This window comes from Thermobia domestica, chromosome 7 (genome assembly GCF_964235325.1).
Source record: "Thermobia domestica chromosome 7, izTheDome1.hap1.1, whole genome shotgun sequence".
In the NCBI taxonomy this organism is placed as follows: Eukaryota; Metazoa; Arthropoda; class Insecta; order Zygentoma; family Lepismatidae; genus Thermobia; species Thermobia domestica.
The window spans coordinates 297,019,176-297,163,354 of record NC_137460.1 but is presented as its reverse complement, the minus strand read 5'-3'; the positions used below and the strand labels follow the sequence as shown (position 1 = coordinate 297,163,354).

At 36.3% G+C, this 144,179-nt stretch overlaps 1 protein-coding gene across 3 annotated transcripts; it reads right to left on the bottom strand.

The window, feature by feature from the left end:
• Positions 1–32,012: 32,012 nt before the first annotated feature.
• On the bottom strand, positions 32,013–122,469 carry LOC145691081 (uncharacterized). 3 transcript variants are annotated; one of them, XM_081766751.1, is made up of 4 exons: positions 122,007–122,465; positions 101,508–101,599; positions 77,943–78,167; positions 32,013–34,851 (listed from the first exon to the last, which is right to left on the bottom strand). In XM_081766751.1, the coding sequence occupies exons 3-4, from the start codon at positions 78,137–78,139 to the stop codon at positions 32,208–32,210; spliced, it is 2,841 nt and encodes a 946-aa protein (XP_081622877.1). In that variant the 5' UTR covers positions 78,140–78,167; positions 101,508–101,599; positions 122,007–122,465; the 3' UTR covers positions 32,013–32,207. The 3 variants fall into 3 exon arrangements, with proteins under 3 accessions (XP_081622877.1, XP_081622874.1, XP_081622876.1); XM_081766748.1 differs by lacking the exon at positions 32,013–34,851 and adding an exon at positions 44,197–47,886 and having other exon boundaries at positions 122,007–122,469; XM_081766750.1 differs by lacking the exons at positions 32,013–34,851; positions 122,007–122,465 and adding exons at positions 44,197–47,886; positions 121,957–121,995.
• Between the last annotated feature and the right edge of the window lie 21,710 nt (positions 122,470–144,179).

Sequence of the window (144,179 nt, the reverse complement as noted above, 5' to 3'; positions counted from 1 at the left end):
TGCGTACATTAATAATGCGCTAAAGTGATATTTTATAATTTTTAATTACGAAAGTGAAGTTAAATCGTTTTCTGGGCCATTCCATCGTCACGGGCAGGACATTTACACTACACTTTTAATGCTTTAAAGTTATATATTTATAAAAGTACAAGGTAAATTCTGCTCATGTATGATATATGAGCAGTAGAGACTTAGGAGAATATGTAGCTGATGTTTTCAGTATTTTTTTCTGTTTAGTGTAGAAAATATTAATTCCTAAGTATCTGTCACGGGCGGGAACAAAAGAGAGAAGTGACTTTCGACACGCCAAGTGAATGTTACAAAACACTGTGAATTCTTAGCCCTAAATGTTTTTATTTAAACAGAAATGTAGAAATTATTAAATTTTGTAACAAACTTCACATAAGAGAAGTTTGGCAAATATTTGAATTCATAAGAAAAAACTAAACTCTACTGTGTCACGGGCAGGACACCATGTGAATCAACACACAAAATCTTAATAAGAATGATATGCAATCGAAAATAAGTCAATTTCTGCTGTTCTGTTCTAGCATTGTACATAAATAATTCTATTTACTTTATTTGAGGCTCGCTTTTATGACGCAAAAATAATAATATGTAGTACACTTATTTCTCACCACCTACTCTTTAGGAAATGTTTCTGCCTGTCTATTTATACCCACCTTGTAGGGAAATTCGTACAAAACACTGTGTCTAACAGTATATAAATTAGCTGCTAGTAAGCAGTACCGTGCCGTGGAAAACCAACGCCTGGAGCGAGAGTATACGACGGCGTCCCCGTAAATATGAGTGAGGTCGACAGACTAGCCACAAAGCACCGCCATGGTCAGTGCGAAGCTTAAGAAAATTTTCAAAAATAAACCCTGCTTTTCCTTGATTTTGAGCACTTTTAATACTTTTTCCCTTCTATTTTATATATATATATCTTTCCTTTTTTCCTCCCGAATTTTGCGCCCCCTTACTTCGACGCCCGGGGCCGTCGCCCCGCTTTCCCCCTCCCCCAGGCAAGGCACTGCTGGTATCACAGAGATTATTTGATCGAAATACACGTACGACACATCTTCAACTGTCCTGAAAATTTTACCGCAATCGCTGACGATATTCATACAAATTACCTTGACTTCGTCCTCTTCAACTGAACTTTGTGCGATAGTTGCATGCCTGTATGTTTTCTTTTTCTGTCCACTAGAGAAAAATTCCACCAACAAAAACGTTCCTTGTGTTGTATCTTTAACAGCTGGCCTAACACAAGCCTTGTTAATCATCCAAACCTAAGTCGTCGCTCAGGATAGCTTCATAGCTTTCGGAATCATCATTTTCACAATCTAAATAAACGTCTGTTAGAAATTTAAAGATTTTACACGGATGAAGCTTTGATTTAAAAGTTTGACAAACGACCAAACTTCACTGTCAAATCGCAGGAAAAAAAAAAAAGTGGTTTGATTGAAGACATTCAATTGGCAGAGCATTTTTCTATCTTTTATTTGAAACGTCTTTGTTTTCTGCAATGTATGCTGATGATGGTAGTAAAACATATATTTTGAAACGAAAAGCTTAAAGCTGCTACGAAATCAGCAACACATTCTACAATTACTTTCTTTTGTTCACAAAGTTCCATACTGGCTTTTTTGTATGTGCTTCAATCCCATCCACTGCCCCCTTGAAACCAACAAAAATGTGACGCTAATGATAATATTTATATGACATTTGTTTTAAGTTAAAACATCATACTGACAGTAATAGATAATCCTCTGTTTAAGTAAGTAATGCTCATGTTTAGAAAACGTTATTTTAGTACACATGGAATCATTTTCTATCATGAATAACCAATGTATACAAACTTTTCTACCAGTGGCATCAGCATTGTCACAGGCAGAATAAGTTTTCAAATTGAAATAAATCGAAATATATTATTAGCATTAGTCGAAAATTTTGTAGACGTGAAATGCACGTGCAAATTGATACCTCTACGAAGTATCAACCACAGTCTCAAATTTAGTAATTCAGTACAATAACTTTTGGTAGTTTTCTGTCACGGGCAGGACATTCAAGTTGACATTTATATTTTTAATGATATTATAAACAATATTTATCCTGTAAACACTTTTTCAACTGCAGCTTGTGGAAAAAAGAAGCATCTTGAGCAACTCGAAGTTACTGCAGCCAAACATGCACAATATAACGTAAAATGTTACCGATAACAAGAATAAAAAATTTCCTCCGAGCTGAAATGTTAAAAATTCACAATTTAAACTTAAAATTTTACCTGAATTCTAAGTATAAATAAGTTTTTCTTTGGGAGAAAGTAAATTTTGTTATATTTACTTCATATATATGTAAAAATTAATTGGTTTTGACAGTTTATATGAAAATTTGGGTTCAGGCTCACTTTCGCGTGGAATGGCCCTTCTATGTTATTCATTAACTACGTAATATGAAGTAAATTCTAAGTTAATCGTCTTATGGCTGTGGTAACCCAACAACACATCGTCAAACTGCTTTTGGAATTTTATTTGGAACTTTCGTGGTGAAAAATGAAATGGATAAAAGTTTTGGATAACCACTATTCATAACTACATCACTGATTTCTCGGATTGTACCTCATCTCCCTTGCACTTGTAAGTTAAGGACAAGCTTTGCCGGTAGATGTCACTACAGTCTTCATATCTCTCTTATGCATTTTTTTTACCTTTCACGAAAATTCACGATTTTTCTTACAAATTTCAACCTGGAGACCAAATTTTTAGAGAAGAAACTCCATAACCTACCGAAGACAACAATCCGTGCCGATTTTTTTATTTAGAATGTTCTACATTGTTGAAACAGTTATATTGTTAAATATTTAGATATCCATTTCAACAATCAAGCCATTTCAACAATGAAGAAAATTCTAAATAAAAAATCGGCCCGGATTGTTGCCTTCGATAGGTTATGAAGTTCCTCCTCTAAAAATTTGAAATCTCCAGGTTGAAATTTGTAAGAAAAATCGTGAATTTTAGTGAAAGGTAAAAAAAAAAAAAAAAAAAAAAAGCTTAAGAGAGATATGAAGACTGTAGTGACATCTATCGTTAATACTTGCCCCTTTAAACCGACCTTAATCATCAGTGATACTAATTGGAAGTTTGAGAATAATGGTGAAACAGCATAATAACAGCAGAAAACTTTCAGTATTTTAATCATTGATACGTCAAAATATCGCGCCTGGAGCGTGCAAGTGTTAATATATATTTTCATATATCGTTTTCTGGAAATATACAACATATAATCAGTATCCATTAAAGTACTCGAATTTTTTTATGTAGTTGTTGACATTTCATAAAGCGACATCGTTGCCTGAATGGAATTTACTAATTCAGAGAGAAAAGAATTTTAGCCTCTCCATATTTAAGATTTACATCTACAGTTTTCATCGAACTTCAAAAGTTCGTTACTGAATCCTCTCTCTCCTACATATAAGGCCAAAAGAAGTAGTCACTGTTTTCTGTCTCTCCTGAAAATTTAATAAAAATGACTTACTCCCCTCTGCCTTTAAGGTCCGGATATATTAACTAACTCTATGGCCTATGGAACCCGGAGGTTCAATGCCGCGTTCACAAAAGCTCTCCACTGACTTCTATCCTTAGCTAACTGCATCCAGTTTCTACTTTGTATTCCAATCTCTGCGAGATCCATCTTAATATTGTCTTCCCATCTGCGCCTAGGTCTTCCTAATGGTCGTTTTCCGATTGGTCTTCCTGTCAAGACTTTGAAAGCGTTTTTACTTTCTTCCATTCTAGCTACATGACCCGCCCACCTAAGCCTCCTAGACTTAACGATCCTAACAATGTTGGGTAAACCATATAAATTATGTAGTTCCTCGTTATGAAGTTTCCGCCATTCCCCATTCCCGTTCCTCTTGGGTCCGAATATTCGTCTCAGGCTCTTGTTCTCAAATACTTTCAGTCTATGTTCTTCCCTCAGAGTAAGTGACCATGTTTCGCAGCCGTACAAAACAACAGGCATGATTACCGTTTTGTATATATATAGAATGTATGTATGTTATTTGGGATTTTTCCAATTTTGAGTCCTCCATTCGATAAAGCATCAAAAACTAACTGAGGAAGTGATGGAATTTTTCGCGTCACTCTTACTGTTCCCAAGATATTGGCCAAAAAATAGCCGATTTCCGGAGAGTTAATGAGCCATATCTCTGAACCCAAAGTCACAGAGAGATGATATTGGTATTAATACCTAAGAGGATGGTGAACATTTTGCTATCAAATAATAACCGGTGGCCACAGGCTAATTTTTGAATATCCAAAAAATTATAACATTTGAATTATGTACGTTTAAAGTAAATATCTTGAAAACTGTTAAAGCAATCAAAACTAAAAGTGCACAATATAATGAGAACAAAATGCCGTATTGAAAACCAGAACTAGTGTTGCCATAGATGAAGTAGTGTTGCTAACTCAGCATAAACGTATTTTGTTTGAAATAGCACCATATACAAATGTGCACAGATTTAAATGCACTATTACCAGTAAACATAATAGTCAAGTGTAGTGGTAGTGTTGCACACCGTTGGAGCTACGTGTACTGAAAATGTACAATAGCGAAGTCTGATATGTGGCAACAGAGGATAGGAGATCATTAGAAAAAAGTGAATGATCTGCATTACACTTCCGTAGCCCCGGGGAATAAGCAGACAACTCGCGAAAATAAAATGTTACACGCGAGGAAAAAAAAAAAAAAAAGTTTTCTAATTCTGTAAACTGCTTTTTCAGAATATCTTACCCAGATTTGGCAGAGTACTTTTTTGGTTTATGTCTTTCGTGTTAAATCACGTAATCTTTTACATCCTCTCCTACACACCATATGATTATGTTACTGTACACTGTAATATTATCATATTCACAGAGGAAATATAATTACTTTATTTCTACCTCATTTCGTTTCTAGTCGGCCTGGATACACGGTGGTCTAAAAGACTAGGCCACCGACTTATTAGGATCACGGGTTCCAATCCAGCCTCGGACATGGAGGTTTTTGTTGTACTTTACACCTTACATTTCATTGTCATCTTTCGTCTTTTATAGTGGTTCAGGTACCACTTTACGCTTCTAGGTCCCGTCCTATATAGATAGCTTCTTTGCTGACACAGGACGTAAAAACGGTATCACTCAATTTCGTTTCTCAAATACATCAATCTTTTGTGACACTGCTGAGCAATGTTGTACTGTCGGTGTTATTCTGGATTTGAATTAAATTCATAATATGAGTTCCAGATTCTTTTATTACGCTGTGTTGCCATATATGAGGCTTCTCCATTCTATATTTCCAACGGTGTGCAACACTGAAGCACTACAGTTCACTGTTATGTTTAGTGATAATAGTGCATTTTAAATCTGTACACATTTGTATAAGGTGCTGTTTCAAACAAAATACTTTTATGCTGAGTTGGCAACACTTCCTCATCTATGGCAACATTATTTGTGGTTTTTGATACGACATTTTCTTTTCATTATATTGCGTAACTTTTGTTTTGATTGCTTCAACGCTTTCCAAAATATTTACTTAAAACGCATATATTTCCATGATATAATTGTTTCGATATTCAAATGTTGAAGTCGTGTAGGTCGTGTTCTTCTAGTCCATAGCACCTTAAATTTTGTAATTTTCATTTTCATTTCTCATGATGCTCTATCACATGTGCTATCTGGCAATCAGATTTGAGCGACAACTTGTGGAACCTTCCCTTGTCAGGAATCGGAAGTCATAGAGATAATATTTTGCGAGAAACAGAAGAAAGTGCGGATAGAGAGATATCATTTTACATGTAAGAACAATCACAGTTATCCATTTCGACTCCATCTCTCCATTCTTTCAAAGTTCGTTCTGGCAATGCTCTTGGAGCATTCTCAACTACTTTCTTATGTATTGAGTACTGAAGATGTCCAATTTAGACCAGTCAAGGTATATTGTATCTTCCTTTTCTTTAACGCGCCAGGTATTTTTTACCTAAGATTGTGCAGTCCGCAGCAAAACACCTGCGACATGAGCATGTAAGTGTATTAGGAAACTACGCCTAACAGCGCAGCGAATCAACATAATATCTAAGTGGCACGAATCACGCCAGCAAAAACCTCAGTGTCCTTCCCTGCACACTTATTTTGGAGCAAAAGACTTCGTCGTTTCACAATAAACTTACCTGCTCGTGTTGCAGGTGTTTTTGCTACGGACTGTACCACATTCAGCGAGTTGAAAACGGGTATTCATTTATGTTTTGGTCGCGCAGGTTTTGTCGTAGAGCCCATTATGTATAGGCGCCTGAGCGTATTTTGAACTTTTCAGAGGATTCCGTTAAACGCTGTTAACACTTTAGGTTTTAAAAATAATAAGTTCAAACCAAAACCATGTGAAAGATAGTGGAATGGACTACACTCTATGTTCAGTGTACATTGAACGTCGAGAAAAATAGTTCCGAACATTGAGGTTAGAAATCTAGAAATCGCAATTTTGGAATGTACATTTTGAAACGAAATAAATGAGACTCACCTTCAATGTTTTGTCTACGTAGAGATTAGATAATAGACAATATTCCAAACAAGTTTCAGATCTGAGAACCATATAATTGATTTTTGTGAAATGATTAAACACTACAAATTTTCGAAAATCGTGCATTTTCACCATCAAATATCTCAGGAGGGATACAAGTGAAATATCTCAAATTTGCACAAAATAGACGATAGTTGCGCAGTATTACGTGGGTAAAATTGCATCACTGAGACTTGAGTAGGTTTTGAGTCATAAGTTTTCCTCCACTTGGACTTAATATCATGAGACGCCATGAGGTATGGATATAAACTTGGTAGCAAAAATCAAAATAACACAACAGTAATGTTAAATAGGTAAAGTGTGCATAATTTATGAATCATATCTTGTACAAAAAAAGACAATCTTGTACGGCGTTTGTTATTTCTTTTCTGCCTATAGTTCTATTGTTAAAACAGCAGTGAGGTAAACAGTTGACTAATTTGTATACAAAGTTTTGCACTGATATTGAGAGTACGACCTATAGAAGTTGTGAACTCTGTGGGTGAGAGTTTCCGCGGAACCTTACTGATTGGCACCCACACTTCGTCATTTGTAGATAGTTTAAAAGAGGTTCTTGGGCCATGGGATTGAAAAAGTGAACAAAAAGGTAGTTATTTTCCTGACTGATGCCTACAATTCTCCCACTCCACTATTTCTTGGTGTATGTACAGACTAGGTATCATTAGGTACAATTGACAACATGCTATGTTCTGGAATTACTAAAGTACTGCAATCAGTAAATTTATCTGATTGTGAGTATTCATAACATCTGTTTTCGTCAGAGCTACAAATATATCATATGATCTGGTATTGATAACTCTTTCACAAGTAGCAAATCTCCAATTTCTTGCTGTTTGACTGCACTTGTGATGAAACATGGATAAATTGAATGCCTGAGATACTATCCGTTCAGTTGTTAAAATCGCGAATTTCACATCATTGTAACAACTTATAACTCAGAAACTGCTCAAGTCTCAGTGATGCAATTTTACAAACTTGTTACTTCATAACCATTATCTATTTTGTGCAAATTTGAGATTTTCCACTTGTGTCCTTTCGAGATATTTGAGTTGAGTTGAGTTTGAGTTTATCGTCCCGTTCAGCGGCGAGGCTATATGGGACGTGGACCTATTGATTAACGTGGAATCCGAACCACCTGAGCTCCCGCCAGGAATTGAACCCGGGTCTCCCACGCCAAAGGCGCGTACGCTAACCCTGATATTTGATGGTGAAAATGCATGATTTTCGAAAATTCGCAGTGTTTAAACATTTCCAAACAATTCAGTACATGGTTCTCAGATCTGAAACTTGCTTGGAACGCTGTTTATATCTAGTCTCTATGTAGAAAAAAAATGAAGGTGGGTTCCATTTATTTCTTTCAAAATGTACATTCCAAAATGATTATTTCTAGGTTTCCAACCTCAATGTTCAGTTTTTTAATTCTTTTCGACGTTCTAAAGTACGTCTCAATGTGCACAAAACACAGAATGTTGTCCATTACATTATCTTTCATATGGTTTTGGTTTGAATTCATTATCTTTAAAACCTAAAAAGATTATAGCATTTAACGGAACCCTCTGAAAAGTGCAAAATATGTGCACGCGCCTATACAAAATGGCCGCTATAAACAAACCTGCACGGCTAAAAAATAAATGAATACCCGTTTTCAACTCCCTGAATGTGGTACAATCTTAGGTAAAAAATTAAAGAATAAATTTTGTCAGCAACCTTCGACTTGGAAATTGCTCGAATTCATTTCGATTGCCCCGTTTTCGAATCCTGCGGTACACACGCAACAATTTCTTATAGAGGGAGTTTAGCTACGGGCATATAATTTGAAGTACTCACCAACTACCTCTATAAAAATAGTTGCGAAAGTACCGTAGGATTCTGAAACATGGATATTTCGATAGGGCACATACGAGTTCCTAACTAAAGTCTTGACCCGACTACGGTAGGTCCCATAATATTGAAGCTATAGACCTTTGAAGTTTTTTTTTTTTTTTTTCTGTTTTCGGCAGCCTGTAACTCCGAAAAGACGGATTTCTACACCACAGTTGGCCTATACTTTTTGTCTTATCTTAGCCATTTTTAAAGTTCTTTCCGCAAGAAACTACTCTGTACGTTTTTATAAATAAGTCGATCCACATCTTAGATTTTCAGATTTGAATAGGCACATTTTTATTTTTCGTGAGCGTATAAATAGATAGGTAAATCGTCAAGGAAACGAAAATATTTCTGTATTTTAGTGTTTTGTATGCTATTTGTTAAAAAAAAAAAAAAAAAAAAGTCTCAAAATGATTCATTACTATGTTGACCAACATGTGAGCTATAGGTAGCTGTCTTCTATTTGTTTCTTAACTCTATCTTCAAATTTCAAATAATTAGTGATAATTAAACAAATTCCCAAAACTTTTGTAATTCATACATTTCCAAATGAGACAGAATCATTTTAGTTGATTCTAACCCAATTTTGAGTGCACATTTAAAGGAATAGAATTGTACATATCAACTACATCTATAGGCTATTTTCAGATTATTTCGATTGATCAAATATAATCCAGACTGTGGTGAGTAACTGATCTATTGCATATTTGAATGTTTTCTGTCTTAATAGTAAAATATGTATTTTGTTAACTATTTTACCAGTAGGTAAAGTGGCTGGCTTTCTCCAAAAAAAAAAAGTCTTAGGTATTTCGCTTCTGCGTACTTCTGGTAAGCTATAAAATATGGAAATTAATAATGTATCTATGTATAGTCTTCCGCCATTTTAAATCCTAATAACGAGACCCTATACCCTTCTTAAATTATATCTGGTAAAAGATTATACTTCAACAATGGTACAGTCCGCAGCAAAAAACCTGCAACATGGGCATGTAAGTTTATTGTGAAACGGCGAAGTCTTTTGCTCCAAGATAAGTGTGCAATGGAGGACGCCGAGGTTTCTTCTGGCATGATTCGTGCTACTTAGACGTTATGTTGAGTCCCTGCGCTGTTAGGCGTAGTTTCATAATAAACTTACATGCTCATGTTGCAGGTTTCTTGCTGCGGATTATACAATGCGCACCTATTGATTTTAATAATTTATTTAGTTGCATTTTATTTATTGATATGAATATTGTGAAAAGATTCCTTTATCTGACCTTACACTCCGACAATCATTTACTTTTATTCAAACTTTAAATAGTAACTTCTTTCGATTAATTATTATTCGCAGGTAAAATATTTTATTGATATTCCTTAATGGCTGTTCTATGCTCGTGTTTGAACCACTGTCCTTCTCTTCACTTATAAGAGAAACAACAATTTTCCTACAGAACAAGTAAATTCTGTTAAGCTAGTCTCTTTGAAGTTACAGTGAACTTGAAATCAGGTTTAAATTATCCTTAATCTTAGTTAATACCAGTTGTTCCTCCCTAGGATTCCCTGCATTTCCACACAGTGCAATTTGACACGGAGCCAATTTTTGAGCAATTTCGCACAGTCCTGTTTGTCAGATTAATCATTCTGCAGGTGTCGTGCCTATTCACACGGTCAACCTGTCAATCACTTGATTCATCAAAACAAACACGTTTTACTTCAGTTTTCGGAAATTGATATTCTAAAGATAGGCTTTCACGGCATTCTATCGCTAAGTTCGTCAAAAGCTATATTTTCGGATATTAATATATGTCAGCAATAAAGTCATTCTCAACAATAAAGAATAAAATAAGCACTTTGTTAATCAAATCGAAGCCTATTGTTTAAAAAATAGGAAGATAAACTTTTAATTTGTGGTTGTTCTTTACCTATTCTTGCTTAGCAACGGTTTTGTGACGGAACGTTTGAGTTGCTGCATGTATTTTTCCCAATTGTATACCATCCATGGAGATATTGGAAGCACACATGTTAAGACCTTGCTTATACCAGTCTTGTATGCATTGCTGCCAGATAAAACAGAGCGAACACACAAGGAATTGTTTACATTTCTTAAAATGTGGTCTGGTCAGAACGAACGTCGAGTGCTGAAAGTCGATTTTGAGGTTCCTGCAATCAATGTATTGTTTGCAGTGTTTCCTAATTCACAGGTTTCCGGCTGCTATTACCATTTTAACCAGAGCATCTGACGGAAGGTTCAGAGTATAGGTCTCGTCGAAGAATACCTCCACAATAAAGATGTACGCCATCAGTTCGTATGTATAGTGCATTAGCATTAATACCATCAAGTAGGATCGACTGAGATTGGCTTATGGTCATGGAGAACTATCCATCTGGCCAGAAAATCGAAGTTAAACGATTATTTCATTGAGCAACAGGTAAACAATCCAAACAGCCCGGTATAAGGTTGGCATAATAAGCATATCTAAGAATACATCACATATCTTGAAGCTTGTGAGCGTACTAAAAGCAAATGTGACGTCTAGTTTTCAGGCTTTCGCGAGACATGGCTTAGATTCCAATCTAGAGAAGATTAGAAAATCAACCTACATTCGTCTTGAAAAATGATTCCAATTAGTTTTAGAGAAGTTGGGAAAACACACATACCTTAAAAAAAATGCTTAAGAAGCCTGAGATATCTCCCAAAGCTCGAATAATGAGCTATGAATTGTACAAAACGGATTGACAACGTACAGAAACATGAAAGTTCCACCTTAACGACGTGCTGTTCGCTCGGAAAATAACAAGATGACAAGGTTCTTCTAAGAACCACCTTGGAGTATGGAGCTAACGTTGTGTGTTTCTCAAATTACAATGTATTTCTGTGCTCTGGAGCAGGTACATTTTTCTTCGATTTTTAAACTTCCTGACTGAATTATCTGATGTGCTGTTTATTATTTTATTTAATTTAATTTGGGATTATTCTATCTTCTGTTCCTAAATACTTTCTTTTTGATTATTCTTTATCTGTTCTTATTGATTTTTCATTTGCTATTCTTTTCGTTTTAATCTATTTCAATTTGCGAAGTTTTTATTGTTATTTTTCTCTTATTTATTTGGATTTCCCATTATTTATGTTATTATATTTCTCTTCTTCTTTACTATAACTTTTGTTTGCTCATTTTTTTTTCTGCCTTGTTCTTATTCATTTTAATTTCCATTATTATTATTTTTGTGAAAGTAAAACCTTTTCTAAGCACGTCTTCTCTGGTATTAATTGCAATTGTTCGCACTTATTTTAACTTGTATTTGCTCTTTTTCTGTTCTTACTTAGCTGACATTTGTTCTGTATCCTCCCTCCCCTTATAGTGAAAGCGGTTTCAGGATAAGTCACGTGATTGACAGGTCGACCTTGTGAAAATGCACCACACCTGCAGAATGATTAATCCGATAAACAGGACCATGCGAAATTCCTTGATCCCAAGCCTTGGGCTCATCTCTGCGCTAGTGGAAACTATTAGGCTGCAGGGGCAGATCCAGAAATTTCTTTCTTAAGGGGTAGCGCAATTCTGGAAAATAGATTTTTCACATAAATATATATTTGCATGTACTAAGGTTAATTTAATTTGAAATATTAACTTTCGAGTTGCGGTATCTCCTAACATTTGACAATTTTATATTATAATAAATCTATTTTTTCTAAATTTATCGTTTATTAACAGATACGCATTTTTTTATACTATGTTGAAAAGAAAAAAATAAGTATTCGGAGTACACTACACATTCTGAAGATTGATTGTAGCTTTTCACAGTCCAAAACTAAAGTTAATAGAGTAAAAATTAGTTGTATTTTTATATGATTTCAAGAATAAAAGGGGGTATTTCCATTTCACATGGAGTTTGTTTCTCGTTTCCTCATAACTTCTGCCCTAAAAGTAAAATTAAAAAAAAAGAAAAAAAAGAAAGAAAAGACAAGCATTAAATTGTTCAGTTGCAGAGTGGAGTTTCCCCGGTTAATCAACTTTTTTGCCGCTAAGGTTAATTAAACTGTGATTATATACCACTCTTGTCCAGGATACGTCTATTAGCAGCAAGTGTCCTAGTGCATCATACAGCTAAAATTTCTGGAAGAAAGTCTGTTCAGCTGCTCTTCGCTCTAATACAAAATGATGGTAGGTTCAAAGGGATGCAAAGTATCATCCCCATAACACAGGGATATTGGCTAGTTTGTACTAACAATATATTGAGAGGATACATCTAATATCTTGGGCAGTGTTCAAAGGGTGTTAAGTCATTTTTAGAAAAATGAATTGAAAGTTTAAGCATAGTGGTGATTTCTTGAGATTACTCAGAATACACTTCTTAACCTCGGCACAAGTTTGAATATAATGAAATCTTATAATACACGTATATAGATTTATTCTCCTCTTTTTAGTGATACTTTTTTTTTTATGTGCTTGAAAATGGAGTTTTGTGATTTAACACTCTTTAGACAAGCACCGAAGATACATTGACATAAAAATACTTTCATCATCTCCTCATGTTGAAATAACACAAGACAGTTACATTTTCTCTTGAGGGAGACGTGTGTCCCTTTCTAGATTTCCCACTGGGCTAAGGAAAATTTGCATTTCTTCAGTCTTCCGCAAAAGGATGGAAGGCCCGGAGGGGGGCGGAAGGGGACAAACTATTACCTGCTGTAACACTTGGGAATATTAGTTAGTTGGATTGAGAGCATATTATTGGTAGAATAGATTAAAATAAAACGTCTGTCGTCTCGTTTAAATAACACGAGTTATATCCTCGCTCCTGCTGCGTCCACTGACAATACTAATCATGTAAGGATTGTCCTCGACACCCGCAATTGCAGACTGTACGGATGCCACTGGTTGCACTGCATGATTCATAAAATTTAGATTTTACGCATTGCTGCCACATTACATAGTACTAGAGGTCGGCCTCTTGATAAACGCTGCAAACAGAGCAGTTGAAATTTCCTCGTTCGGAGCAGTCCTTAGACGTCCACTGCGTGGCCACGTGCAAAACCTCTTTCCTTGAACTCGGTCAGAATCTTTGTTATATGAACGAATGTTCTGAAAGCAGTACATTGAACATGACTGCAATCATTCAAGTACCACGCCCACCATCCATTAACACAAAACAAATGCTATATTCAAGAGAAAGGCATTTTGATTTACCTGGAACCAATAAACGGTGAAGATGTTGATATGATGATCTCCCATAGTGGCATGTCAGTCTTCAATAAATAAAGTTTAGTAGAAATCAATGTTGGATTTGTATTTTTGGTTACTTTATAGGCTGAAACAATATAACATATGAGCTTCTTATTTGAAAAATATCATTTGGGTTCAAGATGGCGCACTGTAATATAGCCGCTATAACAGTCACATGGTATGTTAGATAGAGCCCCATCCATCAATCGAAATAATACAGATTTCATCCTAATCCCTACAATCATTTCCAACTTACACTATACAATACCTGTTAATAATATATTTATATGTATTTCACTTAGCGTCGTCGAATAAGAACGAAGAAAAAGATTAAATATGAATTTAAGAAAAAATAACAAACACTTTCGACAAAGTTGATAGTTTCAAATACCTAGGATCAATATTAACAGATCAAAATCATATCCACTAAGAAATTAAATATCGACTGAAACCAGGGAATTTGTGTTATTATTCAGTTCAAAATCTTTTGTAGTCACAAATTCTGTCGAGGAATTTGAAGCTTAAAATGTATAAAACGATAATACCCTATACCAAACATTGTTAGGGTTTTCAAATCTAGGAGGCTCAGGTGATCAGGCCATGCAGCCAGAATGGAAGAAAGTAGGGACACTTTCAAAGCTTTAATTAGAAATCCAATCGGAAAACTACCATTAGGAAGACCGAGGTGCATATGAGAGGACAATATTAAGATGGATCTTGCAGAAGTAGGAATACAAAGAAGAAACTGGATCTAGTTGTTTAAGGACAGAAGTCAATGGATAACTTTTGTGAACGTGGCATTCAACCTCCGGGCTCCACAGATCATAGAGGGAGTTAGTTAACCATTGTTGCAATATTTCAGATTAGAAAATTTATCGCTTCAATCCGCACTGTCACAATGGTGTGATAAAAGAGTTCATCACCAATCATTTAGAATCATGGAAGTTTCAATATTAAGTTTTGTGGTTGTCATTCTCTTAACGTAAAACAATAAGAATGAAACTATACATTCAGCTGATGGAGGCGGGGGTAAATAAATCATTAGAGCAGAAAAACTATTTCTTATTAAAAAGAATTCTTATTAACGTAAAACAAGTTCTATGAAATATATATTCAACATGTCTACATTCAAATTATAATGTAATCCATCAGGGTGTCTACTGGAATACCAGAAAGTAAATTCATGACTTTTTCATGACTTTTCATGACCTTTTTCTTCAAATTTTCATGACCATGGAGATAAAAATTTACCATTAGTAATAATAAACCAGTACCATCAGTGGTGCATCGGAACTATGCGGGTTGCTAGTCTTAAATATCACTTATTCTGAATCTTAAAGAAAGAATCTAAAATTCTGCCGCCTTGTGCTCGAGCACAGAATAGCACTTACCTAAATACGGGCCTGCTCTTACCAGTGAATCACTCTATACTGTATTTGAAGTTTTAATTCTGAGTTTAATTATCCATGTAGCAGAAATTTGTCTGAAATTAAGCACTCAGAGAACTGTCCAAAGACAGAACAAATTATAAAAGAAATTCGTTTTAAAAACATAGATCATCAAATTTAAAATCTGCAAACTCAAACGAATAATATTATTTGCATAAGTCTAAAGGCCCAAAAATACACAATTTACATTTCTTAGAAGTAAAGAAATAGCAGATCAGAAAGTTGGACAGTAAAAAGTTGTTACTATATTACAGAGACTAGAAGATGAAATGGGGAGCAGCTAGGAAGACAGTAAAGTACTAGTTAGCCAGCACTAACTGGTGGGGGAAATTCTCACAATTACTGACCTGATACAACTGTTTCAGTACATGCAGTATGAGGTATAAAAGTATGAAGTATAACAATATACTCTGAGATTTCAGATTTTCATGACCAGTTGGGTAAATAAAGGACTTTTTCATGGCTTTCATGACCACTAAGCAAAATATATGACTTTTTCATGACTTTCATGACTTTCATGACCAGTAGACACCCTGTCCATGTATATAGCTTACTTCAAACATTTGAAATTTTTACAATAATTTCTTGTGTCCTTAATAAAATATCTTTTAGAATTAAAAAAAAAAAAATAGTGTAAAAGGACGTATTTATTGCGTCATCTGATAGACTATTCGAGCGTAGCAGTACAAAATATTGGTTTATTGCTACAAACAATAAGTTGTTCAACTCTACATTAAAACTTGGTCTTTTCTTTTTCAATTCTCTCCAAATACAACTGGTAGACTGCTAAAACCAACGCAGCCAACCAAATAGAAGATACACAAAAGATTGGAATATTAAACACAAATTAGTATCTATTTCACCTGCATACCCATAAAATCGTCCAGTACATATATAGTAAATTTTATAGGAGATGCTTACTCAAAAGTGCTGTCCAGTTTCCCCTCCAATATCTATTTAAAATAAGTCTTTCTAGAACATAGAGACAATGGAAAGTAGTATGCGCAATACTGCTTAAAAATTTACTTTATCTTTCCACCAACTTCTCTGTATATGCGATAAATGAGCGAATATTCCGATGTAAAAAATATATTTCTTGGATTCAGAATAAACTATTTTAAAAAATCAATAAAAGAAATAAAAATAAACAAGCGGAACATGCTACGAGGGCAATTTGAAAAGAAAAAACGCCGTTTGGTTACCAACGACATACACTCGTAAATACAGAACTTTTATTATACACGTTAGAAAAGTACAACATTACATTACTTTTCAACATACTCACCATTCAAATTGAGACACTTTGTCAGAACGTTTTACAATGTTTGAAATTCCTTCTGCAATAAAATCTCCCGGCTGGAAATGAAGCTACCCGCTAACCGCATTGTGAAGCGCATTGTCATTGTCGAAGTAGAGCAACGCAAGCCACTGTTTCATGTGCCTCAAGAGAACTGACGGACTTCACGGACAGTTTTGTCAATTTCCTGCAACAGTTCATTGCTGACTACAAATAAACGCCCACTTCTTGCCGCATCGTGCACGTTAGTTCGTCCATCTTCAAACATGCGACACGGCACACAGTCCGTAAATACAGTTGCCGAAAGTTTTTTCGCACTCAAAAATCGTATTACAGTACGCACTTCACATTTGGCGGATTTTACTATTGGAGCGTTCATTATTAATTGTTATAGTGGACGAGTGAACTACAACACAACTTTCTCCTTCCACTGTTCACTGTCTACTGAACTACTGCACACAGTGCCACAAGACTGGCGTCGCTCTTCACGGTTATTTCTCGCACATGCGCAAACGGTCTTTTGTTTTTCGCATTGCCCTCGTACTATCGAAGGGCGAACTGTATACTGAATCGCATATCATTTAGAGAATATCTCTCTGTATAATCCTGTCAGGTATCTACCGTTAGATTGCAGCTATAAAACGATGTCGAGTTTATCACTAGAATTGTTCCGATCTTGAAATTGATTCAGAAATTACAGTATGTGCTGTAACTAAATAGCATGTTCTAAATATAGCTGTTCACACACACACACAAAAAAAAAGAAAAAAAATGTAATAAATAAGGAGGAGAATGGGGCCAGACAAGTATAAATTATTATAAGCAGCTTAAAGATTGTATCAAACTAAAAATGATCTGAAAGTAGAACTGTGTAAAAAGTTAAACATTGAAAAAAGTGAGAATTTTAAACTCCCGTATTCATCTGTTCGGCCACCACCTTGATTCTCCCCATTCCAGGGCTGCCAATTTTTCAAACCTGCTCACCCGTATATTCACACCTTGAGTCCTCCAAATTCAATTTCCTTAAATTAGAACCTTATTTCAATTAAACACATCCATGTATTTTTTTTAAAATCTCTGTCAGGTCACGTGAAACTTAATTTTACCATTAGTTTAGATTTCAGTAAATTATCAGACATGCAGTTTCTTGCATTGGTCCAGACATTTCCCATCATACTAAACACTCTTTCACAAAATGCATTGCTTGCAGGTATTGATAATACAAATGCAGTTAAATTAAACAACGTTGTTGAGTCAGATATAGTTTGGAAAACTTTTAACCATTTATCACTAACAGAAGAAGACTGATCAATCTCGCTTTTCACTTTCTTTTTAAAGTAGTGAATTCTCAATCTCGCCTTGCACTTTTTCAAAGTAGTGAATTCTGAATACAGCTTGCCAATGTTTACGTTAACTTTAACATGATTCAAAATATCAGTGCCATGAGACAAATAAAGACGTTTTTCCAAATTCAATGGTTTACAATATTTGAGTACGGAATTTTCGTAATTATTCCATTCCTTTAAGTACGACAATGCCTTAACGAAGAAAGCGTCCACATCGCGCTGAAATGCTTTTACCTCACTCGGAGTTAGATATTCATTCTTCAAAGCCTGAGAGTAGAGAAAACCACAAAACTTGTCATTTTAACGGCTTTCCAGTTCGTCTCTAACACGCACCATAACCAGTGTCAAAATTATTAAGGTCATCCATACATTTTGAACAGCAACCGTGCCCAGTTGGCTGACAGCCGTGCAGAATTTACAGAATCACTGTTAACTAAGTCTCGTTGCCATGGTAACGATAGGAACAATATATTTAAAGCCTACAACAGAGTCAAAGTTAGCAACAATGGAAAGAGGCAGAAATTCCTATGAATAATGATCCACATAATAATACTATACTCAGCGGTGCGTCTACATTCCCGAATTTTGTACAACAAATAGAATAAACAATAAGTGATAAAAGTAGTTAATTGTATTCACTGTTAAAAAAAAAAAAAAAAAAAAAAAAAAAAACTACTTCTTTTATATTTTTATTCGCTATTATTAACACACTGGATAAAACTTACATTTTCATTTTTCTCGTGAAATGCCTCGAAGTTTTTGTTAAATGTTTCAAACACTCGCTAAACTATACATTACAGTTTTGGCTGACACCAGAATACACATTATGTATTGCTTTTTTGAATTACACGCACCTGACAAACATACATAAATGATGTCTGTTTTGTATGTTCTTATAAGTTCTTCAAATTAAATGGTACGTAGCTCTTAAAAGTTCATTAGCACATAAAAAAATTACAATATACAAAACAATTCACAACAGTGTGTAGTTTTATCACATTATCTCTTGTAAAATTGTAAATTTCAATCCCCACACTGTATTCACTGAATTCACAAGCTATTACCCTGGTAATTAACAAAGTTTAATATAAGATCATGTTACTTCTAACAAATAAAAGTCAATTATAAACAATCCGTCCACTGATTGCAAAAATATGTTTCTTCCTGATTTTTGAGGAACGAGTAGGAAAATCAATCATATGATTCACAGAGCTACGAAATAAGTCTTTAACATTAACTAAACTTCTCTTACGAAGTGATTCAACAACATTGGAACACCTCGCGGCTGCTACTCGCTTTCGTGATTCACGGTGATTACGTTCTGTTCTATCATGGGTCAGTAAATGCTTATCTAATTCTTCCTTTTTCGAAAACTTCGACTTGCATCTATCACATGAAAAAGCTTTCATTGTAGATTCTCTAACATTAGTTATTCCAGAATGTCTAATAACATCACAGTTCCCGTTAGTCACATTTTCAGAAATATCTTCGCTGCTGAAATCTATGAAATCACCGCTAGCAGCTGACTTTGAATAATTCTTTGGATTCCTGTCTGAAATTCCAGAATGTCTAACATCACAGTTCCCGTTAGTCACATTTTCAGAAATATCTTCGCTGCTGAGATCTACGAAATCACCGTTAGCAGCTGACTTTGAATAATTCTTTGGATTCCTGTCTGAAATTCCAGAATGTCTAACATCACAGTTCCCGTTAGTTACATTTTCAGAAATATCTTCGCTGCTGAGATCTACGAAATCACCGTTAGCAGCTGACTTTGAATAATTCTTTGGATTCCTGTCTGAAAGAATGTTCCTTCCAGTTGCTGATATGCTAAGACATTTGTTATCTGATGTACCTCTAATTTCAGTTTCTTCTGTTGCTTTATTTGGGAAAATATCGTTTTGAATAGCACACTGTGTTGACAAATGATCATCTAAACTGTTTTTAAAACAAAAGTGCATTGTACATTTACTACACGCATATAATTTAGTAAATAAGCCTATTTTCGATAACGCAGCGCCGCAGAACATATCTACTGTCTCACGATCTTTATTCATCACACGCACATACATTCCTTCTATCAAGCTTTTTCCAGACGACTCGGATTCACCATGGTCGTTTTCGATACCTGTAAGTCCAGACTGATTCGTGCTACAAACACCGACACTTATCTCTCCATTCTCGACATCTGTTTCTAATAAAGCAGCTCTCTTGGCAACATCAGAAGATAGGGTGCAATCATTCAACACATGAGAATGCAAATCGTCTTCAAGGGGATAGTTTTGTGAGCACTTGTTACAGGAAAAATCCAATCTGGCTTCATTGTTAGTAAGATCTGGTTCCGATGGTATTCCCTGATTGTCGCTTCCCTTATTGTCATAACTTACGCATTGCACATGGTAGTCTACACTTTCTGAACACACAGAACTCGAGTGTTCTAAACAGTGTTTTCTCAAATCGGTTTTAAGGACAAATTTTTTAGGACATTTATCACAAGCGTAATATTGTCTTCTGTTACGTTTTTTGTTTCGAGTGTTCTGACGATCTCTTTTTGGAAGAACTGATAATCCGATCTTTTTGGTAAGTAGCGACATGTCGTGTATCTGAACCATTACTCGATTTAATCGATTTTGTTTAACACTTCTATTATTAGTAATCAAAGATGTCTTACAGTGATTCAACACATGTGTATTCAAATCAATCTTGCGTGTAAACTTCATACTGCATTTCTTACATTGATAGTCTTGCATACCATTATTTTTATTACAAGGATTTAGACGTACACCTTTTTGACTCGAGTGCTCCTTATCCTTATTTCCCTCATTCCTGGAAACTGATTCTCTTTCTTCAACGACCTTTTGTGTTTCGTGCACTCGCATATGATTTGAGTGATAAAGAGTACTGGAAAATCTTTTCTTGCAGTGACAACATTCAAATGGTTTGGTGTGCATGGCAATGTGAGTAATCAAATATTGCTTTGTCAAAAATCGTTTCTTACATTCACAACACTCAAAATTCTTTTGCCCTAGATGCTTAAGTCGGTGCTTTGCTAATCCACTACTAGAGCGAAAGGACTCATCGCATTTACCACAACGGAGTGGTTTATCCGAACTGTGTCCCTTCACATGCCGATATAACGCTGCCGAGTCTGCAAACGCTGCTGGACATTGGCTACACGTAAATGGTTTCATTCCTGTGTGAATAATTTTATGTCGATTGAAAGCGCTTGGATCCGAGAATCTTCGTTTGCAAACGTTACATTCATAAGGTTTAACTCCAGAATGAATACGTAAATGGATTATTAGGTTCCTTTTATCGTGAAATCTTTTTTCACAGTGACTACAAGCATAAGATTTTTCAATTTTATGAGTAAGTTTGTGCGCTTTTAACTGACCTAATTGAGCAAACTCTTTCCCACAATGTTTGCATTTGTATGGCTTGTAACCTGTATGAATGCGCAGATGCAATTCTAAATCACTTTTCCTATTAGAAATCTTACCACAATATGAACAGATAAGCTTATTTGACTTTTCGTGAGTTTGAATATGATTTGTGTATTCTTCGATACTAGAATAGCATTCCCCACATCCGCTACAAACATTCATTCCGTGATTTCTTAAATGTTTGTATAGATATGTATCCTTCATGAATGATTTTCCACATACGAAACATAGTTTGTTGCTGGAAATGGTTTCCAGTGGTAATGTCCCAACCTGACTTACTTCTCTTGCGTCCATCGCTTCCGTGTAAACTTCTTTTTCTTTGGTCGCAATCTTCTTCCTGAAACTAACTTCCAAGGATTGTTTCCAAAGTTACAATCAACAATAAAGTCCGAGCCCTGAGCCACACCACTAATCACAGAACTTAGCAGATCGGGAATGTCTTCTGGCTGATCACAGATTAACTTATTTAACGTCTGCGTCCTGGCGAAAATGAAAAAGAACCAAGAAAATGTGTAAAATATTTGTCTATCTCAAACACAGGAAGAAGTTACATCTGCATCCCCACATACAAGTAAATTTAATATATATACTGTTTGTCCACTACACTTTGCTTATCTTTATGTCATTTGAACCTGGAATATTTACACTGTGCAAAAGCAATATGCTTCATATAATTGGTTGCTATGAACGAATGTTGCCTTACTGTTCTGAAGAAAGAAAAAAAGAAAAAGAAACATATGTCACAACTATTAACATTAAATTGTCTACAATTTATTCTGGTAACAATTTTCAATAAACAGAGGCTCTTTTGTCATTATACAGAGGTTGGTTCATTTATATTGAGCCGTATTTAAATGTGCCTCTTATCTAATAAATGCCGTGTTTCCACCATCGGTTGCGTTCGATCTCCAGGCCATATCTAGTGACTATTGCCCGTCATCGGAGTTTCCATTGTAGGAGAATGCGTTGCAGCTGCACCATCAGTATTGCATCCCACTCCCCTTTCCATGATTTCCACAGACTGGAGATGGTGGGAACTCGACGATGGTACAGGCACCGCTTAAGGAATCCGAAAGCACAATAGACAATTGAGCTGGCATCTGGACTCTTGACAGGGATGTCAAAGAAGGGAATTGCAGAAATTACAGTTTCCTATTCCATGCGGCGGGGGATTTAGATTTCTGGGTTTTCGGCATCTAAGGCCATTTAGCCCTTCACGTTTTGAGTGATGACGTCCCTCTGCGAGCACACAATCCGGGAAAAGGGAAGGAAGAAAGGATGAGGGAAGGAAGGAAGCGACCTGGGATCTAGAAGTTAGGTATCACCCCGGCATTTGGTTGGTGTGAATGAGGAAAACCCAGGAAAACCTCATTCAGGGTGGCTGGCCTGAAAAAACGTTTTTACACTTTTTCGACCGAGTGCCCTCACCGGGAATCGAACCCGGGACCGCTCGCACCGAAGGCGAAAGCTTCCATGTGGCGATAGAATTCCAGTTATGTTTTCGCCGTGTAGCTGAATGCCGCGTTTTGGTGCAGTTCAACCTGGTTCACGTCTCGTCCGTACAATGCTGGGATTTCACGCTGGTAAATTTACGTCAGGACATGAATCTGGTAGTGCGCTGTATTGATTTTAACGTTTCGCACCACCTTTTAGAGACGCAGTACCCTATATGAGAAATCATAATCATGAATCATTTTAGGAAAATTATGTGCGTATTGGCGGAAGAACATGCTTCAGCCCTTGGCGTCAACAGCTTCATATGTAATGGTACGAACTTCACCAAGTCTGTGAGGTAAAACCACCTCATCAACTGTAACAACAAACTTCCACCGATCACACACTGAATGATGTTCATCGTCTCCTGCAGTTCCTTTTTCGCTCAGCCACATGACACAGTTTCAGGGCGTGCAGACTGCTTTTGCGAACGACCATGAAGCGTAAATCCTTGTGAATGCGCGGTTGATCATTGTCTACGATGTGTGGCATTCGCTGGCCACAATACGCTGTGCGGGAATTTTCGGAAGTCGACAATCGCCGAACCGTACGAAACAGCCACCGGAGGCGGGATTCTAGATGCTCGCGTCAGTGTGGTGGACCCAGACTCTATGCTGCATTTTCCACACAATACGGTTCACAGTGGCACGACCTACACGAAAATTACGCACTTTACACATTTCTACAATGCGCGAGGCCATGAACTTAGCGTTGGAAAAGGCTACAATGAACTCTAACCAGAATCTGTTTAGTTTCGGCTCAGACTACGCTCGACCCGACTACTCTACTGCGTAACTAACGAGATCCTGGTAATCTCACAGCGTAGCAGCAGTTGCACATTGACTTCGGCTCAATGTAAGCTACACGCTATAATGTATTGCTCAATGTAAGCTATCATTCCCACATATAATTCCAAGTCTAATTATGTTGCAATGTTATTTAAGCCAGTAACATATCGATGTACTGCAACTACTGGGATATTACACATTATAGTAGAACATGGATTCTATAGTAATACTATACTTCGAATATTACGATATATATCTGAGAACGATATGAAATGAGAAAGTTCTACCAAGTCTAATGAAATACCCAAATATTCTGTAAAGTGAATATACGAGAGTTATTTTTTAAGTACGGTCCGTTTTGCAACAACAAAAGGGGAGAATAAGCTTTGTTAAACAGTTTTAATCTGAATTTACGTACAATTCTCTACTTTTCTATGTAATTTCCTCGCCAGTTTAAACATTGAAAGTAACGTGCACCAAATGTTTGAGTAATATCTTCATAAAACTCTGCCAGCTGTGATGATTGTCACTTTTTCATGGTCTTTTCACTTCTTGATCGATGTCTAAACTCTTGTCGACCGGGAAGTCTTCAGTTGGTGGAACAGGTGTAAGTTGCTAGATGAAAGGTCTGGTCTGTATGGCGGACGGTTGAATTTTCTGCAGCCTAGAAAAGAGCGTGATTCGTCACGAACGTTTTCTTCACTTCCCTTCAACAATCTGTCTCGTTTTCGCACTTTACTATCATTACATTGTCAGCATACACCTCATATATCTAGCGATGAATATTCGCAACTGCTCTGTTTCTTACTGTTAGAGACCTGATGAGTGACAGTATTTCAGTGTTCGCGGACTACTCAACTTTCTGAAACATTTAAACCTACAGACTGAAATATATAAACTGACGCCGTGAATGCAAATGGCGTTCGATTCTAAGTAAGGAACTCCGGGAGCCTGTATCTGCACTCATTATAAAAGGTGCGTAAAATTCCAAATGGCATTTACAAACGAATCTTACTTAAAACATAATTCTGGTATTTCGAACTACTATTTCTCTCGCCTTTGTTAAACCTGTATTTTAAATTTTCGTGAAAAACACAGAAATAATATTCTGATAAGAACAATTTAAATGTATGTTTAATACGTCTTTTCTATTAATTGTGCCACGAAACTTCAGAACTTCTTTACACAAGGTGCTGTTTAATTGTACACTGCTCTTTGTAAAAAATATCATACCAAGAAAGACATTTTTTAAGTAGAATGAAACTTGTAATACAAATTTCTACATAAATACCTTCAGAATTTTTTTTAAAAAAGAAAAAAAACTATATTTTCAATAAGTAGAAGCTTTCCTTTGTATATACTTAAATACACACTAGTTATTTGCTGAGCAAAACTGTATATTTTTATTAAAAATTTTAAATATGTGTTACAATTTCACCAACTAACTCTTTGGCTTCATCAGACACACACACACACATATAATATATATACATATATATATAAGATTGTACATTTATCCTGTATCTCAGTGTCTGATGAAGCCAAAGAGTTGGTTGGTGAAACTGTAACACATATTTAAAATTTTTAATAAAATACTTAGTTTTGCTCAGCAAATAACTAGTGTGTATTTTTTTAAAAAACTGTAAACTTGATAAATGAAGTATGGCGCAAAGACTAAGCCTTGATTCAAACTAAAGTCGGGATATTCAATCAAACAGGCGTTGGATGTGGGATGTGTTCCTGTAGATTGACTACCATGTTGTTTTTTTATGCGATGCTACAAATCATCAACATGGTTTGCTGGAAGGCCGTAGCAAATAAAGTGCAAACAAATTGTATGCGATACATTTTCAATGAATGAAATACCAGACGACTGTGCAGGACAGAAGAACAGTTGTAACCGACACATATCCTTGAAGTTTGTACATTCCTGGATATGTAGACACGCACTATCCTGTTGAAATATCTATTTAGTTCCCTGTAGTCGGGTACTGCTGAAGTTGCCTCTATTCGTAGAAGCTAAGATCACGTGTTGTACCTAATGGCTCACCACACCATCTCATCTCTCAATCGGCTGGTACGACGTTCGACAATGCATGCCCAATCTAAGGATGCTCCAGTTGGAGGTGTGAAATTCGGCACATAAACTTTATTAAAAAGTAAGGAAATACATGTTAAATGTTTAAATTTCTATTTCTTTATTCAGGAAGTCCCCAATATTGAATATGCTTAAGTCGCAGCTGTGTTCTTCGGTACAAAATCTGTTCATTAAAAATATGTGATTCGGCATTTTTAAATTTCTTTCGTTATTTAGGAAATACCCAATATTGGATAAAGATTACCATATTTACCGCTCACGGACCGGAACTGGGTTATGTGTCATCTAAACAGTAGCAACTCAACCGTTATGCGCCATACACGGTGACAAGCGTCTTTCAGGCATCTATTAAGACAGCACTACACCGAATGCTTTTAACTTCAATAACCAGCTACCACCCGATGGAAACAGCGTCACCGAACACTGAACATGACAACTGAAGTTCTTGAGCGGAAGTTAAAATGAAATTTCGTGTGTACGACGTCGTAGACGGAAAAGTGAAACAAAATATTGAAGTTGTCTATTGTATTGGCTGTTGCGTTAGACTGGATATTTCTGTGTTGTTACCTACTTGTGCAATGACAATGATAACGTTCATATATCGTTTGTGTATATCAAGCTTCAGGGCAAAAAGTGCTTTTAAATATTGCACTAGTTAGAAGACAAAGTTAGTTAAAACTGTACTGATTAATATCAATTTGTTGGTCGATTATTCCAAGCTTGTATGTTGACTTTTGTAATTTACTTGTTGTTATGACGACGATTCGAAATTGTTTGTGGTTGCTTAAAAAAATGTTCATTTTAATATAATGAATATATAACAAATTAGAACGCCATGACACAAGGACGTATGTGTTCGACATTGTATCTAAGCCAAATAGTCATAATACATTAAATACAAAAGCTGATCCAGTTAATGTGTAAAATAATTTAGGCAGTGACTAGTGTGAATCTTGATTATTACAAAACAGAAATTAACGAACTGTGGCTTCATATCATTTTCTGTTTTGAAATCAATACGTATTAATTCTTTTTTCGTTATATAATTCCTCTTTCTTGTCCGAGTTCGTAGTAAATAAAAGGACGTATCAGCATAATTGCATCTATAAATTGTCAGGTCAACTAAAATAGTTTGCATTACATTCTAAATATAGAAATACTTGCACAACGCGATTACGCTAATTTCAGGTCGTCTTCGGGTTCGGTACTTGCATTACTGTATTCATATACTCTTACGTACGATTCTAGTAACTGCCAATAGCCTCTACAGCCTTACGTATATTTCACTTGCAAACAGTGAATTTTTATTCCACTGACCTTAAATTACACAGGAATCAATATCCTTATGTAACATCAACTCATTTCTTCTGTTTTTACTTACCTTTGGTCCCACACAACTAAACATAACCCTAACTTTATTTTAATAAACTAAATAATAGTCTATACTAATAAATAATACAACATATAAGTTTTTCATTGTACGTATTTGTACAAAAATGAAATCTTTAAGTATTACGTCCCATGGTTATGCCAGTTAGGCTAAAGGAGACGGTGATGAAAAATGAAGGAAATGGTGGGATGAAGAAAGTGGGAGGAAACAGGAGAACCCCGAGAAAACCTACGAGCACGGTGTTTGTCCATCACACGGCGCTACGTATTTGTACAGTCAGAAGCAATATTAAGAAAGAAATGATATCTCCAACTTACACTTAATACTGTTTTTGACTGTACAATTTTAAATTTAAGTATTTTATTTTACGTGTGACAGTTATCCTCTGTAATCCAAAGAAGACGGATGAGTAATGAAAGAGGATGATGACGAAAGGAATTGGTAAGGCAACGACAAAACCTATAAATATGATGCTGTCCACTACAAAGTACCAAACCAGGAATCCCTACCTCGCACCACTGGACGCTCTACCACTAAGCTTCCATTTTTCAATTCTAGTTAATATCGTCATATCACAAACCAATACTTGACTTGCCTTACACAGTATTTCCATCTATACATTAGGAGACCCGTGTTCGATTTCCGAAAGGAGCTCATATAGTTCGGATTCCACGTTAAGCTGTAGGTCTATGTCTCGCATAGCCTCACTCCTAAAAAAAAAATCCATCTATACATGTACACGTGCTATTTATTGCTTGTATTCCATTTTATTTATCTATTTGGGCGAGTTTCCTTTCACAGTGTGAGACTACAGTAGACTACCAAACTATGCGAATTCAGTACTCAAACTTTAATAATGGTTGTAATAGAGAAATAACATAAAAAACGAGTGAATTTAGGAGCCTATGGCATGAATTTTACAACAGCATCACCGAATATCACGCGAATAATAAAGTTAAATCCTCTAAAATGAACGGGAAACCTAACACTGGTGACCTCTGGAAAGAACAAAATCAAGATGGGACGGTAGCAAAATTCGAGTGTTGGATCATATCAATTAAGAGTTAATTTGCTCCCCCACAATACAATCTAGTAGAGATGTCTCGTTCTGCTGCTTATCAACCATCGGGCTCCATAAATTTACAGTTTGTGGTTCTTTACGAAACATCGAGTATCTGCTACGATATATAGAAAGCTAACTCATGACGTAATATTTTTATTATCCAGCCTTACTTTCTAAACTTCATTATACACGAATCTAGAACATAAGTACATAAATAAAGCGAAATGTCACTGATCTTATACAATGGTCCTTTCTTCTTCCACAATGAAATCCCCAATACTAATAAAAGAACATACGAGGGAGGACCGAAAAGAAACCAGACTTTTGTTCTAAAAAAAAAAAAAAATAAGATTTTTACAAAATACTTTCACCCTCCTTCAAAGCAATCTTCATTAGATGCGATGCAATTCTTCAGTCTTCTTTATATCACTGTTCGAAGCATCTCTGGAACCCCAACTCTGATATCGTCCAGTGCCCTCTGCTAAGCTCTTTTTACACGCTCCACATCGTCAAAACGCCTCCCTTTTAGATGTTTTCATTCTTGGGAATAGAAAAAAAGTCTCACGGGGTTAGGCCTGTCAAATACGGAGGGTAGGGAACGATAGCCTACTCGTGAGAGCCCAAATATCTAGATCCTGTGTAAGGAACAAACTTAGCGGCAATGTATCTCTTTTGCAAATCCTCATTGAAAATCCGCTGGCACGAGCTCCAACTCACTCCTGTCTGTTCTGAAATTTCGTCGATCGTGAAAAACGATCCTTGTTGATTTTTTTCAATGTTTTCGTTGTTTTGAGATGATGAAGAGCGCCCAGAACGGGCATGATCTTCAACATAGATTTTATCATGTTTAAATCACTCGAAAACTTGTATGCGCTCATAACATCCTTCCTGAAAGCCTGTTAAAGCATTTTGTAAGCTTCCGTTGCAGGCAAGAAGCAAATTTTTTAACATAGATTTTGTTCCTTTACATCTCTCATAACGATTTCCCACACGGTAAACGAGAGCAGTTGAGAAAAACAACACTACAATCAAACATCAACCTCCAACGCAGACGCCACTTAGGCAACTGATTTGAGGTTTCTACTAGTGGTGGGCACAAAAACCGGTTTTCCAGTTTTTAGAAAAACCGAAACCGATTTTTGAACATTTTCAAGAAACCAGTTTCGGTTTTCTTAAAAGCCGGTTCGATTTTTACCGAAACCGGTTATCGGTTTTCTTCAAAACCGGTTCTATTTTTCACCTGATCCGGTTTCGGTTTTCTTCAAAACCGATTCCGTTTTTTTTTTAAATCTGTTCTATTTCTGACCAAAATGGTGTTTTGTTCTCCGGAAACCGAATCCATTTCCACAGAAATAGTTTTGTTTTTTTCGAAAAGTTTTCACCGAAACCAGTTTCGATGAAAACCGAACCGGTTTTGGAGAAAACCGAAATGTCGGTTTTTCGCGTTTCGGTTTTTATAAAAACCGGTTATGCCTATCCCTAGTTTCTACTAGACTTACCTAGCGGAAGAACTCTCTACTATCCCTAGGAACGGCCGCGCGATTTCAGTGCGATTTTTTGGGTCTCCCCCCTCGTATTCCTTTGTGCATAATTATTAAAATCAGCTTCAAATTGAAACTAGCTAGATAATCTTAAACGTTTATTTTCTTCCACATTTTCTGCAACTTATTATCGAAAACATATATTCTTCTATTTATAATTATTACAATACTTGGTATGTCATTTGGCGTAATCAACAACAATTTACTCAAGGTTTAACCATATACAAAGACCCTGAAAACATGATAAATTCGAGAATATGCAGAAGAAAAAATGAATTACTAAGGTACACAACAGACCTTTTAGAATCCACAAAACTCAACATACTTAGCAATCAATATTTCTATTTAAATTGTTGTTGCAACAGTAACTATACTTAATACATTTCCATTTTTCTGGTTAAGATGTTATTACATTAAATGTTTCAGATTTCTTCGTTAAAGAGCCTGACATACTACAAATAATATAAAATTTACCATTTTTCTTTTGCTTGTTTATTCAAAGTGAAAGGAGATAATGAAATGAAACTTACCACAATCATAGATAATGTTATTCTACAACAGAAAAAATGAATTTGAAGAATTTTCAGTATTGCCTTGCATAGAAATTATAGTGTTGCCAGAATAGCAATTCCCTCAAAATCTAAGTTGAAACAGCGAACTCAACTGCATTTGATTACATATTATAGTATTGGAATCCTATAAAATACTTTTTAAATAACAGTTGTATTTAGTTTGTAATAAATACAATAGTTTTAACATACAGCTCATAAAATTATATAATATTATTTAAAAAGTAGTTCACAGGATACCAAAACAACATGATACGTAATCAAATCCAGTTGAGTTCGTTCCTCTACTCACTGCCTTAACTTACATTTTGGGGGAAACGTTATTCTGGCAACACTGTAGTTTCTATGCATGGAAACACTGAAAATTCTTCAGAATCATATTTTATATTGTAGAATAACATTATAGTAAGACTATTCATGGCTTTGGATTAATTGTTTTAACAAAAGAGACACTGACCAAAGCTTAAAACTTTATTTTAAATTATAATTTGTAACTGTTTCGGATATCTAGCATTGCCGTAGATATATAGCAGTAACAAGAAAACTCTGTTATAACAACATTTATATATATGTCTGTATTTTCATTAATTTCGATCGTGTCTGAAGAAGGATATGCTAGATATCCGAAACAGTTACAAATTATAATTTAAAATAAAGTTTTAAGCTTTGGTCAGTGTCTCTTTTGTTAAAATAACATTATCTATGATTGTGTTAAGTTGCATTTCATTATCTCCTTTCATTTATGAATAAACAAGCAAAAGAAAAATGGCTAATTCTGTATTATTTTTAGTATCTCAGGCTCTTATATTTCAGAACGAGACAAACATAAAATGTTTTAACTTCATAACTTTGACAGTAAATACATAATTTTCTTCAGTTCTATGTATCTAATAAAAGACATAAAAGGCTTCTGTTCTATATATTTATATAAAACTTCAACTTAAAAATTGAGTCATTGTATAAAAGTTCCTTAGCACAAAGGATCATAAAGATTCACAAAATAAGTGGGAGTGTAATTTTATATTATCTCCTACAGAGCCAGTCAGGTTCAATTCACATGTAAAATTCCAAACTAATAACATAAGCTTAATACAAAATTGAGTTGTTCTGGCACAAAAACAAGCAAGCACACACAAAATTTAATAACACTATCCACGGTTTTGGATTGGATATTGTAACAACGAAGTATCAACACACACTGTATTTTAAAGTATAATGTGTTACAGTTTCGGATATCTTACCATATCTGTCATCAGACTTATTGAGATCAATAAAGAAGAAGAATAGAAAAGACACCAAAAACATTAATGAAGAAGAAGAAGGAGTCATCTACAGGGACTGCGATATGTCATATGTTGGAGAGACGGGGAAGAGAATGAAAGAAAGAGTAAAACAACATAAAGAGACGCTAATGTGATATACAGACATGTTAAGGAAACTAATCACAAAGTTAAATAGGATAAGACGGAAGTATTGGAGATAGAGAAGAGAAAAAGAAGGTAGGAAGAGATAAGCTGATGAACTGAACAGGAGGGCTTACCTATTAATGAATCATGTCAGAGAATTTCGGATAGCATAGACAGGAAGATGAAATTGAAGAAAATCCTTACAAGGTCAAAAATGGCGGCACGTGATTAGTTGGAAAATGGACACGGGGACCTACGGGATTGGCTGAAGGCTTCAACCAATAGAGTTGAGTTGATTTTGAGTTTAACGTCCCGTTCAGCAGCGAGGCTATATGAGACGTGGACCTACTGATTAACGTGGAATCCGAACCACATGAGCTCCCGCCGGGAATCGAACCCGGGTCCCCCACGCAAAAAGCGCGTACGCTAACCGCTTAGCCACGAAGGAGCTCCTTCAACCAATAGAATTTACACTTGTTGATAAGGATGACTATCTATATGTCTGTATCTTCATTCATGTTCTATAGTGCCTGATGAAGGATATGGCAGATACCCGAAACTGTAACACATTATAATTTAAAATACAGTGTGTTTTGATACTTCGCTCACAAGTCAGTATTTCTTTTGTTATAAAATTTAACTATAAACAATTTTTCCACTGATCGCAAAAATATGCTTCTTTCTGACTTTTGAAGAACGAGTAGGAAAATCGATCATATGATTTACAGAGCTACGAAATAAGTCTTTAACGTTAACTAAACTTCTCTTACGAAGTGATTCAACAACATTGGAACACCTCACGGCTGCTACTCGCTTTCGTGATTCACGATGACTACGTTCTATTCCATCATGACTCAATAAATGCTTATCTAAGTTTTCTTTCTCCGAAAGTTGCGATTTACATTTAATACATGAAAGAGTATTCACTAAAGATTCGTTTCCAACCACTGTTCCACAATCTGTAATATCACAGTTCTTCTCACATAAGTTATCGCAAAGGTTCTTGCTGTTTCCTTCTACGAAATCACTGCTAGTGACTGACTTTGAGTCGTTCTCTGAATTGCTCCCTGAAGGAATATTTCTTAAAATTCTAAGACTTTTATTACTTGATGTTTCCTTACTTTCAATTTCCTCTGTTGCATTTGAAACAGGATCACTGTTTACAATGGTGCAATCCATTGACGAATGTTCAACTAAACTGGTTTTAAAACGAAAGTACATTGTGCATGTATCACAGGAATATAACTTACTTAATAAACCTATTCTTGACACCCCAGCACCACAGAACATATCTACTTTCTCGTTAACTTGATTCATCACGTTTAAACACGTTCCTTTTATCACAATGTTATCAGACGATTCAGTTTTTACGTGGTTCTTCATCTCAACTTCAAATCCAGACAGATTCAAGCCAGAAACATTAACACTTATTTCTACATTGTCAACATTTGGTTGTAGTACATCTATATTCTCGTCGACTTCAGAAAGTAAGGCATGATGATTTAATTGATGAGAATGCAAATAGTCTTTAACGGAAAATCTTTGGGGGCACTTGTTACAAGAGAATTCCAATCTCCCTTCGTTATTTGTAAGAACTGGTCGAGGTGGCATTTCTTGATCACCACTTTCCTTGTTCTGATTATCTATGCTTTGGATTTGGGATTCGACTTTTTCTGAAGAAGTATATGATTTTATTTCACGCGCATGTTCCAAACAGTGTCTCTCCAGATCGGATTCAATGGAAAAAAATTCTCCACATTTCTGACATGCGTAATGTTCTTTCATTTGATATTTCTTGTTTTGAACGTTCTCACGATCCTTTTCTGGAAGATATGATAAACTTAAGTTTTTGGTACGTGGCGACATTTGTATCTGAATCATTTCTTGCTCTGGTGGGTCACCTTTATATTCTCTACTATCATCCACCAGATGCATTTTGGAATGATCTAACAAATGTTCATCGAAATCAGTCTTGTCCCCAAATTCGACATTACATCTCTCACATCGATAATCTTGAACATATATGCTACTACTTACCTCGCAAACATTTGGAGATGCATTATGTTCATTCGACTCTTCGTTCTCTGTATTTCCTTTGAGTTCCAAATGATTAACCAGAATATTTCTGCCTCCACTACTAATTCTTTCTGCCTCTCTCCAAGAAATTGAACCTCCTCCTTCAATTCCATTCATTCCTTCGTGAATTCGCATATGCTTCTTGTAAGAAACAACACTAGAAAATCTTTTCTTGCAATAACCACACTCAAATGGTTTGCTATGCATGGCAAGGTGAGAAATCAAATACTGCCTTGTAAAAAATCGTTTCTTACATTCATCACACTCAAAATTCTTTTGTCCAAAGTGTTTAAGTTGATGCTTTGTTAAACCATTTTTAGAACGATAAGACTTACCACACTTATCACAGCAATATAATTCATCCGTGATGTGCATTTCTGCATGCTCATTTAACTCTTTTGAGTCTGCAAACGCTGCAGGACATTGGCAACACTTGAACGGTTTCGTACGCATGTGTATCATTTTATGTCGGTTGAAAGAGCTTGGGTCCGAAAATCTACGTTTACACACGTTACATTCGAAAGGTTTAAATCCGGAATGAGTTCGTTCATGAACAACCAGAACTGCTTTGCTGCGAAATGATTTTTCACATTGATTACAAACATGAGGTCTTTCGTTGTTATGAATAAGATTATGTGCTTGCAACTGACTTACTTGAGTAAATTGTTTCCCGCATTCTTTACATTCGAATGGCTTATATCCTGTGTGAGTTCGTACATGCATAATTAGTTCCAATTTCCTTTTAAATAACTTACCACAATAAGAACAAACGAATTTATTTGCATTTTCGTGTGTTCGAGTATGAAACGTGAAATCTTTCATTCTAGCGTAGCATTTGCCGCATTTGTCGCAAACATTCATCCCGTGATTTCTTAGGTGTTCATATAGGTACACGTCATCCACGAAGGATTTCCCACATATGAAACATTTTTTGTTGCTGTTCAACAGATCCATAGTAGCTGTTGGTAGCTCACTAATTCCTGTTGTATCTGGCACCTTCTGTTTCTCTTCCATGTATTCCACGCCTTTCTCACTGATCACAATCTTCTTCTCGATACTATCTTCCGACGGGCTTCTGTCGACGTCACTATCAACATTCAAATCTGCAGCTTCTGAGCTCTGAGCCATGTCATTAATCACATAAGTTAGCAGATCAGGAACGTCTTCTGCCTCACCACAGATTAAGTTATGTAACGCCTCCGTCCTGACGAAAATAAAATAGAACGAAGAAAACTGAAAAACTGTCTTATCTTCAAAAGATAGAAAGAATTTAAAACTGAACTTTCACACAAATGAAGAATTTGAATACTACTCGGTTTCATCTACAATCTTTTCCCTTTGATTTACTTAATTTTTTTAACACTTACTTTCTACAAATTTGATGTACAGGGTTAGATTAAATGATTCTTTCGTTTTGAAAAGCCTATATTTTCAAAAGTATTACACGTACACACAGTGGCGGCAGTTGGACGTTAAAATTGGGGGTCCACGACATGATCTGAATATTTGTTTATAACTGTTAGTTTTCCTGGCTGTTTCTAACACCTTGACGAAAGGTTGTATAACTAATAGGATACTATCTTTTTCAGTTAAAATATCGTACACCGAATTTCATAATTTATTTAGTAAACAGACAAGCGCAACACAAGTAGGTACTAGCCCTTTGTACTCTTAAACAATGAAAGTGTAAGAAGAGATTTGATTTCTTCCCCATGAACACCTTAAAATTATGTCTGGAAAATTGTGTGATCAGATTATTTAATAACAAATTTGCAAAACAAATAAATAGAAAGGATAATATTAATCATAGTAATGAATAATGAGGCTTGTTTTGTAGAAGTTATATTGAAACTGGGGATTAATAAACAACTTATATTTTTAATTCCAGACATGCTATTAAATGTATGTTATTACTCTTAGCAAATGAAAGACAGTAAATACTACAACCATATGCTACGACATTTAAAGAAATATTTGCTTTTGTAACGTCTCGAAACATGTTCGTTGCCATTAGGACCAAAACACAAAAATAGGTGCACTTCACACTCCAGTTATACAAAATAATCCTAAAATTTAGAATTATGTTGAATTCACTAAATTTAATTGTATATACACTCGTACATCCCTAAACACACCACTTCACTCGTATATTACACTACAAAACAATGGAAAAGGTAGAAGTTGTTTCTTATTAGGCTCTTTTTAATCAATATTCCTTACTTTAGAAAGAAGAAAAGACATTTTAGGAACTAAATTTTTGTGGAATTAAAGAATAACTTGTGATTTTATTTTTTTTTTTCGAAATGTTCTCTCAATTTGTTTCAAACGCCTAACATATCGAGCCCTTGTAAGAAGTGAAAGTATGTTCGATTTGTTGTGCCTCAATAGGTTGATTTTTGGATTATTTTCTGTGGCAATTAAAATGCAATTCCTGTAGTTTCCTTTACTTCACGGGAAGACAACCAATACGTACTCACGCAACGACAAATATTACGCCTATATGGCACCATTTTTTCTATGAATCAGTAATACATACAAAAACTTTACATTTCCAAATGAAACTATATACATTAATGGGTTACTTCAAAAAAGTGCGGGGGCAACTGCCCTCCTAAGCGCCGCCCATGCGTACACACATGAAAGACATATGAAAAGAGTCACAAACTCACCAAGTTTGTACTGTGTGACAGCACGAGTCCATTATCTTTTCTATCGGGTTAGTACCTGTCGAAAATGGAGGGAAAGCATAAAAAAAGTTTTGTGTGCTTGAATGTGCCAGATGTTCGTCTGCTATAGCTGTGTGACGCGCTTTCAGAAGAGAGTATGGAAAAGAGCAGCCATATAAACAAAGCATTTTGCAGTGTTACCGGCAATTGAAGGACACTGGTTGCTTGTGTGAAGGAAAAAGCAGCTGGCCTCCCGGATCTAATGATTTAACGTCCTGCGACTTCTTCCTGTTGCGGTACGTTAAGGATCTTGTTTACGTACGACAATTGACAGAACTATGATACAAAATGTATGGAATGAGTTCGAGTATCGTCTGGATGTGTGTCGTGTCACCAAAGGGACACATGTCGAACATATGTAGAGGGTGTATACATTTGGTGATTGTATGCTTCTTTTCATATACGAGGTATCACGTATCTCGTATCTTTGACGTGTGTACGTGTAATGCTTTTGAAAATAAAGTCTTTTCAAAATGAATGAATAATTTATGCTAGCCCTGTATTTCATATTTTTGGTTACTATTATGCAATGTTTGTGTTACTGTTTGATAGGAAAAGTCTAAGAACAACTTTCAGCCATTAAGACCCTTCCAGTGTAATAAAATATCTTACATTAGCTCTGACAATAGTTTTAACAGAACAAATGGCTTCTTTCCACTGTTAAATGCTGCAGGATATATCAATCAAATACTGGACATGCAACAGTGTAACTACGTGTTTTTTAATGTTCCGCAATATTTGAATGCATCAAGGAATGCAGAGTCGTATGTACATGAAGTTACATGTGAAGTAGACGTCAAACTTAAAGCCTTAGAATTGCCAACACTATCTCGACGTCTCATGAATGAGTCAGCTAATTAGATGACACTGGTTCAGCAGAAACCAAAATGTCGTCTGTAGTTTGTTGGATTCCAATCGCGTGTTGCGGCCCTTGAAGTGTTTCAAAAACTATACAGATAGTACGCTCCAAATGACACAAAAGTATTGTAAAAGGTGGTTTAAAAACTTCAAATCATTTTCTTGCTCATTTATTAGGCACCAACTGACGTTCAGCCAATTAGTGGTTAGACTGAGGGTGTCTGTCACCGAATATGAGTACTTGTAAATACATTTAATTCCAGAACTGACTAGGTTTACTTTTAACAAGATGGGAACTGCTCCCACTTGTCCTTCACGCTAGACTTGGTGATCGAGGACTGATCTTAAGAGGCCCGCAACCTCTTCAAATTTGGTACTTTACTCTTTTTCTGCTGTAGTGGTAAGTTAAAAGAAAACTGAATGCGAAAAAAAAAAGAAAAAAAAAACTTTAAAGGTGCATAACCTAAATCAAGATATTGTAAATGAAGATACCTAACATGCAATACTGTGGTTCCATGAACGGTTAAACGAATGTTTAGTCGTCAATGGAACAGGGTTGAAGATTTGTATGTCGTCGTAAAAATATGAAGTTTAACCATTTGGCATACTATTTTTACAACATACACATTACCTCATGCCATACGTATAACATATCACCCAGAAGATCGTTTGTTTAACTTTCAAAAGTATAAAGGAAGTAATTTCATGCTAGAGAGACCAAACGCTAGAACTTAAAGAGAAAGACATCGACGCGTTGTCTTCCAGCCAGCTGTGACCGTTTCCCAACTGCTTGTGTATTAATCGACCTAATGATCCCAGCAGTTGTATATGTCAAGGCATTAAGAAATGCTAATGTGACTCGTCATTTGGAACCCCGATGCTTACAAATCCAACGGTACTTCAAAAACACTCGGTACAATTACAACAAAATGTTTTACAGTAGCTTGTCAATAGCACCAGAAGTATTGCATTGTTGCCATAACAAATAAGATATAACATTCTGGATTGTGGGAAACAGAAATTATATTCGTGCATAGCTGTGATAACAACGTAAAACCTATTAACTTGGCTGCCTGCTTAACTTGGACTCACCCTACCACGAGTCTCGTTTAGGCTTACAACAGATATTACTTATTACTTTGTAAACTGGCCACTTGTCTGACTAGGAATTTGGCCGCAGTGAAGCAATGCATTTCTTACAAACATAGTTTTTGGAATGGTGAGCAACCGTGCTGTAGAATTTTCAACGATGTCTTCTCTTGACTCAAATCGGGTCCCTTTTAGAGGCATTTTCAGCTTGGGAAATAACCAGAAGTCACACGGAGTCATGTAGAGTGAGGAGGGAGCCTGACAACACACAGGAGAATTGTGTTATGTTTGGCGATGAAAGTCTGAATCAAGTTTCCCGGACACTCTCCTCACGCCCAAATTTTCGTCCAAAGTTGAATGAACCGATCCGATTGAAAATTTTCGGCTTGGACATCGCCAAGTTTTTAGCAAAATTTGATGCAATATCGCTGTTTTAAGTTTTTCTGTCTAAAAAAAAAAAAAAAAAAAAAAAAAAAAAAAAAAAAAAAAAAAAAAAAAACTGAAATCGGGGGACGACCGCCCACTGCAAGCGACTGACACTTTCTCTACATCTACACTGCTACACTGAAGGAAGCCTCCCATGCTTCATTGGTTTACGCAAGAAAAAGTAAGCGTTCGATACTTTTTGAACATATCTGATGTTATATATATATATTCTTTAAAAGATGTAAACTAACACGCAAGTAGTATGTAGTTATTGCATTGGGAACGCGTATATTACACTACTTGTTTTCTGAACTTAAGACACTTTACAATGGAACCGATTGTCAGCAACATAGATACGTTTAATGTTATACTACATACATATTATTTTGCTGCAGCTGGGAAGTCCAAGCGATTCAAATGAAATGTTCTGCAACACAACTGTATTTTGTAGCTCAGTTCTTGCTTTGCGGAACCTACTATTAACGTGGGCTCTGGGCCTTGGATCTTGTGCAGCAGCCCCAGACAATCATGCAAGATCAATCCGCAAAAAATAGGCCGTTTCTCACAATATCACGCCTTAAAGAGAGCTTCAGTACAGGTTCACGTACTCTTTCCTGTGTTCACATCTTTTCTTTAATCCTTTTGAGTAACGCTGAGCAATATTATTTCACTAATGCCTATTTAGAAACACATTACTCGCACTTTTGTACTTTCATGTGTACACTCAGCGACAAAAGTTCTTGGTTTCATAAAATTTATTTTGGGAATAACAGTGGTATGGCTGGAACGTACAGGCAGTTAAATTCTTTTCAATTTACTGAAGACTGTACTCAAATTGTCCTTCCAATAACTTTTGTCGCTGACTGTACATGTTACTGGAATTTACGCATAATGTTATTTAAATGCTTAAATGTGTACTGCGAACTGCAGTTAATAAAAATAGTATTTTCCAGAGTAAAACTGGATAAACACTTCAATACGAATCATATTCTCAGCGCATGTATAGTACACTCACAGTCATGAAAGAAAGGCAATATAAAGCATTTCAAATAAGATATGCTTCATGAATCGCAATCCCAAATAATAGAATTACTTCTGCATGTTAAAGGAAGGCACATACCATATTTCATTAAATTCACTTAAGTTTTACAAGAGTTATCGTGGAACACACAGATGGAGAGACACAGACATACCAATCGAGTGGAATGGTAGAAGCTCTGCAAATGCTAGCTTCTACTATCTGTAAGTTACTTCAAAATGTTTTCTAGTACTGATTATCCATATTGTAAAGAAACGGAGGGACTTTTAGAAGAACGTATGCATGGTCAAATGGGAGCACGGGTGCTTCGCATTAACCTGATGTAGAAGAATGCTTAAATATAAAAATCTTTTGCAAGTGTATGATGGCGTGTACAAGAAGCTGATCGTACTCTAACAGTAGTGCCACAATTAGTCTCTTTGGTCAAGTCCGCTTCTGAGATATACTTCAAGAAATAAACAAACCTTCTGGATTGTAAGAAGTGTTTGAGTTTGTTCGCCTTAGAAAGGGTTGTCTTATTACAATTTGGTCTTGTCCATTGGTGACTGTGTCCGTACTTCATACTTGGCAAAAAAGAGCAACAGTACATGTTCACCAATCAATTCATGATTTGTAGACTAGACGACTCAATAAGATCAGAACCTCGAACACATATTTGACGACTCGCTCTTGCAATGGATGTAGCTCACCTGCTTTGCAATAAAGAAATATTCTGTAGCTCTCATAAAATAATATAACAGAACTATCCGATTTGCCAATAAGAACAAGACTGTGTCACGTGATCAGGTCAAAAGTCACGTTGCACGCTAAATCGAGTCTGGAGATTCCGAAACCAGATGTGAGCTATTTCAAGCACGTAACCTCCGTGAAGGGGCGCCCTGGGTAATTCGAAGAAAATGCATATACTTTATCCTTATTATTGATTTTACTCAAACAACTTGACTTTTGACAATGTTCTATCCATATTTGTCTTACGTGCTACGCATCGTTTTTAAGTTCTTCATTACATCTTTGCAATAAGCTTTTAATTAGTCATCTCCTTATTATAGTTTTTCAGATATGTGGACGACTTCATTTTTTTCACTTATTTTTTATTGATTTTACTGTTCATGTTTCGTGATTTTTTACTATGTTCCATTCATTTTAGGGCAATTTGCTTTTGGAATATAGAATATACATTTAGCTGAAATTCAGCCATCTCCCTCTTTTGGTTTTTGAGATGACATCTTCCCACTGAGATTCAAATCTGGGACCTCGTGCACCAAAGGCAAGCGCGAGAACATGTCTAGTCATAATCATGAAAAGGACTAAAACGATTTCGAGTGAAAAATATTTAATATATATATATATATATATATATATATATATATATATATATATATATATATATATATATATATAATAAAAAATTAAATTAAATTAAAAAATTCAATTCTTTCGTTGCACAGTGGGGCGAAAACGCAAAAAGCTGGCCAAAATATGATAACTATATTCAGATTGAATGAAATTTACTATTAAGGGGTTATTGAGGTTGCTGATTACGATTCTGCAACTAACGATGAAAAAAACAAAATGGCGGAATAAAATTTGCAAAAGTCGAAAAAGTCGTAGAAATGTCCTCAAAAGTGGCGATTAAGGGGTTATTGAGGTTGCTGATTACGATTCTGCAACTAAAGTTGAAAAAAACAAAATGGCGGAATAACAAGAATGTCAACATACTTCGTAATTTACACAATGTATCTTTAACAACATTCACTTTTTTCACATATTTTGATGAACAATCACTCGTTACTTACGTTCTTATTTATTAGAAATGTATTATTACTTAAATGACACAAATTATTGGTATTTGATTCGGTTATGATAACTGCAACTGCTTGTCACTGTAACATTAATGAGCAATAATTAACATCAACACGCTTCGTAATTGGCACGTTTTGGCAGCTACGTTTTTGTCGACAGCATTAATTAATTTTCAGACTACCATTCTACAAAATATGAACGTGGTGCACGAGGGTGCACATAATGTTTTCAACGCTTTAAGTTAATAAAATATATAAACAATGTGGAAATTTTGCCTGACTTGCGATTCAAATTATAAATTATTACATCATTATTATTAATTTTTTACTTCATACACTTATTCTACTTACCAGTACGATATAGGAAAACTTTACAGATTTAAAAACTATGAACGCGTTCGAAAGTTACAACCGTTTAAACGGACGCATCACAATTCTTCTATTGTTCTCTACGCATTTGATCTGCTGAAGGGTCTACTTAAGAGTGGCTCAAGTAGTCGGAATAAAGTAAAAACCCTATTCTATTTATGGATTTGGGCCCTTCTAACATCACTCTAGCCAACTACATAAAAAAATTCCTATATTACTAACTTTCGTTTCTTTTACTTTTGGCCAGCTTTTTGCGTTTTCGCCCCACTGTGCGTTGGTGAGTGACAACCAATATAATTATATCACGTCAATATACATTAGGGAAAGTTGAAGTGGAACAGCACGATGGTCACAGCTGCATGTGGAAACGTTTTCAAGAACATGGAGAGCAGAAGGAAATAATCGCTTTTATGTTTCTTCCAGTTGAATATAGCTAAATAGATATTTATAGAAATACAACATTCAAGAGGTTTGTTGCAGAAAAATGAAGGATAAGGAAGAAGGGAATAATTGGATAAAGAAGGTGGCTGTTAATTAAATGGACTCTGTTGAAAACAAAACTATTTGTCAAAATAGAGTAAAACATGAAACAAAACAATTTACCATCTTATTTCTTACAATTTTATATATATATATATATATATATATATATATATATATATATATATATATATATATATATATATATATTTTAATTCTTTCTCTTTCTTCTTACAAAGTATATTTTCTGTCATACTATGAATACTATTGCATTCTTTCCATCTTCCACTAAACTTTAACAGCTAATCGTTACAGATATCACATTACTGTGTACCGCGATAGGAATATGAAAATACCTAGCGGAACAACCTGCGTGCAATTTGGATTAAAAGTCATCAGGTTCTGAGTAAGTTATCTTTTCAATAATAATAAAAAAAAAAATCAACAACATTTTGTACTTTACTGACTACTCTACAATAAATTATTATCAAAACATTTGATCTTGTTAGATTGCTAATAAATTCCAACTGACCAAAGCAGTATGTATATATATATATATATATATATATATATATCTATGTTGCAGTTTCGGCTATGTAACATAGCCTTCCTCAGACACATTATGAGAGAAATGTCTAATTCTGACAGCTTATATACAATCTGAATGTAACACATGCTTACTTTCTCTTTACAAAACGTAAACTTATAATTGGTTCTAGAAAGTTAATTTTTAATTAGATGTTAATTTTAAAAAAGAAAAAAAAAAAAGTGTGATAAGAAAGTGGAAAGGAGCCCAGTGGATTAAGAAATATGGAAAGGAGAAGTTGTTGAACTGGTCTAGCAGACTTGTGATACATGAATTATGGGAAAAGATTATAGAAAAGATAGAAAGAAAGAATTAGAAGAATTAGGACAGGTGTAGAATGAAGAACAGCAGGTGGACAATAGTGAACACAAAGTGTAAGCGACGAACACCTAATTAAGAGTTTAGTTCTTAAAAGTTTCATAACAGATGAAAAAAAAAAAAAAAAATGAACGTGACAACATCTAATTAAAAATTTACTTTTTAGAATCAATTAAAAGTTTGCGTTTTGTATAGAGAAAGTGTGCGTGTCTTCCATTTAGATTGTATATAAGCTGTCAAAAGTGGATATTTTTCTCATAATGTGTCTGAGGAAGGCTATGTTACGTAGCCGAAACTGTAACACAGATATATACTCTTAAAATACATGTACTGCTTTGGTCAGTTCGAGTCTTATTAGCAATCTTGATTTTTCAAAGCTACAATGAGTAATTTACAAGTTGATCTTGTTAAATTTCTGGTTTAATATGTTCTGTCATAATAATCTGGTAAATGAATTCCCAATCAGTCAGCAGTTACTTACAATCACAGAAGTATCAATATCATTGTTTCTCTAGCAGTCGTCGTTCTTTTAGCGTCAATTAAAAAGTAAAAACATACAAATAAGCATTTATAAAGAGTGCTTCTGAATAACGGATACAAACTTCAGGAGATAATTCATTATATCGAAACTATATAAAAAGTTCTAAAGGTGACTTAGGAAATGTATTCTTTTAGTGTTGTAAGCTCGTGGAAACGTAGGTAAATAAATCTTCAAAGTCAAAAATTCACCGTGTCCATAAATGTTTACCCGGATATCAGTATTATATAACAATTATATTTATGATTCCAATCCTTAAAAAAAAAAAAAAAAAAAAAAAAAAAAAAAAAAAAAAAAAAAAAAAAAAATCTACTTGCTAATAAGGAAGTTTCTATACAGTTGTGTCTGTCTCATTCAACATTTTCTCTACAAGGAGCGCTGTGTGGGTTATATCGTAAAAATATCTTTCCCTCAGGAGAAAGCTCAATGTGTTGTGTGGTTTGCAGAAACCAAATAACCGATTACCGTACAGCGAAAGTTTAGGTCTTATTAAGAAAAGAGGGCAGCTGATGTCAAGTTAATCAGAATATGGATGGAAACTTTTATAACAACAGAGTAAGTTCAGATACCTGCAAGCAGTGGTAGACCATCTGTTTAAGAGGAGACTGTGCAGGCAGTTCAAATCGCATTCACGAGGTCGCCACAGAAGTCGATTACACATAACTTCAGCTTAGATCTTTCTTTGGGGGTATGTGAAAAATATTGTGTACAAAACAGTGTTTCTGATATTGTGACCTTGCAACAATTCATCAGAAATGCCACTGACACAATCACACCAGACACGTTACAGAATGTGTGGCAAGAGATTCAATACAGGCTTGATATTTTGCGTGTTACCAGGGGTGCACATGTTGAAGTGTATTAACTGTATTAAATGTTTATGTATAGTTCAAAACTTAATGAGTAGAAGTATTTGTGGTATGACGCATGTTCCATTTACTGTATCCAACTAAGAGTTACATTGTTTTGTTATCAGGGTAAATATTTATGAACACCCGGCACGTTGCAGAGAAAAGAATTGTGTTATAAAACGATCTATCCAGACGAACTAATAACAAACAATATTTCATAATAATCAGTTATAGTTGTTACTAACATTAAACTGAACAGCATTTCCTTAAAAATATTACAACAGGAACATGCCTAATTCACGTAGTAACATAATCCACAGACAAACATTCGTCACTTTAAATTTTAAAAGTGTTAACTCGACTAATCTAAAACAAATACATCATCATGTATTTTCTAAGAAATAAAATTCAAATGTAAACAATCCGTCCACTGATCGCAAAAATATGTTTCTTCCTGATCTTTGACGAACGAGTAGGAAAATCAATCATATGATTCACAGAGCTACGAAATAAGTCTTTAACATTAACTAAACTTCTCTTACGAAGTGATTCAATAACATTGGAACACCTCACGGCTGGTGCTCGCTTTCGTGATTTACGGTGATTACGTTCTGTTCCATCATGGGTCAGTAAATGCTTATCTAATTCTTCCTTTTTCGAAAACTTTGACTTGCTTCTATCACATGAAAAAACTTTCGCTGTAGACTTCCTAGCATTAGTTATTCCAGAATATCTAACATCACAATTTCCGTCAGTCACATTTTCAGAAATATCTTTGCTGCTGAGATCTACGAAATCACCGTTAGCAGCTGACTTTGAATAATTCTTTGGATTCCTGTCTGAAAGAATGTTCCTTCCAGCTGCTGATATACTAAGACATTTATTATCTGATGTACCTCTAATTTCAGTTTCTTCTGTTGCTTTATTTGGGAAAGTATTGTTTTCAATAGCGCACTGTGTTGACAAATGTTCATCTAAACTGGCTTTAAAACAAAAGTGCATTGTGCATTTATTACACGCATATAATTTAGTACACAACCCCATTTTCGAAACCGCAGCGCTGCAGAACATCTTCACCGTCTCATCAACTTTCATCATTTCCATACATGCTCCTTCTGTCAAACTATTAGCAGACGACTCGGTTCCTATCTGATGTCTTATCTTAAATGAAATTCCAAACTGATACGAATTAGGAAGACTAATACTTGTTTCCCCATTCTCAACATTTGCTTCTATTAAATTAATACTCTCGTCGACTTCATAAGATAAGGCATGTAGATCCTCTTCAACAGAAAAGTTTTGTGGCCATTTGCTACACGAAAATTCCGATTTTGCTCCTGTATTTCGAAGCTCTTGTCGAGATTGCATCTTTTGATCACCATTTTCCTTGTTCTCATTGTCTATGCATTGCATCAGGATGTCGGCATTTTCTGAGGAGACAGATGACTTCATTTCACGCAAATGTTCCCAACAATGATTTCTCAGATCGGATTTCAGGACAAATTTCTCTCGACACTCGTGGCAAGAGTATTGTCTTCTTTCACGTCTCTTGTTTCGACTGCTCTGACAATCACTTTTTGCAAGAACTGATAATCTTATCTTCTTGATATGCGACATGTCGTGTATCTGAACGAGCTTTGATGGGATTTGTTTCATTTCTCTATCATCATCCATCAGAGATATTTTGAAATGACTCAATAAATGTTTGTTCAAATCAGTCTTGCGCGCAAACTCAATATTACACTTTTCACATCGATAATCTTGCATAAGTGAGCCATTGTTTTCCTTATCAACGTTTGAAGGTACATGATTTCGACTCGATTTCCCACCTTCCACAATCTTATCGATTTCCAAACGATTCACTAAAGTATTTGTGTAATTATTAACACTTGTTTCCGTCTGCTCGTAGGAAATTGCCTCCTTGGGAAATGATTCTTCTTTTACACTGCCGATGTCTGCCTCATGCATCTCCATTTCCATATGTCTCAGAAGATAACAAGTCCTAGCAAATTTTCTCTTACATTGCCTACACTCAAAAGGTTTAATGTGTGACGAAATGTGATCTTTCAATAACGGTTTTGTCCGAAACTGCTTCCCGCACTCATCACATGTAAAATTCTTTTGTCCTAGATGGATAAGCATGTGAGCATCTAAATTCCCCTTTTGACTGAAATCCTTGGAACATATTATACATGAAAATTTACACTCACTTCTATGCGCATTATAATGGGATGCTATATGCCTAGTTAAAAAACTTTTAATTGCATAAGATTTACCACACTCATCACAGCAATATAGTTCATCTGTACTGTGTGTTTTCACATGCCGGTATAACGCTGTCGGGTCTGCATAGGCTGCCGAACACTGGTTACAGGTAAACGGTTTCAAACCTGTGTGTATAACTGTATGTCGGTTGAAAGCGCTTGGGTCTGAGAATCTTCGTTTGCAAACGTTACATTCATAAGGTTTAACTCCAGAATGAATACGTGAATGACGAACCAAATTCCTTTTATCGCGAAACGATTTATTACACTGATTACAAACATGAACTTTTCCATTTTTATGCTTAAGATGGTGTGTTTTCAACTGAATTGACTGAGAAAATTGTTCCCCACACTCCTTGCATTCGTATGGCTTGTAACCTGTGTGCGTGCGCAGATGTACCTCTAAATCACTTTTTCTATTAGAGATCTTACCACAATACGAACAAATAAACTTATTTGGTTTCCGGTGAGTTTGAATATGATCTGCGTATTCTTTGATACTAGAACAGCATTCTCCACATTCGCCACAAACATTCATTCCGTGATTTCTTAAATGTTTATAAAGATTCATGTTTGTCAAGAAGTATTTTCCACATATGGAACACAGTTTGTCGGGAAGTAGATCCATAGTTGTTGGTGGTGGTAGTACTCCAACCTGACTAACTTCTCTTGTGTACGGCTTTTCGTCTTTATCGTCGATGTATTCCACGAAAATCTGTTTTTCTTTGACCAAAATCTTCTCCAAACTCTCTTCAAATGGACTGTCTTCGCGGTCACAATCAGCATCAAAGTCTGCAGCTATCGAGCTCTGAGTCACGTCAGTAATTACACAACTCAATAAACCAGGAGTGTCTTCTGGTTGATCACAGATTAACTTATACAAGGCCTGCGTCCTGATGAGAATGAAAAAAGAACCAAGAACATGTGTAAAATATATTTACTTGTAAAACATAGGAAGAAGTTACAACTGTATCATCACACATAGGTAGAGTTAACAGGTATTCTGCATATTTCCACTACACATTATAATACACGTGAGATCTCCCTTGATGATCTTTGAATCTTGAACATCTAAATTCCACAAGATTAATATATAACACGGATATTAGTTTACTAGTGTAGAAGAGACAATTAAGCATCACTGAACTAACTGTACACAATTTATTCTACTAACATTTCTAAACGGGCAAATGGCTTTCTTACCATTCTACGTTACATCATGTACCACAGTCCAAGTAGAATCACGACATCGTATTACCACTGTACTGGGTGTATTGCAAGGTAGTCACAACCAACAGTATTATATTATCTTGTCAATTACCAAAAATGGACTCAATAATGATATAGTTGTTACAGCAATAGTGTACGATAAACATTCTGATATTATATACGAGGCGCATCCAGCGGAACTTCCATAGTTCTCTCAGTAGCGTCGTGGTAGTGGTTCAAGATGGACATTCCTATTCCAACGCCCCCCGAAGTGCGAGCAGTGATACAGTTTTTGAATGCACAGCGCCAATTGAAATCCATCGTCGTTCCAAAAATGTCAATGCTAATCCCATGTGCCTTTGCTTTGTGTTCTGGAGTCAGTTGCTTCGGCACTCTCCTGGCACACAACTTCTTGAACAACAGGCGCTCCGTGACAATAGTGTGCAATAAAGAGCGGGAAATCTGCGGAAACTGACCGCTGAGTTCCGTTATTGTGCTGAGTTCCGTCACGATTCTACATGATGCGTTCCCAAACAAGGTGCAGAAGGTCATCTGTGATGACGGTTAGCCTCCCACTGCGCTCTTCACTATGCATATTTTGGCATCCTGATACAAATTGTCTACACCAGCAACGCACCATCTGCTTGTTCATGACGTTAGGCCCATAGACCTGGCACAGCTGACGATGGATTTCAATCGGCGCTATGCCCTGTGCATTCAAAAACTTTATCACTGCTCACACTTCACACCTGCGGGAGCTGGAATAGGAACGTCCATCTTCAACCACTCCCACGACGCTGCTGAAAGCACTAGGTAAGTTCCGCTGGTGCATGCGCCATGTTAGGACATTACTCTCTCACGTGCACGCAGTTGCTTGTGCAACATACGGTTTCCTAGCTATGGGACGCGTGGGAAAGTTACTTTCTGGATGCGCTTCGTAGTTATGAATAGTGTCCTAATGAGATAGTACCACCAAACCAGGTATAATACTGAAATATTCTGTAAGCTATTTTTTTTTTTTGTCTTGTTCTTTTCCAATCATTTTTATTTATTTATTTATTTATTATTTTTTTTTTTTAGTTGCAATAACTTTGGTTGAAGTCTTAAATGTAAGTTTAAACGAGTACAAAATATTGAAATGAAATGAAATGAGATGAAATCGCTTTCCAACGTCCCTAGTGTACCTGTTATACTAAAGGGGACAGTAATGAAATAATTAGTGGGATGAGAAAGGGGTGGGAACGGGAAGACTCAGAGAAAAAAACATGGGCACAATGTTGTCCACTACAAACACATCTGGCGCGGGACACTGGGGTTCGATTCTCGGTGGAAGCACAAGTGGTTTGAATCCCACGTTAAGCTGTAGATCCCCGTCTCATATAGCCTTACAGTTGAAAGGGACTCTGAACTGAAAATCAAATCATATTGCAGAAAATCGAACCAGGTACTCTTACAAATCGAGATGAGCACTCGACCACAGAGCCACCGCGCTCCTCTTCGCCTCATAAAGTATTGCAAAGCAAGATGGGTGACAATGAATACTAGGGAGGACCAAATCCGGAATTTTTACTTTCTGGATTCCGAAAAGTAAAAATCGGAAAATTTCAGATTTAGGAAAATATCCAGAATTCGGAAAAAATAAAACGGCATTTTGAAATTTTTCAGAACTCCGAAAAGTCCGAAATTTTGAAATATTTCGAAATAAAAAATCCGAAATTGGGGAAAATTCCAAAACTTAAAAGAATTCGGATCAAATATGAAAATTACAAAAATTTTGAGATTTGGAATCATTCGAGTATTTAGGAAGATTCCGGGATTCGGAAAAACGGAATAATTCCGAAAGAAGTTTACAAGAATTCTGAATTACGGTTTAAAACAACGATCAAATAATAGTAGTAAACGATGAGCTTTAAGGGTTGAGATATTCGTAAGAAAGAAAAAAAAAAAAACAGTACCTAATAATACAGAAATCATACCAAGATAAATTTTATGAAATAGATCTATTTTTCTGTCAGTGAAGGAAAGAGTTTCTTCAGGAATTCATAATGTAAAGTAGTTTAACCCTAAGTATTTTTTATAACGCGGACTACCACGAGAGAGAGTCATTTTGTACCTACCTGTTAAGATTAAATATATCTCACAAAAAAAAAAAGAAATTAGAAACTATCACAAAAATCTACAGAGACTCAAGTGAACAGTACACGGGATAGGACTAACAGCTATTTATTATGCTTCCATCTAGGAATGATACTCCTAAATGTCAGTCACATCTACTACCAACGGAGGAGGAGGTTACTTTGTAATCCATCTGTTAAGATTAAATATATATCTCGCAAAAGAAAGAAATTAGAAACTCTCACAAAAATCTACAGTGACTCAAATGAACAGTACACGGGATAGGACTCACAGCTATTTATTATGCTTCCATCTAGGAATGATACTCCTAAATGTCAGTCACATCTACTACCAACGGAGGAGGAGGTTACTTTGTAATCCATCTGTTAAGATTAAATATATATCTCGCAAAAGAAAGAAATTAGAAACTCTCACAAAAATCTACAGTGACTCAAATGAACAGTACACGGGATAGGACTCACAGCTATTTACTATGCTTCCATCTAGGAATGATACTCCTAAATGTCAGTCACATCTACTACCAACGGAGGAGGAGGTTACTTTGTAATCCATCTGTTAAGATTAAATATATATCTCGCAAAAGAAAGAAATTAGAAACTCTCACAAAAATCTACAGTGACTCAAATGAACAGTACACGGGATAGGACTCACAGCTATTTACTATGCTTCCATCTAGGAATGATACTCCTAAATGTCAGTCACATCTACTACCAACGGAGGAGGAGGTTACTTTGTAATCCATCTGTTAAGATTAAATATATATCTCGCAAAAGAAAGAAATTAGAAACTCTCACAAAAATCTACAGTGACTCAAATGAACAGTACACGGGATAGGACTCACAGCTATTTACTATGCTTCCATCTAGGAATGATACTCCTAAATGTCAGTCACATCTACTACCAACGGAGGAGGAGGTTACTTTGTAATCCATCTGTTAAGATTAAATATATATCTCGCAAAAGAAAGAAATTAGAAACTCTCACAAAAATCTACAGTGACTCAAATGAACAGTACACGGGATAGGACTCACAGCTATTTACTATGCTTCCATCTAGGAATGATACTCCTAAATGTCAGTCACATCTACTACCAACGGAGGAGGAGGTTACTTTGTAATCCATCTGTTAAGATTAAATATATATCTCGCAAAAGAAAGAAATTAGAAACTCTCACAAAAATCTACAGTGACTCAAATGAACAGTACACGGGATAGGACTCACAGCTATTTATTATGCTTCCATCTACGAATGATACTCCTAAATGTCAGTCACATCTACTACCAACGGAGGAGGAGGTTACTTTGTAATCCATCTGTTAAGATTAAATATATATCTCGCAAAAGAAAGAAATTAGAAACTCTCACAAAAATCTACAGTGACTCAAATGAACAGTACACGGGATAGGACTCACAGCTATTTATTATGCTTCCATCTAGGAATGATACTCCTAAATGTCAGTCACATCTACTACCAACGGAGGAGGAGGTTACTTTGTAATCCATCTGTTAAGATTAAATATATATCTCGCAAAAGAAAGAAATTAGAAACTCTCACAAAAATCTACAGTGACTCAAATGAACAGTACACGGGATAGGACTCACAGCTATTTATTATGCTTCCATCTAGGAATGATACTCCTAAATGTCAGTCACATCTACTACCAACGGAGGAGGAGGTTACTTTGTAATCCATCTGTTAAGATTAAATATATATCTCGCAAAAGAAAGAAATTAGAAACTCTCACAAAAATCTACAGTGACTCAAATGAACAGTACACGGGATAGGACTCACAGCTATTTATTATGCTTCCATCTACGAATGATACTCCTAAATGTCAGTCACATCTACTACCAACGGAGGAGGAGGTTACTTTGTAATCCATCTGTTAAGATTAAATATATATCTCGCAAAAGAAAGAAATTAGAAACTCTCACAAAAATCTACAGTGACTCAAATGAACAGTACACGGGATAGGACTCACAGCTATTTATTATGCTTCCATCTAGGAATGATACTCCTAAATGTCAGTCACATCTACTACCAACGGAGGAGGAGGTTACTTTGTAATCCATCTGTTAAGATTAAATATATATCTCGCAAAAGAAAGAAATTAGAAACTCTCACAAAAATCTACAGTGACTCAAATGAACAGTACACGGGATAGGACTCACAGCTATTTATTATGCTTCCATCTAGGAATGATACTCCTAAATGTCAGTCACATCTACTACCAACGGAGGAGGAGGTTACTTTGTAATCCATCTGTTAAGATTAAATATATATCTCGCAAAAGAAAGAAATTAGAAACTCTCACAAAAATCTACAGTGACTCAAATGAACAGTACACGGGATAGGACTCACAGCTATTTATTATGCTTCCATCTAGGAATGATACTCCTAAATGTCAGTCACATCTACTACCAACGGAGGAGGAGGTTACTTTGTAATCCATCTGTTAAGATTAAATATATATCTCGCAAAAGAAAGAAATTAGAAACTCTCACAAAAATCTACAGTGACTCAAATGAACAGTACACGGGATAGGACTAACAGCTATTTATTATGCTTCCATCTAGGAATGATACTCCTAAATGTCAGTCACATCTACTACCAACGGAGGAGGAGGTTACTTTGTAATCCATCTGTTAAGATTAAATATATATCTCGCAAAAGAAAGAAATTAGAAACTCTCACAAAAATCTACAGTGACTCAAATGAACAGTACACGGGATAGGACTCACAGCTATTTATTATGCTTCCATCTACGAATGATACTCCTAAATGTCAGTCACATCTACTACCAACGGAGGAGGAGGTTACTTTGTAATCCATCTGTTAAGATTAAATATATATCTCGCAAAAGAAAGAAATTAGAAACTCTCACAAAAATCTACAGTGACTCAAATGAACAGTACACGGGATAGGACTCACAGCTATTTATTATGCTTCCATCTACGAATGATACTCCTAAATGTCAGTCACATCTACTACCAACGGAGGAGGAGGTTACTTTGTAATCCATCTGTTAAGATTAAATATATATCTCGCAAAAGAAAGAAATTAGAAACTCTCACAAAAATCTACAGTGACTCAAATGAACAGTACACGGGATAGGACTCACAGCTATTTATTATGCTTCCATCTACGAATGATACTCCTAAATGTCAGTCACATCTACTACCAACGGAGGAGGAGGTTACTTTGTAATCCATCTGTTAAGATTAAATATATATCTCGCAAAAGAAAGAAATTAGAAACTCTCACAAAAATCTACAGTGACTCAAATGAACAGTACACGGGATAGGACTAACAGCTATTTATTATGCTGCCATCTAGGGATGATGCTCCTAAATGTCAGTCACGTCTATTACCAACGGAGGAGGGGGTTACTTTGTGCGCACCAACTTAAATTAGTAAAATTTATGACACACACTAATGTTCAATTGGCACCACCCTAAGATATACCCTTTAGCTAACATGTTGAACAATAACATAAAATTTTATTTACAATTTTAAAGAAACTGTTAAAACAGTAATTACAAAAAAAAAAAAAAAAAAAAAAAAAAACATACCGTGGTGGTCACAAAGTACCTCCATCCCCCGTTGGCAGTGCGAGGGTTGAAACTAGTGAAGCTATGCATTGTTGAAGTGCGCGATTCTTCTTTTCACCAATTTCAAAACCAAAGTAAAGGAGTACAATCTTTAATCTTCGAAAAAACATACACAATGTTCTATACAAATCTGAGTGTTTTAAATAAATATTTAGGATATAATGTTACTGTATAAAATTGAAGAGAACAAGATCCTTCATTATTGGCCCACTTCAACTGCAAGCAATTGACACAATTCGAAATACTTAGAAAAAAATAAACGATATTCGAATAAAATTTTATCTTCAATGAAAGTTGTCATATAATGTTTATATAGATCTTGGCGGGGGGGATATTAAGTGAGTCTTCACATTTGATGAACTTTAACGGCAAGAATGGGAGTTATGTATAAAAAAAAAAAAAAAATCTCAATGAGCACACACATCATCTTACGTTAAAATTAAATAATATTTACGAAAGTTTCATAGAACATTTATTTTTTAACCTGGTGGCGGGAGAGGTTCATTCCTCGTTCTCAAATGATTTTAAGTCCAGTTGAAGTTAATCAGTATTTTTACGAAAGATATTTTTGGCCATATTTCTTTAACGGGAAGGGGAGATAATCCATATTAGACGGCCGTTCGGAAAGTAACATCCGATTAGTTCAAATGAAACACCAAAGTAAATAAGAATAATTTATTATCTACATCTGAAAACTACTTCTTTGCTCTATTTTTCAACATAATTTCCATAAACATTCAAGCACTTATAGTATTTCTGCATTAGCTTAGAAATTCCATCAGAAGGGGGAAGAAATATGGAATATTCCATTACTTTATTTCTTGGTGATTTACGCTCCGTTCGGAAGCCTTAGAGAAAATGTACATTACACTAAAATTGAACAGTTGTAACGGAAATAAATTATCGTGGAATATATTTTCTTAATTAGGGTGGGGGTAATCTCACATAAGAGGGCTAAATTCACAGCTTATTCTTGGCTGACTTTAATCCAGGCACTGGAGATTGTGGAGAAAAAAAAAAAAAAAGTGTATATTACATTGTACCAAAACTGAATAAATTTATATATATTAATGAAAGGCACAAGCAACCTATTTTTTATTTTATTTTAAACAGCAAATTCTCTATAGGTGCGAATTCTAACGTAAAGAGTGAAAAAGTGACTGAACCGAGACTCGAACCCGGGACCTCCGGCATTCTGTTCCGATGCGGTAACCACTATGTCACCCAGTCTGCTTCTTAGAACAGTCAGAAAATGAAGAAGAAAGATTGTTTCCTCTTTTCATTAGTGTATATGAAATCACAACCGTCAAAAAGTGATCAGTATAAGGACAGAAGATCGTTCAATCCCAGCAGATGTCTGTGCTACAACCCACGTGGTCCAAGATGAGAGAGTGAGAGAATGAATGGCTGTTCTGGAAAGTGGACTGGGTAGTGTAGTGATTAACGCATCGGCACGGTATGCCAGGGGTCATGGGTTCCAGTCCCTGTCCAGTCAGTCACGTTTTCACACTCTGTTTTTGAATTAATTTAGAAAATTCATCATGCAACTCAAACAAATCGAAGGGGAAACATAGAAGTTCAAACCAACTACTTTATTCTTTATTGATTTGAACTCAATGCAGAAGGGATGATTGGGCAAACTCAAAGGAAATATAATAACTGAACATTCTTTAACTAAAATGACCGTAATACATATTAAATTAAGGGGAGTATTAATTCACCCTCTCATTCTCGGTAGGTTTTACCCCAAGCTGTGGTGATATTTACAATACCATACAGAAATATATGCTATAGTTTGTCATAATCGAATAATTTTTTACGCAGTTTATATTGGCAGCAAATTCTTAATATGGAATGGATTTTACCTCACTTTATCCCCATATACTTGATCGATTGCAACCCAAAATAATAGGGTTACTTCTGAATGTTGAAGGAAGGTATATATCAAGTTTCATTAAAACTACGTACGTTTTACAAGAGTTATCGTGGCACAAACAGACACACGAAAGCCAATCGAGTCAAACAGTAGAAGCTTCACTAACCCCACTTCAATTAGCATTCCGAATAATTAGTTTAACTTTTTTTTTTTTCTAAATAAAGCTAGAAACATGTGGATATGTTATATGAATACATCAGAACAGTTTTTCATTGCCCTTTTTCACACGTCTGTGGGGAAAAAACGATCTTCATCGGGTACAGTAACTGGATGCGATCTCAAAATTTTAATTATTGTGAAGAAAATAATAAACAAATACAGGGTGTCCATAAAATCCCTTGCCACCCTGTGTATCTTTGAAATGACTGCGAATATGACAAAACGCAAAAAAAAAAAAAAAAAAAAAGTCTGGTTTATTGTGATGTGCTTGAATTTTGAGGTATAAAACATCCATCCCAGGTATCTCCATATAGGGGTACATGAGTTGAACTTGAAAATTTCAAATGGCAAAGCGTGTCGAGTAAGTTATCGTTGGGGAGGTATTGTCAAGAGAAATATTTTGCCGAAAGTTTTAAGTCGTAATGTTGACCCCATCCAAAATGGGGGTTCACATTTCGTGTACATAAAGTCTGTTGGCATCCTATGTATATGCGAAACGACTGAATATAAGAAAACGCAAAAACACGTCCGTCATTATTTTACGGGGTTGCAATTAAGTGCTATACAAGTCCCAGCTCAGACCCCGAAATAGGCGTACGGGTGTAAACTTCTCTACACTCCGATAGTACTTGTCCCTTTTTCTGATATTTTCGCAACTCTTTATTCCCACTTTGACATAACCATTTCGTAAAACCTTGCTCTCATGGCAATACAATATAACAGCAAAATGGGCCTCCGTTTCGCAAACTAGGGGCAACATGCACAAAAAAAAAAAAAAAAAAAAAAAAAAAGAAATGAAATCTTTGAGTTGTACGTCCCACTCTTATGCCGGTTAGGCTAAAGGAGACGGGCACAGAAACAAAGTCTCCACACAGTAATTCACCATTTTCTCGTTTTACAAACGTATTTTTAACACTTACACCCTGCCTACAAATCACAGAAACGTAGAAGGACCACATTCACAAGCCATAAATATCTAAAAGTCATCACAGGCCTTCACTCCAAAATTTGATTTCACTGCCAATTTAGATGTCGGTAACTAGCAAATTAAGGACTTACAGCAAAAGGTCTCTCGTCGAGCCTGTTCAAATTACTCGACCCCTTTGCCATTTGAAATGTTCAAGTTTAGCCCCATACACCTATTTGAGGGAGGGGTCTGGGGTGGATCATTCGACAACACACAATTAGAACTCTTTAAAATAGCGACGGCTTGTTTTTACGTTTTCTCATGTTCCCAGTCGTTTCACAGACACGTGGTGGCAACGGGCTTTATGGACACAAAATGTGAACTCCCCGCTATTTTGGATGGGTCAACACAGCTACTTGAAACTTTCGGCACAATATTTCTCTTCTCAAGATCTTTCCAACAATATATTACTCGAACCCCTTTGCCATTTAAAATTTTCAACTTCACCCTTCGTACCCCTATATGGTAGTGTCTGGGATGGATCTTTTATAGCTCAAAATTCAAGCCCCTCACAATAATGCAGGACGTGTTTTTGCGCTTGGTCATATTTACAGTCGTTTCGAAGATACACAGGGTGGCCACGGACTTTATGGACATCCTGTGTATATATCATGGTGCGGATTAGTATTTGGCATGTTGTTGAAGCACACACGCATATATAACACAAATTTAAGAATTATATTGAAGTATCATGCGAATCGCTTTCACTGATACTAATAGAAACAAAGCAAAACCACGCTCAGGGATTCTAACTATCCTTCTGCTTACAGGGTTCTGTAATTCCTGAATCTTTACATTTCCAAGTTTGCGACTCTCCCCTGGTCTTGGTCACGGAGGTTAAAATCTGGAAGTAAAAGAACAGAAGTATCAAAGAATAAAAAGGAATGGACTTACCAAGGTGAAGAGCTATGTGGAAAACACTTTGTCAAGTACGGCAGCGACCTGCAGATGTTCTTAAAGCAAATTAAAATATGGCGGAGTCAGTTTGTGCGCCTTTTATGTTTCTGTTGAAAGGTTGCCAACTCATGTTATTTTTATTATTATGCCAATGCTGTGAAACTTTTGTGATAACAACCTCCTATTCGTCACTTAGCCATCCTTTATCTAGGTGTAGTGGTGGTAGCGATGTGGTCTGAGTAGAGAGCACCGACTGCAGGAGTGAGAAAGTGTTTGGCTGTTCTGGGAAGCAGACTGGGTGGCGTAGTGGTTAACGCATCGGCACGGTATGACGGATCCCGGATTCGAGTCCCGGTCCAGTCAAGCCACTTTTTCACTCTTTGTAAATTATCCTTTATCTAGGTTTATTTTTTATTTATTTATTTTTAATGAATAAATACATTTTCAAAAACCAGTCTCTCTACTACATTTCTAACTCCAAATAAAATGTTCGAATCTTCTACCCTGTGTTGAGTTTCTTTTAAATGTTTCGGTAAACCTGACATCGGATTTTCCGCTTTCGAATCTCTAATGTGTTCCTTTACTCGGACTTTTAAATTTCTTTTCGTTTTGCCTATATAACTCTCCTGTCAATTCCATTTTATTTCATAAATACCAGATTTTTCATTGAAATCCGTGTAATAACTTAAATTGGGCGATGTTCTTTTCTAAAGTTTTAGGTCGTTTTAAAGCTGTACGTAAACCGTATTGTGTGTAAATTCTACTTAATGAAGTTGTCAATCTAGGAAAAATAGGCAGTCCTATTCGTCTTTTATTCTTCATGTCGGTTTCAGGCTTATCGGAACTTAAATTCGTTGTAACCCGATTATACCAATTACTCAATAATGAGGATGAGTACCCATTTAAGTTACCCAGCTTCATCAGGTATTCAATCTTTGTCGGTAAATCTGTTTTTAAGAAAGTAAGACTTTCTTATATTTGCTTGGTACCTGCTGAATGTGCAGATTTATAATGAATGTTCTTTGTACCTGCTGTTGGCTTGTGGTGGACACTGGTAATGAATTTGTTCTTATACTTTCTAATATTAAGGGCTAGGTACGTAAGATTGCCGTCCTTTTCTTTCTAAACCGTGAATTTCAAATTTTTATGAATGTTATTTAATTCTTTTAATAAGTAATGCGTTGTGAAACGTTCTTGTACAAGAAAAGTACGTTGTCAACATATCTATAATATCGTACCGAACCAAGTTTCCGTTCTTTCAAAATTCTGCTTTCAACCATACGAAGTACTAGATTAGCTAACAATGGTGATAATGAATTTCCCATAGTCAGACCTTCGACTTGGTGATATATATTGCCTTCTAGTGAGAAAATACTGTATTTTAGGCAACATTCAAGAAGGTTAAGAGTTTCATTCACTTCTGGAGTGCTAAGATTTTTACTGTACGGGATGTGAGTAACCGATTCATAAACTAATTGGAAAAAGGAATAGACGCATACATGTAAACCACATCAATTGATGCCATTTTTTATGTCATTTGCGTTAACTAAATTACAAATTTGTTGTTTAAACGCAATAAGTGAGGGGAATATTCACTAGCCATTTAGCTAATTTACACGTGGGATGGCGTTGACCTGATATAATAGACCTGACAGGAACCTTAAATATTTTTGGCAGGCAATATATAATAGGTAATCCGGGATCAGATAATTAAATAACACTCATAAAAATTTGAAATTCACGGTTTAGAAAGAAAAGGACGGCAATCTTACGTACCTAGCCCTTAATATTAGAAAGTATAAGAACAAATTCATTACCAGTGTCCACCACAAGCCAACAGCAGGTACAAAGAACATTCATTATAAATCTGCACATTCAGCAGGTACCAAGCAAATATAAGAAAGTCTTACTTTCTTAAAAACAGATTTACCGACAAAGATTGAATACCTGATGAAGCTGGGTAACTTAAATGGGTACTCATCCTCATTATTGAGTAATTGGTATAATCGGGTTACAACGAATTTAAGTTCCGATAAGCCTGAAACCGACATGAAGAATAAAAGACGAATAGGACTGCCTATTTTTCCTAGATTGACAACTTCATTAAGTAGAATTTACACACAATACGGTTTACGTACAGCTTTAAAACGACCTAAAACTTTAGAAAAGAACATCGCCCAATTTAAGTTATTACACGGATTTCAATGAAAAATCTGGTATTTATGAAATAAAATGGCATTGACAGGAGAGTTATATAGGCAAAACGAAAAGAAATTTAAAAGTCCGAGTAAAGGAACACATTAGAGATTCGAAAGCGGAAAATCCGATGTCAGGTTTACCGAAACATTTAAAAGAAACTCAACACAGGGTAGAAGATTCAAAAATTTTTATTTGGAGCTAGAAATGAAGTAGAGAGACTGGTATTTGAAAGTGTATTTATTCATTAAAAAAAATAAACCTATATAAAGGACGGCTAAGTGACGAATGGGAGGCGATTATCACAAAATTTTTAGAGCATTGGCATGATAATAAAAAATAACATGAGTTGGCAACCTTCCAACAGAAACATACAAAGCGCACGAACTGACTCCGCCATACTTTAGTTTGCTTCAAGAACACCTGCAGATCGCTGACGTACTTGACAAAGTATTTCCCACATCTCTTCCCCTTGGTAAGTTCATTCCTTTTTATTCCTTGATGTTTCTATTCTTTTTCTTCCTGTTTTTAACTTCCGTGACCAAGACTCTAGGGGAGAGTCGCAAGCTTCGAAATGTAAAGATTCAGGAATTATTAAATAAAATAAAAGAAACAAGTTATATTCGTGTAGCGTAAGAGACGTGAAAGTTGTTTAGAAATCAATTACTGTTCCAAAAATGCACAGATTTTACAACAATCTACATTTACGGTAAATGAGATTTTTAAAAAAGGAAAGGAAAAGAAAGGAAAGAAAGGAAAGGAAAAGAAAGCAAAGGAAAATAAAGAAAGGAAAAGAAAAAAGAAAGGAAAAGAAAATGAAAAGAAAGAAAAGGAAAACGAAAGGAAAAGGAAAATAACCCAAAAGTCCAAGTAAAGAAAATTGCAAAGGCAAGTTGCGTGTTTCAGCAATTCTTTTATTATGATATCGAGCTCCATAACAAAAGGTCTCTTTAGCATCAATCGTAAGTGTGTTTCTAGTGCAGTCTAGCCGAAATTTCTGAATACTATGCTGGCAGTTAGTAATCAAACGCTTAGCAATCAAAGCACTGATTTAATTTGTTCACCAATTACGCAAAAGAAATCATTTTATTTTACACAATGTAAACTATGCATCTAGTTCCTAATTAGCAGAAATCAATAGGTTTCAAAACGTTCTAATACGGGATAATGTGATGAAATTAAGAATCACTGTTGGTTAACTTGAAAACAGATGGTTGTATAGAAATATTGGAGAAACCTTCATCCAGCAGTGTATCAACAACGGTTGATACTTAATAATAATAATAATAATAATAATAATAATAATAATAATAATAATAATAATAATAATAATAATAATAATAATAATAATAATAATAATAATCTTATTAGATACAGGCCGTGAAAATAACAAATAGGCCTACTAAAAATTTATTAAATTACTAGTAATTATAAAGACAATTTATTGTGTGTACAGTCATGTTCAAATAAGCGGAGAACCACTGAATGTTGCATTGACGGCAATCAAAGCCCAGTCTCCTGTATGTTGGATAGTTGCTTTACCACTAAGCAAAACTCGGTTATCAATTCTTGCTTTTCGTATGTGCGTTATTCGTTTCCATATCTCGACGAAGGCCGGCAACACTGTAGTCTTCAATAACGCACCATTTGTGACTCTTCGTGTTCCTCTAGTAGGTGACTAAATCTTTGTATACAAAATACACCAAGTACACATGTTTTTATATATATAGTCAATTTTTAAGTGCATACGCATTTTCCTGTCTTTCAAGTTGAAAACGTGTTGTTGCTTAAGCTCCACGTAGGGAAGTTGTAGACGTATCTATTTTATTTGAAACTACGTTTACGCATTATTTTCCAGGTTAATTGACATCTAGAATCCCAAAGCCCGTTTTTAGTGTTTCAGGATGATATCCCACGAGCATAGGGAATATGATAGGGATCCAGTTGTGCTGGGCAACATCTTCAGAAAAGTACATGCGCAACTTACCATCTTCGAGTGAGGGTTAGATTGAAAGTATACTTTCTCGAAGACACCTGTAAGACTGAATTATTTCTGCTATACAACAGAAAGAGACAGAGAAAATGAGAATGAGAACTAATATCTTAAACAACAATAATTTTCCTGGTTGTATTTGTGTGAACCCATCATGGCAGTTCTTGCACTGTTCACATGAAGGAACGAACGCTATCCATGGTGAGGTCATTGCGCTACGTGAAGACACGAACTGTTGTTTAATGTAATGTGATGCGGCATTTTAAATGAAATTTGAGAAATCATTACGATGCCCACTGTGGGCCATGACACTTCTGGGAGCCCCGACGCAGATTATTCTGCAGCATTAAGCAGCAGAGAGGAACGACTAGTGACTGGTGATGAAACAACACTGAATCTGTTCATCCAATTAAGGAAGCAGGCATTCATGAAACAGAAGAAGAAATCTCAAAGTGGATGCTTCGTCCAGGAAAGTTTTGTGTGCTGTATTAGATGTGCTACTGATCGGTTATTTGGAACAGGGAGAAGCTATGAATGGTGAAAGGTGTTACAGGACACTTCTGAAGTCGCGGGATGCCATCAGATGAAAACGTCCTGGTTTCCTCCGCCGTGCTGATTCTTCCGGATGATAATGTAAGAACCCCATTCAGCACAAAAAGTTGTTTCAGTGTATTCAGTGTTTAAGCTGAGAATGACTAGAGGAGTATTCCTCCCCCCCCCCCCTCCATACACACACAGCAATGACGAGACCTCACTGGCTTTCACCTTTTCTCTGTTCTAAAACAGAAATGGCTGGCCACTATTACCTGATATCTGGTGATTTCAAAAATGCTGCCTCACGGTGGTTCCTAGAACTTGTTGCGGATTTCTGTGCATGAAAACTCTCATCTACCATTGTGACATGTGCTTCAACATAAAAGGTGATTACATCGGGAACTAGTGTTGAATGCCCTCTATTATCAGGTTTGTTCATCTTCCAGATGTCTCCATAAATCATATTAGGCTTTGTAACCTTTTTTCCTATCATCCGTCGTATATATATAATTCGTTATTCTGTTTACGTTTGCAACTGTGATACCAATACTACTGAATCATAATTTTCCAGAACTATTTAAATTTAATACCTGACAATAAACAAGATGGTTACACTTTAATATTGAATGTGTTTACTTAAAAAATACAATTATCCCTTTCAGTGAAACGGTTGGAATGCGAAACATAACATATTACAATTGTTGCTTTATATTGGGCTCTTTAGCCCGTGTTATTTAACTAAAAAAACATGGCGATTACTATGGCAAGGAGAAGGTGTGACTTCACACTATTGCAGTATATTTCCCAAGCTTCCGCAAATGTACTCTTATGTTATACATGTAACTTGAAGCACCAGAAATTCCGAATTTCTACTGTTTCTTCGATATACTATTTGAAGCCCTATAATGAACAGATAGACATTCGTCAGTTTTGTAAGCTTTCTAAAACTGATTAATCACTATTTGTATAGAGACGGCGAAATCTGCACAAGCGGTTACATGTATCAAAAATAGGGGACGACTCTTTTTGCAATTCTGAAAGTGCACGAATGCTCAAATATATAAGAATTTTCGACGAACCATGTTGTGTACAAGAATCCATTCGTACTTCAGTAATCAAGCATTTTTTTTTTGGGGGGGGGGGACAGTTCTCTACTTCCTTCTCAGATTAAAAAAACAAAATTTCCAGACGCGTTCCAGTTTTGCGTTTTTCCTTCAACTGATGTGAGCAGATGAAAAGTTCTTAAAGTCCATCTTAATATAAGCAGACGCTCTTTGTAAATTTGTGATATAGAAGGTACCACCTTTAAGTGCTCGTAGGTCGCATAACTGCTGCTAGAGTGAGTATGCAAGAACAGCATATGTTCATCCGTTTTCTCCACCTGTGTGACGTGTTACCTTTCGCTATTTATCGACAATTCAGTGAGACATGTGTTCAAGGTGTAGTCAATGTGAAAAAGTGCGTTCGTAGTTGCGGAACGTTGAATATCGTGTGATAATGAACCAAGCATCCTCGACCACGAACAAGCGGCACCGACGAAATGATTACGCGAGTGGAAGAAGTTCTTATGGAGGGTCGCTGATTAGATGTGGATTATTATCGCCTACAGAGTTATCATTTCCAAAGGAAGACCTGGAAAGGTCTTGTTTCTTCAAGGTGGGCTCCCCAAATACTGATTGTTGGTTACAACACTGAGTGGGTATCAATGTTATCAATGTTAACATGTGATATTGCTATGCTACTAACGAAATTTCGAATTACGACCTGAAAGAAAGTTATAATTACCACTTTTTGGGGCAGCGAAAGATGATAGCTCACTCACTGTGTTCCAGAGAGCACTACAGTAACGGCTGCGTCTTACGGAACATGTTTTGAAAACAAAGCTGATTCCAGTATTGCAACCAGAACAACCAACGTGCATTTCTTTCAACATAATGCTCTTGTTCATCAGACACTACTAACTCAGGGTTTTCTTCATAACAAACAGGAGATTCTCATCAGACCTCTCTCCTAGCCATTTTTGAGTGTTTCCAAAAATGAAAGATATTCCCCGTGGATGTTCATTTTCCAGATGGATTACTCTGGCATCGTGATTTTACAGTGTTCTTGGCGACCACGGAATCTGATATCGACTTTGCAAAAGATATGTACGTCTAAAGGGATATTACGTTGAAAAGTGGTTCAAGTTTCAACTTCCTGCAATAACTACTTTATGAAATAAAAACAGATTTTAGAACTTGAATCCAACTTTTAAAGTAAAACTTTCATGTTGAAACTTGGATCACTCCGAGTGATTGTTGTTTGTTTTCGAATTCATATACCAACGGACTGAACCAAGAAACTTTTTAACAAGTTCAAATATTTAAATATTAATGAATTTAAAGTATTTTGTGAAAGCTACAAACTGCTGCTTCTCTGCTGCAAAAGAGGTGCCCCCCCCCTTCCCAAATCTTATGTCTACAAACATTTTAGTCTTAGTGCTACATATGCCATGCCACTGCCTCGGTACGCAATAATATGACATCTATGACTGTTAATTAATTCCTAGCAGAAGATGTGGTGTTTTATGACATATGAGTCAGTACCAAAGGTGGCCATTTTCCACTGGGCTCGCTCGGGCTCGCGCTCACCTGTCTCAGCTGGGCACGCGCTCACTTCTCTCAACTGAGCTCGTACTCACTCGGGCTCGCGCTCATCTCTCTGGACTGGGCTCGCACTCACTCGCGCTCGCGCTCACCTGTCTCAGCTGGGCTCGCACTCACTCGGGCTCGCGCTCATCTCTCTGGACTGGGCTCGCGCTCACTCGCCCTCGCGCTCACCTGTCTCAGCTGGGCTCGCACTCACTCGGGCTCGCGCTCATCTCTCTGGACTGGGCTCGCGCTCGCGCTCACCAGTCTCAACTGGACTCGCGATCACTAGCGCTCGCAATCACTTCTCCCAACTGGGTTCGCGCTCACTCGCGCTCGCACTCACTAATCTTATCTGGGCTCGCACTCACTCGGGCTCGCGCTCATCTCTCTCGACTGAGCTCGCACTCACTCGGGCTCGCGCTCATGTCTCTCGACTGGGCTCGCACTCACTCGCGCTCGCGATCACTTCTCCCAACTGGGCTCGCACTCACTCGCGCTCGCGCTCACTTCTCCCAACTGGGCTCGCACTCACTCGGGCTCGCGCTCACTTCTCCCAACTGGGCTCGCACTCACTCGCGCTCGCGCTCACTTCTCCCAACTAGGCTTGCGCTCACCCGGGCTCGCGCTCACTTGCCTCAATTGGGCTCGCGGGTATATGATGGGTATAAAGAGGTATTAAAATCTAGACTTTGACTAGCAGTAGGCCTAATTCAGTAGAAAATAAAGCTATTAATGCTATATATCAGTTGTCAGATATAAAAATAAAATAATAAAGATGTTGTAGGGTTTAATGTATTAAACGTGGGCGGACCTTGAGGAACTTGAAATAAAATGCTCCAGATATTTAAATCTGGACTTTGACTACTAGTAGGCCTAGTTCCTCAATAGAAAATAGGCTATATGACTAACGTCATATAGGAGTTATCAGACATCAGAATAAAATATTAAGAGTGTTGCAGACTTCAAGTCTTAAGGTTGTCATCACACTTGCAGACCAATACTCATTAAATGAATCTCTTTCTTATTTACTAAGATCAAAACAACTTATGAACAAACAAAAAAAAAAAAAAAAAAAAAAAAGCTTAGTGTTAGTAAATACGAAAGAAACTTGTTTGAGTGTTTATCTGCAAGCACGACGGCAGCATTAAGAAGCAAAGCCTATCTGAGTATGATGATTTCGTAAAATTAAAAAAAAAATCACCAGTCCTGTTACCAAGAAAATTCTATTATGTAAGTACTCATGCCTTATCATGAAATTATTTTAATGCAGTTGATGAATTGTCAGGCTTATAAGAAAAATTTGGTTCGAAAATTTCCAGGGCCAAAACTAGGCTTACTGTCGCCCATGCTTCACACATTAAACTTGCAACATCCCTATTTTATTCTGATATCTGATAACTGCTATACGACATTAGTAGCTCTACTTTGTACCGAGTTATTTGGCCTATTTGTAATTGTAGTCAAAAGCTAGATTTTAATATCCAGGGCATTTTATTACAAGTTCCAGGGCACGTTTAATACAACGCAACTCCGCAACGTCCTTATTATTATTATTATTATTATTTTATATCTGATAGATAAGTCATATAATATAGTAGCTCCATTTTCTGCTTAGGAAGTAACTAACACCTGAATTTCAATATTCGGTTAATTTTATTACAAGTCCTTCAAGGAAGCTTATGTTTGCTATCGGTGAGCTTTTGTCCATCACTGTAATATGAGACTGTCGGTGAGCTTTTTGCCGGTGAGCTTATGTCCAACACCCACATTACGCATAGATATCTCTTGTTTTTAACTAACACAAAGATTCTTAGGTTTTAATTTTTTATTTATTTATATTTTTGTGAGAAGACAGCTTTAGAAGTAAAATTAGAAGTAGAAATTTAGGGAGACATTACAGCTATTCAACGTTCGTGAAATTACAGAACTTATAATAACAAGAGCTAAACGTTTCCCGAAAATCTGCTAAACGTTTGGTAAAGGAAGTAACAGGATCTGATATCAGTGACTCTAAGTGTTTGTTAAAACCATTTTATAATAAAACAGCTACCTCTGCGGAAGCTAAAAGCAAACCAAAAGGTAAAAGGGAACTTTATCTGATCCCTTTATATCGGTTTGAATGTAACACAACGAAATGATAGTACTTCAGAGGGTATTGAAATGTCAATGGTCTCATAGGCTCCCGTAATACTAGCAGAAGTTCCGGCCTATCCTACAGGGATGTGCTAATCAAAGCACTAAAAATTAGAGATTATTGAGAAATGTTGGTAGTGTATACCTCCAGAGCAATAACTTTTATATATAGAGAAAAGGAAAAGTAGAAAAATATTTTCTAAATTTTTTAAAATGTACTTTTAATCGGAGGGGGCTTGTAAGAGAAGTAACACCGATAAAAATTAAAAGACTTTTTGTTGCTTCAAACTAAAAGAAGAAAACTTCATTAATTGTTGTATACAACAATCAGGGCCGGACTTCAGCGGATTGGACCGATTGTTCCCAGTTGGGTCCCGCGCTAGAGTGTAATCTACTATTCAGTGCCGTCTTAGCAGCATAATGTTCCCCTGTGGAAACCAGTGTGGCTCCTATGACTAAATTCTGCAAGTAATACATGCAATTAATACATTCTGCTCGCGGGTCCCTCTGCCAAGTGATCATCAGACTGTTAGATGGCTCTGTTACTCTTGGCTTGTGAAATACAATAACATATTGTAATACATGTACATCCATGAACATAAACAAGGGAGCGTATAGCCTGTTGGCCTCTATCTAGAATTTCAGGGAGTGAATAGTTTGTATTAACAAACAAGCAATATTTTCTAAAGTTAATTCTGGAGTAGTTTCTTTATTTCTTTACGTTTCCAACTTCCGATGAAAAAATAGGCCCATTAAGAGATATGACACCTCAATGAATACCAGGATGATATAGTCTTAATTAGATTTCTTTACTTGTTTTTCTGGAACCGTGAGTCCCACAATAATGTTCCCATTCGGGCCTGCATCTTCTAAGTCCATTAGATTACTTTTTCCCCTTACCTTGAAGCAAGAAAACTTTAATTTTTTAACTTTGTGAATTCCCTCAGGAGCAACCACTACTTTTAATTATGTATTTGAAAGGATATTGTCCTGCTAAAATACATTAAATATGAATATTTCTTAATTTAGGCCAAGTTTAAGAGTATTAAAACTGAAAATTTGAAAGTATGCGTTGATTATAGCCTGTATTTTGTTAAAACAACACCAAAGAAAATTAGAAGTAAATGAAAGCTCAATAAAGATGTTTATGAATGAAATTTACGTCATAACATCAGTTTGAGTCCAGCAAGCAGGGTGCGAATTACCGGGAAGGGGGGGATGAGGGGGATTTTCCCCCTCAATCACATTTTGTTCCCCCCCAAAGAAGTCAGCTGAAGTATCCCCACCGGGGATTCTCGCTTTCCCCCTCAAACTATGCTTAGTATAACTCCAAATTTCACTGATTTTTGTTATTTCTTGTAAATTTAATCTTCTAGCTGTATTTCGAAATGATCGATGTAAACTGTTCAGTTTTGGTCATTTCTACTTACCACCTAATTCCCCACTATTTTCAACGTTGTTTAGTAGAACTATTTTATTATGACTACGGTTGTTACTTGCAACTGCACCTTCGTACCCTTCAGTTCGTCATCGTTTGTGAATTTGAATGTACTAATTGCGTATAACAAAGCCACATATAGATTTATAAATGTTCTTAGCGGTTGGCCAAGAAGAAGTAAACAAATAGCTTCTTCTACCATACTTGGCGAAGTTCGGATATGTCATATTCATCCTCTATATTTGTATCGATTTCATCTTATTTTAATTTTTGTTATAACATGTTATTTCATTTTCCAGTGTACTCTTTGTTAGCACATGGTCTTCATTCCCTAGTAGGTTGTGTGTATGCAACTCAAAAGTTGCATTTAATTTGTGATAATTAGCATAATAATCACTGCTTTTACAGTTTACGGAAATGAACTTTTGAAACTGTACTCAAAATCTGAGATATAGGTATTCTCTCGTGAGTATATGTTAACGTACACGCTGGGGATACGCTCGTAGTGAGCAGACATGTTAATGAAGGTGATTTTTAGGTGAATAAGCGAATAATTCAAGATTTGTTTCAGCATTTGTTAATACGACTGGTTCTCCGTGTCATTGTCCGTGTCTGTATAAGCATTTCAACTGGAGCGGGTTTTTTTTTTAAGTTAATCCTTCATTTTTCCATCTTTTCGCTGTACAGTTTGCTGTCCACGCAATTAATGTTGTCTGAAAAAACTTCAGTGTAATGTTTTACTTTATTTGAATAACGTAGCCCATAGTGAATCAACTCATCTTCAACCTAACAGTAAAGTAAGTTTTAAGTGTTGACTTTCCGTGCCCATCACGGAATCAATATTTGGAGAAAAAAAAGTCGTGATGAGCACAGCTTTAGCGGGAAGTAGAAGCACAAGCTCGAAATTTGAATTGAGACATTTTAAATATTTGGCCTTCGATTTGACCTTGATGTGAGAAATCGGGACCAGCAACAATCCATTTCTTATTTGATAGGCTAATATCTAGATTTTCTTTTTTTTTTAAATGTCCGGTTTAACTGATAATTTTAGTGGTTTTCACAAGACTGAAGTAGGTTTCTTTTCGCAACCTGTATGTATTAATGCAAAGTGGAAGCTTTCAATATGAGTGGAAAAATTAACATATGCTTGTGATCATGGCTATCGCTCGAGCCGAATTATTAACTAAATAAACCTTAGAGAGCTACGGGGACAAGAGTGAGTACAACATTAAAACACGTTCAGAAAGGTTTAGTGGGGTTTATGTGCATAGTTATTGTCGGTAGATTTATTAAATTAATAAATATCTTATTTATTACATATGCCACACATATATACACATACACACACACACACATATATATATATATATATGGGGGTAAGGCATTTATTGTCTCATTTTGAAATTTGAACCTTCAGACTATGTCCTTTGGCTTAATTTTATCCCCCCCCAATATAGGTTATCTAATTCGCACACTGCCAGCAAGGGTACCTTTTTTGCGTTGGCCTTTTCATGGGAATGCACTTCTCAAATATGTCATAAATTACTTTATAGAATTCTTCTACTGCTTTATTTGGATCCGTATATTCGTTTAGATATTGCCAATCTATTCTCGCTAACTCATTATAGAGATTATCATAATTTCCTTTCTTAAAATTGAAACCAAATATGTTTCTTTTGTTTTTTATTCTAGATGATTTAACATGCGGAAAGCTTATACAAATAGATGGGTGGTAATTATCTTCTTTAATTAATGGGTGTGGTTCTCTTATTACTGTTACATTGGAAAGATTACTTATTACTAAATCTAATGTTCTCCCTAAGCTATTTGTAACATTATTGAGTGATTCCATGTCATGATATAACATAAAATGATAGAGACTTTGGGATTTACTCGTTGACTGCAGAAAATCAAAGTTTGTTCCAGTTATTTCAGGCAAATTCATATCACCTACAAGGAGAATAGTGCTACCTATCGTACAATTGCTTTCGATAAAATGAAAAAAATATTGATAGATGAGAGTTTGGTTCAAAATACACAACACAGATATAAAGCGGTTTGTAATTAACCATAGTTTTCACTAGAATGCCTTCTGGGTTCTGGTCAGTAACAGTCACTTGACTCACTTCCAGGTTCTGTACTACCATCAACACCCCACCCCCCTTGCTTTACCACTTGTATTATAGTCCCTATCTTTACGATACACTAGGTATCTGTTATCGAAATACACTGAATCAAAATAATCACAAGACAGCCAGTTCTCTGTTATTGCTACGATATCATAATTGTTCAATGAAATGTTGCTGGAAAACTCACATGCTTTGTTCCTAAATGATCTCGCATTCATATAATACATTAGAAAATTATCATTTTTTGCGTTATCTACAACACACTTGCTGTCATTATTACACAACACATCACTGCACTCACTTTGAGAAGTCTTACCTTGTTGAAGGTCATTCTCCCTTGTTTGTCAAGGGATGCTTCTTCCTCCAGGGCGTGGTTGACCTCTGCCCCTTCGAGCTGCATTCATTGTTTGTCTCAAAGCTGGAAACTCTTCATCACTCACCCCCACAGGCTCTGCAGGTGATCACACACTACAAGAAGCACCTGCAACTGCTGAATTTTTTGAAGCGTCTCCATTGTTCACACTCACTGAACACACACCAACTGTATCACTTAGATTTTTGTCATCTGTGTTTCGTAGGTCCTCGATAGTATAAGATTTCCCATCAATATACAACTTATCGAATTGCATTCGCACCCTTTGTCCCCGTGCCTTGGCTTGAACCCGGTATTCATTGAGCTCTCTTCTAATGGCTCTAATACTATAGGAAAAATCCTGACTTATACGCACAGGTGTCCCCTTGGCACGATATGCATTTTTCAGTATGGCCTCTTTCCTTTTGTAGTATGCAAATTTAACAATGATCGATCTATTTTTGCCCTTACCCATTCTGTGAGCTCGGTCTATATCAAGCGGGTTCAGTTCAATTTGGAGTCTGTTTTTAATAAAAGTCAAACAACATCAAAATCGAGTTGTAACCAGGGGTAAAAATTGATCTGAAAAGGTTGAGGAACGCATGACGTCATGTCATCCCTTGTGCCTATCTTTGTCCACTATTTTTTTTAGGAAGTGGAAGGACGCCATAGATATTTTTGGAAGTAGGAGATGACGTCCCCCGTGTTTTCCTTCACTTTTAACTCTGGTTGTAACAAACGACACGCCATCGTTTCAGGGTACGGTAGCTTTCGAAAAAAGACTTTAATGAAAGGAGGTGTGTGTGTGTGTGTGTGTTATTTTAATTCTTTTTTTGGGATGTTGAATTGTTATCTTTCTTTTTTTAATAGCCCATTGACTTATATAAGGAAGTATTTTTCTTTTAAATAGACGAGATTTTACTCATTCAATTTTAATAATTTCTTCTTCTGGCCTATTTAAGGGTTCCTTGCTTTAAAAATATTCAATGTTATATTGTTTTAGTTTTTATTTTTATATATTAAAATTACATAATACAGTGGTTAAATTTCGCATAGAATACATTTAAAGATCTCAAGAAGAAGTCGTCAGTAAAATTAACTGGCTTAAATTCTTTGTTTCCTCATATAAATTAATGGGCTGAATAACCATTATGATGCAAGTTATCAACATTCTTAAGAGCTACTCTTGTTCATTGGGATTTAAAGAAGCTATAATTAAATAATACATAATTATTTCGCTCGACTTTTCTATTAACGCACAGCTTCATTAGTTGTTAGTAAATAAATTTCCTACTTCGCAAGGTCAAGTAGTTTCCTTATTCTATGATCTCGCACACACACAAAAAGCTTGGGTCATGTAAGTTGTTACTAAAACAACAAAAACAGAATAGAATAGAATAGAATACTTTATTAGTCATTAGACAACATAGTAACAAATACCTGCCTCAAATACCATCCTCTCATAATAGCCATGAAAAAGTCGGTTCTCTATCGAAACGTGTTTGAAGTTCTCTGGACAATAAAATGACAGCTCAGACCTCAAGAATGTGATTTTTCATTTTGTAAAGTTGTTTAATTCTTCCTTTACAATTCTGCACATGGAATGAATTTCCTATTTTTTGACTCTAAAGCAAATGAGTCCACGTGAGTGTGAAGTGAGCGCGGGCTCGCACTCACTCGGGCTCGCGCTCACTCGCGCTCGCGATCACTTCTCGCAACTGGGCTCGCGCTCATCTCTCGACTGAGCTCGCACTCACTCGCGCTCGCGATCACTTCTCCCAACTGGGCTCGCACTCACTCGCGCTCGCGATCACTTCTCCCAACTGGGCTCACGCTCATCTCTCTCGACTGACCTCGCACTCACTCGGGCTCGCAATCACTTCTCCCAACTGGGCTCGCACTCACTCGCGCTCGCGATCACTTCTCCCAACTGGGCTCGCACTCACTCGGGCTCGCACTCACTCGCGCTCGCGATCACTTCTCCCAACTGGGCTCGCACTCACTCGGGCTCGCGATCACTTCTCTGAACTGGGCTCGCGCTCATTCGCACTCGCGCTCATTTCTCTTAACTGGGCTCGCGATCACTTCAGTTAACTGAGCTCGCGCTCACTCGGGCTCGCACTCACTTCTCTCGATTGGGTTCGCGCTCACTGGGGCTCGCGCTCACTAATCTCAAGTGGGCTCGGGCTCACTCGGGCTCGCGCTCACTTATTTCATTGGGGCTCGGGCTCACTCGCGCTCGCGCTCAATTATTGAGCCCGAGCCCGGTTGAGCGTGAGTGCCGAGCTCACGAGCGTCGGGCTCGCGAGTTGGGACACCTATGGTCAGTACCACATAATAGTAAAAAAAAAAGAGAAGTAAAGAGTAACACAGGTTTGCAAAAAAATGTTTTGATTATAATAGGTTATTTGAATGTATTCCTTTAGCACTGATTTCAAAATTAAATTCGTTTTTCTTCATCAGGTAAGGTTCTCCCACAAAATTTGGTACTACCTTAGGAATAATTAGCAAAAAAAAAACCCTATTTCTAACAAATTTTGTTTATGTTACACTGGATAAATATATTAAGTAACACAACTTCACTGCATTAGAACATTTTAAAAATTAACAGACATTCAACATAGTTTATCATGATTTTAAACCCTTATGGAAACGTTTACGCTTTCCAACAAAACTTCTTTTAGAGCTTTTTCTGTTGTGAGCTCACTGTGAAGCGTCCCTCTTCAAACATCTAACAGTAATCGGCAATCATGTTTGTGTTCCATCTTCCTTGATATCTTTTTACAATTTCTTTAATATCTTGATGAATAGATGTTAAAGAACACAGTAAGTATCTGCTGAAAGCAGTACACAGTCAAGGTACTGTGTTCGAGACTCTCCCAAATTACAACATAACTGGCATGCTCTGTTTTAGTTTCCCCTTTATAGTTTACTACAAACAGTGACGACACCAGCTTTAATTTCCTGGGAGGGGGAAACGGAGGGAGCAAAGAAAATATTTGGGGAGCAGCTATTCTTTTGCATACTGGAAAGGATAGTTTTATATTATTTGACCTACATTAATGCTAATACATGTATAAGGTGAGAGAGAGAAACGGGAGTGTGTCCGCCCCCTTCTGCTTTAAAATGACACGTTAATTAACATTCTAGTTCCTTCAATTCAAATACAAATGTCAATCAAACAAATATCACTTACGCAAATTTTCTAAATTCTTAGAATTTTGGGGGCCTGTAAGTTGGAAACTGTTTCATAAATAAACTTTAGTTTTCCACTTGCTCCATACACTTGTGATAGCAGTCAGAATATAAAATGGCACCGCAATCTGTAGCGATGGATCTGAAATCTTGTGCTGATTTAACATGGAATGCCCTGCAATAAATTTTCGGTAGGGTATCTCTCTCAAATAATGCAGGTGTGCATCTACGTTGGTCTATATTTTTTGTTGTATTTTCATGTAACGAAGTTTGTCGGAGTTGTTTCAAAACATCCTGTATACAGACATTATACACAGTTAGAGCAAGATAATCCTAAAGTAGAAATGGAATTACCAGAAAATAATGAAAAAAATAATCAAAACATTTTTTTAAGATGTGCATTATGATCTATAATAAAGCAAAATATTCACCTTCGGTAGAAAATATTCTACTTGGTCTTTTTACAAGGCGCATCCAGAAGTCCAAAAGTGCTCCAAAATGGTTCGACTGGTCAGAGTGGAATGTACTTCCGCTGGAGTGGAGGAAGGAAACGAATCCATAATCTGGTGAGAGTGCAATTGTGTAGTGTCAGAAGTAAGAACTGCGGCATGGTAAACATGGCTGCGGGATATAGTCTCACGCCGAGTAAGAGATACGCGGTAATCACATTTTTCTACACTAAGAAGTTATCGGCGTCAGAGATCCACCGGCAGTTGTGTTATGAATGAAGATATGGTCAGATGATGGTGCAGACAATTCATAGCAGGACGCCCCAATGTGTACCATGAACACCATAGTGGCCCATGGTGGAAAGTGTGCAGCAAGCAACTCTTCAGAACAAAGTAGGAATTCTCATGTCAGTTTCTCAGATCTCCCGTTTGCTGCTGCATGAGACCGTAATTCAGCGACTGTCCTTCCGCAAATTGTGTGTATGATGGGTTCTGTAGCAACCCACGGCGAAGCACAAGTAGAAGCGCCTAGCGTCTAGTTTAATTTTTCTACTGCGTTACCACCACGAAGGTGACTGACTAGTCTTTCTATTTCAAGAGTGGCCCTGCTGGCACTATTGCTGATACATGTTTTCCCGCACCTCCCTTGAAAGAGGAGAACCAAGTTGATGCGGCCATCCCGCAATAATTGGATGAGGACAGGGTTGCCACAATGAATTGTTTCACAGACTTCGCTGTGCGCTGTCTTGTAAGCTTTTCTAAGTAGCCTTGCGATGTTCACTCGCCAAGAACAAACGGCTGAATGACAAACTGGCAACAGAGCCGACGTCATACACTTCTTTCCCCAAAGCAAAGGGAAGGTTACCTCCGTAAGAGGGCGGCGGCAGGGAGGGGGTCGAAGTATATTTCACATATTTACCGAGGGCACGCTTAAAATAGAAAGGCTTTGGTATCTCCATTGCATCATCACTAGAAACAAAACATGAGTGTCCTACATGACCTCACGTTACAGAACTCAACCTCGAACCCAGTGGCTTTGGCCTGTGCCTCCACCTGAAGCGATTTTTGGCCAAACAACGTTTGAACAGCGCAGTGTTGTTACATCCTGGATCTAGTTCTTGCAGACAGAATTCTCTGACACAGGTATAATAGCTGATGCCACGTTATAACAAATGCCTCAACAAGGATACTGCATATGTCGAAAAAGGATGTTATGTATCATTAACTCCACAATAATAAAACCGTCTTCTTCTAATGTTCGTCCTTTCATTTTACCGTTCATTGGAAGTTAGTCTGTGGATGCACCTTGTATACATTAATACGCAGATGGATTGGAAAATTCGTGGCCTGACTAGTTAGAAAGCAATTATTTTATGTTTGTATCATTAGCTGCTTAGCTATATCCGTTGGTAGTCACAGTGTAAAATTTCATTTCTCTATTGTTTCAGGTGAAGAGTTTATTAGGCGCTAAGTCGGCGGAAGTGATGGGAAAAAAATCAAGCATCCAGCTGTGAATAACTACCTCATAAAAAGGGCTTAATATCACAGGAAATTCATATGGAGATGGTGGAGACTCTACGAGACTCCGCGCCATCGTATTCCATGGTGAACGAGTTGGTAGTTGAATTTCAGCTTGGCAGAAACAGCATTGAAGATGACCCCCACGGTGGAAGGCCTTCAACGTTGACCACTACAGAAAATGTCAATAAAATTGGTGACCTGGTTGTGAATGACCGCACAATCAAAATCAGAGACAGCTGAGACTGTGGATAATTCCTATGAGCGAGTACAAAATATTATTGTAAACGAATTAGGGTTTTCTAAGGTACCCGCGAGATGGGTACCCAAGTTCCTTTCAAGGGGCCGCGGTGGTTCAGTGGTAGAGCGTTCACCTCTGGTGCTTGGGGTCTCGGATTCAAATCCTGCTCCCGCCAACTGAACTTTGTGGTGGGCAAACACCGTGCTCGTGGGTTTCCTCGGGGTTCTCCCGTTTCCTCCCACTTTCTTTATTCCACCATTTTATTCATTTCTCATCATCACCGTCTCCTTTAGCCTAGTCGGCATAACCGTGCGACGTAAAACTCAAAATTTTCATTTTAATTTCCAAGTTCCTCTCAGTTGAACAGAAACGCAATCGACTCACCCCTTTCCGTGATTCTTTGAAACTGTAAGTGATCCGGAGGAGTTTGTCAGCAGATCTGTGACTATGGACGAGACATGAGTACACCATTACATACCGGAATCAAAACAACAATCGTAGCAGTGGAAAGGACCTGAATCTCCTGTCCCAAAGAAAGCCAAAGAAGTTTCGTTGGCAAACAAGGTTATGCATCAATTGTTTGGGATGCTAGGGGTATTATCCTCACTGATTTCTTGGAAAAGATAAAGACTCTAAATTCTGAATACTGCTGCACCCTTCTGCGAGACTGCATCAGGAAATCCGAATTAGAAGGCCAGGAACTGCGAAGAAATGTGTTGCTTCACCAGGACAATGCGCGCATTCACACGCCCCTTGCAGCCATGACAGAAATTTATTGCTGTGGGTTCGAACTGTTGATGCATCCGCCCTATTCGCCTGACCTGGGCCTCCTCGGACTTTCACTTGTTTAGAAACCTGGAAAAGTTTTTTGGGGGTCAGCGATTTTCTTCGGATGGAGAGGTGAAAAGTGCTGTACTGGGATAGTATTTTACAGGGCTCGAGGAATCATTTTATAAAAGCGGTACAGAAGCGTTACCGCAGAGGTGGTGTAAATTTATTTCGCTCGAAGGGTTACGTGGAAAAAATAATACGTAACTTATCCAATTATTTTCTAATGTTGTAGGTCAGACCACGAATTTTCCAATCCACACTCGTATAGAAGTGCGAAAAAAATTATTATTTTAATTTTTCATATATTATGAGATATTACGAGGGAATCTAATGAAGTATTGTGACTATGTTTTCAACATTTTCTGGTAATTCATTACAAATTGTGTTTGACGTACCTGTCTTCTGAAGTATCGTACTCAGCCTCAGAATCAGGTTTGCCACCAATTATCTGTTGCAGTACAAGATCTGGCTTGACGCTTATTTCCTCCGCTTTCTGTTTAACAGTTGTCAACCTCTCGAGTAGTACATACGGATGGCTTTGTAGTTTTATGTCCATTGGCTTCTCTAGGAGGCTGCTCTCCTCACACACCATTCTCTTTCAACGCAATAATACTCTTCATCTGAAAGCAAAATTCGGTAATAATAAATTTCATTCAATATACATGAACTCATTCTCAAACAATTGTTTAAAATAGCGGAAAAATAAATCCAATTATAGTTTATCCCTCCTGTAAATGTACAGAAATACGGTATAACTTAATTGCGTGTTTTCTATGAAAACTATGGAGAAAGTACAAAATAAAATCTATATAAATGTTTCTATATAGACTGACTATGTGACTTCATATCTCTTGAGCCATCCGACCGATCTCGATCGAATTTTAAACATAGATGAGGTTCGTGACTCGGGTGGCTTTTATCATTTCACTTTGACGGTACAACGTAGGGAAGGGGTGGGAAGATATGTACATATAAAAATAAATAGAAGTTAATACCTCTTGAACCACGAGACCAATTTCAATCAAATTTTTAACATAGATGACTTTCGGGTCTGAGGTCTTTTTATGATTTCACTTTGACGGCGCAACTTAAGGGACGGAGAAGTGAGAGATAATTAAGAATGATCGAAAATTACCGATATTAGTGTCGGATCCATAGTTTTCGGGATCACTAAGATAAACAGTTACACTTCCGATGCCGTTTAAATTCAAATTCAGCCCCGCAACTTGGGAGAGGGGAAGATAAATACAGATGATCGGAAATGACCAATAGAAGAGAGTACTTCAGTAATAGTAAAAAGTGACTGACTAATGGAACGTATTAGTATTTTTTCTTATTTTAAACCAGCGAAGCGAGTAATTGACGCTAGTACTGCGTAAGATTCAACCTAGATGGTTGTTATCGTCAACCATGTCACTGATATACTTACATTGTTGAGACTGATCTGCAAATGGAACGCCGAAGATGGATCTTCCAACATGTAGTGAACAAAATGAAACGAAATCTTTGAGTTTTACGTCCCACGATTATGCCGGCTAGGCTAAAGGAGACGGTGATGATGAGTAATGGATAAAATGGTGGAATGAAGAAAGTGAGAGAACCCCGAGAAACCCACGCACACGGTGTTTGTCCACCACAAAGTTCACTTGGCGGGGCTGGGATCAAAGCCGGGACCCCAAGCACCAGAGGTGAACGCTCTACCACTGAGCCACCGCGGCCCCGATGTAGTGAGCAATTTCTCAGTTTTATTTCTAGCGCTGTTTTATGTGTAGTATCCTCTCGTCAATGTTTTATAGTTCATATTCGCATCTCCCAGGGACGTGGTTGCTCAACAGTACAGGGCTTTCCTCTAATGTTAACACTACTTGGTTCGATCCCCGATAACGCGACTTTTCGGTAAAGAAACACTGTGTCTGTGGGTTTTCTCGAGGTTTTATCGCCTTCTCCCATCTTTTCATTCCACCAATTCTTCCACAATCATTCACTTTCATTAATTATCCATAATAACCGTACGACATACAAGTCGAAACTTAATTTCCTTTCTATAGTTTCCATTGGCGGGTCTCTAGTAACATTTTCCCTTGCAAATGCTACCTCGACTCTGTTTCAATCAAAAGAACAGCTATCAGTGACACTTGGCTGTTTTAACACGATCTTTCGAAGAATCTAGAATAATTTAGAAGAGCATCTTTTCAGGTTATTCATTCAACATCTATTTCTCGCAGAACATCAGCCAAAATAATTTAAATCGCGAAACCCAGAATAAGAAACCTGCAATAAATTTCCGTCACAGCAAAACTAGTTTGCTTTCATGCAAGACTGAATGATAGATTCCTCGGCCATCCATTGGCAGCTTTTGTAGTGAACAAATTGTGTCTGCGAATTTCTTGGCACTTTGTCAGAGCATCAATTATCTCCCACGGCATGTGGCTTGCAGTCAAACTAAATACTTCCACTTTATTTCTTGGGTGAACTATCTACTCCTTTGAGTTTGGGTTGACTCAAATATTTTCGTATACACAAAATACGTCGCTGATATCTTCTGTGCTGAAATTCATCTTTATGAGAAACAGCACCAGTATCTGCCATCGAGGAGGCATATCATATTACAGTGAGTTGTGCAATTCTCACTACGGTTGTTTTTATTATTATAATTATTTTTTCTGCCATTTCTCTCGTCAATTGCTTGATTCTCTTTCACTCTATTATAACTCGTTCTCGCCTAAGAGCACAGTCATGTGACAAACTTACGATTCCATAGCATTCTCTACGACAGCTACGGAAGTTGATTTCCAGCCTCTAACACGCACCTCATACGAGGAGATATCGACACCAAGAAAGAATAATTAACAAAATACAGAATTCAATAATGCGGTTTCTACTCAGAATGAACGCACAACACAAGCAATAATTCAAGAAATGTAACGGAACAGTCGATTCCAATGTTTGAGTTAGAAGCTTTCACTGTGTAAAAGAAACCGAAAACCAATTTCAAATCCGAATTTTCGAATTATTTCGAATTATGAATGAAATTCTTAATAAACTGTAATACAATTTTTCTGTTTAGAAAATTAGTTTAATGTATGTATCAGAAGTTTCTAATCACGGTCAGATTCAACAAATAATAATTGAGGTCGTGTAAATGTACAATTATCAATGACTGACGGAAAATAAGCAATCGTATTTGTCGAATAGTTGTATTTATGCAGAGATGGATGAATATAGCTAAACTGATGGTTGTATGTTGCTATTCCTTAGCCCGCCCTCTCTCTTCCTTCCTATCAATCCGCCACCTTATATCCACAGAAGTAACAAGGAAGGTTGGAAGAGAGTATTAAGCGGGAATCTTGCTTCTTTAGCTCTCTAGGGGTATGTCAAAGTAATAAACAAGTAAAAAAAAAAAGAAAAAAAAAAGAAGCCAAGATTCATAGATTATGGGAGGAATGCCTCCCCCTTCGTCGCTTCTCCAGCCTATCAAGGAAAAAATTTATAAACATAAACTAAGGTCGACAAAAGAGTATCAGCTTAAATAAAAACCTGAAATTGCCCTGGAATAACTCTTTATTGACTAGTTAAAATATCTGTACCATGAGGTTACTCGCTCTGTAACCGCAAGCTCTCCTAAAGGCAGAGACCTCCACTATTAGGCCTGCTGTCTCCTAACAAGTTCCTCTAATTTCTCTAAAGAACCTTAAATTATTATTATGGACTCGAACAGGAACTCAAGCCTCGCTCCAGCCTTCGTGAATTCCCGAGCCCTTAAAATCATCCGAGAACCTCATTAAAATTCTCATCCCGGCAAGCACCGAAAAGGTAACTGCCCAAGTCGTTCTCTCAGACAGAACCAGTGCCAGCATTAAAATCTAAAGAGAAACCCTCATTTTGGGCTACTCTGGCCTATGTCCCTAAAAAAAATAATGATCTAGCTATTGTTTACGAAGTCGCAGGCTTCATCACTTAGAAACCTGCTCAAAACTATCAGGAGCAGCTCATTCCGCCCGCTCCGTCCAAAAATTCTTAAAGTAAAAAAAAAAAGAGAACTTTATTCACCTATGTCTGGACATAGAGACAACCCTCTTACCGGAACAAGAGAGTCCCCGAAGAAAATCTTATAAGAAGTGAATCCTGGAAGAAGGGGTGGGTTGACTTATATAGTCTCAAGCCTCTCGCCAAGTGGTCAGCCTTCCACACAATTTCCCCCTTCTTCCCTGTAAAAAAAAACGAAAAATAGAAAGTGAAGCTTCCCACGGCGTATAGGGGAGTCAAGTCCAGAGCTCATTTTGTAACTTTCTAAAACTGCTAAAATAAAAAAAATGTTAGAGGCATAACAAGAATTCATTTACACAAGATTCTTAACATTTTAAAATATATAAAAACAAAGCAAGAAATTAGCACTATATAATAAGTACCTTGGCCAAGGATTTTTCATACCACTAAAACAATACTAAAATTATATTAAATACTAATTTAATTACAAAAATATTTACAAATGAAACAGCTATGCACCAAAGGTGCTATAGCATAGCCTACCTCCTTAAAAAAAAAGGAAAAAAAAAGAAAATTCTCTGTATTATAGTCCAAAGTCTTTGAATTCATTCTCAATTGTTCATTATTTTAAATAATTTCCTTTTCACTGTCTTATTAACAGAAAAAAATGTATATCAAAATAATAAAACACACGAACTAATTCACTCATAAACTCAATAATTGTTCAAAGTCTGGTTCAGTTCTATATTTCACAAAAAATTCATATCTTAATTTCAATACACACTTACACTTAGATAATTGTTCCTACTGAACACAGTCACTAACACCACTGTAGAGTCCTCGTAGTAGAGATTTTCCCGGAGTCAAAATTTCAGTTTCCTTCTAGCCGGAGAATCAGTTATAGGGACATCTTCAACGTCAATGTCACGTCCTGGAGTTAGTGGAAGAAAATCTTCGTCGAAACAGAGGCAAAGAACATCGTCGTTCCCTGCTTCGTGGTCGTGTGAGGGAACTCGACCGGGGGTCGAGCCAGTTCCCTCAGGTTCCGGAGTCGGAGCCGTATCTTTTACAGTTTGCAGCAATTTAATCTCCTGCAGCGAACATGTCGACGGGTCTATTTTTTGGATCTTATGGTCGGGGTTATTTTCATCTGATCGTTTTAATCTTCGCTTATTGTTCTTGTTAGAGTCCACATTGAACAGGAGTATAAGTTCTATAGGATTAGCAGGATCCGGTCTGGCTGCGCAAAATACATGTCTAACAGACTTTTTCGGTTTCTTAAAATAATTCTTCTTCTCCATATTTAGACTGAACTCGGAGAAGAATCCTCAGGGTTTATCTCGGTCAGGCGTAAAAGCAAATATGTCCAGTTTTCTAAGTTCACAATTCTTATATCACTTTTTTTTTTTTTGAGAAAAAAAATGTGGAAAAGGGGGGAACAACAACAAAATCAAAGAAGGCACTGTACAACGAATGACCACCCAACATTAGAAAGTTTTTTCTTTTTTTTAAAAAAAAAAGAAACTATTTCCCACTCTTTCCTATTCAAGCTTAGTTACTAATGACAATTGACGGCAAAGTAAAGTAGTGAACAAAGAAAGAAGTATTTTGACGCCAATAACGAATTTAAGATGTGGAAAGTTTGTTTTCTCAATCCCTTTATATACTTTTGTTCCGGGACTTTCAAGCGCGTGTGTCCCTCACAACTATTGTTAACCTTTTTCCTCGGCACATGGTAGTCTTCTTTCTGTTCAGGAAGATGTCTTGCAAAGGCCGGGGGCTCATAAAACTTCTTAAAGAAGTCACAATTGACCCTTATTTCCTTGTTGTCAAAGACATTCCTGACTAAATAAGTGTTTTCTGCAAGCTTCGACTTTATTACGTACGGACCATCGTATTTGGGTAAGAACGACTTCGTAACAGATTTCGCTAGGCAAGAAAGCCTGACTGATTTCACCCACACCTTTTGTCCGATTCTGAAGGGGTTAGGCAAGCGCGACCTGTCATAAAACCTTTTCTGAGTGGCGTGTCTCTTCCTTTGAATTTCATTTGCACGCTCAAAAGCCCGTTTAACCCTAGACTTAATTTCCCACGCATAGCGGGGGTACGAATCCTCGCTCTGTTCTTCACTTTCAACTGGAGACAAAAGTGGGTCCAAGGGAGAAGATACACTGCGACCATAATGCAATTCAAAAGGAGTATATTGAGTGGCCGCACATGTTCTCGAGTTTAGGGCAAACTCAATAAATCTCAAATCTTTCGCCCATTGGTCATGCTCTTCATTATACATGGCCAACATCATCTTGCAATCCTTAACAACTTTTTCAGATTTATTCCCCTTTGGCCTGTATAGAGAAATCTTAATGCTCTTCGACCCTAATATGCGTAAAGTTTCCGTCCACAATTTCCCAGAAAAGCTCTGATGGTTGTCACTGATGATCTTTCGGTACACACCGTGTCTGCAAAAAAATTCCACCAAGCACGACGAAACCGCTTTTGCTGTAATCTTTCTTAATGGAAATAAATTCACATATCGGGTGAAGCTGTCAATAACAATAAGGCAATATGAGAAACCTCCGTTCTTAGAGCGAGTCACGGGTCCAAATGTATCTACATAGGCTGTACGGCCGGCCACACACTCCAGTGTACTGTACATTAAACCAAATTTTCGTTTGCCATAGTCCTTGTACTTAGCGCATACCACGCAACTTTTACAAAACTGCATAATATCCCTATGCATTCCCAGCCAAAAATATCGTTTTCTAATTCGAGAAAACGTCTCCCTGGGATGAGGGTGTCCGGAAAATTCAGCGTTGTGGGCTCTATCACAAACTATGGCTCGCAGTGAAGCGGGGACCCACACACACTGAAACTCAATTTCATCAAAAAGCATCTTCCTAATTAAAATTCCCTCGTCCGATATAAAAGTTCCCTTAGACCAGTTTTTAAATTTCTTCATCTGCTTCTTGGGAATAGCATTTCTTTCACCTCTAATAAAAGCCAGCAATCTTTTTAGAAAAACATCCTTTTCCTGATGCTCGACTAATCTCGCAGGAACAATAATGTCCTCGTAATTGAGAGAATCGTTTCTTTCTTCGTCGTCCCCTTCTACCTCCACTATAAGACAGAAAGGTAAGACAGAAAGCATTTCTCTCTTCTCCTTGGGACTAACTTCTATGTGCCTAGGAAGCGTCCTCATACTATCCCTCTTTCTTCCTCTGAGTTTCCTCTTAACCTCCTTAATATCTTTACTAACTTGCTTGTCGATGATAAAAATCTCCTCACTCTGGAGATCTTCTGCATCAACAAGCCGTCCATCTTCGCCTAACACTTTTAAGAAACCAGCGTCGGTCTCACTTTGAAGTGGCAAGAGCTCATTAGAAATTTCTGAACCTTCAAAATCTTCTGGTTCGGTAAAACCGTCTTCGATGCGGCTTAAATAGTCGACATAGTGTTTGGCGCCTTTTACAAATTTGAGCACCACCGGAAATCTAGAAATTCGAGTAACCCACCTAGTAATCATAGGAGGGGCCTTCGTCGTTTTTAGAAGCGAAAGAAGCGATCGATGATCTGTATGGACAACTACCATCGGACTGTGCATAATATAAAGTTCGTGACGCTCTAAACCAAGAAGTATTCCAAGTAGTTCACGATGAGACGTGCTGTACTTCATTTGTACTTCATTGAATTTGCGTGACCCAAATGATACAACACAAAGTTTTCCATTTTCATCCTTCTGTGCCAAAACATAACCGGCGGCAGTCCCGCTCGAATCGACGAACAGATGAAAAACTTCATTAATTCGGGGCAATAAAAGCTTCCTATTTTGCGCAATCTCCCTTTTTAATGCATTTAGTGCGTCTTCATGCTTAGCTTCCCATTTGAATACACTGTTTCGCTTTAAAAGATCGGTCAACGGGCTTACTATTTTTGCCATGTTCGGTATCTGAAATCTAAGATACTGGCAAAACCCAAGAATTGACTGCAGTTTCTTAACATTCTTAGGTCTCTGTAGCTGTTCGGCCATTTTAATTTTCTCATCAGTACATGATATTCTTCCGTGACAAACACGGTAGCCAAGAAACTGAATTTCTTCCGTAAACAGTTTCGTCTTAGATGGACTGAACGTTAAGTTTGCCCTCTTAAATCTTTTTAAAACCTCCGAGAAGAGTTCTAATAACTCCTCCTTATCATTCGAACCCAGGATTACGTCATCATAATATGTTACGACCTTCGTATAATACAGTTCCTTAAGAACATCTTGCATCAATCGGTTCAAACTAAACGGGAGGGAGCTTAACCCGTAAAATCCTCGAAGAAAGTGGTAAGTCCCGAAATGAGTCAAAAAGGTTGTGTATTTTTGACTGTTTTGTGCTATAGGAAGCTGAGCGAATGCATAGCTGAGATCCGTAGATATCCAGTACTTTTTATCACCTAAATAAGAAAGAGCCTCCATCATCCCCGGAATTCCCATCGTAACCCTTTCCGTTGCTCTGTTCAAGGATCTGGAGTCCATTATTAATTTAAAAGTTCCATTTTTCTTCTTGTGAAGAATGGGATTGCTAACCCATCGAGAGTTATTACATTTCTTAATGATTCCCTTTGCCTCCATGTCATCAAGTAGTTCCTTCATAATCTTCTTCTTCTCCTCCGAAAGAGGGCGTAACCTCGCACTAAAGGGGCGGGTATCCTTCAACACAATTTCGTGTTCCAACAAATCAGTTAGACCGGGGTCCTCTGAAAAAACTTCTTTGTTATCATAAAGAACTTCCTTCAAACGCTCAAAAAGATCTGGCTCCAAATCTACGCTCTTAAGCATTTCAGCTATTTGATCAATCTCCGGTTCTAAGGCAGCGACTTCCGAGCATTTTTGAACGTTCTCAGCCTTAGGAATGTCAAATAAACAAATAGAATCCTCACCGCTACTGATTGACCATCCGGATTCCGAAATATGAAGAGCTATTTTTGCATTAGACAAAAAATCTCGGCCAGTTATGAGGGGTCTTGTACACGAGGCGAGGACGTGAAACTTTTGTCTCACCCTGTACTTGCAGAAATTAACATATACAATAACGTAGCCTTCTGTTTCCGTCGTTCCAGAGGCAAGAGCTATCTTTAAAGGTTTTCTCTTTAATTTAACGCCTTTATTTATCCATTTATTTGCTATCTCCCGTGATACTACACAGATAGAGCTTCCTGAATCCAAAAACGTTAGATATTCATCCCCTAGGATCTTACATCTTAAAAGAGGCTCTCTTAATTGTGCTTCCCCCCCTCTACAGGCGAGGAGAGAGTCTGTCCGTTTTTTTGCATTTTCTTGAAAAATTGTCTTTTTCCATTTCCTGGTCTGGGGCGACCTGTTTGTTTGTTTCTTTCTCCTTCCCCCTCTTTTCCCTGTGAGGACCTAAAATGAGCTGTCTGGGTAGCTTCCCTCCCCCTGCTTTTTATGACTTTCTTCTTGGCCGAGGGACTCGACCCAGTAACTATGTTTTGACTATGGTTAGTATTTACAAGGCTTTTCTTGCTTGCTTGTATCAAGCCTACTGAAACTGGAGGCAACCAGTTTTTCTTTTCCTCTTCTCTGGGAAACACAAAGGGTGTTAGGAAATTTTCGTCTTCAAATTTCCATGCACGTTCCCTCAGAAAAAGCGAAATACCTGCTTTTGATAGTAGATCAAAACCTGCAATAACCGGCAATGCCAGACTTTCCAAAACGTAAAAGGTGTGGACAAACCGCTTGTTCTTGATGCAAAACGGGATTGTAATCTTCCCGACGCAAGTAGCCCTTCCGCTTGCTAATTCCACCGTTAAGTTATCCTTCCGTAATTTGGCCCCCCGTTGAATCCACTTAGAAGCAGTATTTTCATCTACCAAACTAATAAAGCTGCCACTGTCCAGGTACATGAAAGTCTTATTTCGCTGTACGTAACCATACAAAAACGGTTCCCGGTTTCTTTGATTTAGAGGGGTGACTTTCCTAACAGAAGCTGAAACCTTCTTCTCGTCTCTTCGTTCTCTCTGTGCTTTAAAACATTGTTTACGACGGTGACCATAGTTACCACATGAAAAGCATTGAATCTGCTTCTTCTCCTCCCCCTTTCCTTCCTTGTTTACTTCCTTCTTACCGGAAGCGCTTATTTCAGAAGTCCGGCGAACGAACCCAGGGTCCAGAGCTTTTAACGTAACTGGTGGTATTCCATTTTCGTTTTCCTTTGCTTTTTCAAACCCAGTAAGCGCTGCGACTGAATGCTTAATTGACTTGCTTTCCTGAATGTTATACTTCTGGGTGTACGTGAATTCAGACAATAGAAGGGACTGAATCTTCAAGGATTCCCGTTCTAATTCCTTCAACGTATCAAAGCTCTTTTCGAAAAGAAACTTCTTGTAACTCGGATGTGCCTTCTCAACAATTTTCGCCACTTGTTGTTTCTCAGGCAAAGGATCTTTTACACGAGAGAACAAAACGGCCATCTCTCTGATAAAGAATGACAGAGTTTCGTCTGGTGATTGGACCCTAGAGTTAATTAACGACTCTATTTCTGATTCATAGGTGAAACTAAAGAATTCTTGCAATAAACTATCTTTAAAATTACTAAAATTGTCAAACGGCTTTTTGAAATTATACCAGTGATGCGCATTATCTGTCAAAACTCTGGGAATAACGAACTCGAGTAAATCCTCCAAACTAAGATTCTTTTGTTTCGCATACTCAGTTATCCCGTCTAAAAACTCAAAAGGTAACTCCCCTTTCTTACCAGAAAACGTGGGAGGTGCCAGTTTAAGCTCCGGCAGATCTAAATTGCGCCGACATCTGCATTCGGAGGCGCTCTCATCGCCTCCACGTGAGCTGTTAACTTTCAGCCTCCTAATAGCTTCTAACAATTTTTCTGTACTAGTATTCTCGTCTCCTTCCAAGCCTAACTCGGAGCTTAAGGCGCTTAGATCAATCTGACTCGCCATTTTCTGCCCTCTTGTTCTACCTGACCTTAAAATCATAGGCTAAAGAAAACAACCAAATATCAATTAATCGAAGGACACTAAAACCCATAAACAAGAAACGAAAGAAGAAAATATATCTTTAAATCTTAATTACAACTGCGAGGTTATAATCCCGGAAAAGAGCCCACACTTCTATGCTATTCCTTAGCCCGCCCTCTCTCTTCCTTCCTATCAATCCGCCACCTTATATCCACAGAAGTAACAAGGAAGGTTGGAAGAGAGTATTAAGCGGGAATCTTGCTTCTTTAGCTCTCTAGGGGTATGTCAAAGTAATAAACAAGTAAAAAAAAAAAGAAAAAAAAAAGAAGCCAAGATTCATAGATTATGGGAGGAATGCCTCCCCCTTCGTCGCTTCTCCAGCCTATCAAGGAAAAAATTTATAAACATAAACTAAGGTCGACAAAAGAGTATCAGCTTAAATAAAAACCTGAAATTGCCCTGGAATAACTCTTTATTGACTAGTTAAAATATCTGTACCATGAGGTTACTCGCTCTGTAACCGCAAGCTCTCCTAAAGGCAGAGACCTCCACTATTAGGCCTGCTGTCTCCTAACAAGTTCCTCTAATTTCTCTAAAGAACCTTAAATTATTATTATGGACTCGAACAGGAACTCAAGCCTCGCTCCAGCCTTCGTGAATTCCCGAGCCCTTAAAATCATCCGAGAACCTCATTAAAATTCTCATCCCGGCAAGCACCGAAAAGGTAACTGCCCAAGTCGTTCTCTCAGACAGAACCAGTGCCAGCATTAAAATCTAAAGAGAAACCCTCATTTTGGGCTACTCTGGCCTATGTCCCTAAAAAAAATAATGATCTAGCTATTGTTTACGAAGTCGCAGGCTTCATCACTTAGAAACCTGCTCAAAACTATCAGGAGCAGCTCATTCCGCCCGCTCCGTCCAAAAATTCTTAAAGTAAAAAAAAAAAAGAGAACTTTATTCACCTATGTCTGGACATAGAGACAACCCTCTTACCGGAACAAGAGAGTCCCCGAAGAAAATCTTATAAGAAGTGAATCCTGGAAGAAGGGGTGGGTTGACTTATATAGTCTCAAGCCTCTCGCCAAGTGGTCAGCCTTCCACACAATTTCCCCCTTCTTCCCTGTAAAAAAAAAAACGAAAAATAGAAAGTGAAGCTTCCCACGGCGTATAGGGGAGTCAAGTCCAGAGCTCATTTTGTAACTTTCTAAAACTGCTAAAATAAAAAAAATGTTAGAGGCATAACAAGAATTCATTTACACAAGATTCTTAACATTTTAAAATATATAAAAACAAAGCAAGAAATTAGCACTATATAATAAGTACCTTGGCCAAGGATTTTTCATACCACTAAAACAATACTAAAATTATATTAAATACTAATTTAATTACAAAAATATTTACAAATGAAACAGCTATGCACCAAAGGTGCTATAGCAATGTATTCAAATTTTAATGCGATTAATAAATTGAGCTCTTATTAAACGCTTCCAGGGACATGGGTTTAGAAGTAAATGCAGAGAAAACTAAACAAATTGGAAGTTCGTCGGGAACGTAATACGCCAAATTATGGATGCCTTAATTATGTCAAATAATACTTTTGATAAAATGGATACTTTTAAATATCTAGGATCAATATTAACAGACCAAAATCATTTCCACGAAGATATTAAACATAGACTTAAATCAGGAAATTCGTGTTATTATATTATTCAGTTGAAGATTTTTTGTTGTTGCGAATCCTGTCGGGGAATTTGAAGCTTAAAATATATAAAACGATAATCATGCCTGTTGTCATGTATGGTTGCAAAACATGGTCTCTTACTCTGAAGGAAGAACGTAGACTGAAAGTATTTGAGAAGATCCTGAGACAAATATTCGGACCCAAAAGGAACGGGAATGGGGAATGGCGGAAACTTCATAACGAAGAACTACATAATTTATGCGGTGTACTAAACATTGTTAGGGTCATCAAATCTAGGAGGCTCAGGTGGGCAGGTCATGTAGCCAGAATGGAAGAAAGTAGGAATGCTTTCAAACTTCTAACTGGAAATCCAATCAGAAAATGACCATTAGGAAGATCTACGAGCAGATGAGAGGGTAATACTAAGATGGATCTCGCGAAAATAGAAATACAAAGTAGAAACTAGATCCAGTTGGCTACGAATAGAAGTCAATGAAGACCTTTTGTGAACGCGGCATTGAACCTCCGGGTTCCATAGGCCATATAGTTAGTAAACTGAGCCTGATTCTGCCGAGACTGTTCCAACACATAATCAATGGTATATTGAAATAGAGAGAGAAAGGAGTAATCTAGAATACGACACAAAAAGAGACAAACGCAGCATAGGGTCACACAAAATTATACGTGTCATGACTGCTGCAGGATAACTTGGTGTCTTACACGAAAACTTGAGTTTCTTAAAGACTAGCTGCGTTTTAAGGTATTTTAGGTAATGTGTTTCGAGATCTTAGCCTCAGAAAGAATAACATCCCACTACTTGAAATGAAATCTTTAGGTTTTACGTCCCACAGTTATGCCTGTTAGGCTAAAGGAGACAGTGATGATGAAAAATGAAGGAAATGGTGGAATGAAGGAAGTGAGAGGAAACGAGAGAATCCCGAAAAAACCCACGCACACTGTGTTTGTCCACCACACAGTAGATCGAAACAAGAACCCCATACACCAGACGTGAACGCTCTACCACTGAGCCATCGCAAAACCCCACTACTTGTTTCAGTTTGGGTCTTGAATATCAAACATTTTATTTTTACGTACTGCACAAGAATGAAATGATCGATATGTGAGCTCACAATGTGAGTAATGATTATTTCATTTTTAAATTCCTGTTAATACAGGAATTACTAAAATCCAAAATGAAATTTCCTGACTTTAATGTTAAAATATGATTTTTATTTCAAGATGGTAATTGTCACAACTTGCAACAATTTTCTATTCACTGCTGTCTTGAAAAAATGGCCGCCATTTTGAAATTTTATATTGTATAGCCGAAAAGATCTATACAGCAAATTTAGAATGTCTTGTGTTTCTACCTTTAAAATTTCAACTTTAAAAGCCCGAAAATTGCACCGTGTAGCATGGATACCCGCTATTTTGAATAATGGCCGCCATTTTAAAATTTTATGCCGCCAAAATATATACAGCTAGTTTAATCTCTCGTGTTTCTACTTTGAAAATTTTAACTTGAAAGACCGAAAACTGACCTTTGTAGCGTAGATATCCGCTATTTTGAAGAAAAAAAAAAGAAAGAAAGAAAGAAAGGACGCCATTTTGTAATTTTACGTTGGTATGCCGAAAAAAATCTATACAGAAAATTTAGAGTGTCCCCAGCTTGTATCCAGAAATTTAAAAGACCAAAAGTTGAACACTGTGTAGTACAGGCACATAAACGAACAAATGTAGATCGAGTCATCCCAGGAGCCTGTGACGTTTGCCAAATATGAATACCAAATAGCTTAATTTAAGACATAATTCATCAAAATGTCTTATATGAAATAAATATTTTTCAACGTAAAATAAATGGTTTTATTGTTGAAGGTCAATTTCGATGCTTTGTGCGTTCAATTACGGGAATTTCTCGAGCACATGTTGCAAGACGGTTCTTTCCTGAAAATTAATTTAAAACAATTAACAAAGATAGGCCTATAATTCATATTTTACTAAAGTAAGTGTTTCAAAATGCCATAAATTAAATTAAATATCTTCCAGCGTAAAATAAATAGTTTTATTGTTGAAGCATTCACTTCCGATGCCTTGTGGGTTCAGTTGGGGAGTTTCCCGAACACTTCTTTTATGACGGGTTTTCCTTGAAAATGCAGCTTGCTTTACTGTACATCGAAACTTCCATTAATAATGAAGTTTGAATTCAGCACTTAAAATAGTAAGCGTTACGTAGTCTTGGGAGCTCCGAGCATTAAGCTTCTTAATTTTGACAGTAATATTTACGCTATTGCTGTTGCTGATTCTACAGAATGCTTATTTGAAGGGTAGCAACAAACTGTTGTTGGAAAACCAAATTTTACTAAATACTTTTGTTACTGTGAAAGGTAAGAAATAATACTAATAGTTTTACTAATGTATTTACATATTTACTGTTAGTAGCGGCACCTATGATCTTAAACCTGTCAACGTATGAGAGATAACGTCCCTCGGCGGCACCGAGTCGGGAAGCACACTATTCACGGAAAGTATTTTCTAAAATACAAAATTGCTTATTTTACTTCAAATAGGCTATAAGCATAATCCACACATTAATTTGTTCTGTAATTATCTCAAGCTGAGTTTTTTTTTTTAATTCATTCATTCATTCAGTGCATTCAAAACTTTATAAAGGTGTTATGTTGAATGTTGTTGACTACCTTTACATGAAAGCATATAATTCGCTCAAAGAAAGTTCAAAATCTGATAAAAATAACTTTCAATGTGATCATTTTAGGCCACAAATAGGCTATAAGCATAATCCACACATTAATTTGTTCTATAATTATCTCAAGCTGAGTTTTTTTTTTTTTTTTTTTTTAATTCATTCATTCAGTGCATTCAAAACTTTATAAAGGTGTTATGTTGAATGTTGTTGACTACCTTTACATGAAAGCATATAATTCGCCCAAAGAAAGTTCAAAATCTGATAAAAATAACTTTCAATGTGATCATTTTAGTTGTACCAATAATATACTACCAGAAAGGTAAAAAACCCAGGTGGGTCCAATCCGAAAAAACCGCTGGGTTTTCTCAGGCTGGGCCCACTTGGGCAAACCCTGGTTACCAATCTACTTTTTTTAACACTAAGCCATAGGCAATCATTTATCTCCGCTCTTGGCCTAAGCTTAAACCTAGACAAAAGGAATTTGGACAAAAAATGGGACATCGTTATAACTAGCCACCAGAAACAACAGAATAATGAAGGAAATTAACGAAAACAGTTATAAAATTTCTCGTTTCTTATGTAGCGCATTGGAACTATTGCGGTGTGGTGTACTTTTTCCAACGCGCTCGTTCTCACGTAATATTTAGTTTTGCTTACTTTATATATATATATATATATATATATATATATATATATATATATATATATATATATAAATATATACTGTTATAATGAATAGAATAATCTGAAATGTATACGCCAATGAGTTTACGATACATCCTCTAGATCAGATGTTATAATAAATTTCATTATAGGCCTATATCGAAGTTTCCTTTCAACATCACAAGTAAACGTCAATAAAGCTAAAATAAATTTTACTATATGAAGTAACATAAAAAGGATCAGTTTTTACAAAATTTTCTAGTGGTGTAAAAACGGTGCAACTTAAAGGTGCATCTAGGGGAGGGGGGAGCGGACATATTTAAAAATTATTGAAAATGATCAATATCACTGTCGAATCCATACTTTTCGGGGTTGCTGAGATGGAACAGTGACACTTCCGATACCGTTTAAATACTTTTTTTTTTTTTTTTTGTAAGTTTCAACAATACGCTACTAAGCTGCGATATAATTTTCTAGAAAGTTTCCTATCTTAGTACTACTTAAAAAAAAAATAAAATAAAAGAATACGATATGAGTCATTTTAATCTATCGATAAGGGCCTCCTGCATAAGTACTTTTTAGTCCAACAAAATTTTAACTGTCCCTTGTTTGTCTATACAGAGTGTTTCAAAACAACACTGATAACGTGTGGGAGGTAGTTCCTGACCCTAAGATAAGATGAAAAGCATAGATTAACATGGGATAGAAATGCTTCCTTTCGGAGTTATCACCAGCCGAAAATTTGTCGGAAAATTGCATAAACAGAAATAACTCGAGAACAAAATGTCGGATCGAAAGCAGGTAAAAGGGAATGTCCATTACTTTCAATCGCAGATTCCATTACTTTCAATCAATTCATACTGAATATGGTGCAGGGCGGCAAAAGTGTAGCCTCCAAACAAACTGACGAATTCCTCGGGTAATTTATCAAACGTTGAATGAGGAAAATAAATAACAAGTACAAGTTTGTAGCTTTTTAGTTATTTTTCTTTCTGAATATCACCGCTCGCAATACACAGTGATAATTAAGTACAATATTTCAATGAACATAAATCATAGTACATCGTTCAAGTTAGAAAAACCCCGTCAGAATTCGGAAAAAGCAGAAACACACACGTTTGATTTATCTACTTTGTATCGGTACAGAATAAGCTGTCGGTGGAAGAACTGGAATGAAACGAACTCTTTAAGGTCTTATGGTTATGTCTTTGAGGCTAATAGAGACGAGTCATAAACGAAAGTTTATTATTGCGAAATAATTCATGGAACGAGAGTGTAGGAAAATATAGAAAAATCCTGAGAAAACTCACAGACAAGATGATGTGTACCACGAACTTTCATGGTCGGGATCGAATGAGAGACCCTTCACACCTGAAATGAGCGCTCCATCTCCGAGCCACAGCGCCCTCACTTTGGAGGAAGAACTATGATTCTGATAGATGTATCGGTCAAGAAAATACTGTATTGGATTGATGCTCGAAGTGTGAAATTAATGTAGTTTTCTTCGCCTCAAAACGGTAAGTACGTTTCCAAGTCATTTATTCTCAACTGGTGAGCCATGTCTCTACAGGATCGCGGACAGATTGTTAGTGGGTCGGCGTTAAAGTAGTTTTTAATACATTTTTATTGTTTATAAGGAAGAAGTTGTCTATAAGACTAGCAAGCTTAATATTCAAAGGCCTGAAAACTAATGTTCTAGGTTAAATGAAAGAAAATACAAATTGAATGAGTAGCGTATAAAGACATCAAGAAGAATAGAGTTATGTGTCTTAAGCATTATTAGTCATACTGCACTTTTCTAATACTCGAGGGATGGAGAAACAGAATTCCACGATATCAAAGTAAAAACCTCATAGCAAATAGCAAAAACACGTTGTAATGATAAGGAAATGTGTCGAGAAATAGTACATGTAAGTTCTATTCACATCGATAAGGTTTAGTCCATGTCAGGATATTTATTGGGCGCCTTTCATATTAGCGTACTTCATATTACGATGTACTGTACAACATTTAACAGGCGTTCTACGATCAATTCTACAAAAACTACGTAATCAACAATACTCAACTAATTTGCATAGACTGCTTCACTGAATCACAATAAATACGGCATTTCCCAACCTGTAAAACATTAAGTGAAAAGCATTTTGAATTCGAAAGAAACTGATAGAGGAACTCGCTAAAGAATTCTTGACAGTGACGACGCCAATTTTAATTTATTGGAGAAGCAAGCGGAAAGCAGAAAACTTTTGAGGTAGCAGCAAATTTCTGTACACCGAAAAAAATATTTTACATTACTTAACCTACAGTATAATATAAGATATCTGGGGAAGAAGGGTAAGCATCGTCACCGCGCGTGAACACTCTACCTTCTATCCTCCTACTGATGCTGTCTGAATCTTAAGAGCCTGACATACTCAAAATAATACCACTTTCTTTTGCTTGTTTTTCATAAGTGAAAGGAGATACTGAAATGCTACTTACAACAATCATAGATAATGGTATTCTACAACAGAAAATATCAACCTCAAGAATTTTCAGTGTTGCCAGAATAACAACACCCCCAAAATCTAAGTTAAGGCAGATACTAGAAGAACGAACACAACTACATTTGAATACGTATCATGTTGTTTTGGTATTCTGTGAACTACTTTTTAAATAACATTATTTAATAACTGTATGTTAAAACTATTTTGTTTATTACGAACCAAATACAACTATTATTTAAAAAGGAGTTCACAGGATTCCAAGACAACATGATACGTAATCAAATGCAGTTGAGTTCGTTCCTCTAGTCGCTGTCTTCACTTAGGTTTTGGGAAAATGTTATTCTGTCAACATTGTAATCTCTATGAATGGCAACACTGAAAATTCTTGAGGTTCATATTTTCTGTTGTAGAATAACATTATCTATGATTGTGATAAGTTGCATTTCATTATCTCCTTTCACTTATGAATAAATAAGCAAAACAAAAAGGTATTATTTTTACTATGTCAGGCTCTTAACTTTTTCATGATTGCATTGTAAACGTATTAGGACATAAAAAGTAGAAGAGCACCGCAAAGAAATATGGCTATGAAATTTTTTCAACTAAGAGAACTTTAAGAGCAAAAGGGAAAAAGACAGTCAGGTAATAAAGGTAAAAATGTCGTATAATAGGAAGTTGAATAATGTATTTGTTCAGGAATGTAAACACAGGAAAGACAGTCTCTCATTAAAAAAAAAAGAAAAAAAGAAAAGAAAAAGAAAAAAAGAAAAGAAAAAGAAATTAAAATTGTAGATTGTTCGTAAAGTACAAGACATTCTTTAATAATTACACTTACGAAAGCTGCAAACTACAGCACGTCATACATATTTCAATATTTTTCATAAATGAAAAGTCATACTCAAAGGATGTATTCATCGAAGGGACGATTCTTTCTGAAGGGAGAGTTTATTCTGCACGATAGAAAGTTGATCAATTACACCTGTGTATCTCTTTTTCTTTCGAATTCTAATAGCATTCTGCTTACTTGAACGATGTACTACGCTTTTTGTTCATTGAAATATTGTATTTGATTGTTATTTATTTCCCTCATTCCACGTTCCATAAGAATACTCTAAGAATTCTCGAGTTTCTTTGGGGGGCACCCTTATATCGCTCCTGCACTACATCCAATTTTGCACTAATGGAATCTATGAGTAAAAATAATTGACATTCCTTTCACCAGACTTCTATCCGACATTTTGTTCTCGAGTAACAAGGTATCCAAAGGTATCCATCGTAGTAAGAAGAAAGACTAAAGCAAAACTTGTGTAACAGTTGTTAGTTGTGGTACAGTGCATATAATCTAATGGCTGAGTACCAACCTGAAGATATGTACCTCTCCTGGTGAGAAACCGAATAGTGTGGTTAGCAAACCAATACGAAAACCGGAGACCCTGATTCGGTTATCAGTTCAGTTGTACGTTTGTCGCTTTTTGATTGTCGTGATATCGTAGATATTTTAAACTGCGACATTATGATACTGCCAGAAAATGTATATTTGTATATAAAACCATGTTTGCGGTTTAGGATTAGAATGTTTGCAAGGATCAGTGAAATAAACAGTTTGAATTTTGAAGTCAAATACTTACTGAAACATCTATCTCACGTCCCTTTAGACTGAAGTCTACAAAGAGATTAATAAAAGTGAATGATTATTGGAAGAACTTTAGAACAGACGTGAATGCTTTAGCGCCGAACCATTGTAGTTAGAAATGACCTTGAAATGTGCTGAAGTCGTGGGACACGTGGCAAGATTTAGGAACAAGTCAGTTTATTATTAAAATTATATTTATTTGTAATATTAGTAAGTTCTATAAATAGCACGTATCATTGAAGGGCTTTTGCAGAAAAGAGTATTACGTGGGAATGATAGCTTTACTAATTAGATTTTTGATGGCAATTAATTTGATTCTTTCTAAATAGGTAGAATAAGTGGTTGATTTTTGTAATAGCCTGTACGTTTGTTTATGATGTGTAACAGTGTATTACATTATGAAGACGAAATTGAGAAATGCTGCTGTGGAATTAATAAGTACTTTTTTATTGATTGCTTTTCCATTTGTTCTCGACACCTTTAGCACTTTTTTCAACAAATTTCCGGCTCGTCATAGTACCAAAAGTAGGCAACTCAACTCCCAGGTTCGTCTACACATTCCGTCCTTTTTTGGTGCCAGTAATCACCTCCCAAGCGTTGTTTTCAAACACCCTGTATACAAAATTATTATCCATGTTCGAAGTTTCTTTGTATATATACAAAATTATGTATGTTAAATGAAATTAAAACATTTTCGTTCATGTTAATGGTGTACATTCATATGATACAAAATGAAAGAATAATGAAAGAAATATTCATTAACAGTATATCAAAAACATACTTCCACTTAAAAAAAAAAAAAAATCTTCAGATGTTCACACACCTATACAATAAGCTGCCAATATGCCTAAAACATATTCAAATCACATGATGGGAACTCAAAAAGTTGTTCGAGTTCTTGTCTAACAACAGGTTTTATGATGTTAAAACGATTTCACGCAAAATTAACATAACACTTATGGTAATAAAATATCTCAACTTTACTCCGTATATGACAATTTGTATGTATTAATCTCTAACCGATTATGTACTAAGATGAGTGAACAATGCGCAAAACATACCTACGATGGAACTACTTATTAGTTTAGTACGTTCTCAATTGCTCTACTACAATCAATTAAAGTTGCTTATTAGTTCCACTACGTTTCTCAATTTCGCCTTTATAATGTGATACACTGTTACACACACACACACATAAATAAACTAAATACAAACAAAGTAGCTAGAAGGAATGGAAGTTTGATGAAGAGACAGCTACTGTATTGAAACTGTTATGTGTTTGTGTTTATATATATATTTTATCACATAGCTTTGCTCAATGTATTCTTGTGTTTGGTTTGACAATATGAAACATGGCTTGATAGAATAGTTATAGACATAAATAAAAGTACAGGCTATTACCAAAATCCTGAGGGTTATGCACCAAAATCAATCACTTATTCTACCTATTTAGAAAGAATCACATTAATTGCCATCAAAAATCTAATTAGTAAAGCTATCATTCCCACGTAATACTCTTTTCTGCAAAAGCCCTTTAATGATACATGCCATTTATAGAACTTACTAATATTACAAAATAATTATAATTTTAATAATAAACTGACTTTTCCTAAATCTTGCCACGTGTCCCACGACTTGAGCACATTTCAAGGTCATTTCTAACTACAATGGTTCGATGCTAAAGCGTTCACGTCTGCTCAAAAGTTCTCCCAATAATCATTCACTTTTACTCATCATTCGTATACTTTCGTCTGAAGGGGCGTGAGATAGTGAGATGTTTCAGTAAGTATTTGATTTCAAAATGTAAATAATTTATTTCGCTGAGTCTTCCTAATATTTTGGTTCTAAACCACAAACATAGTTTTATAGGTATATTAGCTTTTGGCCAGCTGGAGGCTCTGCATCAAGGCCCCCGCGTTTGCTCGGCCTACGGCCTCGCATCTCTTAACTATCAGCCTTTGCATCAACAGTGAATTTCGTGCATTTGCTCTTAATATTTCTTGAATTTATCCAGGTGGAGCTTCGCCCCTTAACCCTCGAGTTTACTTGGCCTACGGCCTCGTACCTCTTAAACAAAGAATTCAACCAAATTTCATGTTTCTTTCTCAATTTTAACTACCTAAAAGATTACATTTTGTATCCCAAGAAAACTCCTATTTAAATAACATGGGAGATTTCTACATCCCTCCTTTAGACCCCTATCAAAATTAAAAACATTCACATTCGGCAATTTTCCTGTGGGTTAGTCCCGAAAGGCTACGATTATGCCAAATTTCATCATTCCAATCCTGGCCGAAGTGACTACACATCTTGGATGTAGATGTTCCATATAAATAACATGTGAAAGATTTTTGAATTCCCCATAAAACCACTCTAATTTAGAAATTTTTATTTTTAGTGATTTTGTTAAATAACCCATAGAAAACGTACCGGTACAAGTATACCAAATTTCAAGCTTTTATTCCAATTCCAAGCACCTAAAATGTAAGATTATAAATAAATAAAATAAAAACACCCATTTAAATAGCATGCGGAATTTCCTCATCCTCCCTTTAGACCCTCTAAAAATTAAAAATATTCATTTTTGGCAATTTTCCTGTGGGCTCGTTCCGAAAAGCTACAATCATGCCAAATTTCAACTTTCCACGTCAGCCGGAAGTACCCGTTATTTTATTCAGCGAGTTCATGTAGTTTTATATATAGTTATGATAGAATTAGGATAGGATATATATTTTCTTGCATTATCATGATGTCGCTGTGCAAAGTATCTGCAAGTTCATGACATTCAAAAAGTGACAAACATGCAACTGAACTGATAACTGAACCAGGGTCTCCGGCTTTCGCGTAGGTATGCTGACTACTACAACCTAATTTCTCCCCAGGTGAGACAGATATCTTAGGTTGGCATTCAGCTATTAGATGATATAAGCTGTACCACAATTGTTACGCAAGTTCTGCTTCAGTCTTTCTTCTTACTGAAAGGAATACCATTGCTACTTGAAAGTGGGCTCGAATACTGCTACTAGTGACTGCCTTTAATCAAATACCAGTCGCAAGGCATTTAACATGATTGATTGCTATGTTGAACAGAAACCTTCAACGTTTCCTTGCGTTAGTGTTAACGAAGACTCTATATATGCATACACATCAAACGCACTGAAACGACATGAACTACGGTATATGTACACTCATGTACAAAATGATTGTCGCACATCTATAACTGTCTTATAAGAATATAATTTGATAATGATTTTGCAGGGCACTTTTAATACTGATACTATGTGTATAATCGGGAAATGTATATTTGTGGTAAATTTCATGGGAAAATAATTATAAATACTAAAATTAGAATGAGTAGACAAATGTTACTAAATGGGCAAGAAAGTTTTATTTTCGTTTTATTGTTGTTATTTACAGCTCTTTTGACATGAAATTTGCCACATACATGTCTTTGCCGATTATACACGTACTAACATTGTACGAAATACCGGACGAATTCGTTATCAAATTATATTCCTATAACAACATACTTATACACATGCGACAATCATTTTGGATATGAGTGTACAACGCTCAGACCTGCGGCGACATATCCTTTCTTCCAGTTTTGCAAACATCCTACGAAGAAAAGACCGGATTACGAAACAGAACACAGTAACACAAAGTGTACCGCAAAGCAAACAAAAAACGATGGAAGTAAATTTTAAATTAAAATCAATGAATAGTAAGTCCTTTGAAGGTTATATTTTTATGTAGCTCACGACCTTACAGAACTCTTATAAATTAAGAATCATACAACCCAGACAATAAACTTCTTAATCAACTTACCAAATCTAAAGTTGCGTCTACCGATGATGTTCCTTCTTCCTTTATCACATCTCATTTCGTCTCCTCCACATTTACACTTGTTCTCCTCTCGCCTTTAATAGAAAAGAATGCACAAATTAGGCACGCACACACAGTACTAAGCACAGTGACTAACAAACGTAAGTCACTTGATATGATAAAAGACAACACAGTACAAGTGAAAAAAGTGTCACCCATACATTTCAACCACATCATCATTTATTAGACAGTATTTTCCGTAAATAAGACCAGTATTTTATTTTATATTCTGTAACTTTCGGAACGTCATTTGTCCCGATTTCAAATCACTTCATTATTTCTTGGTTGATTGGCTCATTTAGCGCTTAGCATTCCTTTCAGCATCGAGATTACATGAGAAGTAAACCTACAACTCCAAACATGAGCTCCCACTGGGAATCGAACCCGGCTCTGTCGCACTACAGGTGCGTATGCTATTTACATAGCCCCCAAAGAGCTCTCATTATTTCTTAATTGCATTAATGTATTTGTTAATTTACTTCATTAACCAACATGTTTCGCTTGGCGATCAGTATCTTAGCGTAGGATGTAGGATTTAAATCTATGGCCATGTTGGCCCATCACGTACGACGGATGACGTCCCTCGGCGAGCACAATATCAAAGGAAAGGGATGGGACCTGTATGTTAGGTACCATCCCGGCATTTACCTTGTGTGAATGAGGATGGCTGGCCTGCAAACGTTTTTACACTTTTTCGGAGAACCCGGGACCACTCGCAACAAAGGCGAGAGCGTTACCCATTATGCTACGCGGGGCCACTCAGTATCCTAACGTGTTTGCATTGTTGAGGCGTTCTGTATCTACGGTAATTAAAAAAAAATAATAATAAACTTCAGATAATTTTATGCTATAAGAATCAAACTCTACAAATATTTTTAATTATCAAATACTTACATATAACATCACATCATCAACTGTGTAAATATGAGTTCAGTTTTTATCAATCGACTCAATATGTATTTTGTATTCTTGTTCGTCCTATTCACGCTAACTTTCGTAAAGTTTATTGAACTCAATGAAACTTGTTTCTTTCTTTCATCTTTACAAGATAAGTTTATTGTTTAGGTTTGAAATTTGTGATGAACAAACAAGGGATCCGGGAGAAAAATCCACAACAATTTAAAAGTTTGCGTACGTACACAGTATGATAAAAAAATTTCCAATGATAAATTTCGTAAAAATTATACTTCTTAATCATCCCCATTGCTTAAAATTTAAATTGCTCAAGAATAAGGAGGGGAATTGATCCCACTTTAAAAGATTCACCATAAATTTCCTTTTTAAAACATTATCCGAACTCCATTAAATATAGCGCGTTTTCTTCGTAATTAAGGGATTATCCCCATTCTTTAGGGCTGAACTTAGATTCAAACAATCATTCTCTTAATTCTCCGAACACTTCTTAAACGTGCAATTAATAAGAACCAAAACGGTGAATTTATTCCGCCTTAAAAAAGTTGACATCAAAACCACTCTTAACCTTTTTAAAAAAAAGGTCCACTGCATGGTCCTAATAAAACTATTAAAACAGTAACACCCGTTTGATATCGGCAACTAATAAAACTAGCACTCAACACATCTGAAATTTGGCGCGTGGTGCCTCAATCGTACAGCGTTCACGTCTATTTCGTGGATCTGGTTCGATCCCACCTTGCGCCACGTGGACTTTGTGGTGGATAAACACCGTGTTCATGGGTTTTCTCGGGGTTCTTCCATTTCCTCCCACTTTCTTAATTCCATCATTCCATTCATTTCTCATTATCACCGTCTCCTTTAGCCTAGCCGGCATAACTGTGGGATGTAAAATTTGAAGATTTTATTTCATTTAATTTACATCTGAAATTATCTTGGATTTTCACTTTAAATGTTCACAGAATATCATTTTTCTCTGACTTTTCCATATTTTCCAGGTTTATCGTCACATAGCTAATATTCATCACGTATTTTGTTAGCTGATGTGGTACTGGAAGAGCAACACAGAATACTCGTTACTTGTTCCTGTCGTAGGGAGATAGAGATTTCTGTTCCTCAGTTTTTCTTACTAATTTTAGATATCTTCCAGTTTTCTTGGAAGCTTGTAAAATTCGTTCCCCCCTTTTTTTTCTTCCTTTAAACGGCGATTACAGTTGGTAGGTTGGATTTGAATTTGATGTTTCATTTAGCAGCAAAGCTAATTAAGATATGGACTTTTAGTTTAACATGGGATCCAAACCACATGAACTTTAGTTGGGATTCAAACCAAAAACGTGCATACTAATCATAGAGGCACGAGTAAGCTCCTATAAATTATAATGATTCTCGTATATTTGAACTAGAAACGGAAATAGTTGAGACAATGACTGATTTCGGAGGAAGTGAGAGTGGTGACGAAAATGCACAATTTGCTTCAAAAACATTATGTTGTGTAGGCAGAAAGTGAAATTTCATCGCACAAGAGTGAAATGGGAGGAAAGAAAAAAAAAATTCATTTCATAAACTTCACTATGGTAAATTCAGTATTTTGTTCAACAAAATCAACCCAAATAAATTAGACTTGCATCAAATTTAACATGTGTAGCAAAACAAATCAGTTATGTGGAAACGGATAGTACGTAAAAAAAATCCTGAGACTCCAGTGCAGGCACACTGCACTTTCCATATACAGGGTGTTTCAAAACAACACCCACAATATTTGGGAGACGATTCCTGACACTAAAATAAGAAAAAAACTATAGACCAACCTGGGTGAACAAATGCTCCCTTTCGTAGTACAGGCTGCCGAAAACAAACAAAAAAGCTCTTTAACGTTCCACAGCTCCAAAACTATGGGATCTTTCGTCGTCGGGTCAAGATTTCACTTACAAACTTATACGCGCCCTTTCCAAATTTCAGAATCCTGTAGTACTTCCGCAACAATTTTTTATAGAGGTAGTTGGTGAGTACTTCAAATTATATGTCTGTAGCCAAATTCCTCTATAAAAATTGTTGCGTGAAGACCTTAGGATTCTGAAACATGTATTTTTGGATAGCGCACATATTAATTCCTAAGTGAAGTCTTGACCCGACTACGGTAGGTCCCATAGTTTGGGAGCCATGGACCTTTAAAGTTCATTTTTTCATGTTCTTCTTAGCAACATCTTCTTAGCTCTGAAGATGTTGCCGCTGTATGGTAACGAAAGCTCAGCACAGCAACACTCACTCTGGCAGCAATCCCGAGAACATTGGATTAATAGTAGACGCCAGCAAAGCTTCAAGATCATATTCATTTTTTCATGTTATCGGCAGCCTATAACTCCGAAAGGAAGCATTTGTGCTCCGGTTTGTCTATACTTTTTGTCTTATCTTGGTGTCAGGAATCAGCTCCCAAACGTTGTCGGCGTTGTTTTGAAACACCCTATATACTACTTCCAAGATACGTGATGGAAATAATACAAGACAGAAGATGCTGTATGTTCTCCGAGAAAGGAAGTAACATAACAGAAAATGCCATAAGAAATATGAGTGCAATATATTGCTCAAAGTGAGGTGTTGAATTATGAGATGGTAACAGCAGCATACAAAGAAAAAAAATTGCACATACGTGTTATACAATACGTAAAATCAGAAACGAAAAATGAAATAAAATGAAATCTTTTAAGTTTTACGTCCCACGATTACGCCGGTTAGGCTATAGGAGATGGTGATGATGAGAAATGAATGAAATAAAGTGGAAGGAAACGGAAAAAACCCGAGGAAACCCACGCACACGGTGTTTGTTGACCACTGCGCGAGTTGGGACCGAACCAAAGACCCCATCTACCAGAGGTGAACGTTCTACAACTGAGCCACCACGACCCCTTTCTGTAGAAAGGAACAACAACACTACAATGTTGCCGCTTTGCAACATTTTCAGAAGCTTGTCAAGCAAAGTGGAAGGAACGCAGGTGTATGCTCACGACATGGCAACAGCCAACACGTGGTTCTCTAAATGTAAATCTGTCTCTTATTTTTCTCCGAGTATAGCTACAATATTATGAATAGACAAACGTTAAATTAAGTAACCGCAAATATACTGTAGATATTATGAATGTGTATGTGTTTTTGAGTATTATGTGTGTATTTTTTAAAAAAGTTTAACGTAGCATGATTATACACCGAGGCTGAAGGTAATGATGAGATGGATTGCAATGAGAGAACAAGGAAAGTGGGAGGAAAAAGAACGAACGTGAGAAAACCCACGCAGAAGGTGTTTGTCCACGAGAAAACTTATTTGGCGATGAGCGTATTAACATATGAGTTTCCTTATGTCGGATAAAAAAGACCATAAATATGCAATACGGTCAATCAGACATACGAACAGGCTATCTATCTTTCCTTCTGAAACTTTTATTCCGCTATGCGCAAACAAAAGAGAGTTTATAAAATTTTTGAAATGCTCTTGAAATGTGCTTTAAATGCCCCGGACTGACAGTATTAATGTTCCTATTCTTATATTAAAGCATAACTTTCATAACTCAGCCGAAGTATCTGACAATAATATGGAAACCGAATTTTCGAGTGCAACAGTGCTTCAACGGAAAGGAGTTATGTTACTGGTGAAAAGTAGTGTTGTAAAGGATCGAAAAAAAAAAAAAAAATACAAAATTTTGGGTATATAACACCTTGTACAGGGTGTTACAAAAATGAGTGACAATAGTTTGAGAACAGATTCCTCACATCAAAATAAGGAAAAAAAAAAAGAAGTTCATATGGACCCATGCTCAAAAGTGAAATAGCTTAGGAGTTATAGGGTGCCGAAAACGTGAAACAAATGAATCTCAAAAGTTCATAGCTCCACTACTATGGGACCTATCGGCCAAATATCTATGTTTAAGAATGCTCCAGTAGTTGGACACCAATTTTTAGAGAGGTAGGTGGAGAGTGATCAAGTACTCCGAAACAGCCTTTCAAAAATGATTGTGCAGGTGCCGGAGGTTCTGGAACAGGGATATTTGGATAGTTCACATACTAGTTCCTCAGTGATGTCTTGACCCGACTACGATTGGTCCTATAGTAGTGGAACTATGGACCTTTAAAGTTCATTCTTTCACGTTTTCGGCACGTTATAACTACGAAACTATGCCCTTTCGACTACAAGTTCATTTGAACTTTTTTTTTTTTCTTATTTTGATGTAAGAAATCTATTCCCAAAATATGGGGACAAATTTTTGTAACATCCTGTATCTATATATCTATGTATCCTGAAAAAGGTCAGAAAAAAAAAAAAAAGAACGCAACATTTGGGAAGTTAAAGAGTATGTTAGTTAAAAAAAATAACTTGCTTACTCAGCAAATCAATATCTACCTTCAAGCCAAATTTGATCCAGATCGAACGTGTTCTGTGAACCAAGTACGACAGTGCCCAAGCCTTCCTGTTGGTTTACTGCTTAGCACGTACGCCTTTCGTGCACGAGAAGCCGGGTACGATTCATGGTGAGCTCCAATAAATTCGTGACCAAGACACCAGTTCGGAAATCTAAAACCAGGCGCCACAATAATAAAAATCCAATTTGATACATACGGCTATATATATAATATATATTTTGGTCTCAAAATTAGCTGCCTGCACTCGTATTTCCAGACGCCATTGAGACTTGGCGCTCGAGATTTTTCGACTTCTGTCATACGATATACATAATGTCGTTGAAATGAAATGAATCTTTAACTTTTACGTTCCACGGTTATGCCGGTCAGGCTAAAGGAGACGGTAAGGATGAAAAATGAATGCAACGGAGAAATTAATAAAGTGGGAGGAAATCGGAGAACCCGAGAAAACCCACGAACACGGTGTTTCTCCACAAAGCCGCTTCGTGCGAGCTGGAATCGAACCAGAGGTCAACGCTGTACCACTTAGACACCTGTCCCCATATATTGTCGTTGAGATCGATTTAAAAATTAAATGAAGGACTATACAGAAGTTCTAAATTATACAGAAGTTCTAAAATACAAAATATTCGTGATACGGTCATACAGAATATTCGAGTACAGTAAATGATGAAAATACTGGAATTAAAGATTTAAAAAAAAATCCGTATGTCCCATTACAATCATCACGTCTACTCCAAATTCTAAAATAATTAACAAAGAGTGGCCAAAGCTCGCACGGGAAGAATGTGGTTTATAGAAAATACTTGAAAGATACATGCTTTTTTTTTTTTTTTTTTTTTTAACGTTTCAATACAGCTGTTGATGCAAGTCGATTTCACAGGAATTAACACGTTCATCCCGTTTTCTTCGTTAGGAGTAATATTTTGTAAACTTTCATCTTATAGTCAGCCTAAGGTACAGGAAGAATACAAAATTTAGATTCTACGCTTCATAGGTTCGTAGAGTTGAAGAACAGCAACACAACTTTTAAGACCACAGTTTCCTCTTTAGGGTTCGAATCTTGCACACTCCTGTCTTATCTGCCAGCTAGCGAACACGGAACTACTACTATAAAGCTTCAAGGCTCTACTCGTAATGATCGAGTTTAATAGATTTAATCATAGATCAAAGTTTAATCAAAATCTCACTCTTTCTCCAATCAATGCCATTACTACTGGCTAACAGTATTATTTCATTCATCCTAGTAATCATATTTGAAACTGCAATTATTAAATTTGGAAGTTAATTAAAGGGAATGTACATTCTGTGAAATTATATACGAAAAAAACCTTATTTTTCCAAATTTTATATTTTTTTCGAAAGAAAAAAAAAAGCTTCTTTTTCGGTAGTTCAAAATTACCGGAAATTTTACAATAGTAAAGAAATTGAATACAGAATTCACAGAAGATCTTATTTCTCGTTATATTAATTAATTATGTTTCTAAAGGCTGTTTCTCTCTAAATGCTATAGTCAACTTATTTATCACCCTTACAAAGAACAACAGACTATGACATACAAGGAATGGAAAAAAAAGTGCCTATGTTTAGTTATAAAGGGATCCAGCCTTATTTTCGAAAAAATGATAATATTTCGCTTAATTCTGTTAATATTAGGTTCGTTTAGCTTAGGTTAGGTTTAATTAGATTACGTTAGGTTCACTACTTGCATCATTGTATTCATATTCCCTTATGTGGGCTTTGGTAAGTACATATAGTCTCTACGGCGGTTTGCATTTCTCAATTCTACAACATGTATTACAGTTCTATTCTTAAATGACACAGAAACTAACTACAATTCCGTTACTTCAACTCATTTCTCCTGTAAATCTTCTATTCTTTACGAACTTCTGGACTTTTTCAACTAAACACAGCAAAAAAAAAAAAAAAAAAAAAAAAAAAAGTACGACTGGATCGGAATTCGAACGGCTTACCGTGTTTATGGGTCAATAACAACATTAACTAGCCCTCTTAATGTGCAGCTATACATTCAATCATCTTCTGAAGTCGGTGCTCAGCCATTAAGACTACACAGACTGTATCGCAACTTCTGCTCTGCTTAAACAATCCACCATTTTATCTATAGAATACCACTGACAGTTCAATTATATTTATAGATTGATAAATGGAGGAAAATACAGGTTTTAAAATACCTATTCCTCTACAGATGCAGATTCAATGGTAGCAAAGCTTTTAATAGGAGCTAAGCTGCGGTCTCCTATGAAATTATAGAATGTATGTATGTTCTGGGAGAGGATTGGATGGTGTAAGGATTAACCTATCTGCATGGTATCCCGGACACTCTGGTTCGATTTCTGGTCCCGTCACGCATTTTTCACTCTTTACATATTATTGAATTCGCACCAATAAAGAAATCGATGTGACAAAAATCGGCTGCTTCCTCCATTTATCATTAAAAAAAAAAAAAAAAGTACAAAGGGCTATACAGAAGTTTCAATTATTGTTTCTGTTCTACGCATAGTGCAAGTAGGTTAAAGAGTCCTTAAGTTTTACATCCCATGGTTATGCCGGTTAGGCTAAAGGAGATGGTGATGAAAAATGAATGAAAGTGGGAATGAAGAAAGTGGGAGGAAACGGGACAACCCCGAGAAAGCCCACACACACGATGTTAGTCTACCACAAAATTCACTTGGTGCGAGCTGGGATCGAACCCAAGACCCCATGCACCAAAGAGGGTTAAGGAGTTCTCTTACGTTACATAATTGAAAATTCTCATCTTGCGCTGGTCTTATTATCTAAAGCAAACTATTTGTTACGATGTCCAGTACAAAAAGGAAAAAAAAAATAAATGTTTAGGGCACCGCTGCGATGGAAGGTGTCGTCTTAACAAAAAGAACTCTCAGCTGGTCTACTGCCAGCACGCACGTGGTAACATGGTTTGGACTGTAATGAAACCGTGGATCCATACCACATGTAGTCTCGGTGTTCAAAAGGACGTTAAACTTCAAGAAATAAGCAAAATTAAAATGAAATAAAAATTAATATAAGGAAAAGACCAGCAAACTAATGAAGACTATTGTATACACACATATCCATAGTGTTTCAAAACAACATCGACAAGATTTGGGAGGTGATTCCTGACACTAAGATAAGATAAAAACTTTAGACCAACCTCGGTGCACAAATGCTTCCTTTCGGAGTTATAGGCCGCCGAAAACTGGAAAAAATGAACTTTATAGAGATCCACAGCTACAATACTATGGGACCTACCATAGTCGGATTAAGACTTCATTTAGGAACTAGTATGTGCCCTATTCAAAAAATCCATGTTTCTGAATCCTAAGACACTCACGCAACAATTTTCATAGAGGAAGTTTGACTACGAGCATATAATTTGAAGTACTCACAACTACCTATAAACTAAATAAATAAATAAATAAATAAATAAATGCCTTGTGAACAGATACCCCACTTTGAATAATATTGACTGCACAGCAGTGTCGTAGTGTGGGGAAAAGTTCCCCTATCTAGGGGAATTTCATAGGTAAACTTAGCAAAAAGGGAATTTTTCAATAAAACGTGAAAATCCAACGAAATTCTCGTGCTGACAGATTGACCAATATAAATGCTTAAATTTTTCTTTTTTCTTCACAAATAAACCAATACAGTAGCAAAAGTGTTGAGTTGATTTTAGTTTAGCGCCCCTTTTAGCAGCGAGGTTATATGAGACATGGACCTACTGATTAACGTGAAATCCGAACCACATGAGCTCCCGCCGGGAATCGAACCTGGATCTCCCACGTCAAAGGCACGTACGCTAACCGCTTAGCCACGAAGGAGCTCGAATAGCAAAAGTGTATACAAAGTAGCATAATTTGCATCCATTCTTGGCTGGGAGTATTTCTGTGTATTAACGAAGAAAAAAGCTGAAGGAAAAGGAAAATAATTAAGAAGCAAAAGACAAATGAATGAAACAAATGTTGTTCGCACTCCCTTTACTGCAGATAAATTAATCTTATCACATAATTTCTGTCATAGGAATTGGACACTGAACAATGTAGGGAAAATCTAGTAAGGAAAGGGAAAATTTTGAGCCAGTTGAGGGAAATTTTCTTAAGCAAAGCAACGAACACTGCTGCACAGTCCTTTTCCAAATGGTTGGACAGTCTCTTTTTTCTTAGAAACCCATTTAGCAATTTTAAACCTTATTTTAACACGCAAAATAAAATATAAGATATTTAGATTAGCATCAAGACTTAAATGTGTTGAAGCCTAAACTGCATTGCTGAAAATCTACTGATGAATTATTATGCAAGAATTGCTTTTTAAAAAATGTACAAAATGCAGTCCAGCAAACGTTTGCAGTGATATTTTATATTCTGATCGCTAACATCAATGTGTGGAACAAACGGACATGTATCTAGAGCCGCGGTGGATCAGTGGTAGAGCGTTCACCAGTGGTGCTTGGGGTCCTTGATTCAATCCCAGCTCGCGCCAAGTGTACTTCTTGGTGGACATACGCCGTGTGTGGGTTTACTCAAGGTTCTTACGTTTCCTCCCACTTTCTTCATTCCACAATTTCCTTCATTTATCATCATCACCGTCTCCTTGAGCCTAGCCGGCATAACTGTCGGACGTAAAACTGAAAGATTTCATTTTTTCAAACGGACATCTCAAGTTAATTTGTTAACCAGTCTGAAAATTACAGGCCCCAAAGTTCTCAAAATTTACCAAAAGCTTCGCATCATTTGCTCGATTGACATTTGCGGCTGATCTCAAGGACCTAAAGGTACCAATTTAAGCTTATGACAAGAGTTTTCCGGTAGTACATAATAGATTTTTAAAAATATTTTTTCGAAAACTAAAAAATAAATCAATTTGTTTTCTCAGAAAGTAATTTTCTTTTAGGAAATTTTCAGAACATTATAAAACAATATTAGAAGAAAAAGTTGTACACACCTCATACAATACAAATGGTTCGCCCATTACAAGAGGCAATAGTCATAAGGATCTCGGAGTTACCTTTGACACAAAACTAACTTTCACTGAACACATAATGAGTATCACTAAGCAATCGATGCGCATACTAGGACTTCTGTACAAAGTGCCGGATCTATCAACCGCAAGACCCCGCGGTGCGGGGGGCGCGGACCCTAAGGGGCCCAAGATCTTTTAAAGGCCCCCTCCACCTTGCCTTTAAAACACCTGAAAAACAGTGATATTTTCACAATAGTTGAATTACTTGAAGCAAGTAATGAGCTACCTGGACTGACAACGACAGACGAGATGTCTCGTACTTTCGAAGGGTTTAAAAATAATCTTATCTGTACATTGTGGCTCTTGCAAGAGTTGCAACACTGCGGAAGTGGGTGGGCATAATTCGATTGGTAGCGATCTGGTCAGTTAACTCAGTTTGGTGCATTGTCCTCTGGAGAAATTGGGATTGTATGTGAAAAAATGCAGAGGGCAGGGATATGATGGCGCTGCAGTGATGAACAGTGCTTACTCAGGTGTTCAGATGAGACTTCAAGAAACTGAGGAACGAGCTATATATTCACTGCGCGGTACATAATCTAAACCTTGTCATTAATGATGCAGTCAAAGGTGTAAAAGAAGTTACCAGTTACTTGACTACGCTCCAGATTTTGTATATATTTTTTGGCCGAAGTCTAAATAGGTGGGATATTCTGTCATCATTGACTGGGGAATCAGATGTCACTTTGAAGAAGCTCAATCCAATCAGATGGGCCTCACGGTATCAATCCAGTGTACCTATCAGGTTGAGGTAAACTGTATTAAAAACTCTCCGAAAACTTTCACTGACAAGTAAGAAGGCTAACGAGGTATCAGAAGCAGAGCGATTAGTGAAAGCCATGAATTCCTTCGATTTTGTGTTTCTCACTGTGGTACTGCCAAAAATATTTTCACAACTGAACATCGAATCGCAACTTCTCCAGACTAAACAAATTGACTTAAGAAAGTTTTACGCACTCTTGAAGAGAGCCGAGAGGAATTGGAGAAACTGAGAAAAGAACAGCCTACTATATAATATAACAAGAGGGGACAGCTGTTGCTCCGAAGTGGAAAGTCAGCCCTGTGTTCGTAGAAAAAAAAAGGCAACTCAAAGTGAGAAAACACTTCCATGAACTGGTAGAAGATCATCGGTTTTCGGACAGAGAGGCTTGCTTCAGATTTAATGTATACAACAGACTTCTAGACATCACGTACAATGATATAGAGAACCGTTTTACATAGTTACAAACAATTCTTTGATGAATTTTCAATCATATTCCCGAAAGTACTTATGAAACTTTCAATCGAAGAAATTTTAGTGAAGTCTGAAAACTACAAAAGAAGTACCAGTAAGAGATTGGCGCCCGTCGCTACCATTGGAACTAATTTCCCTTCGCACTGGACTTAAAAGCTATATTTTAAAGATCAACACTGTTCTTGAATTGGCGGTATCTCTATACGTCGAGTTTAATATTATTATCCCAAGTTTATCTTGAAGTTTAGACTACTCTTGCTTTATTCCTGAATTTATCCGTGACTGTTGCTTCCGCTGAAAGCTCATTCTGTCTTAAAGAGTATCATGGGCTATTTAAGGTGCCAACGACACAAGAGAGAACGAGCGACTTAAGAATGTTGGTAAGGGCTTCGACCATTGAAAAGAGAGATCTTATACGGGAGTTCACGGAGATTAAGTCGAGGAGGAAGGATTTCTTCTAAAACGTAAGTATTTGAATCTCTATTTCATAGCAAATAGAACAATAGGAATATTTAATTAAAATATACTATTAAAAGAGTATTGTGAATATATAGGGGACTTTTCAATTTTTTTTTGCGGAGGGGAATTTTTAGATCCGGTACTGTCTGTACATATTAAGAATCCTCATCTGGCGAAATTAAAATACTGCTAATTTTACAGTAATTATGTGACATCTTCAAATAGATAAAAGATAATTGAAATACGGAACAAGAGCGCCCTAGACATTATTTTGCGTGAGGTACCGTTATCACAAGTCACCTAGTGGCTTTCCGTTTTCAGCTGTTTAGAAACGCGAAAATAAATGCCGATTTTCAAAATGGCTCGAAATCGAAAGCAGATAACTGAGTCGTGATAACGGTATCTCATGTAATATTCTTCCACATTTCGATCATCTTTTATCTATTTGAAGATATCACATAATTACTGTAAAATTAGCGGTATTTTAATTTCGCCGGGATGAACTCTTAACAGAAATACGGAACCTCTCTTCCTAAGCAACGTTCTACAAGGCAATAATTTCTATTGAATTGGAATATTGTTCACCTATCTGGACAATGGCAGCCCCATAAACCTATCCTGGCTAAACTTAGTTCTAAACTTCTTCCTGGCAATGGTACGTTTCAGAGTACTTCGCACACATGCGATGACAAAGTACGAACTGTTACGAACACTAAATATTCTACTACATGACACTCGTCATAAAATCAGTGATCTCAAATATCTCTACAAATTAACACATGGTCAGTTCAGATCCGAAACGCTACTATCAGAATTATAATTCAGGAAAACACATAACACACACCTTTTTCATATAGTACGACCTAGACTTTCAATAGTTTAACGTTCTCTGTTCTTCAGACTTCCTAAACTATACAACAAAATGTCATACATCCATAGATTTATTTAATTCTGAAGCTGCATATCCTATACGTAACTCTGCATTACGACGTCATTTTAGTGGATAAATTTTAGTCAGCTATTGTCAACCTGCTTGCTATCACTACATGTTTTTATTTTGTTATTATTATTTTCTCATAGATTTGTTAGATATTCCAGTGTAAACTGGCGTTTTCGGCTGTATCTAGAATTACGTTCGTAAATAAAAGAATCCTTATAAATGTATTTCCAAAATTTTATTTTGGGATCAGCATAGGGTCGTTCGTTAGAAGAGTTTCTACTTCCAAATGTGGAGCTGAAAATAGTGTTTAATATATCAGGGTGTCTACTGGAATACCAGAAAGTAAATTCATGACTTTTTCATGACTTTTCATGATCTTTTTGTTCAAATTTTCATTATCATGGCGATAAAAATTTACCATTAGTAATAATAAACCCCTACCATCAGTGGTGCATCTGTTAAGATGAAGATCACATTATGTTCTTATTTATCTAATGTACATAATGTCGATTAGCTGACAACTAATTTTAAAATGCAAGAGCAATTTAAAAGGCAGTAAACAAATTTTTAATTGCGGTTCAAGTATGGGTTTAAGGCTTATCAGGTTCTATAGATTTAAAAAAATGTTGTGAACAGTCCCGTTACATTCAGCTAGGTTTTTTATCTGCATTTTATGTACTCTTCTTAGAAGTAAAGAAATAGCAGATCAGAAAGTTGGACAGTAAAAAGTTGTCACTATATTACAGAGACTAGAAGATGAAATGGGGAGCAGCTAGGAAGACAGTAAAGTACCAGTTAGCCAGCACTAACTGGTGGGAGAAATTCTCACAATTACTGATCTGATACAACTGTTTCAGTACATGCAGTATGAGGTATAAAAGTATGAAGTATAAAAATATACTCTGAGATTTCAGATTTTCATGACCAGTTGGGTAAATAAAGGACTTTTTCATGGCTTTCATGACCACTAAGCAAAATATATGACTTTTTTATTACTTTCATGACTTTCATGACCAGTAGACACCCTGTATATGGTCTTCATTGTACTAAATAAATATTTTTTTAAAAAATCCCACGAAAGAAATAAGCATGTATTAAAATCAAATTAATAACACACCGTAGTAAAAAAATAATAATAATAAAAAAAAAAACATTGACCAAGTTAAGGTGTTTTTGGATAATACTTAAAACTTATTTTAGCATAAACTTTGAAGGCTTTCCTCGATTGTCAAAATACCTTTGACACACAATGGCACACAAGATGTATAGTCTGCCTGTTGGGGTCACAGGGTTGACTGCTTTAAACCAGCTGGTTTTTACAAAACAAAACAAAACAAAACAAAACAAAACAAAACAAAACAAAAAAAAAAAAAAAAACTGGTTTAAACCAGAAACCGAAAAATGTTCGTAAAATCTTGATGAACACACATTTTAGGGTTATCAGGTTTCACTCCCGTATATTATTCGTATTATATTTAGACCTAAATTCCCCATTCATTACTCAAACAGATTATACTACAAAGGTAACTTTTGGTTTTTTTAAATGAGTTTATGAATGTTTTTTCTGTGATTTTTTTAATATTTTGTTATTATTGTTATACAAGTGTAATCAATGAAAAATTCTAAATATTGTTTCGTTTTAATAATGTTTACTATTGACAAAATACATCGAAATATTGTACTTATTTGGAGGGAGGGGTCATATAAATCCCACAAGAGGCATTTATTGAAATCTGAAGCATCTTTGGTATCTGTGTATCAACGGGTCAGAGCTTAACGTATTCAACGAACGGCTCAAATATTCTTATCTTTATTCACTTTTCTTACTGATATGCACATTAAGTCGTTGTATTTCTTTAACTTGTAGTAATAAAAGTCGTCGTGAACAAACTTGGACTATTACAGTATTTTGAAATTGTCGATATATAATTCTTTATAATGGTTTCAATTGTGCAACTGTTTATCTTTTTATCCTTCTGAAATGACTCTTGACAATTATATTAACAAGTATGTAAAGATCTGTACAATGAATTTTTACCAGGAGTCCTTGGTGAATCGGCAGACGTATCGCATTTGTGGCCAATCAGTCCCGGTTTCGAGTTCAAATGGAGGATAATTTCTCACGGATGTAAGTCGAGAAGCTGTTTGGATTCCGCTTTAAGCTTATGTAACCCCTTCCAGCATAACCCGGTTGTTGCATAATAACACCAAGGCGAAACAAACTTATTCCTGTTCATATGTGATATAAATCCAAAGAGCAAATTATTTAAACAAACAAACAAAAAAAAAAAAAAAAAAACTGGTTTAAACCAAAAAACTGGGTTTCTCGGTTTTTTCAATAAAAACCATGGTTTTTGCCAACCCTGCTTTACATAATACATCCACTGCACGAATCCAGAACATCTAGCTTCCCAGGGTATGCAAAAGATGAAAATGGGCCAGGTGAATACAGAAACTCAGTTTCAATACATACTTGCTCACTAATCCAGAGATTACTTTGCGCCTCATCCTGTGCCATAAAATTATTATTGCCAACCATTTTACAACAAGAATCTAAATTAAAACGATTTTCTACTCCACGTTTGGAAGTGGAAATTCTTGTAACAAACTGATCCCAAAATAGAACTTCTGACATACATTCATAAGAGTCCGACTATAGTTTTGACAGTATTACTTTTTGAGAAAACCAAATTCAAAATTTTTAATTTTCTAAAAAAATAAAAAATAAAATAAAAATAAAATAAATTAAAAAATATTGTAGTATATACAATCTGAAAATTCTTTTCATACGCTTTAAAATGACATCTTAAGCAACGTCCTAGACCTTTTAATTCACTCTCAAACAAATGTCACTCACGCGATTTTTGGTAAATTTTGAGAACTTCGGGGGCCTGTAATTTCGAAACCAGCTCATATATCAACCTGAAAGTCAAAGTTTGCCATTTTCCAGTGGTACAAAGAGCTGCACCAAATTTCATCAAAATCTGGGAACGTAAGACAAAATGTATTTGAAAATTGTAAATATGAAATCAAATCTTTCAATTTAGCGTCCCACAATTATACGCCAGTGGGAGACGGATGATTAAGGCAAGTGAATAATAACAGAAGATTTGGTGGAATGGTAAAGGGGGAGGAAATGGGAAAAACCTCGAGAAATCCCACGGACACGATGTTGTCCACCACAAATTTACTCCACTGGGAATCAAACCAGGGACCCCGCGCACCAGAGGTAAGCGTTCTACCACTGCGCCACCGTGCCTCCCATTTGCACATGATTAAAATGCATTGTGTTAATAGGGATGTTCACTACGTTGTGCACTTTCTAAAATTACTTTGTAAATAACGACCGCTCAAATGCCTTAGGCATCCTAACCCTCAGTGCTACTTGCCTACTTTCCTCTGCCACTTCCCGGTGAGCCATATATCAAATTCTCTCGTGCGGCCATACACAGTAAATAATGGAAAACTGGCAAGGGAACAAGAGCTGTAAACTCATTAGGAGTCGATTATTTGTGTAAGATGGGCCACGGTGGCTCAGTGGTAGAACGTTCTCCTCTGGTGCATGGGGTCCTTGGTTCGATCCCAGCTCGCGCCACGTGAACTGCCTCGTTTTCTTTCACTTTCTTCATTCCACTATTCCATTCCATTATTTCACATCATCAGTCTCCTTTTGCCTAGCCGGTATAACTGTGGGACGTAAAACTCAAAGGGTTTATATTTCTATAACATAAAACGTGTAATCATTAAATTAATAAGACATCGTTCTCAACCTCCACATGCGGCACGTGAGACGATTAGTTCAAATAAGCCAACAAACACAACTATCAATGCATTAAGAGACATGACAAAAAAAAAAAAAATCCCCGATTCTTAATATGCGCGGCAGATAAACCTTAAATAGAAAAACAAAATCCTCCACCATATACCAACGAAGCCTACCCCACCTCACCTCGCACATGTAACAAATGACTCATGCCAGATATGACAGGAAATTTGAAAACAACATGGTATGTAAGTTTCCTGCCAATATAGTTGATACTTCATAAAAGCCAAGAGTGCTAAACGTTACGTATTTATTGTATATGACATGGTTATATACTCATTTGGCGATAGCGATCCATATTCAATAAAATAACTACTTCGTAGTTGACTTTTTTTTCTCGTTATCGTACAAAGAAAACCTTTCGTGCTTATATATACATTAAAAGTTTAGTTACTTATCAGCTAGGAAACAAACTTAAGTACTCTGTACATAATATTTAATTTATATCCCAAACGCCGCGATGCCTCAGTAGTAGAGCGTTCACCTCTGGTGCATGGGGTCGTTGGTTCGACTTCAGCTCGCGCCAAGTGAACTTTGTGGTGGACAAACACAGTGTGCGTGGGTTTCCTCGGAGTTCTTCCGTTTCCTCCCACTTCCCTCATTTCATTCATTTCTCATCATCACAGTCTCCTTTAGCCAAGCCGGCATAATCGTGGGACGTAAAACTTAAAGATTTAATTTCAATTTATATCCCATTTTCGGTTTGCAAATAATATCAATCGTTACAGAATTATTTGAAGAAATATTTCGACGCAATTTTTCACGATTTTCAAGCTACACACCGTAAAATTTGAGGAGTACAGTCACAACAATATTAAGATAGGTTGGAGCTATCATTTCTTATACCTACGAGAAACAATATTAAGTGTACGTATTCCGATTCATAATGTAGGCTACTATCATTTCTTATACCTCTAACCTATATTTAATATTGTTTCTGACTGCACATTACGCATCCGGGAGCAATTTTATTAAAATTTACAGGTGTAAACTAACAGTAATGTTTAAGATACTTATTCATGTAGATACGCAGAGAACACGTAAGTGATTTATGAACATAGAGCGAGCGTTAAAAATGCGTTCCACTACTATCCACTTCTAATGCAAATTACCTAGCACTGGTTCGAAAATTTTTCGCACTGGTCTTTCTTTATGCGCACACCCAATTTCGCTCCGCCAAGAACCGAAATTCATATATGCAATGCTAGCATCAAGTGACCAGCTACCACAAGCTGTTTTACTTACTTAAACGAGTATTCGTTTCGGATAACATTTAGTATCTCTCCCACATTCAACGACTGCTCCGGAGCCGGTACTATGACCTACAGTGACCCGTTCTGAACGACCTCGTTTATGCGTATACCCTACGGACGCACTCCGTCGCCTCCGCTCCGCCTGCCCAACCCCCTGCTACGTTCCTGCCCTGCTTTTTTCTTGTGGTCACATAGCACAAATTGGTTTGTGCTTTATGCGCTGCAGTTTTCATGCCATACGCCCACACTGTATTTATACTCATGATTACATCACAGTAACAAATAACGAACCGCAATCACTACCAAGTGACTGGGGGGAGAAACTAAATAATACCCTTAGTTTTAATGACACATCAGTTCGCAAGGATATAATTTATGCCATGTAAATTTGCAGTTATATTGTAGATAAAACTGTACAGTTAGAGCTATTAAACCTAAAAGTAATTAGGCCTAGGAGATAATTAATAAATGAATTGTAATCTTTGAACAAATATTGTGTTTACGGCCATCAGCTTTAACTATTCCAAGTAAGGAATCCGAGTGCGCCTACAAGAGAAAATATTAGGTATGAAGACTATTTTTTCACAAAGGAAAGACTGCTGGTTTTTACTTTTGGCGACCACATTTTGGAAGATATACAAGTAGAATTCAATGCTCAGCATGAAAAGACATATTTATAAGGAACAAATTTCTACAGCTAACAGAATTAAATACAAACTAATACAATACCTGTTTACAAGTATAGTGTTACTAGTGTAAAATAACTAACAAGACTTTTATGACGGATAACATTAGTGAGTACATATGAAAGATTTCTCCTAATTTCCACCAGCAGCATATTTGTGCACAGTGCACAGATGATGTATTTTATTTTTACAAGTGCAGCTATAGCAGTATGAAACTATGAGAAGTGCTCCTGAAACTAGTACCATTGTCAAAACCCATTTGTCCCCACTACTCGCGTCTACGCGTACCCACCGTCGCTGACTCGCTTGCTCCCTTCGGACGCACCCCCGCGCTTGCAAAGGCTCACCAGTTTCTCCCCACCTGACTCAGATAGTATTCGTGCCTTTTAGTGGCCACCTAGCACAGACTAGTTTGTTTCTTGCCCTGTAGTTTTTATGTTACATCCGAACGACGTATTTAAACGCAAATCGTAAAAGAACTGTAATTCTTTAACAATTATTCCTGATGGTCCCGTTGAATTTTATCTATGCCAAGTAAGATATTTTCATATTGCTCAGCGCAAATTATTGAGAAAACAATAAGAAGGAAATTAGTGGAAGAATTATAATTTTTCAACAATTATTTCTAGTGGTGCGCCAAAAGTAAACCAGTACGAGGAAAAGTTAGTTTTACTACTATAGTTATATATATATGGCATATTTTTGGATTTGAGAGGCCAGAATCCTTTGCTTAACTTTCGTATTTATTTGCTATATTTTCAGTTTTTTTCACGGTTTAGGTTTCGATCTTCGGAGAGTATCCAGAATTCCTTGCTTAAAATTCGTACTTTCTTGCTATATTTTCTGTATTTAGTGATAGATTAGACTAGGTTACGTTAGTTTAGGTTAGCAGTTATTACCTACTCACGTAACATAAACTCATTTCTCCTGTAAACATACTGTTCGGATAAATTCTAATTACGGGAGTGTAGAATTACTTACTTCACAAAATATAGCTGAGGAAGCGACAGCGAGCAAACGGGGTTAGAAGCCCCGCAGGGTTCGTTGTCTTACACCGGCAGGCCTACTTTTATTACAATTTACAGGAAAACAAGTTACTGGATTTTATAGCCCGTATTCACTTTCACGGTTTGTATTGACCCCGGCAATTAGAATTAACCTTTTTTTTAAAAAAAAAAAAAAAAAAAAAAGAGAAAAGAAAAACTAATTTGGGTCCCCCCAGTTCCAAAACTATCCTACATATATTTGTTACCGTGTTCTTCATGTGTATAACATTTTGCTTTCAGTCTTTCTGGTAATTATTTTGCGCAAAAAAAAAAAAAAAAAAAAAAAATTGTAATAATGTACTCAAAGTATTCATAAATAGTATTTTATTGTGAAATCATTAATATAGTATGTGAGTAGAAATTATTATTAGAAAGGAACGTATTTAAGTGCAAGTAGGTATCCGAGATTTGTTGCACTTTTGCAGTTTACCGGTACACATCCTGGCAGTGTCAGCAACTTTTATTATTATACAGAAATGAACAACTTATTGTGTTCTTGACTAAATTATCTCCACGTTAATCCGACTATCCTGATCTCTATAGCATATGAAATATAGTATCAAATATTTGACCCTGAAAACATATGAATATTCACATCTAATGTTACTTCAGCCACTTGCCACTGCCATGTACGTTGTTACTTACCGTTCTATAGTTTTATCTCACTATGAAGGACGATGACGGCAGTGTTTACCATTCGTAACACATACATTAAAATAGTACATGAATCTTGAAACCAGAATCTTTTAAATTTAGTATTAACTTATTTTCGAAACGTCTTTCTTCAGAAACGGTGGATCAGCTAGTCACTCAATTTCTACAGTGCAGTACAGTGCTTTCATCACACGTTACCCACAATTCAAAGGATCCATTCAAGCCTTCCCGCACTCCCTCTCTGTATACAAAGGAAGACCCTCCATTTTGTGTGAAACTGATGTTCATAATACATCAACTTGACCTATTTATGATGTCGATCGGAGTTCTAAAACAAGCAAAGACAAAATAAGAAAGAGCACTGAATATTTCATTCCCATATTTATCAAAGCAGCAGCAGCATGAAACGAGCTCCTAGGAGTTTACATCCAAAGTGCAATTTTAAAAAAAATCCACTTTCTCAAAATAAAACTCTTTAAGAATAATATGTTTCTTTCTCTCTTTTTTTTTAATTTCCATCTTCCATCATTAACAAAGAAACAATACAATATAACGTAGTACCGTAATGTTTGTAACGCTAAAATTTATAGTTGAACAACCTGCAGAGTATGGCGTTACTAGTATGTGATAACAGATTATAGCGAAAGTAACTTGATAATTTGTTAAAAATAATATATATACATATATACGAAATATACATTTTACCCCTCCCAAAAGCAAACTTTTCGAAACAAATAAATATTATTAAATATTTGTTTGCCAGATAGGAATTTGTTTCCGCTTAGAGAGATGGTAGAATGAAATCCTTATTATCATCGATATAACGATTTTGTCTTTCTCAATCATTTTGTACTGAACAACAATTTCCACAAAACAGCATGAAAGGCTGTATACATTTCAACATAATGTTATTAATTTTAAAAAAAATAAAATAAAAATTGAGTATCTTAATTATGGAAAACTAAAAAAAAAAAAGAAGAAAATTGCTAGTATGTCAATTAACGTTTATTATTGAGTAGTCTTATCTGGATAAATCCATATTTGAAGAAGCTAAAATTCGTTTCGTTTTGAACCGAGAACTCACTTCTATGAGGGTTATCTGATCGATAAATAAAATGGAAATATTTTATTAAAAGGAGTTACGTTTTCATTGGGTATTAGTTCATAGATAAGGTTATCTCATAACTATACTACGCTCTATAAAATTCCAACCTTTTTAAGATTTATTAAGCAGATACAAATGCCATTTTAAATATTTTTACTGTAGTTATTAATTTATGTCTTTTCTTCCTTAAGGCAAATTTAACTGCTACCAGCAGTTATTAGAGTAACCAAGGTAGTGGAACAAGGATGGGGTGACAGGCTTTTTTCTTACCTGTATTTATTTAGATAGATAGATAGATAAGTGGAAATTGAGGAACTGGATTCAAAATATAATTCGATTATTAAGAATAGGATGCCAAAAGTGAGTAACTATGGCTTCATAATACAAATACTCAAATGAATTGTATACACCAGACATGCTGATTACTTTCCTCCGATAGAAAATATTCTTACTTTCTCAGTGCCTTGGCAAAGATATAAAATATATTAATATACAACTCAGAAGAAAATAGCAATGGGCAAAATTTCTAGCTAAATTTAATACTTCCGACAAGCCATTTAAAACTAACACGGGAAATATTTGTGCAAAAATCAAAAAGATATACGAACAGACGGGTTGAATGGAAAAAGTTACATGGGACATATATAGCATGGGCTGGACTTGAATCCCCTTTTTTTTTTTTTTTTTTTTTTTTAGATGTCATGGAAAATATAAATTTGTTAGTCGCACATGTTCTAAAGCGATATAAACTTGGATGTTTAAACTCCCCTATGATAGTATTCTGTGTACGTCACTGACCCGAACATCCCTTGGTGGGGCAGAAGCAATGAAGAGATTATGACAGGTGTCGTGATAGAAAAATTCTCCTGCTTTGCTGTTCCCTTTAAGAACTATAGCATTCTTAAGGTCTCTAGACAATTAAAATGCTCATTTATTGAGCTCAGCGAGAATTCATTAACTCATTATAAAAATTCCTCCTGAGTTTCACGAGCAATCTCCGCCAAATATAAGAATGTAAGCAGTCACCACACGAAACGCTCTTACCCCGTGTATCGTCCCTTGCAGAAACAGTTGGTGGAAAATAAAAGAAGTATGATCTTATCCAATAACTACTGAAATGTAGTAATATGCATATTATTAAAACAGCAATGCATCGTTGTTAAAGAATAACCGAAAAATTGTCCCATAAACTTTACATCAAATGAATGACTTAAAAATGTGCTTTTCATTGCACTTATTCGTTATTTCATATTTTCTGCTACAAAACAACATTACTTGCAGCAATATGATGCATTCAGTAGACAAGAAAATCAAGTTAATCTTTTAATAATTTTGGATAATTTCATCTTTAACATTTCTGTCTGAAGCTGCTTTTAGGGCTTAAAAGGTTTTGTGTTCAGATTGTGAATAACTCTTATAACGTAACAAAGGAATGTCAATTGTTCAATGTTCTTAATCGTACCGTACAAATTTTATGTCTCTGTTCCAACAAGGTCCCGGGTTCGATTCCCAGTGGGAACATTCGGTCGAAAAAGTGTACCAGCTTTTTCAGGCCAGTCATCCTGAATAAGGTTTTTCTGGGTTTTCCTCATTCACACCAGGCAAATGCCGGATCGTACCTACCATATAGGCCCCAAGCCGATTCCTTCGTTCCCTTTCGTCGGATAGTGTAATCGCTGAGGGACGCCGTTCCTCATATGACGAGCTAACATGGCCATGGATGCCGAAAGCCCAGACATCTGATACCTAATCCTAATCAATTCTAACAACTTTGTTAATTTTACTTGATTCTCTTGTGGTCTGAACGCCCCATGTGTTTGAGCCATCTTGAGACTAAATTATGAACTCATTTCTGCTAGTGGTAAAGACCAAAACCAATGTACAACAATTTTATACAGTTTTCTGTTGATATTGTATTGTATTCCATTGATTTTCTATTGTATTCCATTAATGAAGAACTGAAAAAAAAATAGTATGAAATGGAAAGAAGGTGATCGATGGTGACGTTACAGATAATAACTATAAGAAATATAAGACAGCTGAATACAGAAAAACAGTCATTTTACATCAAGAATGACAAAAATTGATACAAGAAGGTTTCAATTTAAATAAAAATAACATTATTGTTATAATTAATGTTTGATATATATATATATATATATTTTATAAAGTGCCTTATAAGTGTATAACGATACAGAATCGCTATGTGAAATGTTTTGGTTAACTGAACGCTGCGGCTCTGTTCTGTTCCTTGCTTTAGATATCCCTTGAAACAGTTCAGCAAGCTCGGAAAACAATATTGTGTCCTTATAGGGTAGTGGCGTATTTAGGTGTTTCGGGGGGAGGGGGTGATGCACAGCACGTGAATAAGCACTTATAATTTTTTTTCGTTTTGGGTGCCGACAAATTTTAATGAAGTTATGCATATAACATATATTCCGGGGGGGCTTGAGGCACTAGCGGATCCAGAAGAATCATTTGGGAGGGGCGGTTCGCTTCCTGGAAAATGAGAGTAGCCTTAAGGTGAGAAGAATTTTAATGGGACGGATATAAATCCTGGGCTGGAGGGGGCTGGGGTGTAAACCAAATTCCCAGATTCCAGAAATTGTAAGGGTTATTATTATTATTATTATTATTATTATTATTATTATTATTATTATTATTATTATTATTATTATTATTATTATTATTATTATTATTAATATTAATATTAATAATAATAATAATAATAATAATAAAGTATATTCTTTCTGTAGATTTAAATTAAATACGCACTTCCGTTTCGGAGCCGTGATTACTTAGGCCTAACACATAGTTACTGCAAAGATGCACTGAGTTGCACAGTACTTGCACAAAAGAAAATACTGTATTGACGATGACATTCATTTTAATGAAAGAGTGTAGTTTTCTCTAATCATTTATATTTTGAATAACAATGAGGGACAACAGTAGGAAGGAAGACAGGCTCAGTCTACCCATAAATAGATAACAAAAGTCCTATATGCATAAAAATAATACAAAATTCATCTATCTCTATATTTTTGGATCCACGAAACATAGTGTAATTACAAATGTGCTTAGAACAACAATAAAATTATATTATACTAATCTTCGTCTAGGTGGAACTTGGTCCCGAGATCCCCAATTTGTCTGGCATACGGCCTCGCACAATATAGCAGATGCTCCTACGTGCGACTGTGGCACAATAATTCGCGCTCTTCCTTCTACTTCTTGTGGCTGTGGCAGTTCAGTTACACCGTGAACTCGCGTAAGGACAGCGTGAACATGGGACCTCCACAGAGCATCATTAGGGCGTGTATGTTGTACATGTTCAAACAGGGATCTAACACCGTGGTAGTGAGGCGGAAGATATGCCAGGCCTTTGGTGAGGGTATCGTGACTACGCAGACAGTGCAGCGGTGGTTTAACAAGTTTAAGGACGGTGACGAACACTCGAAGACTCACTACTTGCCGGAAGACCAACAAATGTACGCGAGCAGACACCTCTCTCGTGTGAGGGAGGAGCTATTTCTGGACGGGAGTAGTAATCGCGTCACTTTGCCTAACTTTTTGGCCCCTGGGTCCCTGCCTCAGGACCCATGGTCCCTGGCCGGGGTCAATGACCTAGGGGTACCTAGGACCACCCCCTAAAATTTGGCAGGGGTACATAGGACCACCCCCCAGGACCCATGGTCCCTGGCCCGTGTCAATGACCTAGGGGTACTTAGGACCTCCCCTCTAGATTTTGGCAGGGGTACATAGGACCACCCCTTAAATTTTGGAAATTGCCAAATCTAAAAATTTGGTATGGTAGCCTAGGACCATAGTATGTACCTCTATCAGTATTGGGTGTCTATGTCGTTCCCTTTCATGAGTAAAAAATTGCCAAAAATTCAAATTTCGGGGTGTTTTTTGACCTAATTTATCCCCTTTGATGAGGTATTATTACCCTATATGGTTATATGTGCATATACAGGGATTCATTACCTTTCATAAGACATGGGTATATTGCTGCACCCCTTGAAATTTTTGGGAGGTGTACCTTGGCCCACCCCTTCAATTTTGGAAATTGCCCAATTTAAACATTTTGGTACAATAGTATGTATTACTATAAATTTGGGTGGTCCACTTCGTTCCCTTTTAGGGATACAAAATTGCCAAATTTTTAGTACAACCACATGTTTGGTTTTTTTGGCTCATTTTATTCCCTTGGATGAGGTCCTATTACCTTATATAGTTATATGGGTGTATACAGGTGTTTATTTCCTATTGTAAGACATAGGTACATTTGTGCACCCCTTTAAAAATTTGGCAGGAGTGCCTTGGCCCACCCCTTAAATTTTGGAAATTGCCCAATTTAAACATTTGGTATAATAGTATAGAACCCTAATATAGATCACTATAAATTTCGGTGGTCTACCTCGTTCCCTTTTAGGGGTACAAAATTGCCAAAATATAAACGTAAGCATTACGTTGTACCACGTGTTTGGTTTTTGACCTAATTCATTTCCTTGGATAACCTATTACCTTATATGGTTATATGGCCATGTATAGGAGTCCATTCCCTATTATGAAACATAAGTACATATGTGCACCCCCGGGAATGGTACCTTGGCCCGCCCCTTAAGTTTTAGAAATTGCCAAATTTAAACATTTGGTATCATAGTACTGGACCCTAATATATATTACTACAAAATTTGGGTGGTCCACCTCGTTCCCTTTTAGGGGGCATTTTGTTCCGCTTTAGGAGTGAACATGGATACCTTGGAATCGTCCCGAGTTTGATTCTTGGAAATGTTGAATTTAACGTCCCCGCGAAAACGGTGAGAAATGATAGGACGAAACAGGAACTTACTTGACTGAGGATTGAAGCAGGGACCTCATACAGTAGAGACAAGCGCTAAGCGACCGTACACGTGTATTGATTACTATGCAATGGTCCCGAGTTTGATTCTAGGTGTTAGTTTCAGGAAATGTTATCGTCCCACTTGAAACGATGATGAGAAATGAGAAAACATCATAAACTTACTTGCTTGCGGATTGAAGCAGAGATATCACACATCAGAAAAAAAAACGCTGAGCCACCATGCCAACTTCAGTGCGAGCAGTTTTGCGTATGAAAAGAACATGAACAGATTATGTTACATTACTACATATTTCTGCTCGTTGTTACGCATAGAAGTTTGTTATTGTGAAATTGCAGAATCTGCTTATACTACATCAGCATTTTTTCTCAGCTGACGGACTTTTAATGCTCAACTTTACATTTATGTCAAAGACAGTTTCGTAACATATCGATGAGTGTTACATTTTTCAATCAAGTTTAAGGAAAATGAATCACATTTTAGATGTGGTAATTTGAATGTCGTAAGAAACTAACGAGTCAACGGTATGATGTCATGATCAAAATTGCGATACTAGATGTCGTAACGATTGATGTGTAAGGAGAAAAACGTGAATAATGTCACAACCAATCAGATTGCTTCTTACATCACGTTTCGGCTCATGATACATGATGAAAGCTGTGTTTTCATTGGTTCTCCGTGATGTCATTGATTCATTTCCTCGTTTCTGATTGGCTGATAGTGATGTCACTTTCTAGTTGAACACGTTTTAGACCTAAATAAATTTCTTAATTTCATTTTTGAAGTCCTACTTCCACGAAGATCTTGAATGAACGTAGGTGTATCTCTAGTGACAGCGTGACTTTACTCCGTTCCTTGAATTTGAGGTAAGTATCGACCGCGTTTTCTTAACATCAATGGAGTGTTTTTGCATGAGGATAACATTGTTATCACTGTTTTATTTTAACATGATTTATTTAGCAAATGGAAGAATAACCCTCACTTACTTGACCGGGGATCCCACACATTAGAAGTAAGCACGAGAAAATTGTTGATTTTGGTTTTAGCGTCCCTTCAGTAGTGGGGTGCTAGGAATACAGCTTAATGTTGAATCTGAGCGCATACTGGGTGTTGAACCCGGGCCACATCCCACACATTAGAAGTAAGCACGAGAAATTTGTTGATTTTGGTTTTAGCGTCCCTTCAGTAGTGGGGCTAGGAATACAGCTTAATGTTGAATCTGAGCGCATACTGGGTGTTGAACCCGGGCCAGAGGAACGTAACGCTAACCACTTAGCTCAGTTTCTGAAAAGTTACCATTAACGTAAACAAAGAAACTACGCACGAATTTGTTCCCTACAACGTGAGACGTGGACTTGCAGTTTAATGTGGGATCTGATCTCCCGCCGAGAAACGAATTCGAGTCTCTTGTCTTAGCTCGAAAAAAGCAAGCACATGAGATGTTGTTTTCGTTTCATGTTCGTCATACGTTTAAAGTTCAGTGTCAGAGGAAAAAAAATGCTTACTACAATGATTCTTTCAGTACGCTTAGAAAAACAATTTCATTCATTCTTTTTATCACTACAGAAACTTAGGTCAGTTACATGATGATGTTGGTCCCGGGTTTGATTTCCAGTATGACGACAATAAAACGTTTCAGTAGTAGAACTATTTGAGATATGATCATTCTTTTAGGATTGATCGTGTAGTCATTTTGATAATGTAGTGATCTCTGAATTCAATTTTAATTCGTGCTTTTTTTTTTCGTTTTAGATATTTGTTTTCTTTGCCTATTCCTTTTTGCTTACCTTACCTTTTTTTCCTATTTGAATATGGCTACTTCTGGCTTTACTGTCTTGCGAGAAATCAATAGACATTATCGGCGTTTTAATCTCGAAGGACGAATGCTGGAAATTCAAATTAATGCTCCGACCAGTGGCACTGATATTGTGGAGTGGGTTCAGGCCTCCTTTCAACAGATGTTGGATTATTTATTGGAAAACGTCGACGAATCATCGATGGTTGGATTGTCGATTTTATCCCACGATGAGAAGAACAAGCCATTTTATTTATCTTTCCGGCATGCAAGTAATTTGACACTGGAGACTTTATGGGCTTCCTTTGATCGCATCCTTCAAAGTAACGATAGTTTTCTCATGAACGAACCGTTCATTGTCCATTTTCATCATGTGGATGTGCCCCGTGGATTTGGATTGGTGCGTCGAGGTCTTTTATCAAACGACGAATTATTAAAGTGCAAGAAAGGCATTTTACGAGTAAAAAACACCGACAAGAAATGTTTAGCGTATGCAATTGTGATTGCTATTGGTCTAAAGAAATATAAGGATACAAATAAAAAAGTTTACGATCAATATCGCAAACAGCGCAAGTGTGTTGTTCTCCCTGACGTACATGAACTTTTGTCCAGATCATCAGTGAATTTAGATCATGGGGGATCTGTGGAAGAATTACGACAATTGCAACGCTACTTGACAAATTATAAACTTACCGTATACACTAGCTTTTCCGGAGAAGATATTCTGTATGAAGGGCCAGGTGGCGAAGACCCCAATTTCAACATTTGGTATTATAGTACTGGACCCTAACATGTATTATGATAAATTTGGGTGGTCCACCTCGTTCCCTTTTAGGGGTACAACATTGCCAAAATATAAACGTAAGCAATACGTTATACCACGTGTTTGGTTTTTTGACCTAATTTATCTCCTTGGATGAGGTCCTATTACCTTATATGGTTATATGGTTATGTATAGGGGTTTATTTCCTTTCATAAGACATAGGTACATTTGTGCACCCCGGGAGGGGTACCTTGGCCCACCCCTTAAATTTTGGAAATTGCCCAATTTAAACATTTGGTATTATAGTACTGGACCCTAACATGTATGATGATAAATTTGGGTGGTCCACCTCGTTCCCTTTTAGGGGTACAAAATTGCCAAAATATAAACGTAAGCAATACGTTGTACCACGTGTTTGGTATTTTGGCCAAATTTATCCCGTTTGATGTAGTCTTATTACCTTATATGATTATATGGTTATGTATAGGAGTTTATTCCCTATCATAAGACATAGGTACATTTGTGCACTCTGGGAGGGGTACCTTGGCCCACCCCTTAAATTTTAGAAATTGCTCATTTTATATATTTGGTATTATAGTACTGGACCCTAACATGTATTACTATAAATTTGGGTGGTTCATCTCGTTCCCTTTCACGGGTACGAAATTGCCAAATTTTAGTACAACCACGTGTTTCGTTTTTGACCTAATTTATTCCCTTGGATGAGGTCCTATTACCTTATATGGTTATAATGTCATGTATAGGGGTCTATTTCTTATCATAAGACATAGGTACATTGATGCACCCCGGGAGGGGTACCAATGCCAACCCCCTTAAATTTTGGAAATTTTCCAATTTAAGCATTCGCTATCATAGTACATGACCTCAATATGTATCATGATAAATTTGGGTGGTCCACCTTGTTCCCTTTCATGGGTAAAAAATTGCCAAAATATAAACATAATCAATATGTTGCATCACGTGTTTGGTTTTTGGCCCAATTTATTCTGTTTGATGTGATCTTATTACCGTATATGGTTATATGGTCATGTATATAGGTTCATTTCCTATCATAAGACATGGGTACATTGATGCACCCTTTAAAATTTAGGAGGGGTATCTTGGCTCATCCACTCAGTTTTAGAAATTGTTTAATATAAGCATTTGGTATCTTTGTACAGGTCTTCAATATGTATGACTATAAATTTGGATGGTTTACATCGTTCCCTTTCATGGGTAAAGAACTACCAAAAATCAAATTTCGGAGGTTATTGACTCCTATTTAGCACGTTATATGGTTTATTACCTTTACATGTTTATGTGCCCTTTTAAATTTGGGAATTATCAGATAACAAAATTCGGTAAACGTTTTTCTAGGACCCATTGGTGTTCCTCTTATGGCCAAATATTCCAAATTTAAAGGTTATTGACCGGCTTTATTATTGAATAACTACAGGATTTATTACTTTTTCATAAGACACAGGTGTATTTGTGTACCAATCCTAAATTTGGGAAGGGTACATTTCTTATTGTCATATCAATAATTGGTAATTGGATAGTATCTCATTCATTGGGTAAATCATTGTCAAATATGAGTATGATCACGTGATCAGTTATTAACCTATGATGGGATTAGGAGTCCAGGACATTGGTACATTGAAACTTTGTAGGATAATTTGAGAATGCGTCATTGGTTTCGATTATTCCCGCCAAATATAAACGTAAGCAATACGATGTACCACGTGATTGACCTTGATGAGGTAGTGTACAGGGATACATAGCTAACCTTATTGAATCTTATGACTCATAGTCTTAAGGGAATACATGCTACAACACTGGCAAAGTTATTGTTGATGCAATTTGATTGGTTGATCACTATCTTTCGTGCAATCTGATTGGCTGATCACTATCTTTCGTGCAATCTGATTGGTTGCTGAGTTTCAAATCTTTGCTGCATACAGTTTTGTTTTAACATTTAAAAAGTTTTTGAATTTTTTTTTGTTTGAAACTTTGGTTTGACATTTTTTCGTTTGATATCTTTAGTTTAAAAGTTTTTGTTTCGAAATTTTTGTTTCAAAATTTTGTTTGAAATTTTTTTGTTTGAAATTTTTGTTTCAAAATTTTGTTTGAAAATTTTTTGTTTGTAAATTTTTGTTTCAATTTTTTTGTTTAAAATTTTTCGTTTGAAATTTTTTGTTTGAAATTTTTCGTTTCCAAAATTTTTTCTGTTTAAAAATTTTTGTTCGAACATTTTTGTTTCGAAATTTTTGTTTGGAAGATTTTGATTTCAAATTTTTAAGTTTGTGCACTCATTAGTAAAGAACCGGAAGTGTTTAGAAGAACATTTAGTTTGATATGTTTTCGTTTGAAAATTTTTGTTTCGAAATTTTTATTTGAAAGTTTGTTTCAAAGTTTGGTTTGACATTTTTTAAGTTTGTGCACCCATTAGTAAAGAACCGGAACTGTTTAGAAGAAAAAACATCGGTCAACATGTTTATCATGATGCAATAGTACACGTCAGAACCTGGGGTTGTACTTGAAATGAAAAAACACAATTCATTGAAATGGATCATTTTATTACACTCCACATACATCCATACCAGATATATGATCTGGATATTGTCGATACAATGTATTTTGAACTTCTTGCACTAGTTTGTCTTTAGCATATAATTTTAATTCCAATTGAAGTCTTTTAAGGTCTATTGCAATATCAATTGGTGGAAACTCAATGTCCATTTGATCACAAATAAACTGTTTATCAATACAGGTATGCACCCACGAACGATGTTGACAACCATCACAATATCTAGATACATGTTGTACAATATGCATAACACATTTTTCAAAATAGTACTTTTTCAGGAATATACTTGTTTTGTTGCAAACTTCCACTGCATGTTTCACACACTGAAATACGTTGATAAATTTGTTCCATTCTGTTTGCGTTAGATACACCATGTTGCGAGGGACATGGAATGTACTCTTTTTACGTAACAGCACCATCTTCTCTTCGAGGACTGTACGCATCACCACTTCATGATTTGAGCCTAATGATTTGACTATGGTCACATTTAGCTCATCATGAAAATAATCGTTCATTTGGTCGATTCGTGAACATAATATTTGCCATTCTTCACAGGTCAGTTGTACACCAAATTGTTCTGCTTTGCCCAATCGAATCACAGGTTCAAATGTTCTAGCACTGATACCAATCATCACATGTTTTGTTTGAAATATATTTATTGGATAATAGCTTGCGAAGATGAACTCTTTATCGTTAGAAGTACACATCTTTCCTCCTGAAAAGCACTTGCTCAAATGATTTCATGGTATTGGTTGATTTATAGAACTACGACTGACGTCATAGGAAAGGAATGTGCTGACATTTAAATTCATGATTTCATCACAGTTGCTGACGTCATGCTGCCCAACCACATTCATACAACTATGTCTGATGTGCTAACGTTTGAATTCATGATTTCATCACAATTGCTGACGAATCCGGCTGTGTACTAAATTCAAATTGATGACTTCGACCCAAGAATCCTTTGTAACATAAAGATACAGATCCAGTATTTAAGAAACGCAGCAGTTCTTCTTGTTTTGATGCTTCCATGGGTAAATATCTTGCTGGTAAAATTATATACTTATCATTTTCAAGCTTCACTACGATTCTTAATCCAAACTCTGTAGGGATCATTTGGCTAGCTAAGATTCTATAAGGTACATTCTGTTGTAAATCAGTAACCTTAGTAAATGATTTCATCACATCACTTGTGTTTAGAAACTGCAGACAAGTAGCCATGATGACCTTATCATAAATTCTAACTCGAACGATACTTATATATGATGCAAAACTGATGACGTTACATTGTCACGTTCTGACGTGTACTATTGCATCATGATAAACATGTTGACCGATGTTTTTTCTTCTAAACAGTTCCGGTTCTTTACTAATGAGTGCACAAACTTAAAAAATGTCAAACCAAACTTTGAAACAAACTTTCAAATAAAAATTTCGAAACAAAAATTTTCAAACGAAAACATATCAAACTAAATGTTCTTCTAAACACTTCCGGTTCTTTACTAATGAGTGCACAAACTTAAAAATTTGAAATCAAAATCTTCCAAACAAAAATTTCGAAACAAAAATGTTCGAACAAAAATTTTTAAACAGAAAAAAATTTTGGAAACGAAAAATTTCAAACAAAAAATTTCAAACGAAAAATTTTAAACAAAAAAAATTGAAACAAAAATTTACAAACAAAAAATTTTCAAACAAAATTTTGAAACAAAAATTTCAAACGAAAAAATTTCAAACAAAATTTTGAAACAAAAATTTCGAAACAAAAACTTTTAAACTAAAGATATCAAACGAAAAAATGTCAAACCAAAGTTTCAAACAAAAAAAAATTCAAAAACTTTTTAAATGTTAAAGCAAAACTGTATGCAGCAAAGATTTGAAACTCAGCAACCAATCAGATTGCACGAAAGATAGTGATCAGCCAATCAGATTGCACGAAAGATAGTGATCAACCAATCAAATTGCATCAACAATAACTTTGCCAGTGTTGTAGCATGTATTCCCTTAAGACTATGAGTCATAAGATTCAATAAGGTTAGCTATGTATCCCTGTACACTACCTCATCAAGGTCAATCACGTGGTACATCGTATTGCTTACGTTTATATTTGGCGGGAATAATCGAAACCAATGACGCATTCTCAAATTATCCTACAAAGTTTCAATGTACCAATGTCCTGGACTCCTAATCCCATCATAGGTTAATAACTGATCACGTGATCATACTCATATTTGACAATGATTTACCCAATGAATGAGATACTATCCAATTACCAATTATTGATATGACAATAAGAAATGTACCCCTCCCAAATTTAGGATTGGTACACAAATACACCTGTGTCTTATGAAAAAGTAATAAATCCTGTAGTTATTCAATAATAAAGCCGGTCAATAACCTTTAAATTTGGAATATTTGGCCATAAGAGGAACACCAATGGGTCCTAGAAAAACGTTTACCGAATTTTGTTATCTGATAATTCCCAAATTTAAAAGGGCACATAAACATATAAAGGTAATAAACCATATAACGTGCTAAATAGGAGTCAATAACCTCCGAAATTTGATTTTTGGTAGTTCTTTACCCATGAAAGGGAACGATGTAAACCATCCAAATTTATAGTCATACATATTGAAGACCTGTACAAAGATACCAAATGCTTATATTAAACAATTTCTAAAACTGAGTGGATGAGCCAAGATACCCCTCCTAAATTTTAAAGGGTGCATCAATGTACCCATGTCTTATGATAGGAAATGAACCTATATACATGACCATATAACCATATACGGTAATAAGATCACATCAAACAGAATAAATTGGGCCAAAAACCAAACACATGATGCAACATATTGATTATGTTTATATTTTGGCAATTTTTTTACCCATGAAAGGGAACAAGGTGGACCACCCAAATTTATCATGATACATATTGAGGTCATGTACTATGATAGCGAATGCTTAAATTGGAAAATTTCCAAAATTTAAGGGGGTTGGCATTGGTACCCCTCCCGGGGTGCATCAATGTACCTATGTCTTATGATAAGAAATAGACCCCTATACATGACATTATAACCATATAAGGTAATAGGACCTCATCCAAGGGAATAAATTAGGTCAAAAACGAAACACGTGGTTGTACTAAAATTTGGCAATTTCGTACCCGTGAAAGGGAACGAGATGAACCACCCAAATTTATAGTAATACATGTTAGGGTCCAGTACTATAATACCAAATATATAAAATGAGCAATTTCTAAAATTTAAGGGGTGGGCCAAGGTACCCCTCCCAGAGTGCACAAATGTACCTATGTCTTATGATAGGGAATAAACTCCTATACATAACCATATAATCATATAAGGTAATAAGACTACATCAAACGGGATAAATTTGGCCAAAATACCAAACACGTGGTACAACGTATTGCTTACGTTTATATTTTGGCAATTTTGTACCCCTAAAAGGGAACGAGGTGGACCACCCAAATTTATCATCATACATGTTAGGGTCCAGTACTATAATACCAAATGTTTAAATTGGGCAATTTCCAAAATTTAAGGGGTGGGCCAAGGTACCCCTCCCGGGGTGCACAAATGTACCTATGTCTTATGAAAGGAAATAAACCCCTATACATAACCATATAACCATATAAGGTAATAGAACTTCATCCAAGGAGATAAATTAGGTCAAAAAACCAAACACGTGGTATAACGTATTGCTTACGTTTATATTTTGGCAATGTTGTACCCCTAAAAGGGAACGAGGTGGACCACCCAAATTTATCATAATACATGTTAGGGTCCAGTACTATAATACCAAATGTTGAAATTGGGCAATTTTCAAAATTTAAGGGTGGGCTAAGGTACCCCTCCCGGGGTGCACCAAATACCCATATCTTATGAAAGGGAATGGAACCCTGTATACGCCCATATAACCATATAAGGTAATAGGACCTCATCCAAGGGGATAACTCAGGTCTAAACCAAACAGGTGGTACAACGTATTGCTTACGTTTATATTTTGGCAATTGTGTACCCCTAGAAGGGAACAAGGTGGACCACCCAAATTTATCATGATACATATTAGGGTCCTGTACTATAATACCCAATGTTTAAATTGGGCAATTTCCAAAATTTAAGGGGTGGGCCAAGGTACCCCTCCCAAATTTTTCAAGGGGTGCATTAATATACCCATATGTTATGAAAGCTAATGGACCCCTGTATACGCCCATATAACCATATAAGGTAAAAACACCTCATCAAAGGGGATAAATTAGGTCAAAAACCCCCGAAATTTGAATTTTTGGCAATTTTTTACACATGAAAGGGAACGACATAGACCCCCAATACTGATAGAGGTACATACTATGGTCCTAGGCTACCACACCCAATTTTTAGATTTGGCAATTTCCAAAATTTAAAAGGGGTGGTCCTATGTACCCCTGCCAAAATTTAGGGGGTGGGCCATGGTACCCCTGCCAAAATTTAGAGGGGGTGGTCCTATGTACCCTAGGTCATTGACCTCGGCCAGGGACCATGGATCCTGAGGCAGGGACCCAGGGGCCAAAAAGTGTCCTATAGTAACGCCATTACTACTACGGGTGTTGACATGTGATGAGAAGTGGGTCCTGTACGTAGCTTCACGGCACCATCACTGCATCAAAAGAAAGTTCTCCTGTGTATTTGGTGAACTGCTCGCGCCATCGTGCATCGGGAACTACTACCAGATGGTCAGAGCATCAATACAACTGTTTGCTGTGAGCAGTTGAGCCGTGTTGAAGAAAAACTTAAAACTCTGGAGCCTGCACTTCTGAATCGCAAAGGGGTCCTCCTATTACAGGACTACGCTAAGCCCCATATGGCTAGGATGATCCGGGACACTATTCTATACCTTGCATGGGAAACACAATTGCATCGTCCATACTCTCCGGACATTGTACTGTCCGATTATCACCTGTTCCATTTTTTGGACAATCACCTTAGAGGACGCCAGTTCAAATCCCTATTAGAGGTGCAAAATACACTTGATACCTTCTTCGCTTCACGGCCCACCAAGTACTAAAGCGATGGATGGAATCTATGGCTATCCAGAACGTTGGCAGAAGGTCGTTGATGCTGATGGGAACTCTTTTTGATCTTCCAGATACGTCTTACGTGGCATATCGATGTTGGAAGGTGGTGGGTGAAAAGGCAACAGAACTTTCTTGGTTACCTTTATAGAATTGGATTGAGAAAATACTCTGTCACGAAATTCTAACACCGCGTAAGGCATTTTAGTGAACCACCTCTACCTCTTTTCCTTCCCTTTTTACGTTAAGTGGCAAAAAAGCGCTCAAATACAGGTTGAATTATTTTAAATAAAAAATCAAACTACCAACTTCCATGTTTCTAACCGTAAGGGATCCTGGAATATGGGCATCTTATAATAGCAATACTACTACTACTACTACTACTACTACTACTACTACTACTAATAATAATAATAATAATAATAATAATAGTAATAATAATAATAATAATAAAAATAATTCCCACGACTTTTCTTCTCTTTTAGGTAAAATCTCAAAAGCGCTGAAATACGTATTGAATTATTTTAAGTGGGAAATACACATACTAAATTCCATGTTTCTAACGTTCAAAGGTTCTTAGATATTCATATATTATTATAATAATTCTAATTCCCGCCCCTTTTTCTTTCTACATTTTATCTCCATTTTACTAAAGTAACAAAAACATTGAAACGTGTATCAAATCATTTTAAATGGGAAATCCAAATACCAAATTTTAAGTCTGTAAGCTAAACGGATTCGGAGAGATGGCTATGTTATTAATAATAATTTCCACCCCATTCCTCCTTCCTTTCTTCGAATTTCCATATCAATCAATCAACCAACCGAAAAGTCTCATCTCAGATTCAGAGAGCATTTCGGTAAGGAGCGCTGAAGATTCTATATTTCTCTTTATTCATCGTAAAGATAATTTAAAGTTTCACGACCCGAATTCCATTTCCATATCCTTTTTCTAGGACACAATTTTAAAATACACAGTTTTAGTTCAAAGAGTGAGCCGTATTACCCTCCTTCCTACAGCTATTCGTCCAACGAATAAATCGTATTCTCGCTCCTTTGGAGCTTATGGTGACCGTCTAAAGGAACTAGGAATAGAAGTATTCACAATTCAAACATGTCTGTATTAGGTACTATTAAATACCGCACATTTTGATTAGACTCTGCTAGGCTTGTCACACAGATTGGATCAGTCAGGGAAAGACCATATTAGTATTTCCCAATGGTGAATGTTGGAAGTAAAAAATATCTTTTGGAGGGGGTGGTCGCCCCCTCCGCCCTCCCCGTGGATCCGCCAGTAGCTTGAGCGCGATAGCCACACCCTAAATATGCCACTGTTATAGGGTACTTGCCTTTGGCGCTCGAGACCCGGGTTCGATTCTCATGTGGTTCGGATTCCACGTTAATCAGTAGGTCCACGTCTCATATTGCCTTACTGCTGAAAGGGACGCTAAACTAAAATCAACTCAACTTAAGCCAGTGTTATAGGGAGTTTCTATGATCCTTCAATGTTATTTCTAGCAGTTAGTTAATATACGAATCATAGGTTTAAAACTCAAGAAACTTGTCAGGATCGTCCTGGGGTTTCGAAATCTGTTTTCTTGTATGGTTGCGTTACCTGTATCCTGCCTATCCAAAATTGCTCAAGTTTTTTTGCTCATAAAAAAATTCGAACGGCCAATCGTGCTTGGGGTTTGAAATTTGGATTCTGTGTAATAAATACAACGAATACATACCCTGAGTCTCGGTGCACAGAACTTTTATTTGTGTGTGTGTGTGTTTGGCTATGAAGTATCATTATCTTTACAAGGAGTAAAAGTACTGGGTTTGTTATTTACTTCTTTCACTTGCATAAAACGAGACAAATACTACTTTTTTCCATCTACTGACGGGATTGCCGGGACATGCCTTTAAAACAGGACTGTCCCGGTCAAAATGGAACTATGGTCGCCCTAATTATAACTTCTCGTGCATAATACATTGCAAGCGCTAATTTTATCCGGGTTATGGACCCAGAAACATGGACATTACTCAAAAAATGATTTAAAACAACTGGAAGCTTTCGAAATGTGAGTGTTTGGAAGAATGGAGCGAATTAGCTGGGTCGAGCGGAAAACGAATCAGAGGGTGTTAGATATGGTAAGAGGGAATAAAACAATTTTAGATATTATTAAGAAGAGGAAGAGAAACTGGTTGGAACATTAGATAAGAAGTAACTGTATCACGAGGGACGTGCTAGAGGGTATGGTGGAAGGAAAGAGAGGAGCGAAGGAGACTGAAGTTAATGGACGATATCAAAACAGAAAAATCGTACGTAAAGAGGTTAACGGAAGACCGTGCAGCATGGAAGCTTCTCAGTTGCAGCAAGTGACCTGTCAATAATGGCAGAAAGCCTCTGATGATAATGATGATGGACACAGAACACGCAAACACTTTATGATGAAATCTGAACAACGAAAATTGCAGCAGCTCTTGTGAAAGACAAACATGTTATTACGAAATTTTTAGTACATACACCGCTTACAGGTGAAAGCTTCAGTGCGTGGTCATTCAGAGAAGAAACTAGTTAGAGCAATATTAAAAACAAGAGAAGAAACGTTTGGTGCTAGTGAAACAAATATAACAATAGAAGCAAAAGTGCAAGCTTAGGAGCAGTTGATTATAATAACTTAGAGTATTTGCGAGATAAAGATAGAACATTTAATTTACAAGAATTTACAGGACAACTTCCAAAAGAAGGCTGTAAAAACTAGACTATTTCTAGGCAGAAAGTTAAGTGGAATTAAATATAATGAAACAAATTAGTTGAATATTTTGTGCAAATGAAGGACATATGCAAGGACTTGAAGAATTCAGGTTGTGTTTCATCAGAAGAGAAACGGTTAATGACAGCGCACAGATGACGAGAAGAACTCTAGAATAGGGGTAGCGGGCAAGGGCGCCCATGTGATTTCCAAGAGGGGGCATGTATAAGCGACGATTCAAATATTGGTTCAAATTTTGCTGTAATTAATGTAAAAATTCTGTTGGGTTTTCGATATTCTGAACTACAATTTCCTCTAGGGAGGGCGAGCGCCCACCTTGCCCCCCCTGATGGGCGCCCTTAGCGGGGAAAGATCAACGACACGGTCAAGTCCATTTTCGGTTTTTGAGGTGTGGTCTATACTTAGATGTCGTCTGCTACTCTGGGTAGTTATCTGTGTGCTATTCCGTGGTGTCATTTGAAACCCCCGTGCGAAAAGTGGGCGAGCCCATACCTACGTCACACTACTTCTGCTAGGGTTCTTCTCGTCGTCTGTGACCTGTACATACTTTAGTCAATGTCGAAATCATACAAAACTTTGCTTACAGCGTTGGAAACTATTGAAAATTTACAGTATAATTTTGTGAATACTCGTTTGCTTGAAGAAGAAAATTTTGTGGAAAACCAAAGAGTGAGTAATGCATTTTTGTGATATTTCTTTTAAAAAAAAGTCAGATCATAAAAATATCAGTGCTGGAAATTTAACAATAATAAAGTAAGATTTTTCTCATTAAACGGTGATACATGCAATATGCAAGAGAACACATTAACCAACTATAGATAACATAATAATCCTAATCGGTTCTCCGGAAAAGTGCTCGAATATGAACAAGAGCGCAATGAAATAAAAGGAAAGTTAAACACTGAAGATATGATAGACGTTAATAAATTTGTATTTTTTATGTAATGACTCGCCCGACCATCTTGGTTAGTGATGGGTATATTCCCGGGAAGATATTTTTCGGGAATATTCTCGGGAAGATTCCCAAAATGGGAATTTTTCCAGGAATTTATGTACAATCACATAGAAAATTGCATTCTATTACTATATTATGATTTCAAAGTTAAATTAGTTCTTTTTATCACAGTATATTGTTACAGTTGTCTCCAGAGGATTCTTTAAAATGCATCTTCTGAACGGTACTATGTTACTTTATTAATATTTTATACTATGTTACTTTATTAATATATATTTAGAGAATACGCATAAATTTATATTTACTTAAAATATGTTCTATGAAAGTAAATATGTGGAAAAATGGTATAGTAAGTCCACATATTTTTATACCGCTAAACAGTTTAAATTTTTAAGTAAATGAATTTTCTAAACTTGTCTCTACTACTGATATTATAAACATATTAAGTTTTTAAATGTAATAAAGAAAAATAGATTGAGTAACTGCCAGAAGATACATGTCTCACCAATTTATCAATCTTTGTGCATACATATTTATGTTCACAAAATTTGCAAGATACTGATTTATCTTTATAATTTAGCACGTAACATTGCCACACACGACCTTTCTTCCTAACTATTTCTCGAAATTTCATGCGTAAATTCACATGTAAGAGAAGTCTGAGTACCTCTTCAGAAATCCGTGTCAGAGACAGGATACAAACCGACGTCGATTACTAACGGTGCTTCGGGGTGTATTATTAGTATTTCATTTCTATTTCTACATAATTTCTACATTGCTTTACAAACTAGTTCCTTTTCATCATTTGTAAATTAGTACTTTGCTACTTTTTAGTGGAAATGAAAATGGAAGTAATAAATCATATGATTAGTTATATAAAGTGTACAGACAACAGATTTTATTTTTTAACCTCCAAATTATTTAAAGCCTAGAAGTAAATCATAATAAATGAAAATAAAATAATTAGTCATATGGTTCTTATAATTTGGAAGATAAAATAAAGAAATGGAAATAAATTCCTTCCCGGGAATTTATATGCCAGGGAAAAACTCGGAAATATTCCCATTTTCTATTTTCCTTCCCACCGGGAGTATTCCCACTGCCCATCACTAATCATGGTAAAAACAATACAGAAGTTATAAAGTGCTATATAAATTCTGGAATTTCGAACCACCTCACGAACAACGAAAACTATTCTACTGGATAGATTGATTTAAAAGAACCAAAGGAAATTTCATCAGCTAAAAATTTTATTGTGTTAGAAGCTGTTGGATTGGTAAATATACAAGTAATAAAACTATGCTAATGATACATTTGAGTGCTGTACTTTCAAAAATATATTTTATCTTTCAGAGTTCAGAAGAAAGTTGTCACCCTATAAAAAGTAGAAAGTAATAAAACGGACATATTTTCATATGGAAGTGCAAAACTGTTTAACACAATTAAAAATGGGAAATAAATAATGGTACTGGGTATTTGTACGTGCTAAAAAAAACTGATGTAGCGAAACCGAAAAATTCTAACTATTCACTGCTGAAAACCAAAAGTAATTTATTAAGGTTGTGATTGTTTTGGTCATACGAACATGAACTGGGTGAAAATGCTGGTACAAAATAAATCTTGTTTATGGTTTGAATGATATTAGAAAACAAATGATTTAAAATAATTTGTTTGATCAATGTGTTTTAGGAAAAGTGACACGACGCCATTTTATAGACAAGGGTATAGACGAACAAAATCGCTAGACCTACTACGTAGTGCTGCGTGTGGGCCAATTAATCCTGCCGTATTAGGCGATAATAATTATTTTGTCAAATTTATTGATGACGTTACTCTTTTTATTGCTTTCGCAACTAAAAACAAATTTGAGGTATTTGAAAAGTTAAAAATTATTATTACTATACAACAAACGTCTAGGTAGTAAAATTCTAAACTTAGAAGCTCATAATGCCAGAGAATACCTCTTAAACAAATTCAAACAATTTTGTGATATCGAAGGTATTGTTCTTCAATACACCGTGGTGTATAATACGAAACTAAATGCAACGGCAAAATGCGTACATAAAAGCTCAGTAGAGAAGGCACTCACTGTCATAATTGAATCCAATATGAGAAATGAATCCTGGGGAGAAGCAGTCTTATATTCAGTATACCTAGTGAACAGAAGTCCAACAGCAAAGCAGAAAACTCCTAATGAACTTTGAGAAGGAAGAAAACTTAATGTGAAGAATATGAGACTATTTGGAATTAACCTATGATTACGT

Bases quoted from the DNA above. Each gene is read 5' to 3' on its own strand.
- LOC145691081 (XM_081766748.1), bottom strand. From the start codon at position 78,139: ATGGTGTGTGAGGAGAGCAGCCTCCTAGAGAAGCCAATGGACATAAAA. The intron at 47,887-77,942 runs GTACGTCAAACA...CATTCTCATCAG, and splicing joins TACGATACTTCAGAAGACAG to GACGCAGGCCTTGTATAAGT.